Source organism: Gallinula chloropus, assembly GCF_964237585.1.
Source record: "Gallinula chloropus genome assembly, chromosome: 1".
Taxonomy (NCBI): Eukaryota; Metazoa; Chordata; class Aves; order Gruiformes; family Rallidae; genus Gallinula; species Gallinula chloropus.
Window position 1 is genome coordinate 63,149,212 of NC_140085.1, and position 144,179 is coordinate 63,293,390.

General features: G+C 40.7%; 1 protein-coding gene across 6 annotated transcripts; it reads left to right on the plus strand.

Moving 5' to 3' along the window:
• Positions 1 to 3,049: 3,049 nt before the first annotated feature.
• Positions 3,050 to 107,543, plus strand: KCNC2 (potassium voltage-gated channel subfamily C member 2; the record flags this gene model as incomplete). 6 transcript variants are annotated; one of them, XM_084267786.1, is made up of 5 exons in its annotated part: positions 3,050 to 3,682; positions 98,032 to 98,962; positions 99,289 to 99,420; positions 101,365 to 101,532; positions 105,426 to 105,562. In XM_084267786.1, 5 exons carry the CDS (start codon positions 3,050 to 3,052, stop codon positions 105,560 to 105,562), a joined length of 2,001 nt encoding a protein of 666 aa, XP_084123912.1. The 6 variants fall into 6 exon arrangements, with proteins under 6 accessions (XP_084123912.1, XP_084123914.1, XP_084123916.1 ...); XM_084267788.1 differs by lacking the exons at positions 99,289 to 99,420; positions 105,426 to 105,562 and adding an exon at positions 107,434 to 107,543; XM_084267790.1 differs by lacking the exons at positions 99,289 to 99,420; positions 105,426 to 105,562 and adding an exon at positions 106,279 to 106,340.
• Positions 107,544 to 144,179: the final 36,636 nt, after the last annotated feature.

Genomic DNA, 144,179 nt, shown 5'->3' on the forward strand with positions numbered 1-144,179 from the left:
CAGTTGTTTTTGGGGGGAGTGGGTTTTGGAAGGGAGTTCTGTTTGGTGGTGTCGACGGTGGCATTTCCATTTGGGTTTTTTCTTTGTTTGTGGTGGTTTTGGTTGCTTTTGTGAAGGGGTGTGCTTGACACTTAACTTGATCAGAGAGGTGGGACTTGAGCAGATAGGGACAACTCAGAGGGAAGTCCTGGCATTCAGTGATGATAGGGTTCCTCTAGTGTTTTGGCAGCTACTGCCACCCCATGGTTTTCCATAATGGATGAATGCTGCAGAGCTTTACTATGTTTCATGTCTCCAGAAACCTCTCACAGGATAGAGAGAAGACGACGAATGTTCAGTTTGTTCTTACTCCCTCCTTCTCGATGCCCCTTTCTCAGAAAAATCCCCTCCACAAGGAAAAGCAAGTATGGCATGGGCAGCGTTGCTTTGGTTTAGGATGGGTGAATCTTTTCCACCGGATTTGCAATTATGTAATTGAATATTAATTTTGGCTACCAGGAGTTTTCTCTGACTGATTATATCTGCTTTGGCAGGATGTATTTCACTGCTTCCCCCCCCCCCCCCTTTTATTTTCTTTCCATTTTAAAAAAAAGAACTTCAACATACATCTGGAGAGAGCTTTTGAAACTCATTTCTTAAAGTTGCTGCTGCCTTGGGAGTCTGTGTTTACATCATGGATGCCACATAGAGACAGATCTGGGTTAAAGCAATCTGGTCTAAGCACGGTGTCCTCTGAGTGTTGCTTCCAGCAGAGCCTTGCCCTCCCAACGCCAGCCAGTGCCCAGCCGAGATGTCTCTGACACGGAGGGGGCATGTTTCAGATGCCATTACTGCACTCATTACCATACTTCATGCCAGGGAATACCCTTGGTGTGAAGGAAGATTTTTCTCTTGAGGAAAGCAGCAGCTGGGACCACCTCTAATTTTGTGTATCTTCTCTCCAGGGCTGGGAGCTTCGGCCCCTTTGACTAACCCAGCTGAACTGAGGCATCAGTAAAATAAGCTGTAGAAAAATAACTCGGCAGGGTCAGAGGCAGAGGCTTTGGCACAGGCGTTGGGTTCCCTTAGATATTTTTGGGGTCTCTCAGCTTCCACACACCCCATCCCACCGCCCCCAACCTCCAACATACGAAGCGCACAGAGGATGAGGTGTACCCACTGCGCTGCATCTGGGGCTTTTTCTAGCTGATGTAAAAGTTGAATCCCTCCCTTCCTCCCTCCTTGAGCCCTCCCTCACCGACCCCGGAGGTCGGGGCTCCTCCAGCTGCTGGCCTGGGCCGGGGTGGGCTCCGGGGTCCCCCGGGAGCCGCAGCCGGGCAGCACCATGCGCGTCCCCTCCCCGCACGCCGCGGCTGCGTGACCCAGGTGCGGCAGGCACTGACCTGCCAGGTGAAGGACCCTCTCCTGGGGGGGGGGCTGAGCAGCTCCTCTCCGCAGTCACCTGTAGCTAGGCGCTGCTTTTCCCGCATTCCTTCTAAAAATAGCTATTCTCAGCCCCGCTCCCTTCCCGCGTGTTTTCCTTAAGCGAGCTAAATTTACACGCAGCGGGAGCGGAGGTGGCGGTGCCTTTTTCGGAGGGATGTGGTATTTGTTTTTGCTATCGCCTCCCTCCGACCCACAGGGCTGGGAGCGGGGGGCTGGAGGGGTACGGAGGGACGGCTCCCCCGCCCCGGGGAGGAGCTTCAGCCCCAAATGAGGTGCTTTTTTTTCACCTTCGCGTTCGGCTTCCCGAAGAGGCGCTGGGCTTACGGCAGCACCGGTCCCCGAGGTGCCTCGACCCGCCGCCCATGGCTCTGCTTTCCGCCGGCGATGCTCGCTCGCAGTCCCCATGTGGAAAGGCGGCGTCTCCCCTGTGAGATGCGGGGAGCGGGATCTCCGAGCGGGCGGCGGGAGCCGCTTTTACGCCTTTCGGAGTTGAGCTCGGAGGGAGGTAAAACAGCTACCTGAACGCGGAAAAAAAAAAATAATAATAAATCAACCCAGAAACCAACAAACAATCCCTCCCTCACCCTAAGAACCTCAGCCTAGCCCCAACAACAAGTAGTTCTCGCCTGGCAGAGGAGCACCGAGAGCGGCTGGGAATCGGCGTCCACCGCCACGCACAGCCGGAGCCCGCCTGAGAAGAGGAGCCACTTTCTCTCCTCTGGCAAAGGTAGCGGAGGGGCTGGCGGGGAGGAAGAGGGGGCTGGCGGGGAGGGAGCGTGGAGGAGCCCGCGGCAGCCCAGCGCTGGTTCCACGGGGCTCTTCCCCGAGATGCACGCTCGTCTTCATCATGTGTCTGAGAAAGTAGCGAGCCGAGCTCCGCACGGCCGGCTCTTCCCAGGGTGTGCCCGCTGCCTGAGCTGCTGGGGGGCTTGCTATTCCCTCCACTAAAGCAATATATGCCCCCCCCAAACCCCCGCCAAAATAGAGGCGAGGGGAGAGACGAACCTCTAATCCTTTTTTTCCCCCCTTCGTTAAGCTGTTAGGATAATAAAAGATAGATGCCCGTTTAATAATTAACCGCACACTTTCTATTCCATCAGCTCGGTTCACGCAGCCCCGCGAGGGAGAAGGGGGTGGGGACGGTGGCGGATCCGTACGCGGGAGAAGCAGCAGTGCCATTTCGGTAGCCTGCTTTCGGGATAAGCGGGGAGAGAGCCCGGAGCTTTGCCCGGGGCGGCGGGGGCAGGCGGCAGGTCTCTCCTCGGCTGGAGCGCGGCGGAGCTGCCCGGCGGTGGGTGGCGCGGGGCCGGGGGCTGGCGCCGGGGCGGGCCGGGAGGGCTCTCCGGGCGGAAAGATCGCGGCGGGAGGTCGTGGAGGGACGACGACGACGCGACGGAGGGGGCTGGGGCAGGTGGCGAAAAGCTCCCCCTCCCCCCCCCCCCCTTCTACCGGTGATGCTTGGTGGGCTTCTCCTCGATCTCCTCTTTCTGTTTGCGTTTAAGGTAGAAGCTCACCCCCCGCGGACCTGCCCGCCGCAGGCTGCCCCCCACCAGCCCAGCCACCGGCCACCCCCCTGCCCGCTGCCGCCTCCCGCGCCCTCCCCAGTCATGTCCGACCCGGAGCGATGGGGAAGCTCGAGGACAACGAGAGGGTGATCCTCAACGTGGGGGGCACGCGGCACGAGACCTACCGCAGCACCCTGAAGACCCTGCCGGGGACCCGCCTGGCCCTGCTCGCTTGCGAGTCCCAGAGCGAGTCCCCGGGCGGCGAGGAGCCGCCGCCGCCGCCCCCCAACCCGCCGCCGCCGGCGGGCGGCTGCCCGGAGCCCGGCAGTGGCTGCAGCCCCCGGGGCAGCGGCGGCGCCAGCGAGTTCTTCTTCGACCGGCACCCGGGGGTCTTCGCCTATGTGCTCAACTACTACCGCACCGGCAAGCTGCACTGCCCCGCCGACGTCTGCGGGCCGCTCTTCGAGGAGGAGCTGGCCTTCTGGGGCATCGACGAGACGGACGTGGAGCCCTGCTGCTGGATGACCTACCGCCAGCACCGCGACGCCGAGGAGGCCCTCGACATCTTCGAGGCGCCCGACCTGCTGACGGGCGAGCCGCCTCCCGACGGTGACGACGACGACTTGGCCGCCAAGAGGCTGGGCATCGAGGACGTGGGGGCGACCGCCGAGGGCAAGGGCGGGCGCTGGCGGCGGCTGCAGCCCCGCGTCTGGGCGCTCTTTGAGGACCCCTACTCCTCGCGGGCCGCCAGGGTAAGCGCCGCCGGCCGGCGCTCCCGCCCGGGTGGCTGGGGAGGCCGGGGGGCTGCCAGGGCTGCACGCGAGATGTTGCCCTGCGTGGGAGGCCGGAGCGCGGGGCGCGGAGGGGAAGCTCGCCCTGCTTGGGGTGGTGATGCTTTGGTGGGCTGCTGCATGGGGGTGAGTGATGTCGGTCCCCTGTGGGGTGGAGGCGCGTGTCCCCTCCGCGTCTGCAGGGAATGTCAGGCAGCGTGGGGTTCCCACTGTGCCGGTGTCCCCCACACCGGCGTGTACATGGGGTGGGAGCTGTGCCCCGAGGAGCCTGTAAACAGAATCACCCTGCCCCAGCCTGGGTGGGGGTGTAAAGGTGTGCTTGCTGGGGGGGGGTCTGTCTGTGTGTGTGCACAGGAACAGCCCCAAGGTGCTAACTCGTCCTTTCTGAGCACCTGCATGCATGGAGGTGCGTTTGGAGTAGGGGCAGCTGGCCCCACTGGGAGGCCATGTCTCTCCCTCAACTGTCAGAGGTCTCAGGTTTGGAGGTTTAGGGTGAAGTGGTGTCAGTGATGCAGGAGAACAACCTCAGCCCTTTCCCAGCTTCGCTCTGTCTGCTCTGGGAGGTGATCCGAGTTCAACAAAGTAAGTGTGACAGGGGGTCACCCTGGCTCTTCCTTCATTGATTTCTCAGGGTGACCCTTGCTGGTTCTGTGACTGAGGGTGTGGGGACAAGGCAGTAAATGATCCTACTAAGTATCCATTATTCAGGTAGGGATTTTTTGATTCTGATGCTGGCTACTTTCTACTTTGATGATTTGGATTTTAGTTCTGTCTTTTATTTGATGTTGTCAGTAGTGATGTGGGTTTGCTTTCTAACCTGGGGCATTGGAGCATACAAACGGTTGTAATTCCTTTGAGAGGAATATGCAGTGGTGCCTTAAATTTAACGAGAAAAGCCACCACCAGCAAATCCTCCCTGTGATACAAGAAAAAGAACTTGTAATTAGAAACATTTGGTTATAAAATGGTAGTAAGTGTTTTGCAGCATATTTACCAGGATTCCCACGGAGTACTCAGAGCTAAGCCTCATCCTACAGAAAGTATAGTTACGGTGGGTGTCATCATCTGATCAGTTCCACTGATTTCACTGGCAATCTCATAGATGTGGCCGTAAGCGCCTGGTTAAGTGACTTCCTGAGTTGTACCCCGTGGCCAGAGGCTGTTTCTGTGAAATTAACTCCCATGAGTTAATGAGGTAAGTTAAACAGAACGTGAAAGTTATTGCTGTCACTTGCTGAGTGCCAGCGTTACTTGTTTTTGAAGGGAACCCGCCAATAATTTTTCGCTTGGCAGCTCGGTTATCCAGCCGATTCCTGAAGTAAGTTGTTTTTTTTAATGAAGGATCAGTTCTGAAGCTAAAACTCCCAGAAGTGGCTGTCTTTACCCACCAATGACAGGCCTGCGTTGCTGGCACCTTAGCTGCCTGAATCTGAAGCAAAGCTTGGCCGTCAGTCACCTGGCCAAATGGTAGCGCGCGTGCGGCGCTCGCCCCGCAGATTGTCTTTTGCCTCCAGCTTCCTGGAAAGTTGCTGATGGTGTCAAATCCGTAGCTTTTATGGCAGGGAGTCTTCCCACTCAACTTTGCTGGAGGAATGAGGAGTACAAAGGAAGTGTTAAACGGAGGATACTGGGAGAAATAGGAAGGTAGGCGTGCCGGTTGCAGTTGTGCCCTGGAGTTGTAGCAGTCACTTGGGTTTTCTGGCCACTTCGGTCCACTGTTCGACAGAACCTGTAGGCACTTGCTTTCCAGCTTTTCCATCTCTGCCAGGCTGTCCTGAACTGTCAGTGGCTCAGGTAAAGATATTTCATGTTTGCAAAAGGAACGCTGTAATCAGCGCTGTGACACACAGTCGCGACACGGCAATGTTCATCTTAATCTTCAGCAAGTTACTTACCTTTTTTATAACTTAAAAAGTGGTTTTAAATATTGTAATCTGATTTCAACCACAGGCAGCCAGAGTAAGGCACTGTCAGAGCTGGAACCACAGCGTTCAAAGTCTGTGTTTTCGTTTTCTTCAGGGCTGCTTCTCTGTACTTTGATGTTCCAGGTAGGGAGGCAACTTTGAGAACTGCTGGCAAGTTTTAAATCATCAAGTGAATGTATATTTAAGGACTAGCACGCGCGTAGTAAGCGGTCTTGAACACAGCAATTTAAGGTGATGGTAACCTTAGTTTGGAACTGAGACGTTACTGTCAATTCAACGTTTTCCCACACCTGAAACAAAGTATTCTGGCAAATACACTTCTGTTTTGTGTCAGCTGAAATGATGACTAACTCTAAAAAAAAAAAAAACAAACCAAAAAACCCAACCAACTATCTGAGTGAAATCCTGGCCTTACTGAAATCAAGACAAAACTCTCTGAACATCAATCTTTGCCTCGTAGTGTTAGCAACTGACTCATACACCACTTAGATTATGGTGAGACTGCTTAGTGGTAAACTTTCTTAATAACTGTGGTAATTATTTTTTTTTTAGCATTACTGCCTGATTTAACTTCAGCAATATCTTTTTTGGGAAGTATGATGATGATAAAAATAGGGTATTTTCTATTAATGAAATAGTACTTAATATTTGTGATTTTCTTTATCCTAAGCTGTGATCTCTAAAAATAGAAATTTATAGAAATTCAAATATAAGTTGCCATGGTAACCTATTGGGGGATAGTGCACGCACAGGATTATTCTAGCAAGACCATCCAGTGATGTTACATAAATAGTGGAACTAGTTTGTTGACATGAAGGTTTACTTTACTTGAGATTCTAAATAAAAAAAAAAGCAGTCAGCTTTCAGTGTATGCAGTTTGATATTTGTTTAGAGACACCTGTCAAACATGTTTTTTGTAAATAGAAAATGTGTGTACATACAACTGCTTTGAAACCTGCAACACTTGTTCTTTGTTTCTCAAGTTCAGGAGTTAGTCTGAATGTTATTTCTGTTTTCGTTTTATCGTTTTGGATTTCATAGGCTGTGAAATTAAATTAAAGGAGGACAGCGGGAACTCCTTTCACTCCAGGCCTAATAGAGCAATCGTTCACAAACTGCTATTTGACAGAGTGCTGTTAGATAGGTATGGAAAGCTACTGGCACAAGGTCCTGTCGTAGGAGGAGAAGAAGTGGGCAACTAAACATTTCCACATGTTGGTTTTGGCATCTGTGGAGCAGACACCTGATTCTTATCTGAATCAAACGCATGTATTGTGAGTTTTGCTAGTTAATACCCGCTGGCAATTTCGGTATCCTTTGACAGCTCATAAGTGCAAAGTACTCATTATGCTTCAGTAAAGGGCAAAGATATGTCCAAACAGTTTGTAAGAAAGCACGGGAGGCATCGTCACCCGCCGAGTTTAAAAGAGTGCGGATGCCCGGCAGGACTGAGAATGTCAGCCCTAGTCTTGGATATCATATTTCAAATTAATTAAGCTTTTAAGGCCTTTTACTTTTTGAGTAATAGTTGAAACATGATGCTGTTTAAAGAAGTAATTAGTATTTGTCATCAATTTTTCCTAAGGATTATGGATTACTCACATACTTTGTGCAGGAACTCAAAAAATGGCCCTGGGATTCAGAGCGCTGTGTATCCTTCACTTCCTGAGAAGACTGTAAATCTGTTCATTGGTAAGGGGACAGCACCTGTGAAACAGAGTAGCTCAGCAGCACGGTGGCCAGCACGGTCTAGGGCAGTTGTGCAAACCCTGTAACACCCGTGCTGTTCTTGGCAGCTGAAGGGAGGTTACACAACCCCTGTGCCGTACAGTCTTCATCTATAGGAAAGATCATAACTACTTGGTTTACAAGGGGAAGAATAAAAACTAATTGGCAAGTATTCGTAAAGTTTCAGAGACTCCTTCCAGTGCCCCGTAGCCTCTACACCAGCTTTGAACATTCTGTGGGGCTGGTTGTAGGAAGAATTGGCTGAAATAAGTGAAGTGGGAGAGGGAGAAAATAGGATTTTATAGATCGCCTTGAAAGGCTAAAGCTTCAGAAATCATGTTGGAGATGGTTATTTTCAGTGATAACGTAGGTGTTTGTTTGGTGGCTTGCTGAAGTTTTCTCCAGGTACCTTGATACACATTGGGTACTATGGCGAATGGCTGGAGAGGGTTATGTCTTTAGGGCTTTGGCTGTTTGTGATGCAAGGTGGTTCTTGTTTTTGGTGGAAGGAATGCTGCTGGGGTGGGCTGAGAGACTGTGGATGGAGTGGTGAAGGTATGCTAATCTCAGAATAGATGTTTGTAGATAATAGCGAGTAGCAAGGTTTATTTGTTTTCTTTAACAAATACAAAGGCTCTTTAATTTGTACCTGGAAATATTTGCTCTTTTATTCAATGAGGTAAGCAAATATACTTTAGATTTTACCATTTGATAATTTTTTACTTATGTGGATGTCTATCTGAAAAGGACACAGAGAAAATGGTAGAGATTGATAAAGAAGCTGCAAATCAGCTATTCCTTTTGCCATGTTTGTAATCAAAGTGCTGAATTTAATCTTTAAGTGGGAAAAGAGTCCATTAGATTAAATTGGTAAAAACCAGTCATTCTGCTCAAAGCATTTAGCCTGTGGGAACTGTTGTTTCTAAAGAAACAGCAAGATTTTCTTCCTAATGACAAAAATCCTAATGCATCACTGTTGCTGATACTCATACAGTCTGAAGCTACATGTTTACGTGGGCTGGCTAAATTGCATTGTAAGTAATTTTTATTAATTTACTTCTGGCATGATGGCTTTTAAAAGTCTTAATTGGAAGTTGTAGCCTAGTATGATGAGTTCCATGTAAAATATCTTGATCTACCTTAAATGTAGATGGTCTGTGATGGCACTGACATGCCAGTGAGGTAAAATCAGCAAGATTTCTGCCTCCCGAACTTCTGCCTTTTCCTCTACAGCTGTTCTGCCTGATGCTGCTAGTGTTTCCATGGAAACAAGCCAGCTCTTGGCTTCCTCTTCCCATTGAAAACAGCCTTCTCGCTGTCACTTATTCATCTGGGAAAAGCATTTTGTCATGGTTCTGACATAAATCCCACAGAGATGATCTGTCCCATCGTTTCAGAAATAGACGCTGTTACGTATGTGCACATGCATGCAGCCAGATTCGCCTTCCAGTGACTCTAAAATAATTCTGTTAATGGGCTGAGGCTGAATTTCCTCTGGTGTAACTGGAAGTGGAAATTAGCTTGAGATTCACAGCCCAAGATAATACCAACAGTGGGAGAGGTATTTTTGGTTGAGAAATCTGGCAGCTCACGTTCCCTGCCTTCACGCAGTTAATATGCGATGTGCTATCTGTCACGTTTGTTTACAGCGGTAAAATTCTTCAGTGGGTTACTTTGGGGTTGGATGAGAACTTCCAACTGATGAAGATGGTGGTGGGAGGAATAGCTCGCAACTTCTGGTGAATATTGGATAGGCTTCAATGGTACCATCAGATGAGGTATCATTTCATTATGCTGTTGTCACAGGATGCAGTCGGGAGATGAGAGAAGTGATGCAAGAAAACAGGTATCTTCGAGGTCCCTATATTCTTAAAGTGTCTGGTACTTAGTCCAAAGCAAATGTATCAATCAGTACCCAGTAAAGAAGGCAGTATTTTTGCTTGTTTGGGTGAACTTGTGCTGAGCCATAGTCACAGAAGTTCAGAACTCAGACTAATCCCAAATCCTTAATTAGTTTCCTTCCCTTCACTGTAGGAACTTCAAGATATTTTAAGGGAAGTTTGTGTAAAACTTGCTTGTCCTTTTCGCTCTTGGTGATAGTTGGTAGCAAGTCACTGTTCTCTGCCTATGAAGTTACCTTTCAACTGGGGTGGAAGGCTCAGAGAAGAGGAAAGGCATCCCTATATAAATTTTTAATATTTTAATAATCTCTTAGGAAGTACTGTCCAGTATTAAGATGGAAGAGGCAAGTTCTTCTCATTATCAAGTGCTGTTTCTGTGCTGTTTGTTTCTCCAGAGACTCCTGCAGCTCATCCTGCACTGCAGATTCTTGGGTCGTCTTGAGGATACGCAGTTTCCTTCAGCTGCAGCTGAAAAGAAATGGTTTATGTTCCCCATGTTTAATGCCCGATGGGGATAGTGTGTCCCCTTTTAATTCTCTTTACTAAACTCTTCTTTAGACCTCACTTCTGGCAGTGCAATTTACATAAGCTTATTGATTCAGTGTTGGAACTTGTGGGGATTTCTGCAGTGACTTTTCAAAAAGTTTCTTTTAGTGTGAGCAAAGAAGTTGGGCAAATAAAGTACAGATGGGATAATGCTTGGAATACCAAGGTATTGGCTGTCATCCTGCTTAGTATATTACTACAGTGATACGGCTCCTTGACACACACATACTCTTTCACAAGCACATGCCCTTTCCAGTCTGAATTAGTAATTGCATAGGAATAAAAATTTATTTTTAAAACAATGCTAAGCAAGGCTATTAAAGAATTTTGTGTGGAGGGCAAATAAAGGGCCTACATCCACTCTTAACTTCCGTGTGCAGTCATTTCCAAAGAGACTTTCTTCTGGTACAAGGGCTGAAATGGGAGGATATTTCACACATCAGAAATTATTTCAAGTGCTGAACACGATAGATAAATGTGGAAATGTGTGTGGCCTCACTAATGTAAGCCTTAGCAATATTTATCAACATAAGAGGGATAGAAGTTGTAGGGATGACCTGGTACGCTTTCTTCCCTATCCTGACACACACTTGCATATGCTGGTAGAACTAAGTGGTAATTTTTTCAGAGGGAGCTGTAGAAATAGTTGTGGAGAACGAACATGAAATCACACATAAATTTTTTTTTTAGTTCTACAAATGTGTTTAATTAACATCTTTGTTGGTACTTTATGATGACTAAAGCACTTTTGAAGGAAAAACTCCACTTCCATCTGTTAATCAGTAGCGTTAAAAATAGAATAACATCTAATCACATGAAATACAATTTCTTGTGATTTGCTTTACAAAATTTTTGACTGAAGTGGTGACTTGAAACTTAAAAACCTATTTTTCCAATTATGTATTGTAACCATGTGTTGTTTTTTCTCCCTTGCCTTTAAGTTGAAAATTCTGAGATGTTGCTGTGGTTTTGGTCCTTTTAGCAGTAGGTTAATTATTATGGTAGTGTAATAATTCCGTCCTTTCTTATTACAGACAGCCTTGTGTACTTTCTTAGTGTTTCTAGGTGAACCTTAGATATCGTGGCTTTGATATGTGAAATGGAGTAAACGAAGATGTCTTTTACCCCTGTGCTGAATAATGTGGTTAAGTTCATTAATATGCATTAAATATACCACACAATATCATCTAGTCCTATTTCTGAAATAAGTAGAGCTTAAGTGTTTACATTTTTCCCTAGTGTATAGCACTCAAGCTTATGGGTTCTGTTTTTTTTTACTGTGCTTGGTCTTTGAAACAAAGGGGAAGCACCCCTGGTTGAAGTCTGTGCATTTGGTTTTGATAATTTGTTGAGTACTGGAGGTGTAGCAGTAATCTTTTTAACTGTTTAATTAAAGGAGAAATAGTTCTCCTTTAGGAATGACTTGCACCACACAAATGCTTGCTTTGATAAAAGGACAAGGTTACTCCAAACCTCAGTACTAGGGGTGTGATAGTACGTGGGATTTTAGAGCAACAGAAATAACCTGCTGAAGCTCAGTTAATGGCTGAGAACATTATTTTTCGGTGAATTGCACTGGAGAAGATGGAGTTTAGTAGAGTGAAAAAGAGGGCTGCACACAGTGCTGTGAAATGTGGCGTCCACGTTGTTGCAATAATCAGGAGCACAGGCTGAGTTCCTGATGGATTTGCAAGGGGACGGTGTTGGCACCTACTGTGGTGCTGAGTGAGAGTGCCTAACAATCCCCAGGGGCATCCCGCTGGCGGGTGCTCTTAGGCAGAGGGAAGAATAATCTCTTCCAGTCATATATCTGTTGGCCTACTTAATTTCTCAGATCATAAACGTTCACAAAATATATTAAGCTTTTAATTTGCTGCCTGCTATAAGATTGAGGGTAGTCAAGTATGCAGTATTTTCTATAAAGCCTGTGCAATAACAGAATTTTAAATTATCTTTTAATATAGTGATAAAAATTATTACAGGACAATGTAAGGGATGTTTTTAAAGTATACAAATGTGTGGATATAAACTTCCTTTAGTTCTCAGACAATACCAAAAGAGATGTCCTCATTAGTTTTTTTTCTTTTACATAGGTATTAAAAAATTCTCTGTACTTTTCAAGCAAGCTGTCTACTCTATGTTCTTCATTGACACTTGGTTACCCTTTACCCATATGAATGGCAATTATTTTCACTAATTGGTTTCAGGAGTATTTTAATTTTCACAAGATAATGATTGTTAGGACCTGCAAAAATGTAACTTAGATCTTTTTTTGTATCATTCCAAGTGTCACGCTGTTTGCTTTACCTACAGGAATTTTGCAATATTCTAAGTTTAATCCAGATAAGATTTGGAGAAGATTTGTCTTCCTGGTTTCTGATCACATTTGGGAATTGAGTTTTCTTGCCTTTTCAGTTCTACCTTCAGTTTTCCACGTGAATTTGTGAGCACATCTGGATTTCATCTTGAACATTATTTCATTAGTCTGGGAAATTATTTTAACATATTCTAAAAAAAACCCAAACCAAACACCTCAGAGGGAAGTTTTGGCTCTGCAGCTTCCTGAGGAGGGGAAGTGGAGAGGGAGGTGCTGAGCTCTTGTCCCTGGCATCCAGTGACAGGACACATGGGAATGGTTCAAAGCTGCCTCAGGGAATGTTCAGACTGGACATGAGGAAGCATTTCTGTACAGAGAGGGTGGTCAAACGCTGGGACAGCTTGCTGGAGAGGTGGTCGATGCCCCAAGCCAGTCAGTGTTTGAGGCATTTGGACAGTATCCTTAATAACACACTTTAACATTTGCTCAGCCCTGAGGCTGTCAGGTAGTTGGATTAGGTGATCATTGTAGGTCCCTTCCAACTTAACTATTCTATTTTAAATAAATACATCTGGTCTTCCAACCTTTTCTCTTATGATGGAAAATTAAGTCTTTTTACTTCATAATTATGTTTCCTATTTTCATGGTTTAAAAAAGTAAGTGTATACCATAAATGGAGTATAATAAACTATACCAACAGCTTGTTTGGTGGGTTTTTTTGGTAGCAATCAAGCGAGGTATGATTTTTGGTACTGGTATTGAATATCACCTTTGCTGTGACACTATATGTTTATTACCATATGTTCTATCTGGTAATACTTTCTGTTAAACAAACTGATTTAGGCATCTTCATCCTCTGACCAGTAAACTTGATAACTGCCTGCCTTTGAGGCTATTTGAATATATTTTCAACTTCAAGGACTGAGACTTTTGACAGCAGGACAGAGTTCTTTTCCTGCTTGCCTAGGTGATACCTGGGCAGCTTGGAGAAAGAAACAGTCGCGTTTGTCTCCAAAGCAGACATGGGAAGCTGATGTTGCAGGGATCCGTGAATGGTCAAGGAAACCGGTTTGATACATTGCAGCTACACCGTCTCCTTGGTTAGTCATCGTGTGTTTTGAGTTGGTGCCTAGGTAGCTGAACAATTGAGCTGGGGTATTAGAAAGAAGGAAAATATTTGATAAAAGGGGAAAATTCTCATGCAAAATGAGCTGTTATGGATTGAAGCAAAGAAAGCATTTTTGTTATTGGCTTTATCACAGTATCGCCAGCCAAACCTTAAAACTGGCAAAGGCATTTTGTGTTGCATGTGTGGGTTTTCTGAGTGATGTTTGCTGCTTTAAGGATGGAAGACGTTGGTTTCATTTAAACTGCAGGTTTATCGACTTACACTTGTTGCAGTTGCCACTTCCTTAATCTTAAAGTTGAGGAGGGAGCTTTGATGTTTTTTAAAAATGACTGCCCTAAAGACTATAGGTTTATTGCACTTTGGAAACACCTGCAGTAGGTACGGTCTTCCACCTCAATCCAGGAGCTATGACAGCTCCAAGTGTCTCCCAAAACTATCTCTGGAGGCTCTCAGCATTGGTTCTTAGTTACCTGTGTCCTTGTATTTATGTGTGTCCTCACTCTTCAGCCCCGCTGCATTGCATTCAGGATCTTGCATTGTCACTGTGTCAGTGACTGGCTATTCTAATACTTCTGAATCAATGCCCTTTCCAATGCTTTTGTAATAAAATTAATCATTCTGCTGTGGTTTGAACTGAAATGATATCTATGGATACCCCTCTCCTGTTAATTCTGCCTGTAGTAGCTGTGTTAGCTTTGCTTTGAAAGTGTGATGGCATGCATCACTTACTGAAATGAAAACCCAGCAAAAGTGAAATGACTTTGTATTCTCAACAATTTAAAGACATTTAAATTTGGTATTTGGTAGCTGAAATGTACCCATTAGTCTCTAGAGAAGTGCAGATGTAGCTCACATTGGGTTTGTATTTCATTAGAGCAACCTACCTTGCGCTTAAATCCTGACAGATTCATGAGATGAAGGCAATCCTCTTTGATACTTGAACAAAAGCAGGCATTATTTCAATAGCTAACTTTCTAAAATAGCTTAAAAAATTATGACACTCCTGGCTTGTACTGCTACTGTTTGTGTACTCCTTGCAAATATAGATCAGGAGGTGTGTATTAGAAACTGTGATGAACAGACTTTGCAAATCTTATCTTGTTTGTTTGCTACTAGTGCAATTTTAAAATAACAAGGTAATTGTTACAGTTTCCTAATTATACTGCAAATAAAATGCTGCCTCCAGGAACCCAAGCCTTGTCTCTGGGTGGGAAAGTCTTGGTAGTAGTGGAGGCTAAAGGAAAATGCACGACCTAATTTTTTTGTTGCAGTTCTACTGTGCAGACAAGTAGAGTGTGACAACTGTGCCTGCTGCAGAAACAGGGGTGAAATGCGAGTCTGAGACATTTGTGCCTTCAAACTTCAGGTGGAGTTTTCATCCAAATATATGAACACAAGTATTTTTGGGTGTATGTATGCATTCGCACACACATACACATGCATACATTCCTAAACAAAAGCATATATCCATGTTCCTAGCATGTATTTATGATAGTCAAGAAGATTTTATGTTTTCCCATTTGTCCTTGAAGATTTTAACAAAGAAGTTTGCATCCCAAGTCTCATGACTTTAGTTTGTGAGAGCTGTTGCTGTTACTCGTTTATTTCTGTTCCCATCATAAGTTTAAGTAGAGTCTTGTGGACTCTCTCAATTTCTTGCCTTGTTAACCTATGGTAGGTCTATCTTCGTGAATATATATGTATTGCCACATTGGCTTGCAGTATTTTGTTAATCATGTTTGATGAGAGAAGTAGTGTTTCATTCTTCATAAATTTTATCACACTGAGGATTGCAAAAACCTGAAGCAGTTACGTAACTATTGAAATCTTGCTTCCTGTGGATGTATTGTCTTCTGGTTGACTCTCAGGGTCAGTTAAACATTTCTCTGCACTTAGTATATTCTAAAGACTCCTGGGAGTGCAGGTTTGTTGCTGAACTCACTTTACAGCGGTTTCTTACTGAAGGTTTGGGATCTCTCAGTGTAAATGGGTCCCTTGTTTTCACCATCCTGCAGAGATGTAATTTGTTTTCGAAATCTGTAGCCTTTGGTCTAACTTTGTTATAAATAGACAGCTGGTTCAGAGCTCTTAGGGAAATGACTGGGAAGTCTTTTCTTTAAAAAAAAACCCCAACCTCCCCCCCAAAAAAAAAACCAAAACAAAACAACCCAAACCAACATCCCTGCCCTAGCTAAAAAGGTACAGTTCCTTTTCACTTGGAAGTCCTGACAACTTGGGGTATCCTTTCTCAGGAATGCACTTGTGTTTACACTTGTTTGATTGATTGATGTAAGGAACCCCACACACACTTGAGACCTTTGTCTTTTGTACAACAAATACAAAATCGAGATGAAAATTGTTTTGTGGTGTTTTTTACTACATTGACATTTAAAAATATACTTAATTATTCCAAAGCAAACCCATATTTTTATCGTGTCTAATTTATGGAAAGCACCTGTAAAATGTAAACATGGAGACTAGTCTTTCTACGACTGTATTTCAAACATCCTAATGCAAGTAATTATGTCCCTCTTATATGTATATTTTAATACAAGCAATTATATTGCTTTTTTAGAGTTACACAGAATGGCTCAAAACCCTATAGAAACCTCAAGTTCTGGTAAATTATCCAGATTTGTCCTAGAACCCTATTAATTTTTATATTGTAAAGATCTATGCATTCTTTATATTATTTTCTAAGACATTTTAAGAATATCATGTCTCCCAGAGATGCAGCTTTTCCCTTCTTCAGCTGTTGGTGAGGGATATATTAATGCAATCAGATTTAGCAGTGATTTTCATCAGGTCATGTTGATAACACACCCCATGATTTTTCATCTTTGAAGTGTTGCAATCTGTTGGGGTTGGGTTTTTTTTTTTTTTCTTTTTTCTAATTTATATCTTTTCATTTAGTGGTTGTTGGGTTTGTTTTTTTTTTTTAGAAGGAAGGGAGGATCAGTGTAAGTCAAGTTCATACATCTCTGCTTCTTGTGAGGAATATTGAATATAGAGGTGCACAAACCCACAAAACCAACATTTAAGCAGAAGATGCAAAAAGTCATAGTACAGTGTAAGCTGTGAATGGTGTAGGGATTAACTCATTTGGTCAGGCTAGGAGGGGGACGTGGAGAGTGATGAGGGCTCAGTGACTAAAGAGCTAGTAGGGAATTCTGGACATCTGGGCTTATCTCTTCTCTAGGCTGTTACATTTGTGGTTCACCCTGTCTGCAAACTGGGAAGGTGCAAGTGTTCTCTTATGTTAGAAAAGAAAAAATAATAATATAAAGAAAAAGAAAAGATGCAGTGCTCAAATAATGTGGTAAAAAAACCTGGATAGCTGTATTATAGTTGGTGACTGTCAAATACACTGCAAAGGAGACCTTATTTTTTAGTACTTTTTAAAGGAGGTTATGTATTGTTTCCTTGTTTCTGTGCTTAAAGATATAAGCATACATAATTATGGCCCTTTAAAAAAATATTTATTTTCAATTTTTTTGTTTGTTCATTTGGTTTTCATTCAGTGAGTCTGTGGTGAAAGTAAAATGGGACTCCAGTTTACTTAAGCCATAACAGTCATTTGGATATATGCAGTAATGAGTATGACAGGAAATCCTCATAATATATTGATAATTTTGTTTGCAGAGCAGGGTTGGAAGAGTATCCAGAGAAGGAGGCATGTATCCCACACCTGAACTGGAAAAAAAGCTTTGAGTTCAGTAAGAAAAAAAGATCCGTGTTGTGAACTGGCTGAGGAAAGGTCTATGTGGGAGAAGACTCTTCAGTCACATTAGTAAAAATTGCTTTGTAGGATGTGCATACAAGGAGATTAAATTAAGATGGGGTTTGGCACTTTGGTAGGGTTTCTCAAAGTTACTCCTGCAAAACTTACTGTTAGCTTTTCTGAAATAAAATATGTCCAGAATTTAATAAACCTGAAACAATGTGATTCTCCATATTTCTCACAGATTGCTGAATGTTTGCAAAGACATTTGGCGTTTGGCCTGTGCTGTTAAATTCTGGCACAACAGAGTACAGAGTCTTAAAATGAGAAATATTGGTCAATCTTTACAATTGGCTCTGCTACCAATCCGATCTGCAGTACATTAGAAAGATTGCTAAATATTTTCTGTGATCTCACGTTGACTCTTGCTTGTGTTCTGTAGCAGCTTCTGAAACGTAGGCTGATGGGGAGCCGTAGTCACCAACTAGGGGGGGAATGGTTGAGCTTGCACGCTGAACACCGAGGGGATACGTTTAATCAGACTTGGAGAAAAAAATAAGGGCAGGGTCCCAAAGGTATGCCTAGTGTGAGCACTGGTTATGGTAGCATGTAATTTTGTATTTCAGGAGCATTTGCATTGATTAGTGAAAGCTAGTTGCTATTTTTTGCTTCTTTTTAATATGTAAATGAGTTGTGCTCAACTCTATAGGCGATTGGTATTGGCTGAGCACACAGCGGTGGTGTCACCGAGTTGCTGCATGTTTCAGTAAGATGTTTTTCTGAAGGAACAGGTAACACCTGCTCCTTATGAAATAGCAAACATCTTTGTCTCCTGCTTCTCATGTACAAGGATTCTAGCTGTGATTTCGCCCTGTAGAGATAAGTGAATTCTTCCTGCACAGGTGAATGCATTTTCACAACTGAGATGTTTTTTAACAGTTTATTGTGAAACAGAACCCAAGCATTTCGCAGACCCTTGATCAGAAACATGAATTGTTCTGTAAAGTGGAAGCCACGGAGACCAAGACTATTGCCATCAAAACCATTGAGGTATTTTGAAGATCTGCCTTTCCAGATGCCAGGGATTACCTATCATGTTAGGTTTTAGGTGGGGTTTTTTTCCTTCCCTCCCTCAACACCCTAGTTCAGCATTACTTTGCTTTTACATATCCGGGAAGCTATACAGAATTATTTCAGGAAATTCATTAATAGTTTAATGGTCTAACTGCTGTGTTTCTGTGCTGGAAAAAACCAACCATCTAGCTGTGCCTGGCCAAGATCTGAGGACGTGCTTGAAGCACATGATGATGTTGGCTGAATTAATTCCAAAAGACGGTATTTGACAAGTGTTAAGTCTGCTGTGATCATGGACAGGCAAGCCATTTCTTTATTCATTTAATTGCTTTGGAACAAGATGCAGGATAAACAAATGAGCTCACTTTCTTTTCTTACCTGAAATGGACATTGCCTATAGCCTTAACAGGAGAAAGCTGCCTTTTTCGGGGATTTCTTCTGCTGCTTTTGAGATCTCAATATATTCTCCTCTGGTGTGTTGTTAGTAGCTGTATAAGGCAGGGCTGGATTTCAACATGATTCCTTACACAGAGTTATGTCTGATCTGGAAATAATATAAAATATTTTATTTAGAACTTGAATGCACGTTCCCAAACAGTAAATCAACACAACAGTATTTATCAAAAGAAAACTTATGGAATTAGAGCTTTGTAAGTCTGTAGCGTATGCTTTGTGTTCTGCACGTGCACCATGCTGATGTTGTGCATGATTCTGAATTTGGCAAAGCTGGTTCTGAACCAGGAGTGTAGGACAGATCATGTTTCATGTTAAACATGTAACTTAAAAAAACCCAAAGCTTTTCATCACAGGAGTTTAGCATGAAAAAATAGTTCCATGTATTCCTAGTGGCAATTGCAAAATGTTGGCACGGGTGACTAGTCTGGCCCTGAAAAAGCTGTGAGCTGGTAGCTGTGATAACAAGCTGCGGTGCTTTTCAAGCTGAATTTGGCACTAGATGTTAAGAAGGCCCTCCTTCACTGCTGTGGTATTTATTAGAGTGAAAACCCTAATATCTTAAAATATTTCCAAGTCTTACCAAGCTAAATACTTGCCTTGTAAAGACTGGAGTTCATAGAACTGTTTTGAATCAAGGGTATTTGTATTTAAGAGAAGGACACTGCTTCCCCCATTGGTGTGGTGTTCTCTGAATCAGGAAAGGATTTCCTAGACGATGCAGGGGATCCTGCACACACCAAACATTGTCAAATTGATAGGCTAAGTGTGCTAGAGGATTTGAGTGGTCCTATAAATAGGAATCCAATCTGAAAAAAAACACATTAAGACCTTGAGGAGAGAGGATCTTAAAGAAGAAATCTAATCAGGAGATGCTAAAGAAAAATGATACATTGGAAATGGCAATTAAAGCAAAAGAAATGCCAGAGGGAGAAAAGAAAAGGCCTGTTGGGGAGGGGCTTTTTGGTTGGAGATCACAAAGTAAGGCTCAAGAAATCAGGGACTGGTATTGTCCTGAAATGTATGTTGTGCTGGTTGTAGTTGCTTCTTGATTTAATTTATTCTGCTGCTTAGGGAAGAAAAACCCCCCACACTTTAACAGTTTTGTAGGGTGAAAATATTTGCATATCAAGTCCATAGAAATTTTTCATCTGATTAAAGTAGTGGAAGGGGGAAGGGAAAGGAGAAGGACAGGGAGAGGCCTCAGTGCCCACTCGGTACAGAGCTACACAGTCTTCTTAGGCATTATGCACTTGGTTCTTTAATTTGGAAAAGCAATATATAAAATCTTTCAGTTTGCCATAGATCTCCCTGAAGCTGTATCTGAATGGCAACATTTCAGGATACCTCTGTAAACCTCAGAGCCAGTAGCTTGCAATCTTGACCCTGTGCTTGTGCATAACATCTCTGCCAAAAGCAGTGCTTCTTCTGCAGCATACATAGCTTTTTGGACAGGAGATTTTGAAGTTAGGTGCCTGGAAATATGAGACATATATGGCATTGTGGTGTAACTATTAGACAAAACACTTTAAGTATGTACAGGTATTATGGATATTATCATACAGTGATTTTCAAATGTATTGAACGCTGGGTTTTGGGGTCTTTTTTCCATTCATAGGAAAGTAGAAAATAGGTCATGTTAAAGCAAAGAGGCTACTAAGATTAAATGTTTAATATTTGAAATTTAGGAATCCCACAAATAGTGTAGAAATGTTTTCCTTTATGTCTAGTTTTTTATAAAACAGTCTTTCATAAAATTATCCAAAGGGAGGCTGTATTGTACATTCTGAATCGACATACTCCAATCAAGGCTTTTTTTCCATCCCAAAACCTTTGTTAGGGCTGTTGCTGGAAGATCACTGGTAATGTGACAGTAAGAAAGTATCCCAGTATGCTTTAAGGAACCTCAAATGCCACGTGATTCTTCTACTTTTTTAAACAGTGAGAACATTGTAAAATTATTGGAGTCGAAGAAAAGTAGGTGAGCTGTGGGGCATTCTTCTGCAAAAGTTACATTTACGTGATATTAGCTGGTAGTGGTTTCTGTTCTTTTGGGAGAAAACCACAGAATTTAATGTGAAGAATGGCTAACGTCTTGCTCTGCAGAGAAAAAATGAAGGCAACTAGAAATGATGGGGCAGAACTTCTTTTAAAAGGTGATGTCCACTTCCCAGTGCAGAGATTTCTCCCTCCTTTAATAAAGGAAAATATGAGTGAACTAGAAGCTTAATAAACATCTTTCCTGAGTTCTTATTCTTTCTTTGATCTTACCTCATGCTTTTCTTTGTCAAAAAGGTAAAGTCTAGAAGAAATTGCTCAATGAGCCCCTCTTTTTAAAAAAATAAAAATCTGTAGAATGTAAAGAACAGATTTTCTCTCAGCCATTGTCTAGGACACAGGAATGCAATGACTTCTGGAGAGTGCTAAGCTTGAGCTACCTCCTAGTTTTTGGTGTCTTAAAAGCTAACCAAAGCTTTGTGGTTGATTCCTTTTTATTAGAATTTTTTTTTCAGTAAATTTATATTATGGCAGTAAAGTGGTTTTGTGGTGTATGGGGATTATGATTTACAATGTATTTTTGTGCTCACACCAATGAAGAATAGGTAGTTTGCTTCATCATTCGCTTAATGCACCTCTCCGTTGTTCTGATACTGGTTAAAGAAGTCATGTTTGCAAGTATTCTAGAACTGGAAATCATTTGCTTGGCTGCAGGAGTCTTATATTATTTTCAAGGGGAGTATCAGTTAAATGTTTCTGCTCTGGATTAATACCATTAAAAAAGTGGAATCATTGTCCTTGATTCTGTCTTTGGTTTTCTGTCTTTAAAGACAGCAGTGTTAATGTTATTAGCTACTGTTAGTTTGATAAGAAGAATAAGAGACAAAAATGAGCAGAAAAAAGAAGTGACTCAAAATAACACAAAATGTTATGTTGCTTGACCTGAAGGATATGTTTTTATTACTGTGTTTAGCACACTTAGTATGTATTTGTGCAGTCAAGACAAAGATGCAGAAAAGGAGAGGAAGAAGAGTAAATTTGAAAATGAAGCTTGGAGATTTGTGGTACCCTCTTTCCTGAATTATGAATGATGGAAATTAAAGTGTCAGACAGAATTGATAAGCTACTTTGTCTGTCTTCATAATCAGACTGGTTTATGAAAATTTGAATTATTTTGGAACAAACAGGAAGAAATGGAACAGCCAAATATATGAAAATTGTTATGTGTGAATTACGATATCATGACACCTTTCAGAGGTTCACTTTGGAATACCTTATTGATTACTGTGTAGAAAGGAGAACTTGGCCTATATATGCACAGTCAGACAGTTCTAAGTCTGTAATACATTTATTTTTTTCTTATTTTTTTTATTCAAGTATGAAACTCATCAGCAGCATCCTTAATTCATAAATTTGTTACTTTTTGGAACAGACTAATTTTCTTTTGGCTATTTCTTATTTTCACTTTTTCATTTTCATTTGGGTTTTTATCTTTATTTCTTTCCCTGTTTTTTTTTGTTCTTTTTTTTTTTTTTCCAAATTTAAGCAACACACTGCTCCTCTGTGGAAAGATTCATCAGCAAAGCTCCATTCCATAAGTGTGGGTCTTTACATATGGGTTCATCTCATGAGTTTAGATACTTAGATATCTGATCCTGCAACACAGAATACATGGGCAGAGTTTGTACCCCTCCCCCTTTTAGTGGTTAAGGTTAAAAAAAAGAATTCTCTACAGACTCATCACTCAGCACTGTTAAGTATAATGAACAATATTCTTCTCTTTTTGTACATGATTAGATTTACAAACTTAAAACCACAGGGACAGCTGCCTCTACTTTTTTTTTTTAATCCTATCTGTAGATCCATTATTTCTCTATTACAGAATCTTCTACACAGTTTCTGCTTGGAAAGTTCTCAAATGTTGTGGTATATAATTTTCCAGCTAGGTGGCCAGGAGGTGCACCTAATATTAGGAATCTAATTTTCCCATCTTCTTGAAAGTTACAGGCATAGATGATTAAAATAGTTCAGAGGATGCATATGTTTGGACAGAGTAAATCCCCTTTGGAGTATTTTAAATATAATTCTGCTATATGGGTGACTGAAACAGACATTTGTGCTATTTCATTGTGATGCATTTGTTGTCACCTAAGCTGTTCTGCTGACAAATAAGCAATGTGAAAAGTGGAAAAAAAAAAGCAGAACGTATTTGTGGTCTAAATACAGAATTGGCATGGATTTAACTAAATTGTTTGCTAAAGCTAATTTACCTAAATCAGTGTAGCAAGCTTGTATGACCGTGGTTCAATCGGGTTAAGAGTGCCCAGTACTCACATAGCTTAGTTTGGCTTCCAAGCCAATTTTCCCACACTTAACAGAATGCACCAGAGGCTAGCTCTGATGTAAATAAGTCAATCTGCAAACCAGTTTAGCTAAATTGGTACAATGTCTGTGTAATTTCTGTATAGGCCACTTGTGGCATTAAGGTGTTCAGACTCTCATGAGATAGTCTAGGAAACCACTGTTGTATGCCTAGAGCTATCAGTTTTGCTCCTGAGTGCTTGATATGTCTAAAGTATGATTGCTTTTGGCATGCAGTGCTTCTCTTGGAATTAAAACACTTGAGTGAAATCAGATTGAACCGAGACTCACCAACTCCAATATGGGATTCTTCTCCTCCTCTTTGCCTTGGTCTCTTTCAGCTGTAAATTCCATATAAGCACAGGCTGTTGTTGCCATATGTACATGTGCTATTTGACCTGCACGTGTTTTGGATTGCATGGCGGGAGCCCTGGTATCGATTAGGGGCTTCCCTAGTTGTTACTGCAGTAGAATTAGTAATGAGTTCCCAGTGAAATTCGCTGTCAAGTTTGTGACCTCATCAAAGTCAAGCACGGTTTTAGGGAGCTTGAATGTTTGTGTGGTTTTGGGGTGGGGTTTTTGTTTGTTTGTTTTTAAGGAAGTCGGTAAACATCATCTTAATTCCATTCTAGTGTGTCTTATTAATATTAATGGCGAGGAACTGTGACAGCTACTAGCATATCTTATTGCAGTTTATAACATCACGTAACCACCAAGTGATTTTGGGTTTTTTTCCTCATTTTTCATACTTTACATTTGTGCTAAATTCCCTTCTCGTTTGCTATGCCCCTAAAACGCACCACAGAGCTATTGCCTGCCCTTGGGACGTGCTGTGGCTGCATGAACCCTTCTGAGGCACACCTCGAAGGCTGCTCCTTCAGCACCAGCAATTTCTGTTCCTGCAGCACACCGCAGTCGCTGCCCTTCCCATATGGGGAGCAGAAGCTGGGACGGTGGCGCCACACGAAAGGCTTGACGTGAGGCTGGGATGTGTTTAATCAGCAGAGAAATTCTCATAGCAAACAGTGTTTTTGCAGTGGGTGGCGTGCAGAAGGATCAAAGGGTGAAGCCTGTTTGTCTGCTGCCATGTAAGGTGGCGGGGACGGTGCTGGAAGCGCTGTCACGGACAGCTGCCTTGAAGGGACCTGTGGAGGCCCATGCAGGTGCAGCCTTGTTTTTATCTTTCATGCCTTTTTTTCTTTTTGGTGGGTAGAGACACAAGAGCATCAGCAACCTCAGAAGCTGTTTTTCTACATGAAACAATAGATGGCAATTGCAATCAGAACAGAGGCCAGACCGTTTTCATTTTGAAAGGTATGTAAATAGTCCCTGTGCAAAGGCAAAGGAAAGCAGGGGCGCAGCAGGAGGCCTCAGACTAGGCTGCAGTAGGCACGCACCTGCTCACTGGTGCTGAAGTGATGTTCAAGTGGAAAGCACTGCGTCCCTGTGCAGCATCACGGTAGCTCTATTCAGTTCCTTTTTACATTATATTCCATAACTAAATTCTAGTTTTGCTGTTTTAATTTTTGATAGGAGAAGAAGCTATTGGGACTGTGTTTTGCCTGTTGTAGTCGTCTCATATATTTCCTTTCTGCTTCTGTACACTCCTGTTCATTTAGAGGAAATGAATGCAGCCCTCTGTGTTGGGTGGGGTAGGAGGTTATACAACCACAACTTTTATATAATGTATTCAGTCTGTATCCTCCTGGGAAGCAGAAACCCCACACCTTCTCATGATCTTTTTGTCATTGTAGATTGGAGTCTCCTTCTCTGGAGATATTCAAGACCCATCTGGAAACCTCCCTGAGCAACCTGTCCTAAGGAACCTGCTCTGGCAGGGGGGGTTGGACTTGATCTCTGGAGGTCCCTTCCAACCCCTACAATTCTGTGAATTTGTGAATAATAGACCCATGCTTTTTTGTATGGGAAATACTTTATACAGGATATATAATCCTTAAATATAGAAATTACAGTAAAAGCTATTATTGAAATTGTACAGTTAGCACCCTGAAATAGGGAATTCAATATTTAGCAGTAACATCATCCTTACATGTACATTTAAGCTGAAAAATTGTAGTGCTGGGGGATATTGTTTACCAAGTCAGTGAGGACTGTTGCTGCCTACACAGTTTGTTCACCAAACTGCATTGTATGATATAGACATGTTGGTAGGTAGCTATTAGTTTGTCATGTCCTTATATTTCCTTGAAAGCTCTGTAATGAATTCAGTATTTATGGATCAGGCAGACTGGTGTAATCAAAAGCAAGGATCCTAGTGTGGACTGTGATTTGCTTTCATTCAGGACTGCTGTGTTTTCTTTTGTGCTAGAAGGGTTTCCCGTTCTTTGGATTATATCTATTCAACCTCTGTGGGAAATGAAAATATTCTTGCAACTTTGAAAGTTATAGAGAAGGATGTTATTTATTGTAGGGTAACTTCTCAAAGAAATGGATTCATAGATTAAATGAAGGATAGCATGGTAACACTGTGAAGACCACTTCAGCTTCTTTATTGCATACTAAGCTGCCTGCTCAACACCGTTGTGGATGCCACTGTGATTTGTATCCATCCAAGCTGACTTGTTCGGGATGGCTAATGTATGCACTGGTCTGAACAGATAGTTTACTGTAAGGTAGTGTTCAGCAGTGGCTAAGAGGCTGGAGAACAAATACAGACTTTCTGTCAAAGCCTAAGAACAGCTGTCCTGAAAGACAGCTGCCCATTGCTATTTTGTTTTTGCAAAAGCTGGAAGCCAACTCTGTCTGCTCAACTGTGGCTAAATGGCTTCACCTATTTCAGAGAAAACTGTCTTGTAGTACACTAGGAAGAGATTGATTGTTTGACTAAATGTCATTATGGCATTTCCAAATATGAAAAAATCCCAACTCTTGCTTTAAATTTCAAAGCAATAGGTCTTGCCAGTGGGTGGTCACGCAATGTGTGGCTGCTCATTATCACTTCAATGTACTGCATTTCATACCTGCATTATGGTTTCCAACAAATGAGAAAGGTTGTGAGAACCAGAAGTTTTACCAATTCACTGGCTGGTGGATACTTATGTTGTGTGTTACTTCATACCAATGGATTTCTTTTAATTAAGTTAATTCATAAATATAGCAGGATTTATTACATTTTCACATCTTTGTAACTAATGTATGGTCTGACTTAGCAGAGAAATTACAATTTGATGATTTTGGCCTCCGAGGACATACAAACTTCCATGGTTTGGATACTGAAGAACTTCGTTTTGGTTCTGGATCCAAAATGATGTTTGGTTTAGTCTGGAACCAGGCAAACTAAACAATTATGTGAAGAGGTATGGACTTTCTCATTTACCTAAGTGGATGCTGAAGCTAGGTTCTAACCAAATTAGTTGCAACCCGTTAATTAACACATTTTAAAAAAAAATCTGTTTTTTATGTAATACTGAAAAAAAAAAGAAAAAAATGAAGTACATTAACTTGAAAAGATCGTAGCTTAAGGACTAAGACTAAAAGTAAATACTCAGATAGAATATCATAGTGTTTTTATTAATTGGAATTGTGAAATTCTACCATTATAAAGACAATACTTGAGAGCTTATATGACTTTTGTGGTTTGTAAGGTTTTGTCATTTTTCTGTAAAACATGGTCTTATTCTTAGGCACAAATGCAGTATGTTCACCTGCAGGTGAACAGCTGTATAAATATTTCCGAATGATTCCCTTTCAACAATCCCCAATACAACACAGAAAAAAATGGAAAATGAAAAATATCTATTCATATTAGCCTGGGACCTTGTCCTGCTTTATCTGAGATAATTTTTATTCTGGTAGCTGGTGCCGTGCTGTCTTTTGGATTTAGTATGAAAATAATGTTGATAACCGACGGATTTGGTTGTTGCTGAGTTTGGGGAAAGACAGTAAACTGTAGACTAATGGAGACAGTCTGGATTACTGAAGTAGTCAGAAATTTAGTAATGATGGCCTATGGGAAAGAATAAAGGACATAGTAGGATTAGTTTGGAGTTGGAAAGGTTTAGTATTGGTTTAGTTTAGGTTCAGTTCAGTGTTCTAGTTTGGCCAGAAGAGGTTCTGCAATGAGACTGAACTGAAGCCACAAGCATGAATGAAGCCTAACTTTGCTCCCGTCTCCTTGCAGCTTTTGGAATTCTTTGGAGTTGCAAACAGCCTTCAGGTTTTAAACTTCAAATTGTACTTCTGTAGCTGGAGAGTTATAGATTAACAAGCAATTGCCTTAGATAAGTTCTTCTGTCCAGTCTGTTCAGATCCCTCTGAAGAGCCTCCCTACCCTCAGGCACATGAACACTTCCTCCTATCTTAGTGTTGTCTGCAAACTTAACTGAGGGAACACTCAATCCCTTCATCCAGAACATTGATAAAGACATTGAACAGAACTGCACCCAGGACTGAGCCCTGGGTAACACCAGACTCCAGCTGGAGTTAGCTGTATTTACCACAACTCTTTGGGCCTGACCATCCAGCCAGTTTTTTACCCAGCAGAGGCTGTGCCTGTCCAGGCTGCTGGTAGCTCTTGCCCCTAAATCCAGTTTCATCATTTGTGATTTCTGTTGCACAAACTATAATTTACAAGCCTCTTCTACACAAGAGAAGATGCCAGTCAATTTGTGCCTCTCTATCTAAGGTCCATGTGAAAGACTTATATTCATTTATAAATAACCCACTAAGGTATCTAAATAAGCATAGGGAAATCAGAAACATTTATAGAATGTGCTTGTGCCAGCAACACTTAATCTTTATTGAGACACCTGTCTTTTTCTCATGGAAATTGGTAGCAAGATTTTTACCTGAAACAAGACCTGAAAATAGGTTTTGAAACGCTTGAAAATAAAAAAACCTTCTGGAATACCCTCCAAAACCTTGAACTCAGCCAGACTTTATCTTCCATATATTTTATGTTATATTATATTCAACTGTTTCACCTTCTGAATTTATCATGCTTTCTGATGTTGTGCCTTTTCATGTTTGTGCTTCTGCAGGTAGGCGCCTGTTTAATGCGCTGACCTGCTTTTCGGAGTCAGGGTTGTAGTATTTTACTGTAGTGTGCTTCATATATAGAATTCCATTCAAATGCATGAAAAGCAAATGAAATATTGAGAAGTATTTATTACTTGACCAGTAATAAATTTGTCCAAACTGCAGCTTAGAGGAGTGTGGTGGTTCAGCCCAGGCAGCGGCTGAGCACCACGTGCCAGTTCCTCACTCCTTGAGGAGAAACAAAGTCTCCCTGGGTTGGGATAAGGACAGGTTACTGAGGAAATCACTGTGAAAGGGGAGCAGTAACAGCCTGTGGCAAATTTCAATTACACCCAGTGATAACACAGAGTACCTTACCCAACACAGAGTAATGCAGGTGAGGACCAACCCAATGTCCCAGATGCAGTCAGACTGCCCTGGAAGCACCCAGGATCACCCCACTCCAACCAGCCTGGGCTGGCTGCCTGGGGAGCTTCTGGCCTGGCCAGAACCAGGACAAGGAGACACAAACTACTCAACATCAGCAACAAAATTTATGAATAATTTAGATATGAGAAGGAAAAACAATGGAAAGGTGCAATATTTTTAAGGTGCTGTATTTTTTTTTTAATAATTCTTAATTCTGAAACATCATTTTTATTAGAAAACTCATTAGCAATTAGAAACAAGAATAATATAGGTTTAAGTATTTTGATGTTGAGGAAAAAAAAAATCCCCTGGAAAAAACCCCACCTCCCAAAACCCCACAGAAAAATGTCCATTATGGATTGATCTATATTAAAATCTAGTGTTTCATTGTGTTTCTGAAACCGAGAAGTCCATTATTTTTATCACTCAAAAGTGACTATCCCTGGTTAGGCATTTCAGGCTGTCTAGGGAAGCAAGGAGAAAACAAGCAGAAGTCAGAGCTCTCTGGAGGGGTCTTACAATAGCATCATTAAAGGGCGAAACACCCTGGATGTCAAACACCCAAAGCAAAACTGACAGACTGCTCAGGTCGGAGAAGGTGGTGTCGTGTCCTGAGGCTGCCTGAAACATGTACGGGTCCGTCCGAGCCCTGGGGGCTCTGGCAATGGCTGTCTGGAGAAGGTTCAGCTCTTTCAGAATGACAGTTGTCCTGTGAGAGGGAATACAGCGGTCAGAGCTCTGCATTTCAGCAGAATTCAGAGACGTGAAAGGAGTTTAAAAACAAAGGAAACCAAAATCTGGTATGTTTGTTGTCTTGATGAGTTCATTAAGCCTCAGGCTGAAGTAGAGGCAAATGTTAGAAAAATGTAGTGAATGAGATTTCTTGTATAAACATGAGTATCTTCTATCTGCACATGCTTTTAATAGAAGTAGTGAGTCTTTATGAACATCTGTTGGCTTTTTAACAGAGTTCATTATGCAGAAATATGTCTCCGCTCATTTTAAAGTTTGGACATTAAACTTAATTGATTCACAAGCAGGTGACATGGGTAATAGGCTGTTATTAATGTGCATAACTTACTAAGGTGTGCTTTGTTCTGCTGAATTAGTAAGTGAATTGTAACAGAAATGGCACAATTACTAGTAGAAATGGAAGAGAATTTCTTTGTAAACAAAGTATAAATAAATACTATCAATTTAGATTTCTATTAAATTTTATTGAAACAAAAAAGCAAGTGGAGAGGCATGATGGAAGTTTCAACATTAGAAATCACAACATTAATTTCTACAGAACAGCAATTGTTGGGAATCAAGGGAGTGTGACTACCCACAGGCAAGGGAAAGACTTCTTTTAAAGAAAGAAACAAGTATCATCCTTAGATGCACGACTGCAAACAAACCAAAAAACACTTTAAGAGTCATCTCTGCAAGGGAAGTAAGTTGCTTTTGCTCTGCTATTTGGAATGCCTGCTCAAAATTTCTCATATGCTCCTCTGATTTGTGCCATGATGCATCTTTACGCTGTGAGTAACGTGTGTGTGTAAATATTGTGACTGAGCTGTTGAAGAAGTGCATGGGCTTGTACCTGGCCCTGTGAATGTCTGCGGTCCTGCCAGGGCCACCTTGTCTACTGCCAGTGGTGTGAGACTGCACTGTCTGGTCCCATCTGGCTGGTGTGATGTCTGCTTGCAGACCTGTATGAGTATTTCTCCTCTTCTAGAGAACATTGTACACTTGTGTGCAGAGAGGGACTTTCCAACTGGCATCTAACTATGTCCCACGTGCTCTCTCTCGGCGTGGAACATAAAAGTCTTTTGCACAGCACTCAGTTTTGACTTGACTCCATTGACGAAGCTAATCAGTCCCAGTCCTGTTTCCAAGGTTTAAATGACAGTTTCACTTTGAAAACTCAAAGCAGGGGACATGCTATTTTAATTAAATGGTAATTGCTCACCGAGATGAAAACATTATAAGCTAGTCAGAAATTTAGACCAGAACAGCTCTTTGCAAGAGTAGTTACTCTTTGCAGGAAAGAGCTTTCTGAGGAGAAAAAAATTGTACAACTTGCTGGCAGCATTATACTAGAAGAGTGTACTGCTCGTGATGTATGAGGAGTCCTTTTGCATAATTAAGATGCAAAGGGTGTGTTGTGTGATGGAAGAGCCACCAAAAAAATCCTTGATTACATAAAATTTTTTTTCTAGCATTAACAGACATTTCTTATGTGCACTATGCTCAGTGCTGTTTCCCAGTCCCTGTAGTTTGAGTTGAAAGATGAGTTAACTCAGTTCAGCAATCTTTTTGACATGGTAATGAAGCTGGATGGGGTCTGAGGTGAAGGCCTTTTGTACAGGAACGTCAGCAGACAAATATGCCCACAGCGCAGGCTGGTTTTATTATTAATATTTTTGCTCACAGGACTGTCAAGGTTAACTGTCTCCAGCAGATGTTTTACCAGGAGTGCCGAGTTCCTGATGCTGCTGGAAGGTTTTCATCTGAGAGGTGCAGAAGTGTGTTTCTCTGGCACTTGTGATGTTACAGAACAGATCCCTTTCAGAGCAATGCTGCTAAAGGGAGAAAGAAATGCTAAAATAAGGAAATCCTATACCTTGAATATTTGAGCTTAAAAAGTTCCTTGGATTATCAAAGCAGCAAATAATTAACCCTGGAAATACCAAACCGCCCTGGTAGCTATCTGGCTGGATATGCTGATTTCTCAAATCAGCCCAGAGTTTGAGTTTATGGATTATTTTGGCAGCTATGCAGAAATGGGCACCTTGGTTTCACTGTGATCATTCAGCTTGTGGTCTTCTGTCTGTAGCTTTGAAATGTGGTCTTTATGTCCTCTTTTCTTCACTGATTCCTCTGCCTTAGAAATTAAGAATTGGCCAGGTGAATCTAGATGCTGAATCCATTTGAATGTACAGTAGTGATGGAGGTGAGGGGTGATCCACACAAGAACCTTGTCAACTGGCTCTCAAGAATATGCATCATGAAGGGGTTTTAGGGCAAAATGAATTTCATGTTTGTATTCTATGTTAAGGAGATTTATCCTTCATGGAAGGAAAGGCTACAGTACCTGTGGTGAGGAAAGAAACATTTGTTAGGCAGGATAGGCTGAATCTGCTTCACAGCATTTCTACTGCAATGATGAACTAGCTCTCTTTTTGGAAAAATCTGATTTTTGCTTCAGTGACTAACTGCTGGGGTACAACCAATAGCTTTTAGACAATAATTCGGGGTTTGAGTTTTTTTTTTTGTTTTAGAAGAGAAGGTTTTATGTGTTTTAGCATGTATCAAATGTAACCATTCTTTTGATTGTGACCCACTGGCATTACAACTATTTAAATACCAAGCCATCTAATGGGCAAGTGGGTGAAGTGCTAGAGGGGTCCTCCAATCCCAGGGAAGCCAAGATGGTTATTTGAAGAAGTCTGCCTAGTTAAAGACCCTTCTAGCCTAATTCTAATAATTTCTGTTGGAAAACAGAACTTGAAACGTTTTAATGTCCATCTCTATTACATAGAAACTCTACTGTCATAAACAAATAGAAACTAGAATAAGCTTTTAATTTTTCTTAATGGCTGTTATATTTGGAAGAATAAGGTGAAGAAAAAGAAGAGATGCAAAAATCTTTTTTTTTAAATTCACTTCATGTTTAGATCTGTTTGGCTTTCTATCAATAAAATGTTTGTATGAATAACAGTTTTCTTACCCAAATTTTCAGTGACTTCAAAACAAATTGGCTACTAATAATGGGAACAGAATTTGGCAAATGCCTACCCCAACTCAGCAATAACATTTGTTAAATCTGTCTTCTTTTTCTTTTTGCTATAATATAATAGAGCTAGTAATCTGAATATATTTCCTCTTCAATGGAGAGTGATAACTACTATAATTATTAATGCAATGCCAGTCACTTAAACATGTGGTATTCAGTATGAATAATAGTCTTTCTTTTAAAACAATTTTCACTCCTACGGTAATAATTTCATTACTTACTTCGTGTCATGTTATTATTAAATGGAGTACACCTAAATGCTCCTTTGAAAAGATATTGCTGACACTTTCAAATTAGTTTTAGGTCTAATTAAACTTCCACCATAACAGATCAGGCATTTGGGGGTTTCCAAATTTTTATTTTTATTTTTTTAAAAACAGCAGATGAAATACCACTGGAACAGAGATAGAAATGCAAGTTGCTGTGACATGATATATTTGATCAATCACATGGATCCCTTTTCCTTATGGAAATGTTAAATGCAGAATGCCAAGTGTCTCGGGACACAACTGAAAATTAAAAGAACTGCGACATGTGAATGTGTCACTGGTCAGTAGGGTTGCCACAGAGGTTGATGAAGCAAAGTAAGAACATCACAGAATCACTAGGTTGGAAAAGACCTTTAAGATCATTGAGTCCAACTGTTCTTGTCCTATGCTAAACCATATCTCTAAGTACCTCATCTACCTGTCTTTTAAACACATTCAGGGAAGGTGACTCAACCCCCTCCCTGGGCAGCCTGTTCCAGGCCCTGACAACTGTTTCAGTGATTTTTTTTTCCTAACATCTAATCTGACCCTGCCCTGGCACAGCTTTGTGCCATTTCCCCTTGTCCTATCTCCTGCCACCTGGCTGAAGAGACCATCGCCCACCTCCCTACAACCTCCCTTCAGGTTAATTGTAGGTGGTGATAAGGTCTCCCCTCAGCCTCTTCTTCTCCAGGCTAAACATTCCCAGCTCCCTCAGCCGCTCCTCATATGATTTGCCCTCCAGCCCCTTCACCAGCCTGGTTTCCTTCTCTGAACATGCTTTAGGACCTCAATGTCCTTCTTGTAGTGAGGAGCCCAGAACTGGATACAGTGCTTGAGATGCAGTCTCACCAGTACCGAGTACAGTGTCACAATCACCTCCCTAGACCTACTGGCCACACTATCTCTGATACAAGCCAGGATGGCAATGGTTTTCTTGGCATCTGACATGCTGAAGCTGATGGGACTATTGAAATGGGCAAAGGAGTAGGAGAAATGCTGTTTGTAAATACGTGATATTAATCATTGTCTTCAGGCCCAGAGCCTGTTAAGTTTCCCTTAGCAGGCAAGTAGTGCGATTAGGTCCAAACGCAGGAGTACTGAAAGCCTCCTGTTAATACAGAGGTGAATGATCTGGTCCTTTGGATAGGCATTTTAAAATCAGTCTTAAGCCTGTGAAACATGCCAAAAAAACACCACCCCCAGTGATGCTGCAGGAGAAGTCACATTATGATTCCTGTGTTTTATTTGCTTGTGTTCTGAACGCTGCATGACTGCCTGATTTGTGGTAGTCTTTTTTAGCTTTGGATCAGGTGTACATACTGGGAACAAATTCAGGTTTTTTTCAACTCTGTGATGTTTGAGAAGGGACATGTGAGGAATGAAATTGTACATCTAGCTGCATTCACAGCTCTGGAGTTAAGGGAAGTATCAACTGATTGTGTTTATCCTAGATGCAACGAATAAAACTGCTGTCATGTGAGACTGCCTTTATTCCAAAAGAAGAATAAATGGTACTCTGGCTTCTGGTTGCTGAAGTTCTCCATGGTTCAGAGCTGTAGTTTTCAAAGGAGAAAAAACTATGCACCAAATTGTATTGCATGCCAATAATGTTTCCACTCATTAAACTGCTTTGTGATTCCTGGTTGACAGGTGTCAATAGTCATATGTATATCTATCTATATATACACATATCTCACCGACCTTGTGAATTGCTTTAGATTGGGATTAATGAATACTGGTGTAGTTCAGCGGAGCAAGTCTCATTTAAACCACAGTAGAAGCTCCCTTGTTTCCTTTACTGCATGCATCTTGATTTTGTTCAAGTAACCTATTTCTCAGTATTGCTATCCTTTACTAACAAGGAAAAAAGCCTCAATTTTGTGTGTGAGAATCTCATGACTTTGCTTTTAATAAATATTCATATCCTTAGCTTTGTGCTTGCAGATCAGACATTGAGTAGTATTTGCTTCTTTTGACTATTCAGTGAAAAATTGATTTTGGAGAATGTTTTAATTTTGTGAGGGAAAAAGATTTTCTTTTTTTTTCTTAATATCACACCAAAATAAAGTGCATAAGATGGTGTTGCTTAAGAGTTTGACATGAGGTTCTGCTGGTTGTATCTGTAAAGATTTAGAAATTAATTAATGTGGGATGGAAGCCAAAATGTAGTCCTCCTTATGAGACTATGAACAATTTTAGGTTTATTATCAACTTCCTGTTAAATGTCACTGTTACAATTGATGGCAGTATTTCCTACACCTTAATAGGATTTTGATTTTATATTCTTATCTTGATAATTCGTTGTATAATTTCATGATACGGTAAGTCTTTTGCCATACTATATTTTTTCCTAGGTTATAGTTAGAAGTCTAAGCCACATTTCTTTTTATTTCCTTCACATAACACAGCCCTATTTACAGTTCTGACCCAGTCAAGAGCATTGAAGGTGCTTCCTGGTCAGAGTCAAACCAAAAGGCTTGTTTATTGGCTTCACTATTTAGACGAAAAGAAGAGTTGAGGTGATGACACATATGCAAAAGATAATAAATACTAGGTAATCAGTGATGCCAAGAAATTTCAGTAGTTTAATAGAATGATGAAGGAGGAAGGGGTTTCTGGAGATGATCTAGTCCAATGCCCAGCTCAACCTAGAGCTCGTTAGCACTGCATCAGGTTGGAATGGAGACTCCCTAATCTTTCTGGGCAGTCTGTGATGGTACTTGACCATCCTTGCAATAAAATACAGTTTTCTTGCATTTAAATAGAATTTCTTGGTTCTGATTTGTGACAGTTTCTCTGGTCCTGACTCTGGGCACATCTGAGAAGAGTCTGGTTTCTATTTTATTTTCATTGGTGCAAATCTGAGCTGGGTCATCCCTAAACTTGAATCATCATGAAGTACCTGAAGCAGTTTGTATAGAGAGGCATAAAGCATTGAGATACATATCTAGATTTTTTGAGACCACATAGGAAAACAGCGTTCTTAGTATTCCATTTGATGTGGTGTATTAGTGTTATATTTTGATGTATTTAAAATAAATTATGGCTCAATTGCTTTTAAAAAGAAACAAATATTGACTGTAATGGAAGAAAGGTAAATCTTCATTTCAGAGGAAACAGCACTTGGTTATTGCACACATTCACTTCTGCTGTCTGTTAGAAGGCTTTACCTTGGTGAATAAAATTTGTATGCATTTATAAAACAATGCCCTTCTATAGTGGCACTTCTGTTGGCAGAAAAAAATAGGGCCCTTAATAGTGAGGGTCTAAATCATTTAGATTTAGAGGCTTTCTCATTTATGGGCGAATTTACTGAGTCCTTCTCTTTTAAAGGTAAATCTACTGTTAAAAGTGTGCAAGACAAGCAGCTGGTTTTAGTTTTCACCCTGTGGAAGGGTGAGGTATTTTACTTTTCCACAAGGAAGAAATCCAGCACAGAAAAGGAAAGTTCCAGATGTATATTTGGCAACATGGGGAAGAATCTTCCCAGCCTCCCCTGCCATGCCAAGGAGTGAGTCCATTTCTCTCTGTTAAAACTCCTGTAGGCTGCATGGGTTCATAATTACTTACTCTGAGCAGTGCATGTGAAATGTCCTGTTTTGCAGTGAAAAACATTTCAATAAATCTCCATGAACTACGAGCACAGCACACTAGCAATAGAAATCCAGCTTGGATCAGTAAGGAGTGCTTGTTTATGGTTTCTTTCCTACAGAGATGTTTCCCTGTTATATAGAAAATGTTAACGATTTGAAACACTCCGGAATTGGATACAGCAAGTGGCTGTTTCCAAAGCTCCTATCTCTTGATGTTTTGTGTTTAGTGTCCTGTATGATCTTCAGAAAATCATACTTAAATATCTAAGAGGTGTTGAGAGGATGGAGCCAGACTCTTCAGTGGTGCCCAGTGACAGGACAGGGGGCGACAGGCACAAACTGAAACATGGGAAGTTCCACCTGAGCATGAGGAAAAAAAACTTCAGTGTGAAGGTGACAGAGCACTGGGACAGGTTGCTCAGAGAGGTTGTGGAGTCTCCTTCTCTGGAGATATTCAAGAGTTGCCTGGATGCGATACTGTGCAGCCTGCTCCAGGTGACCCTGCTTTAGCAGAAGTGTTGGACTAGAAGATCTCCAGAGATCCCTTCCAACCGCTGCCGTCCTGTGATTCTCTGATATTGTCTGGACAGCTTTTTTTGTATGGCATTATTAACTCTACCACTACTCTCCACCATTGTTCCTGAACTAGTAAGCCAGTGCTTGAAAGCTCCTTCAGCTATCACAGTGCTGCTTGCAGCCACAAACGATTCGGCATCTGTCAGTGCTTCTATTCCAAGTCATGGTTTTCAGAATGTAACTACACTAAATACATTCTTTCTGCTCTGAAATATGATCCACAAGGTATGTTAGAAACAAGATTTGATTTTAATTAATTTGTTTTAATGGAAAGCTCCAGAGAGCAAGAGGGAATGATTTTGGCTTGGCTTCAAAGCCTGTGCAATTCCCACTGACTGATATGTTGCTTCACCCCAGTCTTCCCAGCATTGTCTCTCCTCTGGAAGGCTTTGGGCTACAGTGAGAGGATAAAAGGCTGCTACGAGGGCTTTTCTCCTCAGACTGCTTAGGCTAAGAGCAGCAGCCTTGGATTCGTCTGTACTGAATGTCAAATTTCAATCCAGTTTTGTGAAAAATAAACAGCTCTGTCATTAAGACATTTAAACACAAGGTTTGCCAATTTGGCCAGTTCATCTTCTCTGCTAAAAGAAAAATATTTATTCATTAAATGGCTCTTCTATAGCTCCAACAGCACTGTGAATAAAATTAATGTACTACTTTTTCAGATAAGTGGAAATCATGGCTTGATTATTACCTAAAGAGGAAAAATGAGAATTAGGTAGGAGATTAGTTTCCATTATCATGGGTTTTCGTTTTAAGCCTGCAGATTTGCATAGGGGCATGAGTCTCTGTAAAAATCATGGTTTTGCTCCCCTAATGGGGCATAGATGCCTCAAAGTGATTACTCCTTGAGAAGAACATGTACACTCAGACTATCCAAGAGTTAAGGCAACAGGACATTAGTTTCTGCAGTTGTCCTGCAAGAGATATACAGACTTTGCCTGTGGAGGATAATTACAGTTCTTTTGTGAAGTAAAAATCCTCTCTCTTCAGCAGCTGCAGAATTTATGATTAGGTATCATGGAGCATTGCCTTGGATTATAACCAGTCTGACTGCTGAGCCTGAAAATCTGCTCCTTTAAACTGCCTGCTGTTTGATTATACCTCTCTGTCAGGACTCGGGATTGCAGCAAATGTCTTTTAAGGGCAGAGGTACCAGAAGCAGGTTGAAAGCTCGCCTAACTCTACAAGGTACACACCCTTGGGGCTAGACAGGACTGTATGAACTGAGGGGAGAATGAAAATTTTCTATTTACAATGAAATGGAAGAGAAGTAAGCATTTCTTCACTATCCGCTCACCTGGGAGGAGTTGAGGATCTTTCACGAAGAGGACAGCCACGGGTGGGAGTATTTAAGGGAGCAGTGCTCAGGAAGCGTGGGTGCAAGGAAAAACTGTATATCCTTGTCTCCCTCTGTTTAACTGCTGGTTTTATGCATTTCAGCTTTTTCATGGGCTCTAATGGTAAAATTGATGTTGCTGTAGGTCAGCTAAGGCTTTCCTGGAACTAGAAGTACTCATACTCGCCAACAACAAAGAAGACAAAATGATTTATGGCACAACTTGGTAAATTTATGGATGGAATTGGGTGACAAGGTTGCTAGAAATTGAACCAGGTAGCATGAGTCCAAAGGAGTTGTGATCAGTATTGACAGTGTTCATTTCTACCCTCCATGTATGAATCACAACCCAGAGCTTACTGGGATTGTCTCCTGATTTTCCATTGTATATCCTGTCCTCTCAGGGTTGGTTTGCTTTTTGGGTTGGTTTTATTTGGTTTGGGGTTTTTTTTATTATTTTAAATTTCTTTTTATTTGTTTTTTTGTTTGGTTGTTTTTTTCTTTGCTGAAGCATATAAGAATGTCTGCAAGTAGGTAGATAGGAGAAACTGGTGGGATCTGTTGATGCTATGAGAAGTATTGGTGTGTCATTGATCCCTGGATGGTTTATCATGTTCATGTGCTTGGACCTGTCATTAGTTTTACAGTTAGGATAGTATTCTCACCCAGGCTTGGAAGTCAGGAGTGGGTTGGTTGTTTGGTTTCTTATCATATTAATTCTGTTGCAGGAGAGGGTTTGAACCACTTCCTTGGACCTTTAGCTCTCCTCTGTGACAGAAATGTAAGGCTTTGTTTGGCTTGGGAAGGGGCTTGTTTTAAATAGTGTTGCAAAATACTTGTTAGCAGCAGCATAGGGTCATTTCTTTAAAATATACAAGAAAAATCTATTGTCTACTTGCCTGCAATAGTAAATAGTAATACTTGCCTATTTGTCCTGTGAGGGATTAGGCTTGATGACAGTGGTCAAATGTTTGTTCCTGTGTTCCAGTGAATGGGGGATGACTAAGTGAACATTTCCAGCTTCCAAGTGATTTATTTTTATAACCTAAATAACATTGTAATGTATTTCCTTGTGAGTGGAGCATGTAATACATAATATTCCTTTATGCAACTTGTTTTTTGAGGAATACTGAGTAGAAAAACATTTCCCATTTTTTAGAAAGCAGCTTTCACAAAGATATCTACAAAGATGATACAAAAGGTACTTTTTCCATCACTGTGCAATATTTGTATTTTTCCTTTCTGTACTTTTTTATATCAATGTATGTATCAGGCAGCAATAACTTTGATAGATGAAGCATTTACCTTGGATCTTACACTTGAAGAAAACAAAATATAAAAGCAACAGACATCTGCTTCAACAGTTGCTCCATTAGCTGCGTTCCAGTCACTCATGAAATGTATTCCTCAGAAAACATGGTTTTAGTCCTGAGATGTATCATCTCCTTCAAAAAAAGTAAAGGTCTATAAATTAAACTGATTTAATATTGAGCCCTTTTTAAACATTTACAAATTTACTTTGTGCTGAGGTAGTGCACAAATATTGCACCTTCTCACCAAATAGATCTTTTGTTCAAACGTATTAACAGATTTCTCTGTTTAATGAGAAATTTTGAACTTCTGTTGCCACTGTATAGGCTGCAGCTGTTACAAAGAGTTGACTAATGATTGCTCTTTCCTGTATATCAGCAAAGGAATTGTTTACCCAAATGGTATTTATCAATTGTCTGGGAGCTATGGGAGTGTTTATCATATAAACACATCTTCTCTTTTCAAAAGACATAAAAAACTGCTTCAGAATCTTCTGAATGGAGCACTGGTCCAGGCAGTGATTGGAAATAAAGCTGCTGCCTTCAGAAAGTTTGGAATATTACCTAACTACCTATGCTACTGTCTAACTTCTGACAATAAAACTTGTAAACCAACATCTTTCCTGCTGGCAGAGGTATAGGATGCAGGATCACAGTAGCTCTTGGACTGAAAAAGCAGTGTGATGTGACCTGACTTGCAGTAGCATGGGTTGCATGTGCAAAAGTCTTGGGAAGGGTCTCAAGGCTGCTCCTTCCATGGGGCACAGGTCAGTCTGGACAAGGACAGGATGAGTGGTTTACTGAAAGCACTTGTCATGGGCTTTTATGTATGGATAGGTACAGGCAGTAAAGTAGGAAATGCACTTTTCCTCTGTATTCCTTATATAATTGAAATTCTTATCAGAAGTAACATTGAAGATATTTAATTATTTAAGTTTTGCAAACTGAGGGGTTGCTAAACTTTTCTTCTGAGCTTAAATTTCTTCCCAGGCTTTTTATTTCTTACTTTCCAATATTTATTCTGTTTTAAAGAGATGCTTTCTTTAGTTGCACTTTGCTCTGCTGTCTGACACCAATTCTGCTTTTTTTTTTTATGTTTCTGCCTGAATTGGAAAAAAATGAGAAAATTCTCCAACCTTCTTAACTTGCTTTCCATGTGATACAATGCTTTTTGTGAGAGGCATGGAGAAGGAATTTGGGTGCATAAAACTGTGAAATACATGAAAATCCTAAAAGCATCATATAAAAAATTCAATGTCTAAATGTATAAAGCTCACACAGCATATCATCCTACTACATATTTAACAGTTTTTCCTGAGCAGTAGGCAGCTAGTGTTGGGAAGTTCATGAATATTTTATCCTGTGAGATGAAAAGTAACAATGTAGCAAACATACAAGACCTACATTTTTTATTTTGTTTATTCATTTTTTTTCTTCTTCTTTTTTTTTTTTTCTTTTGGCTTTTGGTTTCATATGGGTGAATCAGCCTTTCATCTCCCACAAACCTTCTAAAATTATTCCCATCAACTTAGTAGGACTCATTGCTGAGGGCAGACCTCATCAGCTGGAGGTTCCCTTAGAGAAGAGCTGAGCTAAACAGCAGATCATGACTGTGCCTTTAGTCTTCCAGCAATGTTTGAAGAAAGAAAAAACAAAAAGTAAAAAAAATAGCCAAACCAGTTCTGAAACTATAATGCTGGGTGTCAAAACTAAAATATGGTTTGAACCCTTTGTCTGCTGTCACGTTCTGTAACCTTCTAAATTGAGGACAGAAGCAGAAGCCTGAGATGTTGGAAAATGGCTTTGCCACAGAGCAACCAGCTGAAGAGAAATTGGCCATCATCTGTGAGGTGTTTGGCCTAGTTTTGGTACTCAGCTTGTTGTAGTTCTGCTAGACTTGAAGATAGAAGAGAAATATGATTTGTAGGTAAAAATAGCACCTTTTCGTAGATCAGAAGGCATGGATGGAAGAAATAGGCAAGGGTTTGGGTGTGTAAACCCTTGTTTATCTGAGAAACAAAAAAACCAGAGACAATACAGGTTGAAGACACACAGTTGCTGAATTTAATTATATAGATCATCTAGACAGCTCAGAGAAAAGGATTCTTCCTGCCTGTGGTGCAGAGACCACTGTTGTGATGGATCACATTGTTTGATCTGGAGAAGGCAAGCCTTAGGCTGGCAAAACTTGCTGACATACAGGTTTTTCCTTCAAATCTACAGGTACTTTAGAGGGAATGCATTTTTGTCTGGGAAATTATTTTGTCACCATGCTGGAATTACTTTTACTGCTTGTTGACAGGCATCTGTTCGAAGTATTAGACTCCAGTTTTTAAATAATCTTTTAAGGCACTTTTTTCCCTCCAGGGAGTCTTGTGAACTGCTGTTGTCCTCTGCCCTCATTTTTTCTTTTCTTTTTAAATTTTTTTCCCCCTTCCTTACGTCCTTCCTTCTGTCCTCAGCGTACATCTCACTCATTTTTCTACATTACTCAGAGTTATGCTTTCTGTGGCAATTTGTCAGGAAAGTTAGCTGAACATGCCAGCACAAGTTCCCCAGATGTCATATCACATGCATGGCATCTAGAACAGAAGTAGAGAAGTGATCTGTATGCGCTGTAGTTGGAGGCAGCGGAAGGGAAAGCCTTCAGCAGCTGCCAGCGTTTATTTAGTACAGATGCTGAAATCGGGCCGTCATTCTGCAGCTGTAGTTCTGAGGTGGCCAGGAGATGTTCTGTAAAGGGCCAGTAACCCAATAAATATTCTTTTAGTATAGGTTTTTTTGTTTGTTTGTTTTGTGTGGGGTTTTGTTGTTTGTTTTTAGTTTTTTTCCCCTAAATGGAAATGTTAATACTGGGTAGTCAAATCCCAAAATGGTCCCTTGAAGCACAGCACAGATGCAGTTGGATAGCCAAGAGCACCTGAACAATTCATGGCTGATGGGAGAAAGAAACGAAAGGAAAAGAGAGAGTTTACACCAGGTGAAGAGTTGATATAAGTCTGTGTTTTATTTCTGTGAATCCTAAACTGTGCAGTAGTATTCTAAGTGTGTTATCCCCATAAATCAGGAGCAAGGATAAGCCAAAACACAATATCCATAGCTCCTCATTTGAAACTGAGGATTCAAAACACTATTTATTATATACTTCAGAAAAAACCAGGATAATTTGTGATTTACGTGTAATAAGATGTATATGTTTATACATATCAGAGGAAGGAAGGAGAAGGTTTTGTCACAGCCTGTTGAAGAGAGAACATCTTGTTGAGTGACACTGGGAGCAGGAAATGCACTGAGCCTGCTGCCTGCCTTCTGATTCACATTGTCTAAAGAGAAGGCTGTATAAATAGGTCTGGGCTTGCCTTCCTCGAAGGGACTTTTGGTTCGCAGATGGATCAATGACAATGAATGTTGTAGTTAGGAAGATGCAAAGCTACCATGCATTCCCATTTGCACTCCTGCTTTTCAGCTTTTTGTGTGCCTACCTTTCCTGAAGGCAAGGATTAAATGCTATTGGATAGAATAGCAGTACTTGCTGGAGCTCCCTGAGTCCTCCTTCAGTTTTTCAAGTCCTGGTGGCTTTTCTTTTTGCATTTAAGCTTGAAACTTTTGCCAATCTTGGAAGCCTTTATGCTTTTCTCTCAGCATATGTTTATAACAGTAGAGTACCACTGAGTTTTCGCTATTTCATTACATTCATGCCCCCTAATCAACACTGACTCTGAAGGTAAAACAGATGGAATTTGTTTGCTTATGAATTATGCAAAATTACAGTTTATTAAGTTCCTGAATTTTAATGGGCAAATGAGCTAATGGCTATGTGGGTGGGCTGGGTACTACACAGTGTGTAGCTGTGTAGATGGACTACAATTGCTTCAATTCGCTAACTATGCTTTCAAGTACACCTGTTCTCCATTGTGGTTTTCAGCTGGAAAATCTGCCATCTGGAATCAGATCAGGTTTTGAACAACAACAAAAAAAGAATGGCTATAAATTTAGGTCAAAACACTTTTTTTTTTCAGCAAAATGCACTTTTTCATGGAACTTGATGAAAGAAACATCTATTTGTTGAGAAATATAAGGATAATTAGAAAGTAAAGAGTTTCATATTGCATGCTAATGGATGATGAAAGCTGAAAATGAGAGAAATGTGAAGTGTATTGGCACCACTTTTTTGTAGATTACATTTAATCAGAACCTGAGTTGGCTTGAAATGGCTGTTTGTTGAAATTCCATTTTTTATGTTCTGAGAGACAGAATATAAAGCTCCAATGACTCTTTTTTTCATTTAAAGGGAATGAACTGGAAAAGATAGGAAGCAGCAGATGACAGGTGTGTTATTTGGCCACTGTCTAACTTTATTTACATTATTTACAGACAGGAGATGGGCTTCTTGTCTTACTTTGTTTTATAGCTGGACAAAGTTTGAAGGCAGATTCTTTAGAAAATCAACTTCCATTTTGGTTTTGAAAGACACTGTGCCAACACAGTTTCATAGTGTTAGCCCAAAAGCACAATAAACTATATTGCAAAGTATCTGGTAGTGTATGAAAAAGGCAACAATTAAGGTGGGAAAATTAATCTTTTAAATGGCTTAAAGTTTTCTTGTAGGCCTGAAGAGTTTGCGGCCAGGAGATTTACTAAAAGCACCAATATTTAAAGAAAAATAGGAGTAGTACGCATTAGCAAATTGATGTTCAGTGGTTAATTAATTTTATAGCTCCTCTTTTTGATGTGGGAGAATCAGAAACATAAAAGATGAGTCAAAGTGTGCCTTTATATGCACTTGTGCCAGTGGATTGACCTCACTGTGATTGCAGAGCTGTAAAAAATGCTGAAGTGTGGCTCTTAAGAGGGATCTGGGATGACAGTTTCCTCCTCTGCTAAGGACAACAGCAGATCCCCTTTCCTGCAGACATCAAAGATGATGTTACAACTACCTGTGTGCTGTCACCAGGATGGAGGTTGTTATGACCAAAGGATACTTGTCTCAAGGAAGAATTTATTTATCCATTTGTTGTTCAGGTCTTTCAAAATGCTTTAGGAAGTTATTGAGGGCTAAGATGAAAAGCTTTGCTTTGACATGAAATATAAACATTTACACTTTTTTCTTTTTATTTTCTTCTTTTTTTCTATGGGACTGGTAAACTTTAGGAGAGGACACGTATCAAGCTTGGGAATGGTGATAACACTGGGTCACTTTGGTAGCTTCCAAAACAATCAGGGGTATCTCTTCCCTAACTCTTCAGTCACTATTTTGTGGTGATTACTGTTTCCTCTTACTATTTTTATGCCAGGTAGAGTGATTTTAGGTGCTGATTCTGGTGGTTCCAAAACTATGTATCTATCCTATCTATCTATTTATTTATTTTCCCCTTCACAAGGGGAGTGTTTGTCTGCCAATACTGCACGATGCTTAAATGATGAGCACTGGTGACAGCTGCTCACTCACATTTGTCATTATTATGTAAACTGCCGTCTGTCAGAAATGAAAAGCCGAAGAGCCCTACTGAACATCGACCGCTGGGCTGGGCTGAGCTATGTAAAGATTGTCTGGTTGAAGACTCAACTTCTTCCTTCTGTGTTTGTTGCAGCCTTTGGCTTTTGAGTGCAATTGGTCTGCAGAAAAGAACTAATTATGTGGATCTTATATTTTCTGTGAACAGCAGTGCTACATTTGGGATAAAAATTGGACTACCTGGTTATTAGGAAGGCCAACTGTATCCTGGAGTGCATCAAGCACAGCATTGCTGGCTGGTCCAGTGAGGGGATTGTTCTGCTCTACACTGAGCTGGTGTGACCTCACCTCAACTGCTGGGTGCAGTTTTGGGCGCCACAGTACAAGAGGGACATAAAATTATTGGAGAGTGTCCAGAGGAGGGCACTGAGGATGGTGAAGGGTCTGGAGGGGAAGGCTTACGAGGAGAGGCTGAAGTCCCTTGGTTTGTTCAGCCTGGAGAAAAGGAGGCTGAACAGAAACCTCATTGGGGTCCGTGGCTTCCTGACAAGGGGGAGCAAAGGGGCAGGCTCCTCTCCTCTCTTTGGTGACCAGTGACAGAACCCAAGGGAATGGCATGAAGCTGCAACAGGGAAGGTTTAGGTTGGACATTAGGAAGAGGTTCTTTCCTGAGAGCATGGTTGGGCACTGGAACAGGCTCCCCAGGGAAGTGGTCACAGCACTATTGGCTGAGTTCAAGAAGCGTCTGGATGATGCACTCAGTGCCGTGCTCTGACTCTTTTGGCCCTATGTGCAGCCAGGAGTTGGACTGGATGATCCTTATGGATCCCTTCCAACTCAGGAGATTCAATGATTCTGTGATTACTTTTTCAACAATATAGATCTAAAATTCTGCAGCTAACAGGCTTGGAAATTAGCAATGAAAGACTAGTGTCACCAGAGCTGAAGGAAAGAGTAATGACTAATCTGATACTGGATGATAGAATTTTTCTCTGAAGATACAGTATTTTTGTGCAGTTAGTAAGAGATTGTGTTTCAGAAAATTCAAGTTAAATAACCTAATAATAGTTACAAATTTCTATGCAACCTCTTCACTGTACAGGTGCTTTTTTTGCTGGTTTTTTCTCCTTAGTTTTATGTTACATCTAAGGTATCACTTGTCTAAACCCAGCAGGATAATATTCCACATTGGCCAGTATACACGGATGCTGTAATGATCTCCAGCTGAGCCAGCTCCCGCAGCAAAAGGGATTTGTTTTATTCAAAGGCTTTATGTTGCTGTAATGTTCAAAATTTTCAGTCAGAATTATTGATAGATTGTGAGTTTTCATTAAAAGAAACCAAACTTCAAGTTTCATGGGGTTTTTTCTTTTTTTAAAAGTTTCTCACGTCCTTTAAATCTCAGTTGTTGCAAAATGTTGGTGCTTCCCTCAATGGTGCTGCAGCACAACTGTAAATGAACAGGGTAGGTGACAAGTGAGGGTTAAATTTTCTGTATTCTTGAGGTTTACCTCTCCATGTTGATGGTGATGCAATATGATACATCCTGCTTTTGATCACAGGCCATTTAAAATGTGATTAGTGCATTTAGTTAAAAGTTAAATATAAATAGAAAATAACCATCCATATAAAAATATTTGTTGAATGGTTTTTTTTTTTCCCTGGAGTAATAAATTAGCCAGTAAGAGGTTTCATGCAGTTTTATGATGTTTATTAGCTACTTTGCCACACTGTAGGAAAAAGCTATTTTCAAATTTATAAATTTTATAAATCAGTAGAACAACATTTATTTGAGTAGTTTGTGGTCAAATGTCCCAGATGACTGGTGCAGGAAACCGTAATGTTAATTTTTAATATGTTTTTAGCCTTACTTCTTCATATACTCAAGATATCAGAATGAAAAATGGTTTTCATTGCAGTTTATGCTTGGTCTCAGTTACCTGAGACTGCAGCTTGTGTGCTAGGTTTGGAAGTATGAGGACAGCAGTGCAGGGTCTGTAGAGTTGGCTGCCTGGAGAAGAACTGAATGAATGTTTTGTTTTGGTGCACACAAACAGGTAATTCCCAATATCAACACACAGCACTCCCAGTGTGTATACTGTGGTCAGTTCTGTACCTCATACCAGCAAACAGCTACAGGTTTTTCCCTGGACTTCCCCTTCTTTCCATTTTTAACAGAGACGTGAAGTCCTCCCTGTGCAGTCCTGTATTATTTGGTTTTGCTGGAAAACCTTTATTCTACTCCTTAATCCACCTAGAAAAATCTACTTTTTTCATCTTTTGTCTTCACTCAGAGGCAGAAGGCTAGAAGTCAGCTGTGAGGTTTTTTTTGCTATACCTTCTGTGAACCTCTTTAATTCCTTTCCAAACTCAAGAAATCAGCTTCAGGCATAAAGGCCACCTGCATTTTTGTCTGTAGATGACTTGGTTGACACTAACTGACAGTATTGGGTGTGATACATTTTTAAGTTGTCTCTGGCTATTGTGTCTATACTGTAATGCCTCTGCTTTGCAGTCTCTTTAGTCATGCTACTCGGGGCCTAAGTTCATGTTCAACCTCAAATTCTGTATTGTCTTTGCTTATTTGTTTTGTTTCCAGGGATGTAGTCCTCCTACCCTGACTTCAGAAATGCGCCAGACTCCCAGTGTTTTTTCCTGTTTGGCACTGTGTTTGTCTGCTTCATAGAATCATAGAATTGTCTTGGTTGGCAGGGACCTTTCAGATCATCAAGTCCAACCATCAACCTAACCTACCAAAACCACCACTAAACCATGTCCCTAAGCACTGCATCTACCCATCTTTTTGTTGTGGTTTTGCGTAGCAAGGTTCTGTTGGAGGAGACAGGCTGCTTCTGCAAGAAGCAGCTAGAAGGTTCCCCTAGGCCTGAGAGAGTAAACACCAGCCAGGGTCAATGCAGAACCTTCCACCAAAACACAAGCACAATGATTCAGACCTTGTAACATCTTCATGAATTGTCCAGAGTATTTCTAACCTGTTCAAAGGCTTTTTCACTTGCTGTTCACAAGGGATTCAGGATCAAAACGTAGACGAAACAGCAGAAATAGATGTGTGAACCATTTGTCATCTGCTAATGTAGTTAGCTCTCCTTGTGTGCCAAATATGTAAGTACATTGACTCCAAGTGATTTTTGTCACGCTTATAGTTAGAAAGAAGAGGTAATTCCAGTACTTCTTCAGTATTTAAACTTAAACAACAGTGTTGATTCTGTTACAACACTTACAATGGAACAACATCTTCTTTTATGTTGATTTTACATGGTTTGTTCTTGCTCTTTTCCCTCTTAATTTTCACCTGTGAACTGATTCATAGGATTTGTTAAATCTTTCTGCTATGTGTCGCATTTGGTCTGATTCTAAGAATTTTTTAATCTTGCATTTGCTGCTGAGATAAAATAAGCAAGGGGAGAAATGGAAAACTGTACTGCGGAAATGAACGTTATTACAGCTTTGAGGAAATGACACCGTAATTAAAGCTGAGACAGACATTTTATTCAAATCCCTTCTCTTCAGCTGTGCATAGCATATTGAAAATAATGTTGTGATAATTTATCATATTTAAACCCTAATGGACAGTTTGTGGAGAGAATTTGTACTTAATTGAGGGAGAAAATAGAGTATTTCTGCATCGTGTATTCAGACTTCTGTGAACTTTTGCATAAAGTGACTTGAAAACTGGCTTTAAACCTCTATTTTGTGTTAAACTCCATCTATACTATTTCCATGGATGTTCGTGTGGTGGAGTTCTGTCTTTTCCTTTCAAGATCTAGAAAACTGAAGTTAGAATTTTGACATTAGTGCATATGATGTTCTGTAGTGAGTAAGGATTTCTTTTTCCAGTAGACGTGGAAAGGGAGTAAACAGAAAGAAAAAAAATATTGATACAATTTACTAGGTATCAAGTTCTTGCATTGCTCCTGTTACTCTACTATCCAGAGACCTTCCAGATTTAAGGAATTTGGAGGGGCGAAAAAAAAGAAAAAAGAAAAAAAAAGAAAATTTCCTCCCATTACTGCCATGATATATATTATTGAGCTGGAAAAAATGATGAAATTAGATATTTTTGATTAATTTAACAGCATGGGAATACTTGGAAAGAGGAGTTGTTGTCTTCTTTCCTTTGAAAGTCAGTTCCAATGAGTTGATTACATGACAGTTCTCATTTGCACAGCACCTACACCCCTCTCTTAGAAATAGCAGAATATATTTTTCAATTAGAAAACAGAAAGAGAGATTGCACACAAAAAATATAGAAGATGAAGATTCACTGAGATTTGTTCTGGTCAGCAATGACTCAATTTTAGTGTTTTCTCATTGCAACCTTTTGTAATGCCTTTTCATTTAGCAAAGATGATACTTTCAACACAAAGAATCAGTTCAGTTTGTCTTAACATGGTGGGAAAGAAAGAAACCCATAGCTGTAACCTGTAATTCTACCATTTGATATTTTTCATTATAAATCCCTTTACCCAGTTGCTTATATTTGTGCCAAAACCACTTCATATCAAGGTGTGCTGGTCTAATTTACAATGCACAGAAAGGGAAGTTTATCAAGTAGATCCCTTTTGCCAACAAAGTGGAAAAGTATTTTTGAACTATTTATGCTTAAAAGAGAATAAAGTTATATACATATAATTATATAAACACATTTCACTTATGTGCAGAAAAAATCCACAATATTTGCAAAGATACATATATAAATCTTACAAGAATCTAGTTTTTTTCATTTTTTTCTTTTTTTCTTTTTTTAAGAAGCATTAGTTTTGTGATGGTAAATAAGAGGTTATTTTTACACAGGAAAAGTAACAAGTAGTATTTTCAGTGTCCTTTGTTAGTGTAGGGTCAGGGTTCACAGCTATGGAAAGCATATAACTAGTGGTGTGAAACCCTCTTCAAAGTGGCTCACAAAAGCTGCCTGAGCAGATAAAGTGATGTCTCATATTAGGTTTGAAAACCTTTAATACAAGCCAGGTGTGCAGAACTAAAATACTTTTAGGTGAGGAGAAGGATGACTTTCTGCCCTGTCTTCAGAATCTATACAAACCATTTAATTATGAGCTTGAAAATTTGTGGTGTATTGTCAAGTAATATAGGTAAAATAATTTCTTCCTGTGGTAAACTTTTTAAAAAGAAATGGGTTTTTGTTAGCAGAAGGAAAAAAAGGCAAAAACAACTACTGGAAAATGCTGCACAGCTGAAGATGTCAACTATGAGGAACACTTTCCCAACAAATCTGCTGTCTGCTTCAGCTTTACACCCCTCTTGCAAGATATTTTCACAGATGCATTTCAAGGAGACTTTCCCTGGTGTGGGTGCTGAGCTGGAGAGGTAGGCTGACCACATACCTGACTCACAACTCTTAACAAGCTCAGACTGGTGAAAGGTTGAGATCCCGTCCTCATCTTGATCTGCATGATGAAATCTGTCGGAACTCAACAGGTTGTTTAAAACAGCCTGTGCATAGCAGCAGATAACTTACTGTCAGTTCTCGGTGTTGGAGATGCACTGAGACTTCCAAGATCATTCTGAGATAGCTATAAATAGCATCATGCACAAAGAAGTTCTGTAGTGCTTCAAAGGGATGCTCAGAGCCTAGGGGGATGCTCAGACTTACCGCTGTGTGTGATTGCAGGAGAAAGTCATGAGGCTCACACACTTCAAAAGTCAGGGCGTGCAAAAGTTCAAGCAGCCCACGCAAATTCACCTCACCTCCCCCCTTCTGCTTGTTCATTACAGTGCATATAATTGCGCAATCACTTTCATTTCTTCAGGACATTTCCTTTAGCAGTTAAGAGATCTGATGATGTAGGTATGAATGTTCTTAAGTATGTAGTTCTTAAGTAATGTTTATTGGTATTAAGCTTTTTAGCCAAATAGAAATGCAAGCAGGCTTTCTGTTTTATTACTGCTCTTTTGCCTTTACAATCCACGTTTTTCTTTTACCATAGCCTTGTCTGGTCAAGATCTCTTGTCTGTCACAGCAAGCCTCTGTTCTCAACTGCCTGTATGGTTTATAACTTACTGTTTTTTTGGTCTATGTGTAGCATTTTTTTGTGCTCCCATAGCAGAAATGAGAAATGACATATGAACAAGTATCCCATCCACCAATATTTAAATGTAATCTATTAAAAGGATTTTATTTCATAGTGTGAATAAAGATATTTCTTTTAAAGCATAGGGCTAGGGGATGGGAATGGAGTCTTAGTTCTGTGTCACAGTCCTCCAGTCCAACAAAATGACTCTGGTGCAGTAAAGACACATAGAGGTTTAAATCAAGCATGGTTTAGGCCCTGTTTGGGGTGTAGGAGGTGAGATGACAGTATAATAATCAGAACTATTACAGTCATGTAATAGTTCATGATTATCCCCTTTGTGTTCATGAGTATCCCCTTTATATTATGGAGGCTGAGGTACACATGTGAGGTACACATTTAGATCAGCTCTGTCCTGTAATGGCTGATGTAATTGGTCTAAATAAGGCTCTAGCAAAGCTGCAATTAAGCCTTTGTATTACCGCTATTTTTGTTATTATTAAATCATCACCATCATCATCACCATCACCTGGTTTCTGTGTTTTCAGTGAGAACACCCAGCCTCATGTAATAAATACATTGAGCAACCTTTGCCTTTGGTTTCAGTGCTGCCAGGCCACATGCAGAAGTGTTCAGGGTTTGGAGACTTAGGGCCACGAAGATGATTAAGGGCCTGGAACATCTCCCATATGAGGAAAGGCTGAGTAAGCTGGGTCTGTTCAGCCTGGAGAAAAGAAGGCTTAGGGGAGACCTAATTAGTGTTTATAAATATCTTAGACTTGGGACGCAGGGGGATTTGGCCAGCCCCTTTTCAGTGGTCTGTGGGGACAGGACTAGGGGCAATGGCTGTAAGCTGGAGCATAGGAAGTTCCGCACCAACATGCGGAAGAACTTTTTCACAGTGAGGGTGACGGAGCAGTGGAATAGGCTGCCCAGGGAGGTGGTTGAGTCTCCTTCTCTGGAGATATTCAAGTCTCGTCTGGATGCCTATCTGTGTAATATGAGATAGGGAGCCTGCTTTGGCAGGGGGGTTGGACCCGATGATCTCTTGAGGTCCCTTCCAACCCCTAAGATTCTGTGATTCTGTGATTCTGTGACTCTTCTCTAACAAAATAAAATGAATCCATTATTACATGTGACCTCTAAAAGAGGGAAGTTACACCACCATCTTTATCCATATAGAGTCAGGTAGTTTCTGTGTAATGGCTTCAAATAGGTGCTTTTGGTTGCTGGACATTTGCATTTCTTGCAGCATGCTTTATGTAAAGTGATAGGCAATAAATCAGTTAAAAATATCACTGTAAAGGATTTTTATGGAAAAGTGAAATAGTCTAAATAAATTTATAGTGACTGAATAGATTTGAGGCACAAGTGGTGTGTGAAATTTGATAGATTTGATATGTGCTAATTGCCTCCAGCACTAGCTATTGCTGACTAACCAATTGGTAGACATACAGTAATGTCAAATCTGTGAATACAAGCTATATTAAACTACTTGAATTTATGTTCATGAACTTTCCCTGTGCACACTCAGCCAATTTACTTCCAATACCTTTATCATTAAATTGTCAGGTTTTGATGAGGCTGAAGCACTTTGAAGCTCTTTTTTGGTTGTTTTTTTTTTTCATCAAGTAATTCACTGTTGTTTTTTCTTGTCTCCCAAAACAGAAATGCTAAAGCTAGTGGTGAACCACAATGTTAACAGTGAATGAGAAATAAGGCAGGATGTTTTGAAAATCCTGGAAATTGTATTGATGAAAAAAAGTATTTTAGAGGAAAAAAAGAAATGGCTCATAATTAAAGTGAAGAAATAAGGGTCAGGCATGATCTTTATTTCCAGATTTGGCAGAAGTTTTAGGAAATTGATTAACCTTTTTGCATGTCTCTGTTTCCACATCTGTGAAATGGCATGATAAAGGTGTACAGGAAAGCTAAGCTAATTCAAGGTTGTAAAGTGTTTAGAGCCTTGTGGATGTGTCGAGTGGAAACAACTGCTACTTATTTCAGTATTGAAGAGTACCTTATTTAAATGACTTGATTACCATGCTAACTAATTTTTTATCTAGAGCACAAGGCACACTATTGAATAGCCTATGTCTATCAGAATCATAATTTATTTTAAAAATGGTGGGAGAATGAGAAATGAATGTCATTTTCATGTTGTGCAAGGGAGACCAATTTGATAATCTCTGTTTAGTTTATTTTGATTCTGAAATAATTTTGAACTTCTAATGGGAATATGCAACAAAATTTCTCAGGCATTAGCTAAAGAACAGAAATGAGAATAGATTTTTCAAATAAAGCAAAATCTGAAAATCCTAATTACTTGAACTCAAAAAAAGTATTGGGAAACCCCTGACTTCAAGTAATTTGCATAGGTTTTTGATGGATAGTCTGTCTACCTATTTGATTTTGGAAATACTTTTAGAGTTCCCCAGAGCTAAGTTTTTCAGGGGAGTAGAAAACAAATTCCTTATGGGGACTTCAGTCAAAATGAAGTGCTTGGCTTTGAAATCTGAATCTGGTTTAATTTCATATTATAGAGTGAGGTGGAAAGTAAATATTCTTCAATAGAACTGTCCTCAAGTAAATAATTTTTTTATTAAAAAATAACTTTTTGTTTTGAAATAACCCATTGATATTGAACATGCTATTCTTTTTTTAATTTGCTCTTGATTAGAACATTTATTGTCCCATGGTGAAATATTTAAGAGCTAGTCTGTGCAAGGGAAACAAACAGCTAAAAATATGTGAATAATGAATTAATGAGATGCATGTTACTTGCTAAAGTGTCTCTAAGGGTTCACTGCCTTAGTGAAAAGAAAAGAAAATGAAATGCTCTGTGTATTTTCCTGGTGATGATGTGGAAGATCAGCCAGTAAGAAAATATGGTCTTTGCCATGAATAATCTCCCAGGGAACAAAGACAAAGGAGAAAAATCTGAAGTAAAATCAGTTATTTATCTAGGAAAAAATATTAAAAGTATCACAATTAACTTTCCTCTAATTAAATGATAAGCTTTTATTGAGTTAGGCAAATACTTTATATTTAAAAATTGTATCCCTAACATATGGTTTATTATAGTTACTAATTTGCTATGCTAAGAAATAAAGATACGTAAAGAAGGTGAAAGGAGGAAGTTATTTGAGTTCCAGAAGGAAACTCTTCTAACCTCTCTTTTCAAGAAAAGAACCCGAGGCACCTGATTGCAAGATAATATCTGAGAGAGGAATGAGCAGCCTTTCAGGGTACAGGCATTCTGAACACAAAATCAGGTGTAGATTTCAAAAAGAGGTAGTAACTGAATTGTTTACACCTTTTGGTAATCTGCCTTTATACAAAAGATGAAGCCTTCCACATCCCTGGCAGCAGTTTTGAACGGGGTTTAGGCTATATGATCCAAACCCCTCACAATATATAGGAGTGAATCAGTACAGTGAATTGGCCCAGCCTCATGGTAATAAGCAGGGTGAACTGTGCCAATATTTCTATTTTTATAAATGAAGAATGTGATTTTGAATGTCAGATCTAGGGTCTTGGGCCAGCAATCTCAGTCCTACAGCATTCCTACGTGTTTATAGTTTACCATCTTTCCACATTGTCAGGTCTTAAAAGGAAAAAAATACTGAGTGCATTTGAGGATTTTCTCTAGCCATTTATTTTATTAATGTCTTACAGGTTTTGCTTGTTGATTCCTACAGTTTTGCATTGCAACTTCAAAAGCCATTTCAATATACTGGCCAGGTAAAGAAATTGCTTAATAGATACAAAAAGCTGTCTTATCAGAACCGAGTTCCTCACTCCAACTAAGACATAATCAAATAATGATTCACAGTGTATGTTATAGGCAAAAGATGGGGGGTTATGTAGCTCTCTGGCTTAATAAATATGCAATGTGTCATTGCCTGTGTTTCTTCAGCTCTTAGAACTGTGGAAGTTCATTTCATTTATGTAAAAAGTAACTGATTTACTTTCATAAATGATTAAGTTATTTACTTTAACATCTTTAAAGCTAACAGTGCAAAAGAGTGGTAACATCTTAAAATTGGAAAAATTTTAATTCCTTAAACCCTAGCATTAAAAATGTTTATTTCTGTCCTGTTTAGGAGTGACTTGAAAACCATTAATATTTAATTTGGACTAGAATCAAAATGATCAACCTTCAAGTTGGCTTTTTAAAATGGGAATTTGAAAAGCTGTAGTTCCTACAAGAAAAACAAGTATTATTAGCACACAAAGTCCTTTGTCTGGACAGAACAGTTTCTATTAGGCAGTAATATATGGTTTCTTATACTGAATTTCTTTTGAAAACAATGACTTAAGGGGAAAATTGTGGAAGTTAAAACTATGTGGAGACTGTGTCCTCAAAAATGGTAGTTCTGAATTGTAGGTGAAACCACACATGATTTCATATTGTGCTGCATAAAACTGTAGAAGTTTATCCATTTAAAACACCATCCAGTGTGATTATGCACAGAAAGTTAGCTGAATGATAATATAAACTCATAGGCATTTGCCTATAGCCACATTTTTTGATGTGTCTCTAGGGAAATTCAGAAGAAATCCATCAGGGGAAGATTTTCAGCCTTCTCATAAAGTTTGTGTTCCCCCTCACCCTCTTTAAACACAAAAATTAAAAGAGGTAGATATCTGGGTGACAGCTGTTGGAAATAGGATGCAAGAATTTTTTATGAATGGGAGTGGTATTATTCATAGCAATTGATGTCAGGCTTGTAAAACATCTTTCACCTACTCATGTACAACTATTAATAGCAGATTCACACTGAGTTTGAAAGACAGGTGGACTTTCAGTTATATGTTTTCCTTTTTGTTCCTAATGGATTGAATGACACCATGACCCTAGCTCAATAAACAGGTTAATTTTTTTTTCACCAAAAGGGTTGTCAATCATTGGAACAGGTTGCCCAAGGTAGTGGTTGAGTGACCATCCCTGGAGGTACTTAAAAGACACATGGATGTGGTGCGTAGGGTCATGGTTTAGTAGTGGACATGGCAGTGCTAGGTTAACAGTTGGACTTGGTGACCTTAAACGATTCTATGATTCTATAATCAGGTAGATGAAAGTCTGAAGAACCTTAATTGTAATCATGCTTGCCAGAAAAAAATGTAAGCAATCTTTTGTCCTTAAGGCCTCCTGATAGTTCATATTTTACCCTCATCACAACTTCCTGGAACTGTCTCTGAATTTCTACACTTATTTGTCAGAGGCAGGTATGTTCATTGCAATACCATATGTGTAAACCTCTTGTAAATCTCTTCATGATAGTGGTAGTTTATTCTAATGATGGTGAGTCATACATGTAGGCTAGAAACATAATTAAGGAAATCTGAAATTTCTTTTGAGGATTTTTAGCTGCTTAATTTTCATTTTCCATCACTTGTGGCTGGGGACCGTGCAGAGTTATTGATTAGAGCAGTATAAATTGTCTAACATTCTACATGCAGGTCACTGGCGTACGTAACTGTTTGTACTTAGCTTGTTGAAATGCTGATCCTAGCCAGCAATATGTGCCTGACAAGGTAGTACAGATCTAGAATATCTGGTGGTGGAAATGGTCGATGAGTATGCCATTCTTGTTGCCTAGCTGTCATGATCCACAACCAGATAGACTAATTTGGCAGAGGTTAAATCCCCTTGTGTTCCAACTGACCTCAGATTGCTCTGGGTGGTTGGGGGTGGCTGGGTTTAACTTCTGAGTGATGTTCAATTAGGTGTTCTATTGTGACCAGGTTTTTGCAATTAACAGAATTAAGACTCAAAACAGACTCAAGCATCAAGTCATTTTATTTGGCCCACAACAAGCAGAGAGAGAGAGTGCAACAGCTACCGCCATGAATACGTGGTATTCCGTCAGTCCAATGTCTTCAGGTCTACTGGGGGAGTGTTCCTCCCTTTCTCTGTTGATCTTGCCTTTTTACAGTGTTATCTTATTGCATAGTCAGTAAGTCCTTGGCATAGCCCCACCTTCCACCTGATGGTGGGACGCATGCCCATTGCCATCTCCAGATGGTCCCCGAAAGTTTGAGAGAGTCTGAGCCCCCTCAAGCGGGTGCAGACCCCCTCATACTTTGTCCTTCACTTGACCCTGGTCCTGGGTGCATACACAGACTTGGGCTACATGCTTCGAGATAAGCCACTTTGAGATAAACAAGATATATATCCATTTCTGATGGGTGGGACTCACTTTGTTGCGTGGGTGTTGTGGGGATGAGGTTTTATGGTGATTGAGAGAGAGGAAAGAGGTGAGGAGGTGGGTATGGTTACAGTGGTTGAGAGAGAAGAAAGAGAGGGGGTATTGTTCTGTTGGCAATTGTTAAGGCATATCTCTAGTCCCTTACATGAACCTAAACCATCTAAACAGTGTTTGTCTACATTTAGCTAGTGATTGCACTTTCACTGTAACGAGTGAAAAGAGTTGCCATGGGATAAGACAGATCATTCTTCTGAGATACCCACCTCTCTCCATACACTATAGAAGAGAAATTCTACTCTTGGTTCCTCATCCAGCATATTGCTTTCCTGAAGGCATGCCTGGTTAAGAATGATGTTTGGTAAAAGTATTGGTGCTTGTGCCAACTTCTTGAATTTTTTCCTGCACTATGTGCAACCAGTTCTATATTTAAACAGCCAAGGGTCTACTTTAGTCCTACTAGGATTCATACTGTGAAAAAGATAAATCTAGTGTATCTGCTTTCCTACTTTTGGTCTGATTTGAGCTCGGTCACTGTGGTACTTCAGGCTCTCTGACCCAAATCCACCCCGTTTTCCAGCATACCTCTATCTGCAGGTTTATCCAGGCTAGAAGGTCAGTCACTCTGGTGTGTGCATGGCTCCTTAGCTAGAAGGGCTCAACACGTTCTCCACCTGAGGTGTGGACCCTGTTCTTTCAAAATGAAGCCTGTCTGCAGCAAGTTTTTTTTTTCCAGGTTCTTTTCAGCTGCCTGTTCTTCACACTAGTTATCTGCTAGATCATGACTTATCTGCTTGTTATTCAGGCCTCTGCTGACCTCCTCTTCAGGTGCTTCCCTTCGACTTTGTTTAGTACTAATTTGCTGTCCATTCTTCTCTTGTAATGGCATTGTTCACATAACATACAACATTACAAACATTTGACAGATTAATGCATAATCCTAAAGCGACCGAGTGTAGTGCTACTACTTCTGGGTACTGGAAAAAAAAAAAAAACCAAACCAAAAAATCCTTGATTTTCTTTTGTTTGTTTTTAGTGCCTTTTCTTGCAACAAGAATCTTTCAGCAGGTTTATGTTTTTTTTTTTTCCCCTGATGAGAACAAAAAACTCTTTTAAAATATACGGATATTAGGATTATGGAGAAGCCAAAATTACTACTGCAGAGGAAACAGTGGGGTTTGCATGCTGGGAGTATGATTATTACAGCTGTGGATAAGATTTAAATAATTTAAATAATTCTTCCTGGTGAGCTGGGTGGGTGTTTCAAGCTATCAAGGTTGAGGGATTCCTGCCTAGAAGAGATCCTGGATATGCCAGATCCTGAGGACTCACAGCTTTGCATACCTGGCTTTCCTTCTTGGGTAAACCTTCTGGAGCAGGGAAGAGAGTGAGCTGTTGAGTGTCTGGGTCTTGACCACAGCACACAGTTTCAGGACAAATCAAGAGAAATTCCTGGACTCAGGAGCTCAGAAAAACTCACAGCTCCAAGTTCAGACACAGTTTTAATACGCAGGAGCCTTTTAATCAGGTGGAGATTTCTTCTTTAATACACTATTAAGCCTATAAACCAAACTAGATTAATTTTTGTTCTGAAAAAAAGTTTTAATTAGGAATTACTTTTATGAAACTTTTCTGAGGGCTGATATTATGCTGAATGCAGTATACTTAGAAAGCAGACAACTGAGTGCTCTTTTGAAGTCCCTTAAGCAAATGTTAATTATCTACACTTGATAAGGACAATAAGTGCTGGAGGGATGATGATGCCTGTAACCCCTGTGGTAACAAACCTAAGATTGATTGGAACACAAGGAAGGTAACCCTTGGCTAAAGTTAGACTCAAAGTGAGATGTTGCCTGTGAAAATCTGACCTTAAAGCAAAAACATACGATGGCTGGGGATTTCTGCTAGCTAGAAAATCTTTCTAATAAGGAAACAAGGACTGGCAGGATAGTGCTGCTTTTAGCAGGAATTCTGCTCCAAGGCTTGGGCTTGGGCTATACGTGTAAGCTGTGACTTTCACTCCCTTTTGTAGGTTTTATTTTATTGAGCTGTAAGTCTTATGTGTGAATAACCATTCTAGCATTTCTGAGGCTGCCTGCCATGCTGCATATTTAGTTCACCCTCAGATAAGCCTATAGACTGTGTAAATTCCACAACACAGATTTATTGCATCTAAATATCTAAACATGGGTACTGAACTGAAGACACGTTAAAAATGCATGAATGCAGGCTTTATAACTTCCATTTCAGTTGCTTTTGTTCCTAAGAAAACGCTTTAAAAAAAACTTTCTATGAATTATTTCATCAGGGATTTATTAGCATCTGTGTCCTTCTCAGTGCAGGCTCATCCACTCTCAAGCCTTTTGAAAAACAATTGGTGTTTTGAAGTGGAGTACTAGTGAAAAACCAAGTACCAGTCAGACATCCTGAAGAACTGCAGAATCACAGAATCGTAGGGGTTGGAAGGGACCTACAGAGATCAAGTCCAACCCCTCTGCCAAAGCAGGTTCCCTACGACAGATGACAAAGGGAGGTGTCCAGACGGGTCTCGAATATCTCCAGAGATGGAGACTCCACACCCCCCCCCAGGCATCCTGTCCCAGGGCTCTGTCTCCCTCACTGTGAAAAAGTTCTTCCACATATTGGTGCAGAACTTCCTATGCTTCAACTTGAAACCATTGCCCCGTGTTCTGTCCCCAAAGACAATTGAAAAGAGCCTGGCTATTTCCCTGTGTCTTCCACACTTCAGATATTTGTAAACATTGATCAGATCCCCTCTCAGTCGTCTTTTCTCAAGGCTGAACAACCCCAGTCCATTCAGCCTTTCCTTGTAGGGGAGATGCTCCAGGCCCTTAATCATCTTTGTGGCCCTCCTTTGGACTCTCTCCAGGAGATCCTTGTGGTTTTTTGTACTGGTGAGCCCAGAACTGGATACAATACTCCAGGTGAGGCCTGAGCAGGGCAGATTAGAGGAGGAGGATCACCTCCTTCGACACTCTCCTCACCCCAAGATCCCATTGGCTCTCTTAGCCACTAGGGCACACTGCTGGCCTCATTGCCCAGGTCCTTCTCCGCAGAGCTCCTCTCCAACAGGTGATCCCCAAGCCTGTACTGATACATGCAGTTAATCCTTCCCAGGTGCAAGACTCTACACTTGCTTTTCTTAAGCCTCATTTGGTTTCTTACTGCCCAGCTCTCCAGCTTGTACAGGTCTCACTGAATGGCAGCACAGTGTAAAGAGATGTAGGAATTGATATAGCAGAAATATAAACAATCGGTTTGGGAAAATACTTCAATTATAGCTTTACTCATAGCCCATGCAAATGTCTGGCTTGGTTGTGTCAAGGTTCCTGGTAGGAAGCAGTAGCAACATGAGGTTTCTGGGGATCAGAGTACTCATCTGGGTACCTTGTGTGCTTTGGAGAAGTTCAGGATCAATACTGAAGTTTGTGGCATAGGTCCCAAGTGAGGATTTGCTGAAAATTCACAAAAAAGTGGAAGAAAAAAAGTTGCAACCTTAAGAGTAAAAGTTGCACACAGAATCTCTTAGCAACAAAGTCCATAAAAGTAAGAAAGCTAATGTTAATATCAGCACCCAAAGTGCCTATCACTCGGACATCACAGCTGTATAGAATAACCCCTAGGGCGAATTAAAAGGCAAAATAGGCCCTGTCTTTATTACTTTGTGGGAAGAGAGTTGTGGAATTATCTTCCTTGTGCTCATCTGGTCCTGTCTGGAATATGGGAAGCCTCAGAAGGTTCATCTACTTACTAGAAAATGAAAGGAAATGCTAACGTGTCTGATTTTTTACCATCCATATAATTTTCAGTTCCTTCTAGCAGATATGTTGTCTGATGGTTACTGGTATTTGTATTGCATTTTCCTATCAGGAGACAGAGAAAAACCTCTACAGCTGATGAAGCTAAAGCTCCCTGAACCTAGATCGTGCTTTGCCCTTTCCAGTGTATCTGTGGGTGTGTTTTTCTGTGTTTTTCCCCTGGAGCCACTTGAGTTTGTTCGTTTAAGTCTGCTTCTTTTTTACTTGTCTTTATGTACTTTTTGTGCACAGAAGAGGACATCTTCAGCAAAACAGCCCTCTTCTCATGGCTTTTCTCTGTAGAACTAAATATGTCAGTTCTTGTGTTCCAGGACTGGTACATCATGCATTGGCAATCTGAGCTGCAATGACAGAAGAAAATCTTTGGGCTGAGATGCTGTGCCTCTTAAGGATACGTATTTCTCTCCCCATCTATCGAGGCAACCTAAATTTAGATGTCTATGATACAGGCATCTACGTTAGATCACTAATGCCTGCATAATGCAGCGTGTGCTAGTTGTCTTCTCTCTGGATTCTGTATAAAATCACCCAGGGGAGATACGGAGAAACTGGGGACTCGGCCATAATAAAAAAGGAGAGGGTGATATTTCCTGATTTACTATGCTAGCATCACTTGTCTGGCGAGGTCTAAGGATGAAAGTGAAGCGACTGGTTAGCAGGACCTGTTGGTTAAATGCTTTATTAGAGCACTATGCAAAGTCTTAGTTTACCAGAGTGGAGAGAAAGCTGGCTTTTGTGTTGCTGGGAGGAAGGTGAGTGTCCATGGTGTCAGTGCTTGCTTACACAACTGCTAGGCATCTGCTTTCAGGATCAGCATGGAGAATCCAAATTCTCATTTTTGTGTGCGTTAGCTGTTTGAAACTGCTAGGAATGTTGTCCTCACCAGTAAGTGGATGGTTGTGTGTGTATGTATAAATAAATTCTACAGAATGCATATTTGGAATGCATAAATTGTACTGTACGTATACTTACATATGTAGTTTTAATGTATGCGTCCATTTAAGAGAGAAAGAATCAGCTACTGTGTAACTGTTTCATTTTCACATAACCCATCCAGTCCACTTCCATTCTGCATGAGTAATAAATAAATAAATACTCTGTACCTTTTAAGCATACGGCTATAGGGCTTAACAGATTAATTGCTCTAATGTGAAATGACTCCACTGTCCCTGAAGATCACGCTCTGTCAAAACTGCAACTAATTAAGGCTTGTTGGCTGTCCAAGTTATGCAAGTAGAAGGAACAATACACAAAGCTACATTCTTAAAATGGATTAATTAAATAGCAGTTTCACTAAACTTACTCAGAAATTTCTTCTGTGCTCTCATCAAATAGATAGTTACATTCTTCATCTAAACTTTTCAAGCAATTAAGCTGTTACTGATTTCATGGATTCAAATTATGTTAGAAACTCTCTGGAGCAGGAACCTGTCACTTCGGTGTTTGTGGAATTCTGCTGTCATTGCAATTGAAGGTTTTGGTACTACCAAATCGGGTTAATAGCAGGAGATAGGAATCTTTTAATTACATATATTTAGGATGTGCATTAAATAATTCATGGAGAGTTCTACTTTGTTTCTTCTGAATATGACAAATATTATCAGCACTTTCTTAAAAATTGGCCATTTCCTCTTTTTAAGTCCATGTGCCCTTCACTCAAATGACACGTTAGTTTGCATCTTCCTGAGTAGTAGAAGGGGTTTGAAACTGTAAGATTCTACACTTGCTTGTTTCTGAAGAAATATCACATACATGCTTATTTTATTTCCTTATGAGAAATATTTCATATTTATTTCTGAAATAAAAAGCCCTTTCAAATGTAAGGACAGTATACATTTAAAAAAATCCCCACCAAACCAAACCAAAACCCCAAACAAAATGAATCAAAGCCTATAAAACATTTAGATAATGGTCTAGGTTTACATGTCTTTGTGTTTGAATGAGTCCTGGTAGTTATGGATAGAAAGGATTTGATGTTTACTTAGCTGAATAATAGGTTCTGAAGTCTTCCACACTAAATAGCAATTCCTAACTGTATTTGGAGGAACTGATAACTGCACTATTTATGAGTATTTACAAGCCTTTATTGTCTGCTTAGCAGCAGTAAAATAACAAAATGAACAGATGTCTCTCCCAAGCTTCCTAAAAAGAGCTGAAGAAGAGGGGGAAACGACTTCCTAAGCATATCCAATGCTGCACAAGCTACCTCTCTGTTTAGCATGAACTCACTCTTGCATGGTGAGGTGATGTGGCTCTTGCTATGAAGAAAGCAAGCCTGCTCCTGATTGCATCCTGAGTGCGGTACATTTATAGCGCTAGCCCTCGGCAGAATCTCTGTGGTGTGTGTTTCGGAGAGCTGCATGCATCTGTTTTGTTTTCAGGCTTCCAGGTAACCTTTTCAGGTTATTTGGGGATATGGAGAGGGGAGGCAAAACTGGCTCCAGACTGATTGTTGTGGGGCTGCGGAGCGTCAGGAACATGTCAGAAATGAATTGCTGCTGGCCACAGGAGCTCACACATTTTTAAGGGACTAGGGCAAGTCTGGGTTTTTTTCTACGTTAATCAGCTCAGCCTCTGCAGTCCAGGAGGCAAGGTGACTTTTGGGGCCTGAGTCTCCTGACACATACCCCAGTCATCCTCTCCAGCTGGGTGACTTTTCCTGGTTGCTGATGCAGGCCTGTGATTAAAAGGCATTAGCTCAGAACGTATAGTTTGTTCTAGAGGTTTGTCTAATGCAATTTGTATAATGCATAATCATCCCTGTCTCATTTATCTAATATGGGTGGAAAATAACTCAGGTTATGAAATTTGCAAGAGGAGCTTGTGGCCGCAGCATTTTGAAAATAAAAATGCTTGATGACTGTTTATGCTTTTGTTCTCCTTTATGCAAATTGGCTGATGATAGATGAATGCAGTATTTTTTCTGTAGGCAAACTGAAAACATATAAGACATGAAATCCTCTACCCTGTGTAACTCTAGCTCATCAGTAAACCTGACAGAATGTTTATATCTTTGGTTTCTTTTCTGCAGTTTAGCATGGAGAATGGCAGTAATTGTTACTGCTGAAATAAATCTGTCACTACCTAATCATACTGTGTCAAATATACTGTTGAAGTGATGGTAGAAGTACTTTGGATGTGGGTGCTTATGTAGAAATTCCCACCTCTACCTTTCAGTACATTTCACATCCAAGTAGCTCTTTCTCTGTGCTGCCTCTCTGAATTATGCCAGGAGAGCATCTTCCTCTCTTCGCTGGGTTTCTTCCCACCTCCACCCTTGCCGAGCAAGACTTTAAATCCTGTGCTGGGAGTCGGGAAGCTCTTCAGCTCCCACATGCCTAAGCTACGCTCCGTGCTGTGGCATGTGCTTTGTGCACTGTGTGGCACTTGGACAGTGGCTTCTTGTGTGTCCACCTGTCATGCTTCATAGAACGGCAGCACTGTAGCTCCTTCCCTTTGCCTCGGACATATGCTTGGCACCTGCACCTTCTCTCACCGGATTTGCTGTTGCCTGTTGATCAAGGACTCCCTTGGTGACAACTTTTTGATGCTGTCAAGCAAACAATAGCAGTAGTTTGCTTGTATCTCTGGCACAGTGTAGGCAGATCATCAACAGGAATACCAAATGCATCCCGTTTAAAAATGCTGTGTTGTATCAAGTGTTGAACATTTCTATCCATCTAGATTAATGACTAGGTCAAAATGTGGTTAATCTTACATCATTTTATGAGTCTGTGTATGATTTCTCTTCTTGCTTCCCTTGACAGCAACAAGAAAATCAGTGAAAACAAAGCTGTTTAATGCATGTCATCTATGCCATTCAAAGCTACTGATTGATGTCTTTCATACTGAAGCACTTCAGTGGGCTGCACTGAGACTGAATTTCTTTCTCATAAACTGCTCCATTTCACCATAATGGTGTCCCGTCTCACAATTTTTATATGATAGGTAGTCTTATTTCATGGTGTTTTCATTAATTTTTCCAAAACCTTGCCAGGCCATAGTTGAAGCTCACTTATCTTCATGGAAATCTTTTAAGAATTTATACTTTTTCAAATTTTCAGTAAGTCTAGAAATAGCCTGAGAAACAAAGTGGTGTCATTACGGTCTTTGGTGGCAGGCAGAACACGGGAAGATGAAGGGGATGATGGACTAGCTGTTGAGATTCCACAGTTATGGGAAGAGTTAGGGTCCTTTTCAGGAGCACTGTCTTTGCCAAGATTCTGGTTTTTTTACATGTTAATACTACCAGAGATCTGAAAACACGGTGTCCATTCAGCTGTCAGGCCACTGGGTGAGGCAGCATTGTTTCATACTCAGCTTCTTCCTGTGCACTGGATAAAGCTCATACTGCAGATAGTGTGAAGTCTTTGGTGAAGTTCTGACTAACCATCTTCCTCCGGAAGCAGTTCTTACAGGGGAATGCCTATGAGACAACTAGTCATTTATGTTGTCTGTTTTTCGGGTTTTTATCCAGTATATACACTAATTCCTTTAAACTTTCTGGGGAAGCTGCAGGGGAGGATGTGGGAAGTGAAGAGGTAAAAGAAGATAGCAAGATGAGAATATTCTTGTGAGGAGAAGAAGATAGTAGCTTTGAGACTACTATCTATGGATACTTTATCTATACGTCTGACTAGTTTGAACAATAGAATGGAATACAGAAGCAAAGCAATCACATTGCAAAAGCTGGACAATATTGAGTCGGAAGGTTCTATGAGATAACATCTTCAGGAAGAGACAAGAAAACCTGTCAGTTTCTGAACTAGCAGTGTGATTTTCAGATCAAACACCGCTATTTTCAGTAGAGTCTAAACATTTTATCTGCTTGCATGTGAATGTAAGTTAGAAGCAAAGTAATTTTAAACTGTTGCCTCCAATTTTTTCAACTTCTGAGAAAGATCCTATATTCGTTTTAAAGGACTACTGAAGTTATTTTCATACTTTAAGAGATAAGGTAAGGGAGAGAAGCTGTAGCTATTTTTCCACCAAGGTCTTGGTAATTCCATTGAAGAAATCAGGCAGTGACACATGGAAAGGGAACCCTGTATACAAATAAATCATTCTTGACATATCCCTTGGGCAGTTGGCTTTCTTATGCTATGCAGTGCACTGGGACGTACTATTATTATTTCCCATGTGATTATATGTGTGCATATGCTGTCACTTTCCATTGCTGGAATAAGCTGTTTGAGCTGGATTGTTTCTGTGTTTAAATCTCCTCTCTTTATTCATCAATGAAAAGTTTTTTTTATGCAAATTAAGGCCTCACTGTATTTGATTAGCAAGTGAAAATATAGTCTTTCTTTCCCCTGTCCCATCTCCCATCGTACACCTAAGGGAAGTCAATATCCTCCAGGGTGATGCTGTAGAGGCTGGTAGTGGTGTGAAGTAAAGGGAAAAAGGCGCAGCTTTTGTTGTCCACTTCCAATTTGAAGGCCACCAGTTTGAATGTGTTGAGTGTGTTCAGCTAGCTCTGAAACCCAAGGGAACCGCGAGTTTTCATTTTCTCCCCACATCCAGGAAAGAAGCCTTGCTCAAACCAGTGGGAAAGGTAATTGCCTTTTTATACATTGCCGTGTGATGCCCTGTGCTATTTTCAGAGAGATTTTGTGTGTGGCTTTCTGTCCTTCCATCTCTTCTGCTTAGAGCCTGGCAGCATGATGGTGATGCTTTCGCTGTACTAAATCAGGAATAAGACCTTTGTGGCTCCCGATCACAGCCATATCTGGTTTGTCCCGGAGGGAAGAGTCTCATTACGTTTGTTTGTTCATGCACCCTCCTCCGTCATATCCCTTTTGACAATCATTATTTCTCCCTGGCTGTAGGTGCTTGTTGTAGGGGCAAACAGAGTGTTTAGCTTCCCTGTCAGAACAGGGAATGTAACGTGCTCAATATTTTGCACAGAGAGTACTGATCACGCTGTGGCAGATTGATTATTTTGGTAAACATTGCTGAAATACGACTGTTGAGGTTTTTGTTGTTCACTGGGTGTTTCAGGAGGTGCACTGCTGTGGAAAGCCATGGGAATTGTACAGGTTCAGGATCCTAATGCAGCAACTCCAGTTTTCCCTGAGGCCTGCTGTGGTATTTGCCATCCCAACTAATAAAATGTGGGCTGGGGGAAGAGAGGAGATTTCATTACCCAAATTCAGGCTTTTCATTAGCCCACCACAGCCAAGGCTTTGTCAGACAAAGCCATACATGTGATATTGGCCTGTGGTAGTCCTGCTTTATCACCAACCTGTCATTTCCCCATCCTGCATTGCTCCCTTTGCTGTTTTCCCACAAAGCCTTGTGCAGCTGTGCTGTGATTTGGACTTGGAAATGGATGACTTAAGAGGTGTGTGAGCAAGGAAAATGTAAGGTGGAATGACAGTGTTTCTTGTGGGACCACAGCCAAATTCAGAGGATGGTCTTCCGAGGAACCTTATGTAGTAATTTGAGGGAATGATTCCTTTGTAGTGCGCTTTTCAATACAGAGGGAACTGTCTCGAAGTTGACCAGTGTGAAAGTGCCTTATAGAATGACATTTTTGTGGGACCCTTAACCCTGATTTTCCCTTCTTTGTAGGCTTAAATATGGATTTTGTTTAACAAGCTTTCCTGTGATCACAGAATATGTAGGGTCATGTATCTTGCGCAGGCCAGGTTGTTATCAATGGCATGAGTGCAAACTGTGTTATTTCTCTTGTGGTTACCCATTTTGCATTCACCAATGCACTCTGTCTTTTTTATGAGAGGAAATACTGTGGCTTAAAGCTGTTTTGTGTTTTTCCTTTAGCAGCTCCCCATGCCTGAGACTTCAGAGTATTCCCTCTTCTCTTGGCACTTGCAATGGCTTTTTCTATCCGCAATTAACAGTCACTGCGCTTTGGCTGCAGCTGCTTCAGGGCCCCCTTGCTGACCTGATGCTTTGGGCAGAGGAAGAGTGAGAAGCCACAGCCTGAGGGCTGGCCTTCAAAACACACCTAGTGCTTGGCTGGGGTGCTTCTATCAAGTTTAGTTCAAAGAATCTCCGGCTGTTACTAGCTGCGCAGGCAGTGTCAGTTATCAGGCTGTCAGATGTGCATGCTGGATCCGACCCATTCCAACTTCAGAAGTTCATTTCAGCTTTCTATTATTAAAGTGTTTAAAAATAAACCGTGGCTTTGAGCTGCTGTCCAAGGTGAGGGGATGGTGAAGCACTGCAGAGAGCCCACGGATTCCCACATTGCCAGAAGGAGGTGAAGAAAACTGTGCAGTTTCCTGCCTCTTTTCTTCCCCATAATTAATTTTCAGAATTTTTGATATGTTATGATATCAGTTGCTAGGAAGGAAGACTACTTCTGACTGTATGTGTTGCAGAGGTTACATAGTATCTCCCTATAGTATGGGTCCATCCTTGACAATGTTTTTTGTAAATTCAAATCAACCAGCAGTATTTCTGCTTCTGTCTTTGCCTTCTCTTTTTTTAAACTGTAGGATCTGTAATAATACAGTAGAGGCAAAGAAATAAAATTATTCTGTGTTGAAAAGGAAACTGGTTTAGGATTACAAATGTTATTATAACAGAACATATATAACAAGTTTTCTTGGGAGTGTGAGATATGCATGTATACATGTCTATATACAGATGGTGATTTGAAATTATTTAGCATATACATATCATCACTTCAAGTGCATGTTATAGAATTTTCTGCCAAAAGGATATGGGGAAAGCATAGAGACATGTCAGTGCTCCTAAATGTCCACAGTGGTATGCTGCATTCCCTCTGTAGCCCCTGTGGGTTTGTGTGTATCAATGCTTTAGCAGTTTAGAGAAATTATTCAACTTTAAATGTATTCTGTCAAAGCCTTCTAAACAGAAACGTGATTCTTTGTCTAGCCTTAAGCATGTCTCTTAAGGTGCCATTGTAGAACAGTATGTTTTCTATAACTCATTATTTCATAGTTTTATTATTTCATAATGAGTATCATAGTGAGTCAACTGAAGTATGAAATTAAGAAAAGCCACCATTTCAATACCAAAAAGAAAATGCAAAACCAAAACAAGTATTTCAGCTTCTTTTATTCTTTGTGTATATGGCAAATGGAGCAATAGATAAGTGTTATATCCATAAAAGAGTCAAGAAGGATTCAAATTGTGTAAACACCATCTGGTGTCATTTGAAGCTCTTTCTGAATGGTATCTTGTGTGTAACCTTCCTAGTCAATGGCAGAAATCTTTCCCTGCCTCCTATTACATTTTTCATTCACTTATGTTGTCCATCTAACTTCTTCAGGCTCAGCCCCTTACTGAAGTGCATGTTCCCAGACCAGTGACCTCTGTACCTCTGTGCTCTTCCTGTGTAAGGGATTTGGGTTGGTGTCATGGTGTCATGCCCATGTCACATCTGTGCTGTGAAGCATCCACTGTGGAGTATAAACCTTAGTGATGAATTATCTTATTCAACTGTAGTATTGTACTGTGTGCTCTGAGGACCACATGGTAGCATGTCATGGGCATTCATGCAGGCATTTTAGGGGCTGAAGTGTGCCCCTTAACCTGTGCACTTGTTTCATGGGACATGCTTTTCACTCCCCATGCCTCCAAACCGTTCATTACTTGAACTTTCTAAATGGCAGTCACTCATGGACAGCTTGTACTATTAGTTAGACCCTGACACTCCCTGATAGTGCCCCTTTTGCTGCATATTTCTTTATTCCCGGCTTCCCTGACTTTCTTTCACTCTTTGCAGCTCTCTGTCCTACCAACCATCCCTTTTTCCTCAGGAAAACCTGCAAGAAGAACACAGTTCTGAAGAGGACTCTGTAAAAAACAGGAATTTGCTGAATGTCAGGGAAACAGTTACTCTCCCCCTGCCCTTCTTACTCACATATTTTAAGAAGGAGGTGCCTCAAGGTGAGGAGAAATAGCCTGTCTGACAACAAATAAAATTGCCCCTTTGGTCTGTAGAGTTGAAATGGATTGAGAAGGTTCAAAAAGAGTTTACTCTTGATCATCGTGCCAGCTTTGAACAGTGAAGCACAGAGACTCTTAGCCCTCTTATGGTGCTGGACAAAACAGGGGAAGGAGTGCTGGTTTAGCATCGCATGATGAGTAAAGTGGTGTAGTGAATTCCTTCCTTTCTATTGGCTCTCTGCTAGTTTCAGTGGCCAGTCAGAAATGCCAGCTTCAATCCCACAAACTCTCAGAAAAGTGAGAATGTGATAATAAAGGGTGTCTACAAATGCAGTAGCTTCTCAAGGGAAATTTTTGACCCGAACATATCTGATCTTCTGAGTTCATTTAGCATGCTCCAAAAGCCTTCTTGGTGTGTAGTGCCTCAAAGGGCAAGAACATGCTTCGCATAATTTCTGCTCTGCAGAAAGGAAGGCACCTAGACTCCTAATGTCTATTGATTACTGGTAGATATTTGTAAGCAGGTGGAGACAATCTATACGAGGGAGGCAAAGAAAAACCTCCCTAGAAAGAGAAAGAAATGTCATGGATTTGTGATAAACGTGTGGGAAAATTACCGCCCAGTTAAAATGAAAATTAATCCCCCTGAACTTAAGAACTTTTCAAGATCTAAAAGCAAATTTAAAAGTCAGATCAATGTTGCACTACTGCATTACAAAAATATGCCCCCAAAATGAAGACGCTTCTAGGTCTCTACAGCAAGCATTTTCATGTTGCAAAAGAAAAAACACTGAACAGAAGCATTCTTGCTGTTATCTTCTGTCGGATTTTTTAAGACATTATTTCTAAGCACATTTTAGCATCATAAAAGATATAGATAATTAATCTCCATTTGTCCTGTGAGAAGCCAGAAATAAGAGGCATAGCAGTTTACTTCACACATAAACCTGCCTGTCAAGACTCAGGCTGTTTTTTAACCTTATTACATGAAGATCAGGGATGAAGGGCAAAGAGACTAAAGCAACTAAATACTTTAAGAGTTCTGAGAACTCCCGAGGCATTCGTTCATAAGTCAGACATCCTTTCCCCTTGGGAGGCTTGCTGACTGAATTAAATGAGAAAACAGAGTCCTTTCTTCCATGGTGTACTCTTACTTTTGAATCAGTTGGGAAAGGAGTTCATCAGGTGCTGAATTTTGCCTTGATTTTCCTCTTTCAAGGCAAGCAGTATTTTTTATATATATTTTTGTTTTGCTCTTCTTTGTCTTGCATTTGTAACTCCATAGGAAGTTGCACTCTGCAGATTGAGGAGTAAAAATAAAAGGGAAAGTATCACAGATCCTTCTTAATCATATGAAAAACATATTTTAATATCAGAGAATGAAGTTTAAAAATGCCTTTAAAGGATGACCAAAATATATTAATTTTTCTTGAATTTTGTTATTTAAGCACTTCTAATTCCTAATTGCTAATAAATTCTTAGCTTTGAAGATTTAAAAAGGTATCTACAATTCACTGTTGGCTTCCTTTGAACTTTATTATTACATTATTTCATCTGTCCCAGAACAAAAAAAAAAAGAATGTATATCTAATGGTGCATGTTCTAGGCAACAAGTCGAAGTTCTCTTTCATACACTGTAAACCCAGAGGTATAAATAGATGCAGTTATCAGCAATTCTCAAGGTCAGCCGTTTGAAAAATTAATTTTTCACTCCATAGGGACAATATGTCATCTAATGCCTGCACCCAGTGGTTATAAATCCCTTCATGTTTGTTTACACTGGTCTGCTATGTCTTACACAGGAAGAATTCACCAAGCAACACAGTAATCATCCATCTGTTGTGGGTACATTAAAGAGGTGACACTTTCCTATTCATCTGTTTATTTGTGGCATTGTTAGAACCACGTAGAGACCTACTTAACTAAAACAAGAAATGGAAAAAGCATCACAGTAAAATATATCTAGCTTAGAAAAATGTAGCAATGGTAGCATGTCTAGGAAATAAGAGGTTGATGGTGAATATTACTAGTGATTGATTTATAAAATATTAAGAAGGGGAATATTAATGTGCCCCCTCAGCCTCTGCGCATCACAGTTACATGTGTGCATTTTGTGCAACCAGTTCATAAAAACATTAACAAGTGTGCGTTTTACAGGACCTCAGCTCTTTTCTGAACGAGTTTTTCTATAATAACCCGAATAGCAGGACTGTGTATTTCCAAAGCACTGCTATGCTGGAGAAAACATGAAGCTCTTTGAAAAAGAGAGTGGTTTTAGCTTTTTTGCCCACCTCATAAAAGTAATTGCGTAGTGTATAGTTCCTTACTTCTCTTTGAATTCACTGGCATTATACCTGGGGAACACAGGCAGGGAAATAAACTTTGTTAGTAGTTCAGTAGTCAAAGTGGGAAGTAACCAGATTAAACTGGGTTTGGGCAAACTAGAAAATATGACGGCAGCACTGTTAAGTTAGAGACATTCTTCTGGAAAGTGATGTAGTTGACTAGTGACAACACTTATCTATGGAGCCACAGTGTGGGGAGAGAAACTACTATACTCACCTCCTGTAAGCAAAGTAATTTGACTGCAGGAGGTGTCAACTTCTTAATTTTTAAAATGTACAAATATGAAGAGGCGTGCTGTGACGATTTGTTAATCTTTGTGCAAACAGCATTGTGGCCCAGGAAGAAAGTTTATAATGCTGCAGTCACCCGTGCTCTCAGAAGCATGTTGTCCCTCTGAAGATCCCATCCTCTGCCCTGAGGTCTTCTGAAAGCTTTCACATGCGAGCGTGTGCATTAAGACACCTTCTGAGTTTCCAACGAAGGGTTTGTTCCCTGAAAAGCAAGTCTTGTTGGTAAGTCTCTGGGGAGACTTTCAAAAGTTACCTTCTCCGATTCATGGTTCGTAGTTTGAACAGTGGTGAGGAACTCTGGGCTTGCCTCCATCAAATAAAATTGTACTAGTGTAACAGGAAATATCACTTGTCCCTGGGGTTATAAGCACGCTTTAAATCATATGATATAAAAAGGGTTTTTCACTTAGACTTTTATTTACACTGTGTCTATAGAGCAAAATATGTCTTAATTTTAAGATCAGAGATTTTGTTCATTACAATACAGTCACTACGATTCAGTTGTAGGTTTACTATTAACACATTGTTTTTCTACTCCACACTGTATGTCTGTGTTCGAAGTAGAAAGGAGTAAGCAACCATTCAACCAAATGCACAGGATCTGAAGGTCAAATTAAAATGGCACATTTGTTTTGTGACCTGATAAAATGGCAATGTTATTCTTTTGATAAAAATGTCTTCTGATCCGTCTTAAACAGAACATTGGGAAAATTATTTTTAAACCTGCCCTTATATTACAATTCTTTTTAATGCCTGACTTAGCAAAATTCTTTCTGTTGACATAATTTTACAGCTACAAATGGCCAGAGATGCAACAAGCAGAAACTGTTCTATCCTGCTTCGGGGTCTGAGACAAATATGGTGATTTGAAAGTTTATAAAATGAACATTCAAGGACATTTGAAGAATGTGATGCAGTCTAGTCATAATGGAGTATTTCAGTAAGGAAACAATCTCTTTTTTTAGTGCAATCTGAATATTCCACAAACATTAAAAAATCTGATTTTTTTCTCTCAGATGTGAAATCTCATATTCAACTTTGCAGACTTTCCTCATGTGGTATAAATTTTATATCTGTACCCTCATCCTCAGATTTATGGTAAATTAAGCCTAACAGATCTAACCAGAATTGCCATCACTATCAAATGTGCTGCCTTAAGAAATCTACTCTCTCTGTATGAAGAATCCTCAAGTTGTTTCAGTGGTGTTAGAATCCTGAGTGCTTTCAGTGGCATTAGTATCCTGAGCGCATTAGATATGAAGATGGGAGGCAACTGCTGGAATGTTGGTGTCCACACAGAAGGTCAGTCACACTGGTCTTTCATAATCAGCAGAGGCAAATGCCCACTTTCATGTCCTGTGGTTCAGTTCTAAAGGAGACATCTTTCTGGGTCAGACCAGTGGTACCTTAAAATTACTTGACTATAAAAAGAGGCTAGAGGGTAGAAATTCTGTGACATGCTAAAAATGTGAGAGGATGTCTATTCTCTGGAGCCCCAGTCAGCTTAAACTGAACAAAGCCCTTAAAATTCCCCAGACGGAGCTGTCCTGGGTAAGGAGGTTATGTACATTTCCTGATGCCCACAAAATTATGAAGACACACTAGAGAGGCAGAGATTATGAAGGCTAGGGAGTCAGCTGGTAGTTTTGGGCACCTCCAAACTCTGGTGACAAGCTCAAGGAGGCTTCTTTAGACTGTGGATTTGGGGACTTTAAGTCAGATGTGGTGCCCAAGATCTCTGAATCTGGCCTTATGAACACAGGAGAAGTGGAATTTATTAGCTAAGAAGAAAATGTGTAGATAACAATCCAGAAGAATGAGCAAATGCTAGATTTTTCACTGCAAGCTTATTTCCTACAAACTTTGATGAGATTTTTTAGTCTTACAATAACAAGATGTTCTCTTAATAAGACCTCTTTGAGATAACTTCCAGCTTGGTCAAGGATTTGGTAACACTTTCCATTCAGAGATGATGTGTGCATGACACTTACATTAAACAGCACATTTTCATAGTATTATATGTGGTTTCAACTGCCCTATCTCAGCACTTAAGAAATATACATCAAAGAGTTTTAAATCCTACCAATCCCACCAGCTCGGTTTTCCCCTTTCTATATAATTAAGTTAATCTTTCAAGGCAAGTTGACACATGTAGTCAATTGGTCACAGGGATTTTTAAGATCATACTTCATCTTCTTCTAACAGGCTAGTAACTAGGCTGAAATCTAACTTGGAAAATTTTCTACCTGCACCAAGAGTTTCTTATTAAATTCAAAGTGCATATATGCTGATTGATTTCTGATTAAATCCTTGTCTTCTGGAATGCTTCAGATAATTTATATAGACAGTTTCTTTTGCAGTCAAATATTAGGAGAGAATAATCCAGTGTGTTACATGCAATTATTTGCAATAATAGTGATTTAATCAGTCATATTTCCAGGATTACAGACTCTGGCAACATAAACTGCAATAAAAAGTTATTATAGTTCAGTTTGTTATAATTTTCCTCACATTTAGCTGCTTTCATGCATTATTAGTTGAGCTGTGAAATTTATAGGCAGCTTGAGGAACAAACAGCTACCTAGTATGGAGCGTGAAACCTGCTTTTAGTGACTGCTGGAGTCTTGACTGATATGCTATTATGCTAAAAAAGTGGTATATAAACAGTTTACTGATGAAGGAAGAATCTTTAATTGGGGCTTTGACCAAGACTAACTAGATATTAAAGAGAAGGTCATGTGCAGAAAATTGCTTCACTGACAAATGCCATGATCTTCTGCAGAAGGAAATCAGGGACTTTGCATGACTGATTGCCAGAAGGGGGAATGCAGTAGGGGCTAGAAGATAAAGCATTTAATGTGGGTGAGATACTGCTCCTGACAATCCACACTGGACTAACTTCTGAAATTGCTGAACCAGTTTGGATTTCTGTTCCCTCCGTTTTCTGCAGAGCTATCTCTGCTCAGCACTTTCTGGAGGGCACATAGCTATCTGTGTGTTTATCTCTACTTACTCCTGCATCCCTGTAGGAGAAGCATCCAAGGAAGATGAGCCAGGGAAGTGAGGGGGGCTGTAACTAGGACTGTTTGCTGACCCTTGGCTTGCAGAACCGCAACGAGCAAGCCTTCCAGCTGGCACCAGGGGAACAGCTATGATGAAAGACAGATGTAGGACTGTTATGTTCAGTGGAACTAGTCCAGGCTTGCAGTAACTCAAGTGGCCTGTTGTTGACAATGGCACGGCTGTTGTTGCTATGAGAAACCAACCATGTATTGGCAAGAGGGAAAGACTGCAGATTAAATATTTATGTCATGGGGGTTTTTTACCTTTTCATTAGGAAAGCAAACAAATTAATTGCATAGGGGGTGGTCAGGTTAAAGATAAGATGATGTATATTTTTATTGTTACTAGTGAAATTATGGTCTTTGTTTAGATATATTCTTAAAACATTTTAAATAGAGGAACTAGCATGCTTTGGAAGTTGCAGAGGAGTCAGTAGCAATGGCATATTTTCAGCTATGTATATTTCTCAGAAAGGGATCCCATCTTGTAAACAGCAAGTCTTTCTCTTTGTCCTTTACTGCTGAGTGTACAAGAACAATTCCCAAAGCTGTTGCACTGGCAGAAGGAAACACTTGTTTCATTTAATCTTTTCCAGCTATGGTAATTGTGATAAGCTCCTTTTTCACACATTTTCAGTGTTAACTCACCAACTGCAGATATGCTGGTGCAATGGGACAAGTCTCTTATCTGATGTATGTATGGTTAGTGGTCTGAGTCTGAACTCCACACTCCATCTTAGTCTTTCAGTGGGAAGTGGTAGATGTTTGTGGAAAACTTGGTTTTGACTGTGGGATGAGTGACTGCCAAAATATGTGTGAATGGCAATTATGTTTAATTGGTACTGATGATCAGGGCAGATGTTCTGTCCAGGCCCCATTTTTGCCCAACCAGGATGTCTACTTGAGGAATCAAGATGCTTCTCTCTGGGGAAACATCATAAATATCCATCTGACTGAAGGTCAGCTCTAGGAAGATGCATTACAGCTATTTGTGGTGGATTCCTACCTGGAAGTGCTAGGAACAGCTTGATTTGATTTGAGGGCCAGAGCTCATGGTGATCCCTTGGCTAGCCCATTTAAAGGTGTTCCATGTTTAGACATGTTCCCTCAGGTAGACTGAATCCTATTTTTCTGTCTCTTCCAATATCTAGTGTGGCTTTGGAAGGTTCTGATGGGTTCTGTCTTCTTCTTCATTCTCAGTCTACAAAGGTGAGAAAATCAATAAGCCTTGGAAGCCTGGGATTCAGTTTGTCTTTCAGTGACTGTGGGTACATCTCTGTTACAGCAGTCAAAATCATTTGGGTTATTATATTTTCTCTGAGTTTTCTCCTTATTAACAATGTGGGCTGAAAATGTAAAAAAATGTCAGAACTGCACAAATGTACAAGCGCACACACACACACACAAGAACACTTACACACCCAGGACTTGAGGAAGTTTAGAAAATTTAAACTTCTGCCTCACAGTGTTTTTATCCATGACTTAGAGCAACTGTCCAAATGACATGTATTGAAGAATGACTAAATACTGAAGAAGTACTCCTTCCGTGTGACAGCAACCTTCTGAACTAAATTAAACTGCCCTTATCTGCAGGTAGCTTATTTTAAAAAAGAAATTAATAGGACACTGAAAAAAAAAAAAAAAAGCTTTCTTTTTCTGTATCAAGTATATGAGCTTTCCTTTCCCTCCCTTCTAACCAGGGAATTCCTCCTGTCTCCTCTGTAAGCTAGTTAGCACACATATGATAAGCAGCTTTCAAATCTAGCCTGAGGTTTAGAGGAAATTCATGCTGAAGATCAAAATAAAGCTTCTAATCAGATGAATGCCATTAATTCAAAGCGCTTCTACTGGCATTTCGTTGACTTGTGTTGAATCTAAGATAAGAATATTACCAGAGGTTGAATAAGGCTGTGTTTACTTTTATAGTCAGCTACATAATTTGGTGTGATTTTAGTGCTGTTCTCAGAAATCAGGGGTCCCTTTATAAAACTAAAGTTTGAAAATAGCAACAACTGTTTTCAGTCTCCTAGAAGTCATTCCAGATGGTAATCTTAAAACTGGCAGTGTCATAGCCTTAGGAGTGCCCCGGGCAGAGCTGGGTAAGTTTTATTTTGCAGACCTTCCCCGTTACACCAACGTGTCTACACATGCCTGGTTTAAGGTGGGAACTGAGTACTTTCAATGTGGGTGGTTTGGTATATGAAGAGTTCCCAATGACTGCATATGTACCACCCAGATGTAGTTTAATAAACACTTTTGTCATGGCAATAGCTTTGTGGAGAGATATAGCAGTGACATGGGAGAAATGGAGTTATCTTATGCTGTCACCATTTTGAATGCATTTTCTAGCATGCAAGAGAGCTTTAATTAACGATTCCAGACCAGCATCTGCTGCATGTCTGCATATCTTAGAAGCCTGGACTGAAAATATTTGTTGGGAACTTTTAAATTATGTGAGCCTTTCCAGATTTGCTTTGAATAAAAGAAAGATCTTAAGGTCCCTGTCACAAACTGATACTTGGATCACGTAACAGTGGATTTCAGACACAGTTTTATTGCTTCTCTATACATTTACTATACCTAGTAGCTGTGGAACAACGCAGCAGCAGTCTGTGCTCGTTGAGTGAGCTTACACACCACTCAGGGGACACAGAGTCAGCATCACATTACCAAAATCGATGTGTTTATTCCTGGGTCAGTGAGATTCTTAAGCACATGCCCCATTGACACCTCTGTGTCGTCACATTGACTTCAGAAGAATTGCACCGAGACGGTTTTAGATGATCTGACATTGCCAGGCCAGGTTACTTTTTCTGGCTTGCTCTCCCATTTCCCCAGTTCTGTGACATTGGGCTGGTTGCTTGTCTCATTTCTAAAAGCACGAACCTCCACGGAGTCGTACTGAGTCATTCTGTTGTTATACCAGTGCAGCTGCATTCATAATCAGCTCTCGTATAGCGATGATCAGCCACTGAAGGAGTACAAGCCTGAATCAGCTTATATTTTTGGAAGAGTGTCACCGACACAAGCTAGCAGCCTAAATCTGAGTGAGATGAGGGAAAGAGGTCTTTGCCTGTGCAGGCTGCTGCTGCTCCATCACACAGATAGTGTACCACACTAAGTTTTTTTCTGATGGCCCGCCGCCTCCCTAGTGTGCCTTGTAAATGCACATTTAACTGATAAATGTTCTTCTTTTGTTCTTGCCTCTTGCTTTATTCTATTATATTTGATGGACTGAAATTTTCAGATGGGCTGCTTCTGATCTCCATGTGCATCCGTTGATATGTGTAAATCTTACATGGCCATACCTCATGTAAGCCAATTTTGTGCATTTTCACTTCCACAGACAAAAATATTTTAATATCTTGCTGTATTTACACAGAATTTTGTCTCATTTTGGATTCATAAGGGAAGCTTTCCACCTACCCTATATTCTTTCACTAGAAAGTGTGAGAACCTCATGTGCCAAACCAGTTATGACAATATCATATTGTGGCATTTCTAGCCTCTTGCAAGATACGCGTATTTAACACAGAACTGCAGAAAACTAATGTACACATATTATTCTTATTAGTTAAGTGAAATAAAGTAAGAAAAATACTTTAGTTGAACCAGTACAGGTAGTGACTTTGTATTTTCCTGTTCTGGTTATCCGTCGTGGCCATGGATTTATGACAATGAGTAAGGTCATAATATACCAGCAATCTGTCCTTCCAGGATCAGCACAGGTCTATCTAAAAATGCACAAAAAATTTTAGCATCTGAATATTTGGATCACTAGCTGGTAGATGGTAGATGAAAAGGGATTTAATAATAGACATTTGAATACTTTTTCCAATCCTATCTGGCCTAATTTTTCATACATTTGAAAGAAACTGTTGATGAATATGGAGCTGTGAAACTTAAATTTTCACACTGTTACTCCACTTCATATCTGAAGCATTATGTCACTTGGTAGCCTACTCGTGGTCATAATGTTTGATGAAATCCCTACAAGTGACACGGGGAAGAAAACTTCCTTTATCTTTTAAACATAGGCCCCACCCAGTGAGCAAAACTGCATCTTACCTGATCTGACACATACTTGAGTTGGAGACAGAAGTGTCCATAACCCTGTTACTTACAAAAGTACCCTCAAAACTTGTTCAATATTGGTAATGCTACAAGAGAAACAATGTTTCTTTCTCCCCAGCTTCTTGCTATCCATGATTTCAGAACCTAGCTTTTAAAATATGTTCCCAGACTAAAATGCGTATTGGTAGCTTAAGATGCCTATTGAGAATCAACTGAAATTGTACAGCTGAAATCCCCCCAAAAGTAAATAATATACAAATAACTATTTTTTTTTCTTATTTTAGAGCACATCCCATCCTGATACTGCAGTTGTGTGTACCTGAAGGGTTATCTGTTGTTTCCTTCTCATCTACCTTAGGAGTAACCTGCAATGAACTTATGTATAAGAAAGGTTCTGGGATAAGGAGAACTTGCATAGTGGCAGCTGTCCAGTGACCAGTCTTAATCCTGGTAGTGATTTAACCCCATGTAACAATTTTTTTATGATTGGGCCAAAAAAGAAAGCTGTAACTGCCAGCGTGGGTAATTATAAGAAGAATTGCACTAAGATATTATATAGTCAAAGAATCAGTAGATGAAACTTTAATCATGTAAAAAAAAATAAAATCCAGAAAGATACGACAGGAAGGCTTGAGCTCTGGAAGCACTAACATAAAATTTTCTATAAATGCCATACAGAAATGGAGATAAAAGCCCAAGAATGTCAGATGAAACAGTGTGTACAAACTGAGATTTCTACTGCTTTTACTTTCCATAAAGCTAAAGAGCATTCTCAGATTCCCACATTTATATGTTTCCAACAGTGAGCCCGGGCAAAGAGCCCTCACTGGACTAGCCCTATGTTCTGCTTACCTCTCCCTCTATCACATAGCCTTGGTTCCTACTGCAGAAGAGGCTTGGTATTTCACAGGATTCAGCCTGAAAGGCTCCATATATTTAGCTTTCGTTGAACTCCAGCCACTCTTTTTATGACCTTTTTTCTTTTTTTTTTTGATAGAAATAGTATTAGTGCCAGCTGTGCAGAATGGAAAAAAAAACCCACCCTTGCTTTGCCTCATTCTGTGTCCGATTTCTTCTGGAGAGAAGCTGGTGCACTCAGCGTTGGGCCAGGCCATTTGTCTGAAGGGTTTTTTTTGTTCTGGGTTGGCAGTGTAGTATTTTTGTGAGCTTCCCCCCACCCCCCTCCCGCTATCGCTGCAGCTGCACCTGGCAAGAGGAAGCAACCCACAATCTACAAAGCTCATCAGAACAATAATGTCTACTTCTCTCTTGACAGGTTAATTAATTGCATGCCATTATATTTTGTGTGTGGTTTTGGATGGTTTTGATACGTTTCTTTCAAGTGCGTTTCCCAGTAGGGTTTGAAAAGGCTGGTGCATTGTCTGCCTGTCTGTCGCTTCAGATGGTGCTTGATGCAGAAAGGAGAGATGGAGAGGAAAAGAAAGAGAGAGAATGCTGGTGTGTTACAGTTACAAAATCCTACCCACTGGGAACTGGGATAAAATCCTAGTTATGGCTGACTGGAAAAGAAAAAAATTGAGGGATTGAAGTCGGTTGCATTGCCCTTTGGAAGGCAAGGAAGAATGTCATCAGTCCATGACTGTGCTGTAGTGTGGGTTGTACATTGACTCCTTAGAGACTTTAACATGGTCTTTCACCTCCAGTGTGAGAATCTTAACCCCCAGCTACTGTCTGTTGTGATGGGAAACCTCTTTTGTGGGGGGGAAAGATCACAAATGGGATTCTTTCCTGGAGAAACTGGAATTTCTAATTAAAATTTCAGGATCAGTTTTGTCTGTGAATAACTGCAGCTTTTCACCTCTTGGATTGCATTATTTTAGAAATTGAAGTAACATCATGCAAATAATGTGCTAGAACTAAGGGAGTTGACCAGACATTATGATTTTTCAAACTGGAACATTTCCAGAGGTTGTATAACACCTCCTTATGTCCTCCCACCCAGAAATATATTGAGATTTATGGGATGAAGAAGTTTGACAGTTTTCAGTATTCTTGGAAAATTCACTGCCAGAGAAAGTTTTTAAAAGACTTAAGTGCCATATTCATGTGTTAAGACTATCTTGGATAAACAGGTAATGTATCAATGTCCACAATCAGCATAAAGAAAGGTATTATTAGAAATATGTTATTCACATGCAAGTATGTAGGCTTGGAGGGCATCTGATGTATGGCCTGAGACAGGAGCATTGTTCTCCACACCAGAATTTGCCACTAAAAGTGCCAGCACTATGCCATCCTTCCTGACGCTCTCAGTAAAGTGCAAATGTTCTGGAGCTGCTGGTGGCTGTTACTGGTCACCGCGTTTGTGTCCCACTCTATGTGGTACCAATGCAGAAAGTGTGCTCTAGCATCCAGGGTTCAGTTTCACATGAATGAAGTAGATGCAAGAGGACATATTTGGACCAAGAAAGAAAAATTCCAAACCCAACCAAAACCAAACCCAAAGCACAACAGACTTACACAAATACCCTGACTTATACCTGGTCTATCATTCACTGAATAGGAATTTTTCATTTCACCTAGAAATGACATTGAAATGAGAGGTCTGAAGGTCTGGGAAGCAACCAGATATGTTTTATATGAGGAAGTTAGGTATAGTCCTTTCTTGCACTGGGACATCTGGAGTAGTGGCCTGGGAGCTGCCTCCCTTGCTGTGGTCAGATGGAATTGAGTTTGAAATTAGGAAGCAATAGTGTAACCTGGGACCCAAAATCACAGACCGCACATTGTATCTTCATTGTTTTCCTCTAGAGGAGAACTCGGTTGGTAGATAGTAGTCACTACTGCTGTTGTGAGATAAGGTGATGAGTTTCTTGCATTACTAAAATTCCTCTTCGTAGCAACATTCTTCCACTTGTTGAGTGGACATGGTGGTCCCAACTTTTGTACATGGCCTGGGTCCTGCAGCATATTCATCTGATAGTCCCTATCTCCCTAGGGACCAAATTCAGAATTGCACTGTGAGATGTGCACCAAAACTGCAGGTCAAACACAATGAAGTATAAGCAATCTGTATTTGAAGTGGAACTAGCATATGTATAAACATAGCAGGCATGGTAAACATAGCATAGCTGGCAAATCCAACTCATGAATAGTACTTTTTTGAGGTGCTCATGTGTTGAGGGCAGGAGAAATACCTGACTGTCTGAGGTAACGTTTACATTATAACATATCCTTTACTAAAGGAAGAAGCAGACTTTTTATTCCTAAGACAGAGCAGAAAGAAGACCCCTGTTTGTCATGTGCTGCAAACCAGAACGAACTCTCTGGTGCATTTAGGTTTGCTTTGGTTTCCCCCACTCTTCCAGTTCTGTCTCATGCCATCTCTTACTGTGTCTCTGCTCTTGCTTGACAAAATAATCCTGCACACTGCAAGTGATAACTATGTTAGACTATTTTAGTGAGCATCAGATCTCCTAGAAGCTTCAGTCCAACAACCTCCCCCTCAAAAAAACCCAAACCACAAGCCTGTATTTAAATACAAGTTGATGTTTTAAAGCAGTCATTACAATACTGAACATCTTAAGGGGCAGGGTCTTAAAGGCTGAGAGACATTTATGAGTAAGAGTGGTTTTGTTAGGAATTAGGAGGCTATAAAGAACACAGTCACCATTAGCATCCTGCTAATGTTTTTGTTTTGTTTTCAGTTTCCCCAAGAGTTACCAGGGCAAATTTCATTAGACACCAGGGAAATGGTCTCTCTTTCAAATCCTGAAGAAGCAAACCATCTGGAAAATTAGCGATGGAAATGGCTTATCTTCATATTCTACATCTTGAGCTACAGAAGAGTGAGTAGGTGAACTGATGAAAAAGAGCTGAAGAAACAAGGTGAAAATGAAGACTGAGCCTGCCACTAGATTTCTCTGCTTGTATGCTGTTAAATAAAGTTGTTTTTCTTGGCATGCGTCGTTTTGTCAAGATGTTGTATGACTGTCAGTGATCTGTACACAAAGAGAATTTATTACCCTTCGAATCAGGACTGCAAAGCCCTAAATAAAAACCAGAGAGTTCCCCAAAGCCCAGTTTGCTACTTTATAAACACCACCAGTGACCGACCTCCGCTGCTGTGTCACATGCATATTTCAGCAGCGACAACACTTGTAAATCTGTGTATGAGCAACCTGCTCCTTATTTAAGAGAAGTCTGCAGACAGAAATAACCAGTCCTGAAAGGAATGTGCCAGCAGTAAATATCCCATGTAGGCCTTAAACTGGAAACAGGAACTGTGTGATGTGCCTCAGTGCAGCGTTGTGTGCTGCTCCTTTTGCAGATGCGTTCACAGTCTCTAATGAGCATAGTCTGCTGGTGTTGGCAGCGGTGGCAATTTGTTCCACCCAGAGTTCCTACTCTCTGCATAATCAAGAGCAAGATGTCAGAGATGTCAAAGAATCCCTTTATTGCGTGATTCTGGTCTTCACCACAGAAACTCTCTCTAGACAACTGCGTTCCCATGAGGCAAAGTTTCCAAGGCATGCTGCAAACCCTACCTTTCACTGCTGTGAGGATCACTGTAAAGATACCAGCCCAAAAGATAATCAGTGCTATTATTTTCCTTCAGGTAGCTCAAAATCCTAGTGGCATGGAGCAAGAACTGCCCCAACCAACTCAATAGCATGTAGACTGTGACACATAAATGATAATTAAGGCATTGATATTGCTGGCTGCTTTACTGCAGATGAATTTTAGCCATCCAAGACATCCAAATATTTATACTAACTTTATATTTCTTCCCATGCCCCTTTGTGTGGAGAATTTAATAAAAAAGATCCTGGAACAGGCCCACAGTGTATATTCTACTATTGATTTTTCATAAATAAGCTGTTAATGTAATTTTTAAAAATAAATAAATGGGATTTAGAATCACAAGGCAAAGAATAATGGTATTTATTTTCTGAATGAATGTTACACCTCTGAAAGCAACTTAATTGTTGTACAAAGGAAAAGTGCAGCAGGCAGACAGGGGCTTTCCTCAGCAGTTTGGGAAGGCTGCTTCTGAAGCCTGCCAGATTGGGGTGATGTCTGGCTCAGCACCTGGTTCTGACAGGTTTGACACAGGAATTCTTTCCTTGGTTCTCCCAAGGTAACAAGGCAAGTCCCGTATGGTTCCCCTCTGCTACTCACAAGTTCTCTCTCATCTGTCACAAGCTTTTGGTTAAAAAAAAATCTTCTGATGGTCTGTGCAAAACATCGCTCGTGTTTGTCATTGTGCTAATTAGTCCAACCCTGAGTATAAGGATTAGTGTCAGTCCCTAGGGCAAACTGGTGGTAAAGCTCTAAGAGAATGTTTAAGCTAAATAATGTTGGCAATGCAGATGCTTTTAAATAATAGGAATATATTTGAAATGGTGCTGTACGCGGCTTCAATGCTAATGCTTGCAATGGCGATAGCTTAGAACATAATCTATGTATTAAATAAATGTGTAAATTGGATTTGGAAATATTCATGGGGACAGAGGGCTAGAGAAGCCCCTTGGGTCTTTCAGTCCAATTCTCTGTTATCACAGACCCAATGTCATATAATCCCTCTCATAAACTTGTGTAATCTTTTTCATATGCTTAAACATGCTTCTCTCAGGATCTAGACGAGGGACTTGAACTATCTTTCATCTCAGTTCAAGTGTCTGCTTTGAACAGGGCAGGAATGAAATCTGAACGTCACAGTTGTCTGAGTATCCTAATAACTGTTGTGCTGGTGACTTTGCTCTTTCTTCAGTTCCTTTTCTCTATTCAATTGAACTGTCACTTCTGCATCCCTGGAGACAGGGACAAGTGGAATTTTAATGTATTAAAACCTACAAGTGTGCTATATATATATATTTTTTTTTACCTGTCTTCAGAAAAACTTTCAACAAGATTCTGGGCAACTGATTGACCAATGCAAATTTTTTGCGCCATGGAGTCAGAAGATGCATCTGAAAAAACAATGTGTATGTATGAACTAGTGTTGTCTGGGGTGATGTGCTCAGTTCCTGAGAGTCCGGATAAGCCTAGCTGACTACTGTTGCAATGAATAATTCACTGTCTCTAAATTTAGCTTTGATCTATGTGATTGTGTTGTGAGCTTGAAACATACTCACATAGATCATGCACAGAAGCATTAATGGCCTTACCCGTCCCCCTCTCATAAAAATGCCCTTCTGACCTCAAACTGTTCTCTAAGTGCATCACTCTTTCAGCTGTACCAGTGTTAGGGTACACAGTTCATCACTTTAGGTGTCTCAAAGATTTTTTGTAAAACCTTGAAAGACTTTTCACAGGCTACTGTGAGATCATGAAGGAATTCCAAGGACACTGTCTTGTCTGACCTAGGGAAAGGTTAAAATGGAGATATTGTTTTTATTTTATATACTATCCAGGGATTTGACTATATAAAGGCATAAATCTTCCTCTAAAGAGGAACTGTTTTAATTTTATTAGACAGTGGATTTGTTTAATTAAGGTCAGCATTTATCCTATGCTCCCTTCTGTTTTCCTGGCATCTAGCTGATGTGGGGGAGGAAGCCTTCAGCCTCAGAATGAGGCTGGGTTTGAAGGAGACATAATATCTTTCATTAGACCAGTAATTTGGTGGAAAAAGCAGATGACTTTGTAAGCATGTGTGCCCTTCAGGTTCAAATATATAAGTCATAGAAACCACAAGTACACTGGCATGAAAGTCCTGATGAGTTTGTGAAGGGAAGCAAAAAAGATACCCCAGAGCGTCTGGGTCAGTGGACCATGGAGTGGTATCATCATGTCAGAGAAGAAGGGCTTGAAGATCCTCTAGAAATATGGAGGGAGGTAGAAACATACAGACTGAGATCAAGAGGAAAACAGGGTTGACTGAGAAAACAGCCTGGGACAAAGAGCTAGGGGCAGCCTGTGAAGAGAGGGCTGAGGCTGGAGGAGGACCCTGGAAACATGGGAGGTGCATCAGGCCTGGAGGTAGAGTTGTACATGAAAATAAGGAGTGACTGGAGATGCAGGACATGGGTTTAAAAATTAGGTAAGAACAGCTCAGAAGAAGAGAGGAGGAAAGTCTGGGATCCATCTGTAAACCTGAGGAGCAGAGCTGGGGTTGAGAAAAGGAGTGAAGGACAAGGAAGAGACAGTACCAGGGGAGGGGGACACGGGAGTCTGAAATGCAGAAAGGAGCAAGCTATGGACACATGGGGGGAAAAAAACCCTGGCTTTTCATATCATAACCAAGAAGTGTGAGACTTCCAAGTCTCAGCACTGCATGCTCTAGCACAAGTCAGTGAAACTACTCCTGTTCTTGGCTCCCCTGCCAGTGCGAATGACAGAGGGGTTTTGTCTACTGGATTGCGACTGTGATAGCTCATGTAGGCAGCCATAGGAGGAAGTTTCTGGGCTCATCATTTGCTTTTATGAAATCTAGATTATTCCAGAGCTACATTGGAAGCTCATCATTAAACCACTACACCAATCAACCAAGATTTAGGCAGTGCTGTAGTCTAGATAGCCTATTCATTATGTTTATGCTTTCCCATTACTAATGCGCAATCGTGACACAAGGGTACAAATCAATCAAACTGTATTGTATTGCTGTGGAGTAGGTATGAAACATTTAAACCATGGTGCTTAGTTACTATAAGGAAGAAGCATCTTCCAGTCGAGACAGACCTGCTAATCAGCTGCTTGAAAGCTCTGCGTACGGTTTTGAATAACACGGAGATGGGTCCGTCCCTCAATTTTAAGAAATAGCTTGGTAATTTATGTTCCAGCACTTGCAGTAGGAGTCTTATTATGTTGTACAGAAAAAACACAGGCCTGGAAAAGTTGTAAATAATTCCAGTATGTTTCTATTAGTTTTGGGATGTCAAAAAAAAAGTTTTGTGGTTTGGTTGGAAGGTTTCTCTGGTGAAAGCTAAGATGGGCTCTATTACAAATCTTAATGGATTTCAAGCCTCAAAATCTTAAAGTTTTCTAAATATGCTCAAGTAATTTTAAATTAGACCATCAGACTTGTTTTGAGCGAGAAAAAGAGTAGGCATAAATGAGCCTGAGTACTTAAGTGAGACAGAGATGATAGGGCTGAAAATGTTTCTGTAATTTTAATGGACACGAGATTTATGTACTAGGCAAACTACAGTATAATAGAATTTTCATGAATTTGTCTTCTTAAGAATTTCTCTCTTTTCTCCATTTGTCTGCATGAGTGTGAAAGTCTATTAATAATAAATAGTATTATCCTGAAGACTTTTTTTTTTTCCCCAGTTTTGACCCATTGAGCGAAACGAAACCTTTTCCTGATAAATCAAGGGCGGGAAGCAAGCTACTGCCTGTGTAGTATTTCAAGTTGCCAGGTCCCAGAGTCTGCTCTCTGCTGTAATGGTGTGAACAGCGGGTAGTCTAGAGAAGGGAAACAAAGCATACAGAGAGGCTAATTTGACTCAGCATGTAAATTTGGAATTGCCTGAAATGGGTCCTTCAAAATCTTCCTTCTTCAGCCCTCCAGAGAATTTTAGCTTTTTTTCAGAGGATACTCTCTTAGTAGAGAGGCTCACTTGGCCTCTAAATATCTGATACCAGACCCAGAATATGGACTGAGAAATCCTTTTCTTTCTCATCTCTGCTGTGACTCCAGGAAGAACATCCTTTGCATTTTTGCAGCCAGTAGAAGTATTTGCCTATTTCAGTGCATAGATTTATAGCAATGTTTAATGAATGAGTGGCAGTGGTTTGCTTATCAGGCCGTGTAACCACACAGACTTACTCAATAAAGCAAGGTCAAAGTAAGCCTTGCTGATGCTTTTTTGAAAAAATAAATAAAATTGCTGGAATATAAATGCCAGATCTAGTTAAAAAAATCATCACATCTGGCTGTAAAACCTAAAACATTGCTGGGACAGTCAGAGCTCAGAAAGACCACAAGTAAAACAAGCTTGATAAATTCAAGTGGATGGGAAAAGGAAGCTTCTGGAGGCAGCATAATTGCTTTTCCAGCACTTCTGCTGAGTATTCAGGAGTGAAAAATAGGCAGTGGGATGTATGTTTTGTGTCGATCTGACATGTTTGACTTAGCCACTCAATGGAACAACAAAAGCAGATGATTTTGATTTCTCTAGTGGGAAACCATGTTGGTCATTTAGGAAATAGTCATTTTCTTGGATGGAGTAGAAGGGAATGTTCCGTGCAGCAGATCAGTTCTGTCCCAGAGACACCCACTGCCTGTAGTTTTGGGCCCCTCAGTACAAGAAAGACACTGAGATGCTGGAGCGTGTCCAAAGAAGGGCAGCGAAGCTGGTGAAGGGTAAAAAGCACAAGTCCTATGAGGAACGGCTGAAGGAACTGGGGTTGTTTAGCCTGGAGGAAAGGAGGCTGAGGGGAGACTTTATCGCTCTCTACAACTACCAGAAAGGAGGTTGTAGCCAGGTGGATATTGGTCTCCTCTCCCAAGTAACAAGCCATAGGACAAGAGGAAATGGCCTTAAATTGTGCCAGGGGACACTGAGGTTGGATGTCAGGAAAGCTTTTTTCACCAGAAGGGTTGTCAAGCACTGGAACAGGCTTCCCAGGGAAGAGGTTGAGTGACCATCCCTGGCGGTAGTTCAAGAAATGTAGATGTGGTGCATAGAGACATGGTTTAGTGGTGGGCTTGGCAATGCCAGGTTAATGGTTGGACTTGATGATCTTTAAGGTCTTTTCCAACCCAATTCTATGATTCTTTGATTCTGTGATCTTCCCAGTGGCTCAGCAGAGGCAAGACTTTCCATCCTGAGCAGCAGAACATATGTCTATAATCAGTTTTGAATCCTTTGGGAAGATATATGTCACTTAAACGCAATTAAAATGCAGTATAATTTGTAACTCTGGTTTCTTTGTGATCTGCTTTAAAATGTAAATGTGCCTAAGATTTGTTGAGTCAGATATGTATCTGGGTTACACTGGTGTCACGCTGCTGATTTGCCTGACAACTGAGCTAGAGCGACTTAATTGTGGACCTGGATTTCTGAATATGAAAAGTGGCATTTATCACCTTTTTATTTGTGCTCCTGCTTGTAATGAAAGACAACTGCTTTGTAAAACTATGACAAATGGGAAAAGAATGAGCAAGCAAGAGAACAGTTGTGTTCCCACTACTACATACAGATGGTAGCCACTCTGAGCTGTAAATACTCCCGCACTATAAGTCTACGCATAGCGTGTTACTTGTAGGCTGCTCTTAAACCGTATATCAATAACAGTATATTGATATATAGATTTTTTTCATTCAAATACGACTGTCCACAGAATTGTAGCAGCAGAATGTTAATCATTAAACTGAATGTGAAATAATGCTAGCAGGTGAGAGTACAAATGGAGAGGAACTGTACTGGGGATTTGAAAACAGGAGACTTATTTTCCACAGGATGAAAACTAAAATATTGACAAGAACAGTGCTAACTGGGGCTTGATGTTTAAGAAAACATAATGCTATGAGTCTCTCAACTAGGATGCTAAGGTTGGGTTGTTAAATCTTCATGTAGACGTTTAGAAGAGCATTTAAAGCTCATGTTCCACCTTACGTCCCCAAAGGAGGATGAGTTACAGATTTTTAGAGATATTATATACATCTTTTTTTGGTGCCTGATGCTTCATGCATCATGTTTTTGTTTTTCCCTTGGAGACATATTTAAAATGCTGAGTCTGTATCCATTCCTTAATCTTTGGAGAGTGATAATGTGAGAGATTATGATTTATGAGTGTTGAAGCAAACTGATAGTATATTTGCCTTGAGTTTACATTTCAAATGCCAATAGTTTGGTTAGTAGCTACTGATGGTATTTGGTTTCTTACTCTGTACACCCAGATGCAATGCACTGAAAATGCATCACACCATAAAAACATATGTGATTTTTCCTTTCCCTTTTTTTTTTTTTTGTTTTGTTATCTTGTGAAATGAAAATTTTCCAGGGGGACCTTATAGCTAAGGAAGGATACCAATAAGGAACAGAATCATGAAGACACTGATGATATGTTTGGTGAGATATTTGGGTTTGTGTAAAATGAACATCAATATTTAAGTTTTACCCCACAGAACATTAAACCATATATAGAAGTAAGAAGTAAGGTCGACACAAAGGCTCATTCTGCAATCACATTGAGAGTTTAGCAGTCTCCTGATAGCCAGATGAAATTAAACAGAAGAAAATAGTCCATTGTGTTAAAACCAGAAATGAGGACAATATGTCAAATCTAAATCCAGAGACAACTCTTTTTAAAGCTGGAAATGATATCTAATTCTGTGATTTCATTCCAATGATAGTTGCTACTCGTTAGTGAAGCAAGCTATGTAATCTACAAATAAAGTTTCTTTTTCTGCTTATGCAACATCCATAGCCCAGTCATAGTCTCACTGAACACCCAAATCCCTCAAATTTACTGGAACTTTTATGGGATTTTTTTTTAAAGACACTGTGTTGATATGACTAAGCAGCTATAAAACTAGATTAAGAAAACATCATCGCTACTTAGTTGTCACTGACTGAAAATAGTATGTGATTGGCTTTGTTCCCTGTTTGACCGAGTCTCAAATCTATAGAACAAAAGGTATTAAACAAAGTAATTGGGGGTTTGAATTCCTGGAAGAATAAAAAAGGCTTTTGCAGAATACTATGGGACAAATATATGGAATATTTAAAGGAACAAAGACTTTTCTTTCCCAAACCACGTGAGGAAAAAAAAATCAATAGTAGATTAGAATGTTTATAATGGGAATATTTAAGTTCATATAACCACTTATGACCATCTTACTCTAAGAAAAGTGTTGATTAATGAGTCTTAGAGTACATAGGAATAAAAACTGTCAAGGCCAGTTTTGTAATGAATATATGACACTCAATTTTTGCAATCAATGAGATTGGATGCATTTAATGCATAGTTTGGCTTTCTTACATTGTCAGGGGTAGGTAGGACGAAGAAACAGAATCAGTTATTTTTTCAAATAATTTAAATTGTAATCTGAACTATGAAAAGATAGAGCTTAAACTAACAGATGTGAAATCACAAGAAGTAAGTCTGAAAACTCCAAAGTATGAAAATTTATTTTTCTTGTTTCAAAATGGGTATGATATTAAGAAAATGAATATTGTTTCTCTTTTAAGTACCCAACAGAAAAATTACTCTCTTTTGAGGCTTCTTTTTAGCACAAATGCTTTGGTGGGAAAACAATGAACTCATGTCTCTGGAAATTCCCCCACTCTTGTGTTGGTCAGAAAAAGTTTAAAGTCAATCAGTAAACTCTTACCTTTTGTAATGAAAGCAGGATTTTGGTTTCAATAGCAAACAAGCTGTCAAAGCTGATACAAGGAATAAAACTCAATCTCTTTTTTATGCCCATCTCCCTGTAGATTTATTTTTAGTCTAACTGTGATGGGGAGGATTATTGGTGGGTTTTTTTTAATTGTTTAAAATTCCAGCAACATGTATGCATCATGTTTCATAATGTGCCTGTGAAGATATTTATTTAAAGCAACATTATCATCATTTTTCTTTAAAGGCAATTCTGTACCTGCATTAGATAATATTAAACATTGTATTTCCAAGGGCTTATTAAATATTCAGTAGTTTTCTTTTTCTGTATTCAAGTGTGTCAAGGGCAAGCCTTCTAAGTCCTGTAATGAAACTCAAATGAATTAGCTGAACCTTAAAAGCTGCTATTGAATACTCACGTCAGAAACTATACATTACATGGTGAGGGAAGTTGAAAGAGGAAGTCTTGAGTTCCAACCCAAGTACAAGTTGTATCCAGACAGGATACAGACTTTCTGGGAAAATACTGAAAAGTACTTTAAGATTTCTATTCAAAATGTAACTATGAAACAAGAAGGGTGACTGTGACTACCAACAATTAACCTCTTCACTGACTATGACCATTTTATCTTTATGGTGGTTTGACCCTGGCTGGAGGCCAAAGCCACTCTATCCCTCCCCTTTTCAGTTGGACAGGGGAGAAAATATATAATGAGAGGCTTAGGTGTCGAGATAAGGACAGGAAGAGACCATTCCACAATTAGTGTCATGGGCAAAACAGACTCAACACAGAATAAAGGAAAGAAAACTCTCTAATTGCTGCCCTGCACAACCAGTGACACCAGAGTTGGGTAATGAGAAGCGCTGCCAGATCTTAAAGCCCCTTCCCCCCATCCCTCCCTTCTTAGCAGACTTCATGCTAGTCATAATTTCGCTCCCTTCTTCCCCCACTGTGGGTGGGCATTCCTCACACCCTTCCCCTACTGCAGCGTGGGGTCCCACCCACAGGAGACAGTCCTCCATGAATTTCTCCAACATGAGTTCTTTCCCACAGGGCTTCAGCTCTTCACCAGCTGCCCCAGCGTGGGTCACTGCTATGGTGGACAGTCATAGAATCATAGAATGTCTCAGTCTCTCAGGCCCAGACTGCTCCAGCCTGGTTTTTCTCGGGGTCACAAGCCTTCCACCTCAACAAACTTAATCCGATGTGCGTCTCTCTCTCTTGTCTCTGTGTCTCTCTCTTAATGGGCTGCAAGCGCTGGCAGAGGCTTGCTGCAATGTGGGTGACAGCATCTTCTGTATGTCTCCACCTGCTCCAGTGTGGGGCCTCTCCACAGGCTGCAGGTGGGGTCTCAGCCTTTTTCATGGGCTGAGAGGACTCACCCACCCCCCCATGGGTTTCTACACAGGCTGCAGGGGCATCTTTCTCTCCGGCACCTGTGGTGCCTCCTCCCACTCCCCCCTTCATTGGCCTTAGTGCCTACACAGTTTCTTGCATCTTCTCACTCCCTTCTCTGGTGGCAAAAAGTGGCTGCTTGCATTTTTTGCAGAGAGCTTCTGGCTGATTCTTGCAGAAGCCACCCCTGCAGCCCCCCCTTCTCCACCAGAATCCAGCCTCGCAAAACTACAATCTTGGAAAACTAAATAATAAGTAGAAATGGCCTGTTTTAAACATGTGGGATGTACAGACAAAGCACATCTTGAATATAGAGTAGCATGAGTCTGGTTGTATGAATATGAATAACACACCTGAGTGCGAGGATCAGTTTTTATGTCTGTTGCTGGTTTATTTGGAGTGTCTGTAAGCTGATAAAACTTCTAAGTTAATAAACCTTCTAAGCTGATAAACCTTAGAATGAGTTAAGTCAGGTCCTGTCTACATCACAGGACGACATCAGATTGTGCAACCAGTCCTGAGTCTGGGTTTGCATTGGAGAGGAAACCTGGGCAGGCAGGCTGGGTGTGAGCCACAGCATCCTCTGATCAGGTGCCTTTTCCTACTGTGAAATCCAGACATGGCCTACAAGACTGTTTTCAGGTTATTTGCAGCCACAAATTTTAAAGTGACCTTAATTTCTTCAAGGCGTGTTAGGAGCTACGTTCAATGTAAAACATGTCATTGGACGTACAGAGGTTCTGATAATCCACAGACTGCTCAATTTGCAGTCCTAGAATCAGTTGCCATTTTGGAAATGTCTTTAAATTCAGAGCAACTCAGTTCCTCATGGGACACTGGATTCAAAATAGGAATTATAAAGTTTTCTGCTTCCAAGTTATCTGCAGGCATCTGTCACGCTTTAGATTTATATGCTTCATTAAAAATCACGTTGTAGATGATTAATCCACTTATGTGAACATCAGTAGAACTCGGCAACAGAGCTTGGCTGGTGATCCTGTCAACTAGAGAAGCTGGGAGCTGAAATGTGTACCACCGTTTTCTGAAATGTGATGCTGACACACATGAACAAAATTGGGTGCACGCTGCCTTCAAAATGTGAGCAGAGGGAATCAGCAGCCTACTGAGAGCTTTAACTACTTAATGAGGAACATTTGGATGCTGTGTGTTACATACCGAACATTTTAGTAACTTTTAACTGCTCTCTTCTGGCAAAAACGGACTGAACTGTTTATTAATTCCATTTGTATTAATTTCAATTTTGAAAAAAGCTGTTTTGGTGGCCCTGGAGTGACTTGAGTGTCTGTACAACCATTCTCTTTCTTAGAAAGGCATTGTCCATTGGGGAAAAAAAAGAAATCCAAAATGAAGAAAGGTAATTTAATGCATTGAAATAAATGAGAAGCAACTACTTTTTTTTTTTTTTTTTTTTTTTTTTTTACTTTTAAGAAATGAGAAAAGGATTGTGATTATTTGGATCTTATTTAAAAATTTTTCTTAAACTTTTCTTTCCAGTTTCAAGCCATGTTCTTGGGGCACAATGGTTTGCTTAAAAAAGGGAGTTGATGAAGAATTTTTGCTGTATACCAAGGGTGAATTTGCCTTGTTAAGTAGCCAAAACAAGTTGTTAGAACTTCTCAGAGTGAATTGTTGTTAATGATTTGAACAAGAAATTTTGTCTTCCTGTGACCTTTCTGAAATTAAGATCAGGATAGCTCCTTTTAGATTTATGTTTCATAAAAAAAAAAACCCAAAAAAAAAACCAACCCAGAAGCTGTGAGTGTACCCCAGTTATTGTGGACACTGGCAGGATTGAGGAAGATAATTTGGTTGGCCCCATCCACCAGAGAATCTGGGAGTTTGGATCTGTACTGACTTTGTACGCAATGTGGTCCTTGACCCAATAAACAAAAATGGATGTGTTTTTAGAGGCTCATTACCTTCAAAAGGAGAGAAGATGGAATTAGGAGGAAGCACAAGGATAGCATAAAGTGAGGATAGCACATGACAATTTAATTTCTATCATTACAACTGTTTATGAAACATGGCAGAGTCTTTTCAATACATTGCTTGTTATGTAACACAGCACCCCTACTAGGTGCTGTGCTCTGTTCAGAATGTCCTGATCCAAGGAGTTTGCAGTTTAGAACAAAAAGCAACAAGAGATAAAAGGAATGAGGGTCTTTGCTAATTTTACATTGCTATGAATGGAAATTGCAGGATTGACAAGAAATCAGTCACCAGATTAATATTTTTTCCTTGCCTTTGTTTGTTCCACACTCTGAAAGATGATTGTCTTTAGGATAAAAGAGCAGGATACTCAGCAGGTTTTGAAAATAATGTCTTTTTCCTTTAGGGATAATAAAGTGCCATGGAATGTAGGTGCACAGTTAAAAATTTCGAGCTGCTTTGCCAAGTGCAAAGTGCACCGAGGCTTTTCACAGTGCCAATGCTGAGCAAAACAGTAATAAATAGCTTGTCAGGCAGTTCTATCCGCAGTTCATCTCTTGGTATTTGGCATCTTTTTAGAGGGACCTGAACTAGAATGGAGTCCCTTTCTGAAACACAGCCCAGAAACAGGTGCCAAGTAGTTACATACTGTTAGATTCAAGGCACAGCTGAATGCATTTTTAATCCTTATTATACCTGAGTTAATAGTAAATTTAAGTTTGGCTAAGTTGAATGTAATTTTCTGTTCTTTTCAGACAAAAAAAATGCTCACAGTTGCCTGAAATCATCAAACCGTTGCCGTTAGAGGTTGCCCAATATTTTATCTATTAAAAGTTCTCACCCAGACTCCAAACTACAGTGCTGAATTAGCTTCAGTGATCCTCCACTCCACAAATTTGTTTGCTTTTTACCTCCTTCACCATGCAGAAAGATTCTGGAGGATGGTCTAGAGCATCCCAAGGGATATTCTTAGCCCACAGGTAGCTTAGAGTCTGATAAATTCAGTGTCTGTGCTAGAGAGATTTCATGAAAGCTCTCCTGAGATTAATTCGCTCAGGTAATATAAATCTGGTTGTATTTGCTGACTCGAGTTGTTTCACACAAGCTTGAAGCATTTTGGTGTATGTTGGTGTCAGGTGCCAGGAAGAAATGAGCTATGAACACGCAGCAGTTCTGTAGTTAAGACAAAGCCAGAAAAGCCTGCTCAGTAAAAATCAGCCAGACAGTGTAAGATTGTTTGCTTAGCTTGTGATTCGAAGTTTGGACTGGATGAAAAGTGTTCAGTTCAGTCACTGAGTCAGTCCTTTCTGAAAGATAACAGATTTAGACCGTTTGTAATTGAGGGGCTTGGTGTAATAACTTTGTTTCATTGATTGAGGAAAGAAAGCCATAAACAAGGTGCAAATCTCTGATATAGGTAGATATATGAGAGGTTTTGATAGATCGATATATCTTATGAGTCTGAGTATAATAAATTTGCCAGGCCTGCATTATAAATCTAAACTCCTTTCTTGGAATAAAAGCAATTCTCTCTTTTGTTGTAGAGGCAACATTTGGTTGTCTAACTAATGTTCTGTGTTAGAAAAATGCAACCATTCAGTATTGTACCAGTCCAAATGAACTCCTGTGGTACACAATACTAAATCTGTGTGCTAATATTAAATTTGGTGATTGATACCCAAGCACACAAAATCAGTTCTGCTGCAGTGTTGCAGCCTGGTTAAAGTGACAGAACAGAGTCATTTTTGCTTATGGCTTCTGTTCTGTCTCCTTTGTAACTAGATTTTTTTCCAATGACATTCAAGATTTTGGTGTGATAACATGCCAGCATCTTGCTGCTGTTTTTTCTCTTGACTGAACCACTGGGACCTGGACTCTTCAGCTGCCTTTTCCAGCAGTCTGGTTGTAGAGGATATAATCTTTGATTTCTCCTTGCTGGGCTTCTTTAAGGTACTCAGTTTCAGATTGGGGATTAACAGTAAAATTCTCTGAGAAATTTGTAAGTAATATAAAGGGAAACATAAAGTACATTATTCTTATTTACTAAAATAAATAATATGAAATGGATGAAGAGTCTGCCTCCAGATCCCTATCATATTTTTGTATTACTAGCAAGTGACAGTTTAAATTTATAAAAATCCAAAGCCAATATGGTTAGTCATTTGCTGCCATTTTGAAAGAAATACTTCTTTCTTGCTACCATGCCGTGGTACAATTTCAAGCTGTGAGATATGTAAGGAAGCACATCGGCACTAGATATTTCTGAAAACTTCTTTAGGCATCTTTTTATCTCTTTGGGCCCCTAACACCTTCAGAAGTCTTAAAGTCTTGGAAAAATTTTCTCCAGGATAATACTGGCTGTAAAATGTCTGTTAAGCTGAAAATTTAGAATAACAAAAGCCTTGATAAAATGTTAGAAATTTTAGAAATTCCACCAGTCATTTCCTGGCTCAGGGAGGCATTTAAACACATTGTCTATTCATGCACCATGTTATTGCTGTTGGAGTGCTAACACAGTGGTGATGTACTCCTGCTTATAATAATTTAACAATTGTAGCAAACGAACAGTTGCATTCAAAACACCTTCTAATTTGGTGTGTTTTACTGGGTGTAAGAAAGTGTATCCCTCCTTCTAGCTGTCTGGCTCAGTGGTAATTTTTGTAAGATCCTGTCCTGGATATTTTCTTTTCTTCAATGCTTCACTGTGACGGCTGAGTTGAAGATGAGGCAGTAAATGTTTTTTAAGTCCTTAACAACCACTTCTGTGGTTGGTGTGTATGGGTTTGTAAGGTACCTTGACAACTGAATGGTATTCAGATGATTTAGCACAGATTGAGGAATCAGTTGCCACTTTCTGAATGAGTTGCAGCTTGTCATGGTGTCAAAGTCAAGGCTTTTCCTGCTCCAGGATTCCTGGCCTACGCATGAGAGTTGTCTCCCCTGGCCTAGATGCAAAGCTTTATGCATATGAATTTGTAAAACATTTGTGGTTGAATCCATAAAAGATTTAGAATGAACACTGACACTGTGAGTAATAATGTGAAGAGCTGTTTGGTTCTGATGTCTCTTTTTCCCTCTTTTTGTTTCAGTTCATCGCCTTTGCATCTTTATTCTTCATCCTAGTTTCAATCACAACCTTTTGCCTGGAGACACACGAGGCTTTCAATACTATTATAAACAAAACCGAGCCAGTCATCAACGGGACAGAAACTGTGCTACAGTATGAAATTGAGACAGATCCTGCCCTGACGTATGTGGAAGGAGTCTGTGTGGTGTGGTTTACATTTGAATTTTTAGTACGCGTTATTTTTTCCCCCAACAAACTTGAATTCGTCAAAAACCTCTTGAATATCATTGACTTTGTGGCCATCCTACCCTTTTACCTAGAAGTGGGCCTGAGTGGGCTGTCCTCCAAAGCTGCTAAGGACGTGCTTGGTTTCCTCAGGGTGGTAAGGTTTGTGAGGATCCTGCGAATCTTCAAGCTCACCCGGCACTTTGTGGGACTCAGGGTGCTGGGGCACACTCTGCGAGCCAGCACCAACGAATTTTTGCTGCTGATAATATTCCTGGCACTCGGTGTTTTGATATTTGCCACCATGATCTACTACGCAGAGCGGGTGGGAGCCCAGCCTAATGACCCATCAGCGAGTGAGCACACACAGTTCAAAAATATCCCTATCGGCTTCTGGTGGGCTGTAGTCACCATGACCACCCTGGGGTACGGGGATATGTATCCGCGGACTTGGTCAGGCATGCTGGTGGGAGCCCTGTGTGCGCTGGCGGGGGTGCTCACCATAGCCATGCCCGTGCCTGTGATCGTTAACAATTTTGGGATGTACTACTCCTTGGCCATGGCAAAGCAGAAATTGCCGAGGAAGCGGAAGAAGCACATCCCTCCTGCTCCTCAAGCCAGCTCACCCACCTTTTGCAAGACAGACTTGAACATGGCCTGCAATAGCACACAGGGGGACATCTGTCTGGGAAAGGACAACCAGCTGATGGAGCACAACAGATCATCAGGTAGGACCCCACTAGAAATGCATGTCCTATGAAAACACTTTATAGACCAGTATGCTTGGTAGGGGTCAGAAAGCAGCCAGTCTTTCTGCCAGGAGAAGACATAGCTCCTACCCTTCTCCCCTCCAGTGTTTGCGTGTGTCAGTCTCATAGAGGAAAAAATAGGTATAGTGATGTTCCCAAACCTCTATGTAGCTGGTCTATACAGTTTTGCTTGCTCTGTTGAGAATGCTTTCCTGCTGATGATATCAACCTTTTCTTTTGCCTGTTGTTTGTTGCGTCGTATGGATGTTTCTTGTTTTTCTGCATGACTGTGACTATTTGAGCAGCCACCGTGTCCCACCCTGTTGGACTCCATGGTGTTTTGCCTCAGTGTCTGTCTCTTGTGTCAGCTTTGCCTGTGCCACATCGTGGCCTGTTAAGCAAGATCCTACAAAGGAGCAGTCATTTAAAAGGAGCAGGTGCTTTACATCAAAAGCCCAGCACTCAAAGGAAATAAGAAGAAATTCTCTTTCTAGCTTTCTTTCCATTTGGCATTCTGCTTCCCTGGCTAGAAAAGCTTCCTTCGTCTGTGTTAGATGAGACATTGCATGATATTTACTATTAATTGAATGATAATAGCATAGCTGATGTAAAGTTTGTCAAGAAAAATGGAAATGACAGCCCCTAGCAACATCATCATTATTAGTGTTGATTTTTATGATTTATATTACCTTATTTGTTAGAGTTCCAAATGATGGATAAAGACTATTTTGTGTTAATTGCTGTGAAAATGCATATCAAGTGATAGGCTCTGCCCCTCCAAGCCACTGCCCTATATTCCATATCTCTTCAAATTAAAGAGTAAATTTTATCTCTCCATATAATTAAAACAATTTTTTAGCAGCAAGGATTTTTTTTGTTTGTTTCTCAAATATATTTATTCTTAAACCAAGAATGATCTGATTACAAAGCTCGCACACCAGTCAGTAGACTCCTGTTGGAAAGCTGCTAAAGAATAATAATGGCAAAACCACCCATGACTGGTGTCATTCAGTAATTGAAATTTATTTTTTAAAAAGAAGAGTCTGGAAGATCTGTCTCTGAACAATACCCGTCTTTGGTCTGTTGCTCTGTTACTGAATAGCATTAATGTTCAAAGAAGCTCGATTTCAGTCTCTGAGTGAACATTCACAAAGTTAACACAGCTTTTTGAACATCCTAAATATATTTAAGAGGATGGAAGCCCTGAAAGGACTCCCACTGTGGGTGGAATATAGTTAGTTTTACAGTGCTTTGACTGATACCTGCTTTCAGGCAGCATCTTTAAACTGTTAATGCTAACAGCTTCTTCATGCCATCAGATCCTACTGAAGGTATCCCAGAATGGAGGTGGCTCGGTGTGATCAGAGCAAAGAGACACTTTTCTGTGTCTGGAACTTTATTTACAAGGTGTTATAATCCTTGAAGTTAGAGAGAAAGCAGATATGCAGGAAGGACCCATTTAAAAGCGTTAACTTCCTCTTCAGTACTGCCACCACTCACGTCGTGCACTGTAAGCTTCATTTCTGGTGGAGGATGCTAGTGGAACCCCTAGGAATTCTGTGCAAAACTTCAAGAATGAAAATAGCCCTTTGCACTACCAGTTCTGAGAAACACATGCTCAGGTTTAGATGCAAAGGTAAAGCTGAAGTCGACAACGTGCCCATTACCTGTTATGTGCTGTACTGAGCAGAGATTTTCTTTCCTGAAGTGTGGCCTGAATCTGAAATAGTAGATAATTTTCAAAGAGAGTCCTTTGGGAGTGCCAAATCAGGAGAGGTAAGAGTTCCGCTGTTTGACAAAATAAGCTACACAGACCAAAGACAGCATCTAATGTTGGGCACTTATGATAATCTAGCAGTGCAAGTATAGAAATGAAAGCTATTTGGAGTATAGAAAGCTAATTGTTTTTAGTGCCAAATGTTGAAAATTTAACCCTCCTGGGGAGGGGTTGTCTTTAAAAAATGCTAAACGATATGTGCTAAGAAAAAGTTATTAATGTTGCTATCCTCTTGTTTAGTCAAAAGGATACCAAAAATAGTAAATACTTGTTTGAAATATCCAAGGCTGACTGTATTCCGAAAAGTTACAGTCCATAACAGGCAACTGACTGAGCCTTGATTTATTATTTTTCATTTTATGTTCACTTAGTAGAACTTCAAAAAAGAAAAAGTCAAAAGATCATTTGCTCTTGAATAAAACAAATATACTTTTTTTTGCCATTTTGTGCTGATTAATGGTGAATTGCAATCTTGTTTTCTTCTAATGATTTACCTTATAACTATTTTGAGTGATGGGAATATCCGGCATTCAGCATAAGCTCTGTGTGATGTCTCATTTCCTCATTCATTATTGTCTGTAAATGGGCATGGTGCTTTAACCAGTGTTATCAGGTGAAGACAGTGCAGGAAGTGAGCAGCCACTCTCACCTGGTGAAAGGCTCCCTCCCATCAGACGCTCTAGTACCAGAGACAAAAACAGAAGAGGGGGAACATGTTTCCTACTGACAACAGGTGATTACACGTGTGCTACTGATGGAGGGATCAGGAAAGGTATGGATTTCTTTCATTAGATTGTAAAAGGTTACTCAGCAATGTGCTTGTGAAAAGCAAGCTTAGAGTAAAATGTTGTGCACAATGCTCTTAGAGGAAAGACTGTACTCACAATGTATCTTTTTTCTTCATTCCTGGTCATTTTTTTCCTGTTTTCCTTTTAGAAACACTCACCTCCTTTAGTCTTCACAAAATGTGCTTGATGTCGGACCCTCATTTCACTTGTGTCTCATTTGTCTGTTACCTTTAATGGAAAAGCCTGCAATTCAGACCTTGCTCATCCAACCACTCATCACTCAATACCACCATTTGTCACTCTAAAAGACAAATTAATTATTTGATAACTTTGGTCCGCACTTAATAACTTAGCAAGAATCACAGCTGAATAAATTACACTTTAAAAGTTGAAATGTCAGAAGCAAGCAGCGTTTTTGTTCTGAACACAACAAAGCATATTGTAGGAGATGCTATTCACAGTTCTTTCAACTAGAAGTTTGAGTTTATAATGCCACAAAATGCTTCCTCTTTGTAGTGCACCACTAATACTAAAAGGTGATTGTCAATCCCAACCGGAATTCAACAACAATAAACAACACTTGATCTTACAAGGTGCTAAAAATACCTTTCTGATTATTCAGCCTCTTCAAATCTGATTACTCACTGTTCAGGAGGACTGAGTTCCCCAGGCAGAGTTTGCAAAACCTGCTGCTGTCATACGTATCACCCAAGCGACTGACTGCTGGTGGGATTATCCCTTAGCCATAGCTGGCTGCTCCCAGAAACCTAACCTCAAGGCTTAGACCCAAAATCATCAATACCAGTGGTAGTCCTGCTGTTTCCTTAGAAAGGAATTGCTCTGATTCCTTCATATATTGTACCATTCCAGGAGGTTTCACATTCCTGAGTGCTGATGTGCAGTTCTTCACCTCAGAGGTCATTTGCAGTAGCCATGTGGCACTGGACAAACATTTTTGGCTGAGATTTTTCTGCCCCCCACCTCCCCCCCCCCCAATTTTATCTTTTTTTTGAAACCTGCTGTGTGTACAGCAAACATGGCTGTCGCTACAGAACTTCCCTTGTGCTGTTCTGCAAATGCTCTTTTTACATTTCAAAAGCATGTCCTCAATGGATTGAACCTGTGAAGGCAGGTATGCAACCAGAATCCAGTGTACATGGTATTTGTGAAGAATATGAGTGTCTCTATGCTCCTGTGTTTTACATATTCCTATATATAATGTTTAGATTAAATGGGACTTCATAGCAAAGATGGTTTTGCACAGATTTGGGACCTTTTCCACTGAGTGTGTATCTCCCAATTTCTTCTTAACAACTGGGATGATCGACAGTATATCTACTGGTAAGGGTCCAGTCTGCTGAGGAGCTCAGGAACACTTGAGTAAGGCAGATTGCCATGGCATCTTGCAAGATAAGGTTCTTGACTTCTTTTAAAAGTGTTAGGATAAACATTTGGGTGCTGTTCACTTGGCAGTAGCCATAATTAGAACGGATCAGAAATAAAAAAAGAAGTTCCCCGTTAGCTACTAGAGACATATTTTATACTGAGACCACATGAGCATTTTCATTTAAAAATCCAGATTCAAGAGAAAAGTGTTTCATAGCTTTTACTAGAAAAAAGGGACTTGGCTCAGAACTGACAGTTTCTCAGTGAGAAATCTGCTCTTTGACTGGGTCTGATGACAACCTTAGTCTAGGCTGAAATATTTCGGACACTGGCTTTGATGTTGATTTTATACATAGTAGGGAAGTTAGCTCATAAACAGAAAACATCTTCAACTAGCATCCAAGGGGTTTTGAATACTTGAATTTAATTCACATATCAAGTCTGTTACTTTTTTTTTTCTTTTCCCTCTTCTTTCTTAGTACATCCTTCTTGTTTGGTTCATTCTCTGATTGTTTCTTGGTTATGTTTGATGATCATTTATTCTGAGCTTTTTTACATTAGCACATTATTTCCATGATATGATGCTGATTTAGAGCTGATCCAAAACCCACTGAAATAACTTGGAAAGCGCCAATTTTGAATCATGCCTCTATCTCTATTCATCTTGTGTATCTGGTTTTCATTTTTTAGGAGTTCCTGTTTTCTTTATCATCTTTACCATCTTCCTGTATCAGTTCTTTGCTTTTATCATCAGAAAAGTAGCAGGGAAAATATTTTTTTTAATAGTTTCCTAGTTTCTGTGTAAAAAAATAAAAGCTACATGATTCTTTTGATTATTTTTTTGTAAACTTTATGTTTACTGGGGAGGTTAAATATATACACTGGCATTGTGCTTCCCTTCTATTCCTCTTTCAAACGTGCTTCTTTCTGATCTGTGTAAATACTGATAGAAACTCAGAAACTGGAGGCTGTTTTTGAAATGTATCAGAAGTCTGTGAAGCATCACAGTCTAGCCTGCCCTTGCAATCTGGAGGTAACATTGTACAAAGTTGTAGCAGACATAAGCTTATACATTAGCTTTAAGTATAGTTTTACAGTATGTAATTCTCAGTAGGTAAGAAATATGTTAATTGTCATTAAGGGAGGACCTAAGATACCTTTTTTCCTGAAGATGCTAATAACCATCTGCTATCTGTCTGTTATCTGGAGATCTGGAATTGGAGCCACTAAGTGTTTCAGTGAGAAAAAAAGAAGCCTGGTGACATCCTGTGTAACGTTTAGCTGTACTGTCATTGACATTTTATAGTTTCTGTGGGAAAAGTCTCAGTAGTTCACTGTAAGCAATTTATACCTGAATGTCTTCACCTGACAAGCGCTTAGACGCATACTTGTCTTCAAGGAAGTGAGTAGTGCCACTGAAATCAATGGAAGTTCTCATGCTTGCAGTGAAGCATCTCTCTCTGTACTGGAGGAGCAAAGTCCCATTCGGCTTCATCTTCACTGTATTTCCTTTCTGATATGTCCCTCTGGCTTGATGGGCTGATCCTTCCCTTCGTAAGCAGGATTGCTCAGTTGTCACTGAAAATGCTCGAGCACAAAGACAGTGAGCAACGCTTTGCCAATGATTTACAGAATCGCCTCTACATGGTGAAAGCAATCTGTATGTAGTGAAAAGTAGGTAGCTAGAGCTCACAGAAAGGTCTGCAAGTGCAATGTTCCCCCCAAATTGTGAAGCACTATGTGGTTGCCTCGTTTAGTGATTAATTATTTACTATTTGCTTATGTGGATGAATAGCGTTTACCTCATTTGAGTCAGCTGGAGGATGAGCACAAATACGGCATTTTAAATTTGCCAATCAGGAGGCATTTGCAAATATGTCAACCTCTGCTATCTTACTATACTTTTATATTAGACTCAAAGTCTAAGAGTGAATATTTCTGAAGATGGAGCATCTTTCCCATAGCAGGATTCAATGCTCTTCAGAAGTGATTTACAGATACTGTGTGCACTTTTATCTGTTTTTTGTTTCATTTCTTTTTAAAGAAAAATCTTCCCTTATTAGGAATTGGGTTTAGTAGCAAAGATTATATACTTCTAACAGGTTTTATAGTCTGCCTTAATGGGTTTTTGATTATGCTTAGCCAGACAGCTCACTCAGTAACCCTGTTGGGACCCTTTGTCTTACACTCTGTGCAACCCTGCTGAAGCCAACAGAGTGGCACCGAGTGCAAGAGGAGAGGTGGAAGAGCAGGTCAGACCCCTTGCGTGTCGGTCTGTTTAATTTTCTGGGAAAGAATAGCTGCATTCATTTGTAAATAATTTTATTTATCAATATATGTTGGCAGTAATGTTTCTCAGCACTGAGTTCTTTTGCAGGCAGATTCCCCCTGAGTCCCAGATAGTTCCTTGGGTTACATTACATTGTATTGTTTGTCTTTGTCTATTTTTTTGGCTGAATTCAACTGATGTCTGTGCATTTTCTCATACAAGGCTATGAAAAATCTCGAAGCTTAAACAACATAGCTGGCTTGACAGGCAATGCTCTGCGACTGTCTCCAGTAACATCACCCTACAGCTCACCTTGTCCTCTAAGACGCTCTCGGTCTCCCATCCCTTCCATCTTGTAAACCAGATGGCATCAATCGGCTACATAGTATTAACTCAAAAACTGTTTACCACATATGGGAAATAAATGTAGCATTAACCATAGGCTCCACAGTATATGGTATAACTCCTGCATGATATAACTGTCAGTAGTATGAAATGCTACTTGGGTAGCTGGAGATTTTTATCTTGGCTTCTAAAGATTACCTAAGGTAGCGCTTCTCCTTTTATCTACTCTATTGTCCTACTTTCCTGTGGCAATAAAAGGGCAGGTAGTGGATGCTGTTGGCCAGTATACTCAATAAATAAGCATATTTTCAGGGAGATTTACTTAAAATAATGTGCTTCCAACTAATTATCAGTCACTCCATCGAACCTCCATTTCTTGTGACTCTGATCCATTCTGAAGATGTCTGGAATCGTGTTGTGGTTGCGCACAATGTGACTTGGGTCTGCCCATTTGCATGGACCATCCTGTCTCCATCACCTGACAAGCAGTGTTGCCAATTGTGGAGACCACAGAGGGCTCTGGATGTCTGTTTTTGCATTGTACCATCCCGCTGAAATGAAAGCACTGATAAACTGGTCTGCATGTGGGATTGTTTCTCTTTGTTTAACCTTTTTCCTTATTTTTTTTAGCAATCTACTTGTTTATAAATGGCTTTATTTTGTGATTAACTTACTTTGGTACTGGATTGCTGTATCAGAGTTCTGAATGTCTCCGGTTGTTTGCACACAGATAACTGCAAAGAGGTTGTCATTACTGGTTACACGCAAGCAGAAGCCAGATCTCTTTCTTAATGGCTTGGGGAAGGCACAAAACATGCAAGAAAGGTAAACGCCATCCAGACTTGCAATTTTAAGCTAGCAAGTGCTGCTTGGTACTGTAGTTATTTCTCTACTCCAGGGTTCTTCAACATTTTCAGAGGCTGAGTACCAAGTAAAATCGAGAAGATTATTGGGGGCTTTTTTTGTACCATCGTAAGAGGGTAGTAGTTCTCAAGTCAGGTTTTTGACCAGCCTTATACCTCTGGCTCATGAGCTTCAAAAATTTCTCCAGTCAGTGTTTTTTGAGGTGCTTTGTCCTATATGTTGTTTGTCTGTCTGTTTTGCAACCTGTCTACTGTATTCTCCATCTGTCTCCATAAAGCACAGAGATACTGTAAAAATGCCCCCTTCTTTTAAGGTTAACTAAGGACATTTTTCTCCTTTTCTCTTATTTTTTTTCATATGGACTATACTTATGTGTATAGATACAAATATATATTTTTTCAAGTGCAAGCTAGTATCATCTAGACTTACTCATGTGAGCACTCTGAAGATTTTTCAAGTGGGATTTAGTAGCGGCTTTACAGTACTGACCGGTTGCCGATTGCATCAATCTTCCTCCTAGCAACCAGAATTCATTACAGTTTTTAAACTGTATCTCCTCTAGTGGCTTTTTCATTCAATATTGACCTCTGTTTATGACACAGGAAAAATGCAATGGCAGATTTTACATTCTGGGCTGGTGAGGAAAAATTACCCTAGAGTTTTATAACTACATGGGGAAGACCATAATAACCCAAATCTTAAGAGATCCTTGAGATTGTTGAATAATCCCTGATTGTCATGTTTTTTGTTTGGGTTTTTTTTTTTTTTTGGTAGGAAAAGAAATATAACTTATTCTTGACCATGTAACATGTTCTTCTGTATATATAGCCTAACCCAATAGCATGACCTGCATGTCAGAATTCTTGTACAATAATGTATTTATCAAAGTATACATTTCTGATATTTAGAGATGTACATTGATTTAGTTTTGGTAAAATATTGTCAATAGAGAGATAATTGCAAACAGCTTTTAGCAAAGGAATTAATATAATATCTGGTGCTGCTGTTATATTAACTACAGTGTTGTACAGAATTTATCATGGATTTTTGACTGCTGAAAAAGGGACAATGGAATTTAGCCATACCAAGGACTGTACTGGAAAGAGACTGCTGCTGCTGAATGGGCCCTGATAAACAACTCGCGCCTTGAGGAGGTCGCTGAGACTTCACAAGGGAAGTAGAGCTTGTTAAAGAAGATTAAAGACTGTTCGTAATTACTGCTGCCAGAGGAAGGGGTGACTAGTCACTGTTGATGAATCAGCTGTAAATAAAACTTGTGTGCATGGAATATCAGTTTTTATCTATATCAAGGAAAGCTGAATTCAAGTCATCGTTGCTAAGGCTCCATGCAATGACCCACACCCCTGTGTGTATTCTTCCTGGTTCCTGCAGTAACTTGTGCTGTGGATCATGCAAAGACACACACTTAATAATGATAGTGATGTAAACTACATCTGTCTTGACTTCTGTCATAATAATGGTATATTTTGCAAAGGTCACAACTATGAACAGAGTAGGATTGCATAAGACCTTGCTTTCTCAGTTTGCCATGACCTATATTTGTATGAATTCTAGTGTACATGCCAAGTCTTAAGTTTACTTTTCACTTTGATAACAGAAATGTGACTACAGACAAACATCACTGACTTTGTCCACAGCACACAGTCTTCTTTCATTGTTACCTCAATCTATAAGTATTATGGGAAATAAAATTCTGGCAGCAAGACTATTTTGGGGTTTCTTTTGGGGTTTTTTTGGGGTTTTTTTTTTTAAAATTCAATGTTGCAGACCCAACATCAATAAGTATAAAAGCTGTATTAAAATTATATCCTACAAATGTATATTTTACATAAAAGAGATATTCTTCGATCAGTTACTTTCTGTGATTTTTGTGGTAAATGAATCTAGTCTACTCTATGTTTATAAGGCATTGTAGTGCTACGATGTGGTAATTATGTTCTCTCCATCCTATTCAGTGGGAAATTCTCCAGAAACTGTTTTGTCACCCTGCTGTCCTGATTGTAGGGACCTGTCCCAGTTGTGAAACTCTGTATTGTGGAACTTCTGTGAACATGTCAAGGTGCATGCACAATCCTGGTAGAAACCAGTGCAAATGTAATACCTGAATTGGAGAATAAAAGGCAAAAGACCTGGGGAGGAACTTGGAACATATCTTCTGAAGTGGCTCATGCTCTTTCTTTAGCTGTATCGGTCCCTTGCCTGCCACTGCCCATCCTAGTTCTCAAACCGGTTTCCAGGAGTACATGAAGAGCTAATTCAAAAACTAGCATGAGCTGGCTTCTAAAGCAATTTAAAGACTTCCTTCTTGTTAATGACTCCATGCTTGGTGTGGAAGTTGTAATTGGGCTTGAAGTTATGAAAGTCAAGGCGGTTTTATTGCATCTGGGTGTGAAGTCAACGTAAAAGGAAGCTGATAAAAGGTTGATTAAAAGTCCTAATCCAATGCAGTATTTGGGGCAACCAGTGAAATCCCCGAACGCATGAACAGAGTGTCTGAGAGGGGTGAGGGAGCTAGGACAACTGTACACGTGATCTGACAGGCTGGTAATGAAGTATTTTGGAAAAGGTGCTGGAATGTAAGAAAAATTCCAGAAAACAGGATCAAGAGATGTTCAAGTTTTGGAAAATGTGTTATAGTGACATACCACAAAAGTTCTATGTGCCAAGTTTGGCCAAAGGTTTAAAGTTGACTGGACTGTGAGCTGTGAGCCGTACCCACATGAGGAAGAGGTGTAGTGGTCAGCCAGGACAAGGACCACAGCCAGCTCCAGTCACACAGGTCTGATGTCTACTCCCAAGCACCTCAAGAGAGGTGTTTGGCTTTCATCAGTGCTACATGGGGGTGGTGAAGAGCCCTGTATGGGATACAGACAAGGTGATGCTTTGTAGTGGGCAAGACTATAGAAAATACTGATGGCCAGATAGTTTCTGACATCTTCTGCTGTCTCTGTATGGTAAAGAACATAAGCCTGGATTGACCTCCAGCGACACAGGACCTTGATTCCAGAATATCCTGATTGCAGCTACTTATTTTGCCCCTAGAGAACCAAACCCATGTTTAAATGCTCTTCTTTTAAAACACACCTGGAAGACAAGCTGGTGGTGAATGGTGAGTTTGTTAACTCTTCATGTGTCTTGGGACTACAATCCAATTACAGCTGTTCTAAGAGGAAGGATTGGCTTAAACCATTCCTGCAGGAAGGAGTTTTGAGTCAAGCAGGAAGAATGCTGTCTGAGTGTGGGTATCCTATGGATCAAATACTTACCCAGGGGCAGTTGTGGGAATTTCTGGACTTGCTTTAAATGTCAAAAAACCTAACTTAATCCTTGTATAAGAGTTGAGGGTTAGAAGTAAAACATAGCTAAAAAAAGCAATGACCTTAGAAGCGATGCATCCACTGAGTCAACTTACCAAAGCTTGCTCACCTTGTAAAGCTCTAAAGTCAAAATGTCAAAAATTAGTATCTCTTTTAAAGATGAACTACTGCAAGAACAGAGTTGGTGCAGAGAGCAAAAGATATGACATATTGTAGAGATGAGCTGATGGATTGAAGAGATGAGCAGGTTATGGGACCTTCACACTTTGAACAGTTACTGATCTTACAGAGCCTCATTCAGCACTGATAAAACACTGATGTTCCAGTGAATGCGGAGACACTGTATTACCAGTGTTGTAGAGGTGTACCGTAAACTGGTGCCAGAATTCCTAAGAAGCATGCAGCTAATGGTAATTAATATCATGCTGTGTGTCAGGGGGCTTTTTCATATGTGAAGTAATTATTGTTCCTAAAAGTTCTTTTGCAAAAGGTCTGGATGAAATTGAAAATTAGAAGGAAATTTAAGGAAGCCTCTGTTCACATGGGTTACTGAAAACTAGAGGGGGAAGGGACCAATCTAACATGAGCAAACTTGCCAGCATATTTAATGTGAAGATATGAATTTTAAAAGTCATGAATGAATTAAACTATATGAAAGAGGAGGGCATTTTATCACCACAATAAATCATGCACAAGTCAGATAAAGGAAATTGGAATGGAAAGCTGCTACTAGAAAGAGAAAATGAATATATTAATGTGCTGTATTACAAGCAGTGGCTTGAACGATTCCATAATAGAGCCTTTGAATACCAACCGAGTGAGAAGAAATTGCCAAAAAAACCCCAAAGGTTTCTATCAGGTTAAAATTATCAGAAATATTAATATTTTTATAATACATTATTTTCCCCTTGGAAATACTTATTATTTATTTAATTTCTAGAGAGACAGGTTATTTAAAAAACAGTGGGTTTTAAAAACAAGAACTGGCTCATAAGCAAATACTGAGATCTTAGTGTCGGGTGTTGGGTAACTGGTGTGCCACCACCAGATTTTCACTTTGAAATCACAGAATCACAGAATCATAGGGGTTGGAAGGGACTTCCAGAGATCATTGGGTCCAACCACTCTGCCAAAGAAGGTTCCCTAGGACAGGTCGCACAGGGAGGCGTCCAGATCACTCTTGAATATCTCCAGAGAAGGAGACTCCACAAAACCCTTGGGCAGCCTGTCCCAGGGCTCTGTCACCCTCACTGTGAAAATGTTCTTCCACAGAGATGTGTTTGATACCTGGCCCCAGAGACGCAGACCTGTCACACACCAGCTCTGTGGGGATGCCGGAGTTCAGTCCATCTGGGCAGGAATGATGCAGAACCGCTGGCTCTGCGGCACAGCCATGGAAGCACCCTGAGCCGTGGTCTGCATGCAGTTCCTCATTGCCTCCTGGCAAAATATGGTGTGCTTGCCCCACCTGCAACCTCCTCCCCAAAACCCCAGCCTTCTGTCACTTGTGTTTTTTTCTCATGGGCATGTTGATGAAGGGCTGACAGATTTCAGATTCATACTTTCACAGCTTCACATTCACAGATGGCAATATCCTAGCATACTTTAAAAAAAAAAGAAAATAAATTGGAGGTGGACATTTTTTGAAAATTTGCCACCAAAATGCTATGCATTTCATGTAACATCTCTTGTATTATGTGCTGGTTGAAAACTGTAGATCAGTTTAAAACCAGGGCCACAGCTAGGCTATACTGAAACCTTCAGGATGCATTCATTTTATATCCTGCATCTGGTTAGAGCATTGCTGCATTTTGCTACCACACAAAGCTCCCAGTTTCTTCCCCAAATGAGATTTGGAGGTAAGATGCTGGGGTAAGTGAGAGAGTGCTATTTTCAGCTAAATGTTTTCTCTGTAGAGCGTCTGTGACTCCTTTAGGACTGGAAACGTGAGCTACAACGTGAAGAAAAAGGTATTGCTTGGGAAATACTGAGGCTGTAATAGATGGCTGCAATCCATCTTTGTCTGGCAGAGTGGTACAGGCACCCTCTCTTCAAAACACGGAGAACAGGTGATTTTGTGTCAGCCTCCTCAGTGCACCGTTAGACTTGTGTAAGATAATGAACTACCAGAAGCAAGTGGAAGATTTTCCCTTGACCTTAAGACAGCTTATTTGCAAAAGCAGCAAGATCAGACATCTTTAAGAAGCTTGGCCTTTGCAGTGAAACAATGCAAAACTCCATCAACTCGGAGAATAGTAAACCATAGCCATGTTATCCCGTTAGGCTGATGCTAAATATAGAATGGATTTTCAGTTTCTTACGGGGATTTCCTTGCTTTTTGACTAAATGCAGTGCCAGGCTTTTATGAAAATCTTATTTCCTTCATGCCTGTGAGTGTTGCTGATACAATGCAGTGTTTGGCCCTCTGATGCCATTGTTTAGTAGTGCTTTTTTCATATTGCCAGCATGAAAAATCAGGTTTCTTCTGAACTGGACATTGGAAAGGGGGTAGAGGGAGCAGTGAAGGACATGGTTGTCATGGATGAGTCTGCTGGAGGTGACTGTGACCACACAGAAACAACAATTTCAGCTTTCTCTGCATCGGTATCTTGACATTTTAACTTTTCCAGTTCCAAAACTTCTCCTCATAGTTTCGGTTGGAAATCACAACAACAAAATCCATTTAATTACTGCTGTTCATAACCTCTAAATCTGTGAACACAGACCTTAACAGGACTGTGAATGACCTCAGAGAAGAACTTATGTACAAACTTAATATGTCCATCTCTAAATACTGAAGAGATTTCTCAGTACAAGGTGTTGTCTGAACAAGTTCCCAGTCTGAAATAGCCTTGCTGAAATGAATGGCAAGACTGTCCTTGGCTTACTAAAGTGAGACTAGGTCTTGGGAAGCAACTGGTTTATGTCATGGACATTTCCAGTATGTTTATCAACAACATCTTAGTATTCAAACATATTTCAGCTGAAATAATAATCATAATCAATCATAATCAGTGATTTACTGTGGTGGTCACTAATTCTGGTTTGGGTACAAGTAGCCATAAAGACACACAGCCACGGGTTATATCCCTGCACTGTTTCCCTTTGCTCCATCCTCCACCAGCTGCGGCAGCTGCAGCAGAACAGCCCATGCAAGTCCCCAGGGCTTCGCACTGCAGCTGGAAAGTCCAACCTGCCCCCCATCCAGTGCAGAGGTGAGGACAAGAAGGGAATTGTCACCTCTGCACCCAAATCACCTGCAGAGCATGCACCACACCTCTGTCCCATGCATGCCTGATGCCTGCTCCAAGCATGACGCTTGGGTTTCTCAGATAGATCAAGCACATCCAGAAAGTGATTTTACCCATAACTTAGATACCTCTTTCACTACAGGTCAAACTGATCTTTGTGAGTGCATGTTGAAAAAGTAGCTGGATGTCTTGTCACTCTGGCATGGGGGTTAGAAGCTCAGTGCAGAGGCAACATTCTCCCTCTCCAGTGCCTGCCCCTTACAGCGCTTTCCCTGCTCTTGCAGATGTGTGGTGCCAAGGCTGCTCCATGAACGTTTCCCCTCCAGGCACCAGAAATAGTTTCTTTTTCAGTACTTGTTGCTGTTCTCCGAAGAGGAGGGGAGTGTGCAGTCAGAGCCCGGGAGGTGGCTCATGCTCAGAAGCACGTGGGACTGACATGTCTTCACGCTGACTCTCAAGCTTTCTTCACCTTTTTTTTTTGTTGCAAGGAATACATCTCTGACTGAAACCATCCTATCATGGGAGCTCCAAGCTTACTTCAAAACCAAATCTTGGAAGATCATCTGGCTATCAGAGAAACTCTGAACAGAGTTCGTGTTACTTCTTTGTTGTTGTTTTCTCCCTTTTGCAGTCTGCTTGAACCCACTCTGTAGATTGCTCCCTTTTTTCTTCACATGTACCTTCATGCCCTCTGCCTTCTTCAGCTTTCCTAATTTCAGCTCTGCCCATGCAGGGCTTATCCGTGCGCCTCCTTTGCCTCTCTCCTCAGTACAGCACAGCTCTAGCCTGCATGATTGCTTCTGGGATAGAAAAAGGTAGAGGCGTACAGGACCAAGTCTTCTTGTGAAGCTGACTAAAACTTGTTGGAGATGTCGCCTTGTGCCCAGCTTGGAATGAATTTGCAATTCTCTGCAGCTCCTTTTGTGTGGCCACCACAGTTGGGCACATTAAATTTTGGAACCACGAAGTCCTGTCTAAAACCAGCACAGCTGTCAGTGAAGAGCAGTTTGCAACTGGAATATGGCCAGTGCCAGGGACGCTGCAGAGGGACGTGCCAAAAAACAGATAGAGATGAATGGTTAGAAACCAAATTCAGGAATTAGATTTTCTAACCACATATTCACTGAACTATTGATTTACCAATCAATATAATAGTACTGAGCAGAATGATTTGAGTGCTGAATATATCCTAATTTATCAAAAATAATGTCAAATACTGACATGATTCTTTCTGCCCTTTTTTAAGGCTTACTGTAATACCAAATTTCTTTCAGACCTGAAGATAAATTCAATGTAAATAGGTGCATTAGAAAATTAATGCCAGGGAATAAACATCCCTCAAAGGTAACTATAAGAATTTACTTTAAGAAAGGATTTTAGATTCTAGTCCTAGGCAAAAACTGTTCATTAAGTTTTATTCATAGTCCTCAGTACCCTTCAAATAGGACATAATTTTGAGATTTCTACTGTCCTTATGGCCAGGAAGCCTGTTTCGCTCATCAGATTTTGAATGTTTAGGCAGTAGCTGGTAAGTTTTTGATTCAGACATTCCTGATTGCCTGTGTCCATGTAAGAACACCAGACAAACTGTGTTATATGCTTCTCCAGGTGTTCAGGTGAGGTGCTTTGTAATGACTGGCAGGGGAGGCAGACGTGCTCAGCAAAGGAGATGCTCCCAGTTGATGGTCTGTGAGTCACAGAAGGTACTTGTGGGCCTGGCTTTGCCTGAGTGGGACTGTCACTACTGCATCTAAACTGAAGGAAAGGACTGGGACTAGGACCGCTTGACTCCCCATAAAGGTTTCAGTGCGCAGAGCTGAGAGATGCCAACACCTGTCTATGGCTGGCACTGGTGTTTAATTCCCTGCCTCCCTAAAAAGCCCACCCCAGCCCACCAAGCAGCGCGGACATCCTCTGCAGGGCACAGATCTGATGTCACCCCTGCACTGCCAACAGCACTGCCAACAGCTCTTCAGGCAACCTGGAGCTGAAACAACACTCAGAACTTACCCCTAAACTGTGTAATGCCTGACAGGGCATTGGGTGGAACGTGCCGTCTGCCTAAGCAGCAGTGTTCCATGACACCCGCAAAGCCGATGCAGCACGTCTGTGTCCTCTTACCCCAAAGATCTAATGAGGGTGTTTTTTCCCACTTGGTGGGCTTCACTCACAGAGCTGACGGCAGGGAAGCAGGGTTGTGTTGCAGCCCTCTCCCCCTTGCCCTTTGCCTTCACAGCTTCACTGAGCAATCGCATCATCACGAAGGTGTTTGCATAATTGGCACCTCTTGGTGTTTTACAGTATCATGTGCTGAGTATCAACCGTAAGTTGTACCACATGGCACGAGGCAGTGGGAGGCAGGGGATGTTCTCCAAATCTCCCTGCAGGTGTATGCCTTTGGGAGATCAGCAGAAAGGGATTTACTTTTGTTCCTTTTTTTTTTCCAGAGATAGAAAAAGAGCTTGAGGTTTTGCCCATTGGAGAGGTGGGTGGGTTTGGAAAGTCATGCAGGTCCAGGTGGGCCTGAGAGGGGGACAGATGTGCACTGGACGTTCTCTGTGTGCACATGCTAGCCTGTCAGCATCAAGGTCTAGGGGTGTGTTAGGTGTGGATCACACTGAGAGGGCTAGAGGCACTATATACCAAATCAGTCTCAGCAGCCAAACCCTGCTGGTTCTCACTGTCTGGGGCTCTGGGTGTGGGCAGGAGGTGTGAACTGTGCTGCACAAGGAGGTAGGCAGGTGCAGAAGCTGCAGGTCAGTGGGGAGAGCTGCAGTGCCTGGCTGCAGGTGTGGGGCAGTCCAGGGGGTGCAGCATGGCTGGCACCGTGTGTCCCCTCCTCCTCCCAGACAGAGTCATTGGGTCCTTTGCTACAAAGCTGTACCTCACTTCTCCTCAGTACCTGCATTTTCTCTTTTAGGGCTTGATTGGGCTCCTACAGACCAGGGGAGAGCATGGAGCATACTGCAGGATGCAGATACAGAGAAATGTTTGCTCCTTGGGTTCCCTGGGTATGGGGAGATCCTTCTCTTCCAGTCATTGAGGCCACCAGTTCCTCTCCTTCCTGCCCCATCTTGCCCCACACGCATCCCCAGCAGCTTGAAAATGAGAAACAACTGTGCATTTCTGGTCTCAATGTGATTCTTCCTTCCCTAATGCTCTGTGTAACTTGTCATCGTGAAGGTGACACCATGTAGTTTTGTCACCACAACCAGCCCAAAACAAAGCGTTGAAGCTTAAGGCAAGATATGTTAAATGGCTCTGTGTACTGGGTATGGACTCCAGATCCCTAGAGACGCAGTTGTTATTACGTATTTTGCATAAGGGATTGTACAGGTTTGGGCTGGGAGAGAGCTAATTTTCTTCATAGCAGCTTGTATGGGATATTTTTTGGATTTGTGAAAAAAACCACTGTTGATAATACACACATATTTTACCTGTTGCTGAACAGTGCTTACACAGTATCCTGGTTTTGACTGAGGTAGCGTTCATTTTATTTCTAGTAGCCACTTCTAGAGTGCTGTATTTTGAATTTAGTATGAGAATAATGTTGAGAACACATTGATGGTTTTGTTGTTGCTAGGTAGTTGAGTGTCTTGTTTTGGGTTGCTTTCAAGGTTTTTTATAGTGGGAGGCTGCAGGGGTGGGTGGCTTCTGCAAGAAGCTGCTAGAAGCTTCACCCATGTCTGACAGAGCCAACACCAGCTGGCTCCAAAATGGACCTGCCTCCAGCTGAGGCCAAGTCAATCAGTGATGGTGTTAGTGCCTCTGTGATAACATATTTAAGAAGGGGAAAAAAACCTGTAAGCACCAGCTTTTTGCTGCCAGAGAAAGGTGTGAAAAGATATGAGAAACATTGCAGACACTGAGGTCAGTGGAGAAGGAAGGGGAGGAGGTACTTTAAGCACTGAAGTAGATTCCCCTGTAGCCTGTGGGGAAGACCATGGTGAAGCAGGCTGCCTCCTTGAACCTCATGGAAGGTGATGGGGTCCATCTGCAGCCTGTGGAGGACCCTGCAGCAGAGCAGGTGGAAACACCTGAAGGAGGTTGTGACCTGGTGGGGAGTCCATGCTGGAGCAAGCTCCTGGCAGGACCTTCAGCCCATGGAGAGAGGAGATGATATTGAAGCAGGTTTGCTGGTGGGACTTGTGAGGCTGTTGGGGGCCATGCTGGAACAGTTTGTTCCTGAAGGTCTGCACCCTGTGGAAGGAAACCACATTGGAGCAACTTGTGAAGAACTGCAGCCTATGGGATGGACTCTCATTGGAGAAGTTAGTGGATGACCCTCTCCTACTAGAGGGACTTCACACTGGAGAAGGGAAGAGTGTGAGGAGTCCTCCCCCTGAGGAGGGAGTGGCAGAGACATTGTATGATGAACTGACCACAACCCCCATTCCCTGTCTCCCTGTGCTTCCTGTGGGGGGAGGAGGTAGATAAGTTGGTAGTGAAGTTAAGCCTAGGAAGAAGGGTGGGGTAGGGGAGGTGTTTTAAGGTGTTTTATTTCTCATTCCTCTGTTTTGCTTGGTAACAAATTAGATTATGTTTTTCTAAGTTGAATCTGTTTTGCCTGTGATAGTAATTGGTGAGGGAACTCTCCCTGTCCTTATCTCCAACCAGGAGCCTTTTGTTATGTTTTCTCTCCCCTGTCCTGTTGAGGAGGGGAGTGATAAAGTGGCTTCAGTGGGTGCCTGGCCTCCTACCAGGGTCAACCCACCACATGTGTACACCAAGTCAAGGACTTTCCAGCTCCCCAGGCCCCGCCAGGTGCACAAGAATCTGGGTGAGCACAGCCAGGACAGCTGACCGAGACCGGCCAAAGGGATATTCCAGACCACCATATGACATCATACTCAGCAGGAAAAGCTTGTGTGGTGAGGTAAGCATGCCAGAGCTGCTGTTGCCTGCGGACTGGCTGGGCATTGGTCAGCTCCTGGCGAGCAATTTTGGGGGGGTTTTGCACCACTTCTAGAATCATATAGTGCTAGAATTGGTTAGGTTGGGAATGAGTTTTAAGATCATCAAGCTCAAGCGTTAACCTGGCACAGCTGAATCTACCAGTAAACCACATTCCTATATGCCACATCTACAGGTCTTTTAAATGCTTTCAGGGATGGAAACCACTTCTTTTACTTGGTTTTGGTGTTCTTTTTTGTGGGTTTTTATTTTACTTGTTAAACTCTCTATCTCAAACCATGAGTTTTTCCACTTTTACATATTCTCCAAGATCCTGATTTTGGTTGCATTTAAGGTGATGACAGGGCTTGTTTCTTTGCTTGGATGTTTTTGACTCCAATTAGTCAGGCTTAAACATCCAATTTAGCTTCTACAAAGGAATTTTTTTTTTTATTTGCAACACTATTTTCTCTTTCAAGATCAACTTGAGCAATTTCAAGGAGACATCAAAAGCACGGCAGCTGACACTGAAATACAAGTGCCAGCTCACAGTTTCACAGCTGTGTGTAGTCTTTAGCCTCATCAGGATTACAAGGCCACCAGTGTCTCTGAATTGATTTACATAACTTCAAATGGGTTTCTGTTAAAAAGCACACTAAAGTAACAAAAGTGACCATCTCACCCCCCTCAAAGGAGTCAAACAAAAAAACGAACAAGGGAGAAATTCTGTCCTTTCATTGGCACTGTGGATCTCTGGTAATGAGTTTTATGGACAACAGACTTGTCAAATGTATAAGGAAGGGTAACAGGAGTTCTCCCTTCTACCAGTGTTTGACTTCATGTTTCTTCTGTGTCAGAATTCCCAGCTCGCCTGGAAAAGGTTGCTGCTGGTTACAGTGGGGGTTTTGAACATAGGTGCTCTGGTCCTGCTGCTGGCCCACAGAGGCTCACTTGGGTGAAAATACCAGGTTATTCTGTTCTTCAGCCAGGGAAAATGAAGCAGCAATGACCAATGGGTAAAAGCCAAGAGGCTAGCTTTTAAGACCATGGGATTCACTGAAATCAATGGGCTGTAAACTCCTGGTTGCTTCAGGATCTGGCAGATTGAATGGTTCTCCTCCAGCCATGGGATCCAGAGCTCTGTTAGTCCCACTTCGATCATTACATTACTGCATTGCCTTAGCTTAAATGGTGAGTGATTTGGCCTCTATTTACTTGTTTAAAAACCAACAAATGCACAGGGGATAATATTACTCATCCACTTCTGAAATGTTCTTTGTGTGTAAGATGCTCTGCAGTGGGGAGCTGGGACTCAGGTAGATGGTACTCTCAGCTTTGTGCTGACCCTGGGGGTAAAAGAAGTTAAGATGTAGTTGGAGAAAGCACTTGCTTGTATGCACCTCAATCACAACTGCTGTGAAGAAGCTGATAGTCACAGGTCACTCCGATAATGTGGCTGATAATGTCCTTGACGTTTCCACACAGTGAGCTGCAGATGAGAGGGCTGCAGTGGGGTTTGGAGCGCTGAGGTACTGCCAGGTCTCTGGAGCTCCAGGAACCACTAATTCCTCTGTCGTTTCACTAGCATGTTATCAAATAAAACTCTGTCCCCTGCAGAAAGGGAAATTTACCCTTCTCCTCAGACAATGCAGCAAGTAGCGTGTGAGTGCAGGGAGCAATACATATGCAAACAGACTGTGTGTTTCAGAGCTTAGTGCTGAATTTGTAGAGCTGTCTGAGTTAATGTGTTGTGCCAGGGGTTTCCATTGCTTTGCACGCAGCTGCCCAGAAAATGCAGGGAAGCCACAACCTTGCCTGGCAGCTGGCACCATTGACTTAGGCTGGTTGGTGCCCCAAGCCAGCAAAACCATGGATGGAGAGATACCTTCCCTCTGGGGAAAAGCGTCTGCAGTTTAGGACATGTCCTCTCAACACTTTGGCTCTTGGGCAGCATCCTCACAGACTCCATTCCCCTGGTGTAAGGGCACTTCACACCCTGCCACCAACTTTATTTCAGATTAATTCAATCTGCTGTTGGAAGACCTCCCTTGTGAACATGGATTACAAATGAATTTACCAGCACATTTTTATTTTTTTTTCTGGAGGAAAAGGAGGAAAGATGAAGAAAAGGTATGCTTGCAAAGCAGTATTAATTTTGGAGCACTGTTTAATATAATGGTTGTCCAAAAACTATGTTGATAAGGAGATACCAGAAAAAATAACTCAAGGAAGCAAAATTCCTGTAATCTAATAGATACCTATTAGTGTACATCCCTAGTTTTGGTCTCCTGAGTCTTTCATCAGAATGATTCTTATTTACAGTTTGTAAACAATCAAACTACAATAACAAAAATACCCCTTTTCAAGAATCACCCTAAATGACTGATTTTTTGTCATCTTGATCACATTGAGTTTTGGTTTTTTCCCATCTAAATAAAAACTGGAAAAAGAATTCTGTTTTACATTCTTTTCATATTTGACACTACCAAAATACAGGTCTTTCTCTTGTGGAGTGTAGAGACTGCTATACACTGGAGAGAGACTGATCTCCCCAGCACTAATTTTTAACTGCTAGCATGTAAAGAAGTAATAACATAATGTATCAATGGAAGTGGCTATGACAGCATCTGTGCTCTGTGTGTGTGGTGGTCAGAGTTAAGGGTTCTTAACCTTTTTGATTTTGTTTGTTGGGCATCAAACACAAAGTGAAAGCCATTTTAAGGTGTTATTAACATGAACTATTTCTAACAAGCCACGGTGGCAAGCTGAAAGCAGTACGTTGCCTAAATGTCTTCGACAAATTTGCACCTCAACTAAGTTATTTTCAGATGCCTCATGTATCAGCCCTTTCCATCGAGACTGCGTTCAGCTGTCATGAATGTCACTAAACATCTGATGCATCTGCTTTAGCTTCTGGGTAAGCTGTTTCCGACGTGGTATCCTTGACTCGCCACCGGTCAGGACGCATGCCCCGTTCTGAAAAGGAACAGCAGATCGGTCCTGTTTGAGCTGCGGCGAGGTTAACGCGCTCCGGCTTGTCACGCTGACTCAGTGCACAGGCTGAGCTGAGCAGACAATGAGCGCTGCAGAGGGATGGGCTCTTCTGCAGCAAGCGTGTGACACACACAAATGTTTTCACACATACAAAAACCCAAACCCAGTAGTCACTGAAACATATCAACAACCCTAACTGGTATGTGCATTGTTCAAACACTCCTAATTGACAGGAATACTGAAGGTCTCATATGTACCTCTATTCACATCTGATCTTTTTTTTCAGGGAAGACATTTCTTCCTGCCATGTAGGATTAGGAGCACAGTTTCTACCTAAGGAATTGGCATTTGCTGATGAAAGCAGCGCAGGTGCTGCAGGCACACATGGTTGCCTACTGCACACTAACAGGAAGGATGAAAGACGAGGGGGCTGGTTGGCAAATACCCCAAATCAGCAGTATGTAGGGCTGCTCTACAGTCAGGACATTATGGAGCAATGTCAACAAGGCTGCCTGTGTACTCTGGGTTGGGGGTGGGAAAGAAAAGGAAACCCCTCAGCCCTCCACCTACGAAAAAGATGAGAAAGATTTGCTTTTCTGTCGACCTTTCCCAAACCTCAGTGCAGTTCGTTCTCAGAAATTCATAAGCAATATCTCATGCAAAAATAGGCTACATCAAGAGTTCATTTGCAGTTTGACAAAAAGAAAACCTGGTGGCTCATGGCTAGTGTGGAAACCTGAAACTGCAAAATTTGGAGACCAGCATAACATACATTAGATCAAGGTCTACCCAGACAGCATCCCTGCCTTTGACAAAGTATTCCCGTGGTTGATTTCCCCCTTTGGCCTCTAACAGCAGGTGTGAGAATATCCAGATTGTTGCCATCAAACTTATGGTCAGGGCAAAGTTGAATTGCAGGAGGAACAAGTAACCAATAAAGAGGAGTAGTGCAAAGACAATAACCCTTCAGTTTATATGCTTTTATGTCTCTGCCTCTCAGCATGTAAACCTTAAACAAATGTATCACTCTTGGCCACCAAAAAGAAGGGTGTAAATGACTTTGATAGAATCAGTCAGACTGAGAGGCCACAAATACTGCATATTGCTTTAACCTCAGCCTTGGAGCTCCTGCCCACGTTTCATGCACTCCTCAGCAGCAGCAAGGTAAGTGTAGGAACGTGATGAGAAAACTCATGTGGAAGTGCACACCAGCTTACAGGTTGACCTCAGGGACGTTTTTGCTCTTTACCTCAAAACAACATCAAAACAGCATCTTCTGTCACATTTTTCAAACCAGAGTGGCCCAGTGAAATTTTCTTTTGAAACTGCAAATATAAGAAGAAAGCCAATGAAAGATGAAGTAAGTATCTGTTACTTACAATAGAAGATGGGAGCTGAAAACTAAGAAAAATAGAATTGCAGGAGAAAGCATTAGTGAATGCTGTCATGGGCAGGCACTGGAAGCCCCCAGTTAATATACAGAGTGCCAAGCGCAGGAAGGTTGATTTGAAGTATGGATGTATCTTTGCATAGAGCAGGGAAAAACCAGCAAAGCTGCAAGAGAAAAATAACATGCTGAATCTTCAAGTTTTGCTGTAACCCACTCATCCAAAGTCTGCCTCCGAGAAGATTAATGTCCTAGAAATGTAACTATGAAGGGAAATCTAGATTATCTGTCCAGGTCTGAAAGTGAAAAGCAGTAAAGGAGTAAATGAAAAGCTAATAATTCAGGACTAAAAATTCAGCTTGAAAGTTGTAGCCTTACTGCTTTTGAGGATTTAAGCAGATACAGAAAATTATTTCCTGGAATGGATCTGGGGGGAAAAATGATAGATATATATTTTTGTAATGTGCATAAAGACTATGGATAAAATCTTAGGCATGCATTCTGGACCAAATTCTTATTCTCCACTTAGAGGAGAAACCTCTAAGGTTGCTTCTGCTCCAAAAATGTTCACACTGATAGCATTTGGGAATACTATTTAAAGTAATAAAACATCTGAACGTGGCTTATTGTGAGTGTGGAGTCCACAGGGTCTGGGAGTGATCCATGTTTTACCTGCCTGTGCTAGGCTGTGATTGATTACAACAATCACATCCCTCAGTGGACTAGCATTTCTGGAATAAACCTTAACATGTGAATTAAAAGTTTGTTTTTCTACAGCCATGTGCATGCACAACTTTGCATTTTGCTTCGAAGAACAGTACGGTACATGTTCACTGTCCCAAAAATTACTTGTTCTTGTTCTGGTGATTGAAATAGTGCACTGAATTCATAACAAAGCCTGCACAAAGATGGGTTTCACTCAAATTAGACTGAGGTGCCAGTAAGTTTTAATGAGAAGTGTTTGTTTAAAGCTAATAGAAAATCTTGTAGGCATGGCTGTAATAAATGCATTAACAAATAAGTCATGACTCACGTAAAATATTTGACAGCATAGATCCAGGTCTAGAAAGGAGATTTTGCTCTTTGTTAAATTACTTCTAAACAGAAAGGGTTGGGTTTTTTTTTGCACCAGGTTAAACAAACTGATGCTTACTTTTCTCCAGGCAGCAAGTTGTTCCCTTTTCTGTACCACCAACATGGGCTATTTACCATGACTTGACTTGTATTTTGGCACATGTGACAAACCTTTAGATTTTCCATAATGCCACAGTTCATCTGAGGTCTCTGGTGCCCCTCTGAAATTTTTCAATCCCTGAATGAACCTCACGGAGCTTTTTGAATGCATTTTTCTGTAAGCATTTATGAATGATGCATCATTCTGTTTCTAGGAAAAAAAAAATAGAATGAATTCCACTACTGAGAGCTCTGCCTCTCGCTGACGCAAGGGGCTGAGAACAGCTACCTGAGGTAGCATTTAATGGGGGTGCTAATTTCTTTTATTTCCTTTTGCCAGACCTCATCCTTAGTTGCACTTACCTCTGGAACACTTTTCACAGGACACTACAGACCGAGCCAAAACCTCTTTGTTTGCTGCACTTGAAGTTTGGGTGTCTGTAAGCACCGAGCCCCTCTAAGGGTCCCCACTCACAGCCATCTGGAGGTGCTGAAGTTGGTCCTGCTCTTTGAAAGTGGTAATGCTTTGGTCATTTCCTGCTAATACTGGTCATTTCTCCTAGAAAGAGCCTCAGCATTTTCAATACGGTCAGCAAAGGCCTTTGTTATCTGTATGTTTAAGTACCTGGGATGATGTTGATCTTAAGTTTTACTCACAGTGTTGTGCAAATTGCCCAGTTCTCCATGGAGACCTTCAAGTATACCTACAAGGTAAATGTTAGTGCTAAGGGGTCTATCTGGTACGCACAAGATCTAATAAAATCAGTCATGGCTCAATTCATCTATGCAGAGGACTGGCATAATGCAGTTATATTTCCTCCAACACCTGATATAATTTTTTCAGCCCCTTACTATCGCTTTTTGTGTGATAATTATTGCCTTCTGCTGTCATAAAAATTCCAGACTCCTTCAGCTTCTTGAGCTCTTGTTTGGATTTTCATCCCAAGTCCATCAAAAACCTCATCCTGGCAATTGCTCTTACGCTAGCGATCTGGGTAAGAAGGTCGACCCCAAAGGACTCAGTTCTCTATTTAGAGTCTTTGGCATCCTTCCTCACCTGGACAAGACCCAGTCTAGTGAAGGCACCAAAACTTTCAGAGTGATTTTATCCTCTACATTTTTCCACTAAGGATTCTGTCATTGTCCACACCACGTTGTCCCTATGTTGTTCATCTGTTACAACTAAGGCATCTAGAAGTTGTCTGCTTCATCCTTTATCTTAAAATTCTGGCATAGCCATCATTTAACTAGCTCTGACTTGAGTCAAACTGTGAGTGTCTAAGTCCTTTATATGGTGCATGTTTCTGCCAGAAATGCTTGGTCATGATTGCAGACCCCCCAGATGAATGCCAGGGCTAATATCTAAAACCTTCACTCTGAGAAATGATCCCTTTTGAGCAGAGTAGTTAGGTACAGTTGAGTGCAGGCACTTATGCAAGACCCATTGACTTCAGACGCATTTAAAACACGTTTTTAAGTGTCTTAGTGAATCACTATTATGATCAAAATCTAGACTGCAAAATAATGCCCTTTGAGCAGATAAAGATCTTGTGAGGTATTTCTGTGAGTGATCACTTAAAGGTTCCTTCCTCTTCTAATTCTTCAATAAGGTGACTCAGCGCCTTCTGATCATTCGCAAAAATCTGCTTGAAATGTTTAATCAGCTCAGGAAAATTCTGGCTGCTTCAAACTGAATCCCTCTTCCAAGGGCGACTGTCTCTTCTGCTTACTAATAATCAGACAGCAGGGAAAAAACCCAACAAAAGACAACAACCAAGCATAAATTAACCTGGAAACAGGAGCATTAAGTGTTTAATGGCTCTGGAGACTTGCGCATCTTTGGGCTATTCATAAACAGAATTATATGGACTGTTGTGTCCAAAAAGATTTTTACTTGGGAAATCTCATACTGGGGTGGTGTTTAACCCTTTCTTGTCTCACCTTTGGCTTACTGTGTGTGAAAGAACTTGGGTACTCACCTGACTCGCACGCTCCATGTGTTAGTGCTTACAACCAACACCCAGAACTTCACAGACACCGCAGAGTGGTTCATAACCCCGAGGAGGTCTCATTTCCAGCACCACCAGTAACCCTTCCCAGCAGCCTGCAAGGCTGCATTGGGCATGCCAGCTGCTTTCCCTCAAGCAAGTGTGGAGAAGGGCAACCAGGCTGGTGAAGGGGCTGGAGGGCAAATCCTATGAGGAACGGCTGAGGGAGCTGGGGCTGTTTAGCTTGGAGAAGAGGAGGCTGAGGGGAGACCTTATCACCACCTACAACTACCTGAAGGGAGGTTGTAGAGAGGTGGGCGATGGTCTCTTCAGCCAGGTGACAGGAGATAGGGACAAGGGGAAATGGCATGAAGCTGTGCCAGGGCAGGTTCAGATTGGATAGAAATTGGAAAAAATTTTTTTACTGAAAGAGTTGTCAGGGCCTGGAACAGGCTGCCCAGGGAGGGGATTGAGTCACCTTCCCTGGATGTGTTTAAAGAAAGGGTAGATGAGGTACTTAGCAATATGGTTTAGCAAAGGATGGGAATGGTTGGACTTGATGATCTTCAAAGGTCTCTTCCAACCTTGTGATTCTGTGATCAGCAGCCAGGACGTTGCAGCCCTTCCTGAATTTTGCAATGACGGTTTCATGCACACTCCGGTTTTGGGATGGAGGTACAGTTGTCAAATCTTGAGTACAGCAAGGTGTCTCTGTGCATGTGGAAGTGGGTTGCCCGTGTTCTTGAGCTCTCATCCCCTCAGTCTTCCTTGGCCACAGACTGTGCTCACTAAAGCAGGTCCTTGCAAGCTCCAGATACTTTGATCTTAGACCCTTGATATGGGCACAGCATAGAGAAAAGCTGATAAGGTAATATTTTAGCAACCATATTAATCAAATATTTATAAACTACAATATAATTCCTTAGAATATCATAGAGCTCTTTCACACAAATGGAGCATTGGTAAATTTTTAAAACACTCAGACCACTCTGAACTACAAATTTAATAGAACACCTAAGTGACAGCTGGCTTTCATGTACAGAAATACATCTTGGAGAAAAGAAGTGATCAGCAGGCTGGCCTATTTTGGGGAATGGCTGTCTGTCTGGCACAGGGGATTCACAGGCATGGAAAGCATGTAACTCGCAGACAGGCATAAGGAAAACTCATAAGGTCTCAGACTTGCTGCTGTGATTACTGATCCAACTCTTTTCTTACAAACTTCATTCTTACAGAAGCTAAGAACTGCTGCTGTGCTTTCTCCACCTTGTATAGAGTGCCCTACTGAATTAAACCCTGCTCGTGGAATACAGCCTCTGGAAGTTAACCCTTTTTCCACTCTTTATCAAGTATCTGTGGACTAAGACTTGCTTTCTGCTAGACTCCTTCTCAATCCACTGCAGCAAATATATTATCTTCACAGTGATAGCATTTTTTCCTTTCCTCCCTTCTCAGTTTGACTTCCTATTTATTTGTGATGCCTTGCCTCAGGTGAGGTTTTGGCTCAGGTTACACAGATGAAGACTTGGTCCCCAGAGGCAAATACAACCTGTCTTTCTCTTACCCACACAGAAAGCAATACATGTTTTGGTTGCAGAGTAAAGCTCTTGGGGTGCAAACTGCTGTTCTCCACTCTCTTTGGTTCCTGGGGCTTGCAGCACTCTTTGCAACACCCGGGGATATACTGTGGAGGTGGATATATTAGAAGGGGTGATGTGACCTGGTGCACAGGCTGCCTGCAAGTCAGAGTACTTGGATTGTCTTCCCAGGTTTGCTTCTGACTTGCTGGGAGATGTTGGGCTCAGCCTGTTCCCCAGTTCTCAGAGCTGCATTAATATTGTAATACACGCTGAGGTCTTTATTAAAGTGAGTTTTATGAATGTCAGAAAGATGATTATTTGGCTCAGCCTCATTCTTCTGAAATGCTTACTCACATGAAAGATATTTTTTTTTCTCTTCTTTTCAGAGGTTTGAAAGATAATTTGGCTAGATTGTTCCTTTCAAGTAAAGCAATCTCACATTTGCCATGGTTGGATGAGAAGTTGTTCAGCAGTATCATTGCATTACTAGCTTGCCATTCATGTTCTCAAAGAACTTCAAAAGGGATGCTTTGATGTACTTATGGACTCCTTCCAGCTGGTGTATAGCACAGCGCTTCTGTGTGTTTGTAGCGAATCGTAACTTGACTTGTGGGATTTTCAGTATTTTACTGACTGCCTGAGGAAGTATACTGAGGGGTGCCTTTTGAACAGCATGCAGGAGCTGGATAACAAGATGACAGTCATAAATGGAGAATGTACATCGACAGCAAAATACCCCGTGCTCCTGGAAAGAGGTAACCATTTCTAAAATCTACACTTCCCAGTAGCTCCTCTTTAGATTTCTGCAAAGGGAAGTGGCAGTGTGTGGCATCTGAGTTGCTTCTGGCTTCATTTCTCCTTGTTTCTCAGCTTTTCAAAGAAGCTTGTTGAAATCCCAGTGATCAGCATGTGTATATGAGCTTAATGGTCCCACCAGGCTCTGCATTCCCAGTGGCACAGTCATCTTCCTCAACGGGTGGTACCAGGGTTATTAAAACTCCTCTCCATGAGAGCAAATGGGTAGTGTTACGAAGGGACCCAAGGAGCTAAATAAACCATTTTGCACGGTGAGAAAGGTTAACTTCCTAGCCAAAACTGTCTGATGTTGGGTCATCACATGAAAGACACTCGAGGACTGTTACTAGCCTGCTGCAGTATGGAAATTGGTGTGTCTCCATGAGATAGTGTTTTGTTGTCTGAAAGAGGGATGCAGGCAAGGTGCAAATGACATGCTGCATCTGTCCTGGGGGTGTATATAGGGTTATCAGATTTAAGACACTGAGACACTGTGTCATCACTGCAGGACCCCTCACCTGTCCTGAATGATGCCCTAGTATCTCATGGCCATTGGGTAATCTAAGGTCAAATGCTAATGTGTGAGCAGTACACAGTTGACTCACTGCTCATTCAGTCCTGCACTGCAGCCAGGCACAGGGTACCATTGCTGCAGCACAGCATGCAGATGAGATTAGGTCATAGGACTTGTGGCTAATTGCTAGACTTTAATCTTCATTTTGAACCTGGGCCCAGAATGTCTACAGAACATCCTGACATGCTGGGATCTAGACTGAAGCTGATAGATGCCAAGTGATGACTGGTGCTTTCTCTGTCATAGAGGTGAGGCTCATTTGTCATGAGCATGGATTTGTTTGATGGCTGAGCCGAGGCAGTGAAATTAATTGCACACAAACTGAGGACTGTCACTAACCTGGCCATCTGATGGTAAGGTGGTACCATTCTGATGGTAAGAGCCACTGTTTTGACTGGCCTAAATGCAAATATGTTAAAAGAAAACCTGCATCAGACCAAACTAAAAACCTTATCAAAGCTGTCTGTTCCACACAGTCCAGCCTTCTACCTCTGGGGCAAAGCTGAGAAGCTAAACAGCGTGTGACTGATTTTTAAGCCCATCACTTTGCACACAGTGGGTCTGTTGCTCAGATGCTGTGGTGATGAACGTGTTATAAGAGCTGACACAGAATGGAATGAGCATGAAAAAAATTAGACATCATGTTGAATTTGCGATTCAGATTGAAGGGCATTAATAATAAATTGAATGCATGTATTATATATGGAGGTTCCTATTGAAACATTTCTTGAGGGCATCTGAATTTTAGTGCCACAGCAGAATGATAATAGTTTTAGAGGAAATGTAGATTACTGTCATTTCTCTTGTAAATTGTGTTGAGCAATAGTTATGAAAAATGACAGGGCTCACACAGGATATATCACAGGAAACTTACTGTTAAACTCTGCAATCCCACCTCTGGCCACAGAGTCTGAATTTACCAATCTTTGGTGAGGGAAGAATAAAAATATTCTGCAGGTTACAGGTCCAAAAAAATCACAAAGAGTATGCCCAATGATTTTAAAGGAAAATCTGTTGATGCTAGAATTAAAGACTTCTTAACCGAAGTCACATTGTTCACAGAAACTCAACCCACTCATCTTATAAAAAATACATGAAGTAGTGGAAGCTTTCTGAATTCTCATTTATGAGCTTAAGGATGATGGGTTGCAATTCATATCCAGAGGGATTTCTCAAAATCCCTCCCACCTCCATGAGAAGACAGGGAGAGGCAGACCAGAGGCAAGGTTATAACAGCATGGATCCCCTCTGACCCTTCATGTCTCCCTCTGTCCAAACCCCTCCATACAATCCATTTCCTGCAACAGAGGTGGTTTTAATGTGCTTTGTCTGTTCCCTGGAAATACTAGAATTGGTAGTAGGGGATATCTGGTACTTAAGAGGGAAAGGGGAGATTTGCTTATGCTGGAGGGCAAGTGCTGCTAGCTTCTCAGCTAACGTAAAAATCTCCTGAGGACAAAATCTCTTTGCTCCTCCCCAGACCTTGTAATTCAACTCAGGATCAAGTCAATTGGCCCTAGGGGCTCTGGGTAGCTGAGTTGCCTCTTCCAGAGTTAAAGTGCCTGTTTCCCCCATTAAAGGTATAATAGAGGTCCTCTCTCCATGCAGAGAGAATAGAGGAGCTTTTCAGCACCTTTTAGTACTGAACCCAAACTCTGGTCCTTTTCTTTGCACAAACAGACTTTTATGCTGAGAGAGTGCTTGGGGACCCCTGAGGATTGTGTTTGGCTATAACCGTTCCTTCCAATGTGAAAATAGTTCATATTGGCAGGACATCCCTTTTGTGCTTCCTGCCTTGGCCATGTTGATGGATTTGGGTGCTGAGAAATAACTGGGATACCTGACCAGAGTTCAATGCCTTTCTACTTCCCTAAACTTAGGGCAGCAAGGAGCAAAAGTCAAGGGGAGGGCAGCTGTGCAACACTCAGAGAATCCCTTGATGTACCAAGCATGGAGCATCACCAGCCTCAAACAAGACATCCTCATTCAACTATGGGTTTCCCTCCCTCAGCAGCTGCTGTTGCTACAGTAAGAATTTTGCCCTCTCTTTCATGGACACTTTAGCCCTGTCTTAGTGTTGTTGGCTATCTCCATTCTGAGGCTTTCACTTTGGAGATGACAAGGTTGAGCAGGGAGTATGCTTTCCTAATTCTAAGGGTCAAGTTTTGTTTTCACAAATGCTATCCATGTGCAGGTGGAGATGCAGGATAATGCCTTCTCCTTTCCTTTTGGTGCTCTCCCTAGATGGAGATTTGATCTGCCTTTGCCCACACTTGGGTTCCTACATTGATTACATGGGGATTAGGAGGCCAGAGTCTTTCCCTTGAGCCCACAATGACTAAACCCCTTGTGGGGGTGTTTTTTTTGTTGTGTGTTTTTTGTTGTTTTGTTGGGGTTTTTTAAATGGAAGATGTGATCCTGATGTGATCTCAGGATTTGAATTAGAGATCAAGGTCTGAGCCTGAGTCCCAAATGCACATATGTGATTAGGTGCATAAATTCTTAGGGAGCCTGGAATTTAGCACCCATGCTAATAACATGCCCTATTTTCATGGTCATCTATTTCCTGGTCTTCTACTGCTAACAGACAGTAAGAACAGTCAGTGAAGGGAACATTAATTTCAAGTTAAAGGAAGTAAATGACTTAGCTGAAAACCAAACCAAAAAGCTTGCTGAACCTTTGCAGAGGTTGTCAGAGTAAACCACTCAACCAAGAAGTTGGAAAAACCATCAACATTAACACCTCTTGCTTCTGTCTCAGCCCTGGTTGTCCCAATTGCAGTGAAACAGTCCCAGCTCATGTTCAATAGTCTGGCATGGAGCTAAGCATTAATGTCAGGATGGGCAAAAATGATGATATGGCTCTCACGCTGCAATTCTTTCAGTGTTTCAAAGACTAGGCACTGCTGTAGGCATCAGCATCCTGACCCAGGAACAGGGGATGTAAAGGAGCTGAATGTGAAACAGAAAAAACCCAACCTCCTACAGACACTATGAAGATTTGTGTCTTTTCATTTGAAAAAGAAATGGTGGGAGTTAAAAGTGTTAGGCTAGGAAAGCAGACTTTTATAGCTCAGCAGAAGATATAGACCTCTTGAACCAAGAGACCAGGAGAGAGAGCCTTTATCTGAGAAGAAAATGTTGAGACTCTGTAAGTGAAGTTCTAGCAAGCAATTGGCACAGCTTCTAATATCTTCTAACAGGTCCTGTTAACCTTTGGAAGAAATATTTGCAAGGAGCTTGAAATTTCTTTCAAAATAAAGCAGCCATATTTGACTGCTAACTAGCAGAGGAGGAGAATAAATTAAACAAAGTCCAAATACATGGCTCAGTAAAGATAACAGAGCACTGAGAGTTAGACAAGGCAGAAGAAAGCTGGGTTTGCGAGGCATTTGCATATGAGTGGGGTGCCTGCACTTCCCACACTAGCTGGTTCAGAGCTAGTCAGCAGTTAGCAGATCCTAGAGAATGATTCAGTTCTCTCCAAAGGAAACCGAGGGCATGATTCAGATGTCACTTGCAATGCCTTTGAGGAACCTAGACATCTCCATGGGGCTGTCAGATATGTCATAGGATCTACAGGGGATCTGAGGTTTCCTGTAATGGCTGCTGGAGGAAAGGCAGATAAGCAAGGGCATCTGAGATGGCACCAGAAGTCTAAGTTGAAGTGGCCTGTAGCCTAGATTACATTGTCTTTTCTTCACCATCTATATTGGGAGCTAAGGCACCCAACTTACAAAAAAACCCTAGATAGGAAAAGGAGAGGATTTATCGTTAGCCAAGAAGCTGCCTACAACCTAAAATATGCACCAGAATTTACAGTGTTCATAGAAAAAATAAATGCCAAGGAGCTGGAGGTGCATGGTGCTACCCATGTTAGGGCAGAGTGTGGGGAACAGGTGGTGCTCTGGGTGCATGTCAAGACGATGGGGTATCTGGGGCACAGGAGGACCAAGAAGCCCCAAGTCATGGCTATACTGCTTTTACTCAAGCTTTTGCCTCCTCAGCTGGAAGTTATGACTTTTGCAGCTCCAGCCATCCTCAGTGCCAGATAGGTAAGCTGTTTTATCAGGCATGGGAAAGGACTGTGGGCAGAGTATGGACAGATAAGGTGCCTCAGGTGAGTATGTGGATTTCCAGCCAAGGGGTGGTAAAATTCAGTGGGGGAGGAAGCACAAACTTACCAAAAATCCTGCAAAAAATTCGTGAGCACTTGTGAGAGTAAAACCAGGAGTCCTCAGCTTCACTATTTTCCAGATGCCAGCATAAGGACATCTTAGATAACACCATAACTTCTGTAGCCATTTGATTTAGGAAATCATAAATTAATGTTGTTTGAATTTTCATACAAGCGGAAGAAGTTGGACTTCAAATTGAGCTTCTTACTAGATCCAGAGTTTCTGATTTCATAGCAAGACTTGTAGGACCACTTAAAGAAGCAAAGTCACAGAAAACTGTAATTTTTTTCTTGTCTAGATGGGGAACCCTCATTCATCTGGATGCCATTAGGCAGAAGACAGACTGTAATGATAAACAGTCCATGTTAAAATTTTACATTATGTAGAAGGAGTATCACACATTATTTCATTGTCAAGTCCCAACAAGCCAGCGGGTTTCAAAAAATGATATCTCATTGTAAAAAAGTTCCCTGAACGTTTAGAAACTTATATCCTTCAGGATGGAATCATATTGATAAAACAAAAAAATGCAAAACTAGTCTTAGTAAAATGAATGACTTCTAACTTCTGAAAAACTTAACAAGTTTTATTTTGCAGCTAACAGCAACTCTTTGTTTCCAAGCACACATCATAGAGAGTGCTGATGGAGAGGTAACAAACCATGAGAGTCGTAGCTGATTTCTATATATTTTGGTTATGTTATTTAGGAAACAAGGAGATGTAATGTAATGTTAGTATTTCAGGAAATTATTTTCCCATCAAGCTTATCTGTCCAGTTAAAATCCAATAGAGGTAATTGTTTTCTTGCATCAAACTCCAACTGTGTGCCCAGTTTTCAACTGTCTGGGCTAAGGTTTGTGGGATGGAGCATGCTTGAAATGGTGTCAAGCAGAGCCATAGTCACTGTGATGGTGACTGTGTTGGCCAACTATGATGGCCAGAGGGCTGTTCTTCTTTAAGGGTCTGCAAGTCTCCCTTGTCACAGTCTCCTTCTTATTGCAGACAGCACAGATAAAGATCTTCACCTGTGCTTCCATACTTACACTCTCCTTTGCATAGCCCCTTTTCCATATCATACATCAATGCCAGGTTGTTATCCAGCTGCTGACCTTTCTGCAACCCGTGCTAAACACATACACACATAAGCTGTAGCAAGTGTGGTGGTTTGATCCTGGCTGGAGGCCAGACACCCACCAAAGCTGCCCTATCACTGCCCTTTTCAGCTGAAAAAGGGAGAAAATATGTTTTGAGAGGTACAGGAGTCGAGATAAGGACAGGGAGAGATCATTCCACAGTCAGTGTCACGAGCAAAACAGACTCAACAGAGTAAAGGAAAGAAAACTCTCTAATTTATGACACTGCCCTGCACACCCAGTGACACCAGAGTCGGGTGATGAGAAGTGTGACCAGATCTTAAAGCACCTCTCCCCACCCCTCCCTTCTTAGCAGACTTCACTTTAGTCATGATTTCGCTCCCTTCTTCCCCCCCATTGTGGCATGCAGGGAACAGGGAATGGGGGTTTTGATCAGTTCCTCCCGAGTTGTTGTCCTTCGTAGCCAGAGGGGGAGGGGGTGGGGACATTTCTCACACCCTTCCCCTGCTTCAGTGTGGGGTCTCACCCATGGGAGACAATCCTTCATGAATTTCTCCAGTTTGAGTCCTTTCCCACCAGGCTTCAGCTTCTCACCAGCTGCCCCAGCATGTGTCACTTCTATGGGGTGCAGTCACAAATCATAGAATGTCTTTCAGTCTCTCAGGTCCAGACTGCTCCAGCCTGGTCCTCCATGCAGTCACAAGCCTCCCACCCCAGCAAACTTGCTCTGGGATGGGTATCTCTCCCTTGCATATATATGTCTGTGTCTCACTCTCTCTCCACGGGCTGCAAGTGCTGGCAGGGGCTTGCTCCAGTGTGGGTCACAGTGTCTTCTGTATGTCTCCACCTGCTTCAGTGTGGGGTCTCTCCACAGTCTGCAGGTGGGGTCTTGACCTTTTCCATGCGCTGCGGGGGGACACCCACTCCCCCATGGGTTTCTCCACGGGCTGCAGAGGCATCTTTCTCTCTGGTGCCTGGGGCGCCTCCTCCCCCCCACCTCTTCACTGGCCTTGGTGCCTGCAAAGTTTCTTACATATTCTCACTCCCTTTTCTGGTGGCAAAAAGCGGCTGCTTGCATTTTTTTTTTCTCCTAAATATGATTTCCAGAAGCACCCCCTTCTCCACCAGAGCCCAGCTGTGCAAAATTGCAACAGCAAGTTATCTGGGAGACAAATTCCCGAATCTTCTAGGCTGAAGAGAAGGTGAAGAGGGAGTTTGGGGTGTTTCTTGTATAGCTTATAGTGAAAATGCACTGGTTTTGAGAATGTATTAAATCAAGTCTAAATTGGAGTGTCTACAAAGTAAATCTTCCCCTTCATTACTCTTCAAGCATTCATCATGCTTATGAAGTCCCAGCAAAAATGTCTGTGACAAGAAGGAATATGACAGATAGCTTCTGCAGTTTACCAAATCTCAAGTCGTGCTGTGAAATGATGCCTCCGCATTTTAAACCTATGTCAGACTTGGATGGGTTTCTCGTGGCTGAGTTATAGTGCTTGAAACACGGTTCTATATGACAGAATATGAGAGCATTTGCTATTTGTATTCTGAACTTTCTGACCCTAAATTTTGTCTTACTTTTCATTTCAGTGTTAAGCCGATTGTTAGAGTCAATCATTCCTTTCGCCTGTTTCCTCGTTCCCGTGCTAAGTTTTATTTAGCTTTGATCTAAAATCAAAATAATAATACTAGTACATAAATAATATGCCCTGTGTTCACACAGCAATGAAGTTCAACTAATTATAGCCATTTTTCAGTCCCTGTATTTTCAACAGCCTCTTAAGTTTTGTTTTATTGCTGTTTATTAAAGCATCTCCCATTACTGAAGGACGATTATATGCAATTTCAGCAAAATTTAATTGTGAATTTCCAAGTGTAAAGGCCACCATAAATATGTTCCTTAAAACCCCCTCAAATCAAGTCACCAAGCTTGGGCATTAAAAAAAAAAGAAAAAGCAAAACAACAAGAAAGTAAACCAATCCATAGTCACAGAATCACAGAATCACAGAATTGTAGGGGTTGGAAGGAACCTTGAGAGATAATGCTAGAAGAGTGAGAAAGGAAGTGTAATGTCTAGCCCACATATTAAGACTTTCCTTAAAGGCAATGGAGAGAGATACTCATATCCTGTGGGCAATTCATGCCAACCCTAAGACAAGAGGCTAAGCTAAATGGGGTGACCTGTTTTCAGATGTCATTTTCTTGAATTTAGAGAGCAGAGATGCCTAACTTAGCCCAGATGCCTGACTTTTAGATGGTGAAAGTTTATTACTTTCATGAGAAACGCTTGAAAACAGTCAGCCACTGATTGCTTATGGCAGTGGTGCTGGAGACATGCAGATACTGGCAAAGAGTTTCTCATGCCCACTATATAAAACTGTTTGATCCTATCATAGAATCTATCTCTATTGAGCTCTTCGCACCTTTCAGTGTCTTTTTTTTTTTCAGCTCCTAAGAGCTTATTGAAGCATAATGCTCCAGTTTTGCCAAGCTGACTGAAAATGACAACATAAGGTGTAAAATAATTTCTGATAAACTTGTTTGAATCACCCAATCAATGATTTTTTGGAATAAAAAGAGAAAGATACCATATTGGTAACAGAAGTGGTATCTCGTTAGCTGGAGGCACATATATAACCACATTACCCTCAGAAATGAGCCTCCCTCTCAATATTGTTTTCTATACCCTTAAGCAAGCTGATGATGCGGGTCAGCACCAGGATAAGGAAACCTCATGCAAATTCTGTTACCCTGCTTTTAGTTCTGTGCATGCTTTCATGCTTCTCTTTGGGCTTATGACCACATTGACCCAGCAAAAGGGAGAGGTGCTTTCTGACACTTGCACCCTGCAGCTGCTTGTTCCTGTCCCTCTGATGATGCTCACTGTGCCTGCAGCACAGTCTGTGGCCATGTGAACACGTCAATCATTTCTGTGCAAAGTGTGGTGGCCTGAGCTGTCCTCTGAGGTGTTTGACTTTGCTAAAAGAGTGATCATATATCAGCCTACTGTCCTGCTGGAATAAAACGTTTGGCAGAGAGGAGCAATAACATCTTAAATCATCATTGTCTACTGCTAGTGAAGGTATGTCTAAGCCTTAATATCAGCCAGCTATTAAGGATTCATTGATCAGAATCCCAAGCATTTTAAGGATGTCTTAAATATAATAAATTCAATAATTTCTAATTGTTCCCTAGCTATTTAAGCACTCGTGGATTTTCCAGGGTTTTTTTGCAACTAGGAAAGCTAGAAGATAAAATGGAGATTGTTGTTATTCGCCTGATGTCAGAAGCAGGATCTACCAGAAAACACCCAAAATATTTAGACTTAATATTATGCTTCAACAAAGAGAGAAAGCCTGCTTGTTTGCCTATAAATTTAGGTTAATAAATGGTAATTGATGATGTCAGAGTTTTGATATGGTGCACTGAAGTGTGTTTGCTTACAGGACATTTTTTAAGCCTGGATTCCCGAAATATAGCATTTTCTCAGATGCGATGTATGTGTTTTCTCTGAAGTTCATTGAAGTTTCAGGGTGGTCTGCAACCATTTAACTGATGGTTGTCTGGTCTTTTATTGAAGATGCTTCTGAAAGGCTTTGGTGAAATTTCTCTTTTCTTCAAGGGGATCTAAAACTTTGAGGTTGTGGAAGAATGTTTCTAGGTAAGTCCTTCTTTCTCTATGTGTTATGAGCAGTTTAACTCACGTTGTATATTTGTTGAAAGTACAATAGTGTCATTGCCATAAAATTTAGCTTTCACCTCCTTTCTTCTGGAACCAAAACTTCCAACTAGAGTGCCCTCCACCAAGTTAACTTTCTTCACTGCTGTCATCAAAATGATTTGTAACAACACAAGGCGTTTCTGGTATGTCTCATCTGTCAGAAACACGATGAGTGTCAACCACGGCAGTAGTGTCTAGAGAACAGCTGCAAAAGCCATCAATGAATCTGTGTTTACTTCTAGCGTAAATATTCATTGTGTTGATCCATGGTATGTAAGTTACTCTTTCTCCTATGTTCATAATCAAAGTCTCTTTCTTATAAATACAAATTCCTTTCTTGCTTCTTTAACTCAAAGCACTTCTGTACTGGCAGTGCTACCATGAGAGAAGATCGTCATCAGGCTGTCCAAGGGCATCCTGTTAGGGTGGATCTTTGGAGTGGTGTAACAAAACAGACTTTAGACACACAGTTTTTAAATGCAGGGCTAACCCAAATAATTTAAATAAGGTGACTATTTTTTTCTGAGTAGCATATAGACTGGTGAAACTGAGAACAAATGAGGGTTTTTTTCCCTCATTCTGAAGCACCTTGAATTTATATAGTGCTCCAGGTTTATCTGTCTTCAAGCAAAGGCATAGATGGCATATAATAGGCTGATGCAGATGTTATTTTAATACTAATATTAATATAAAATTAACTGTAAAGGGTTAACCTGCATCGTTCATCCATCTGAAGAAAATAACAAGCTGAAATGATCTTCCTGATGGTGACTGAAAGTCAGTATTATTAACACACGGCTGATGTCTGGTGTTCACATGCAGCAATTAAGTTCAGTTAATTGCAACTACTTTGAAAGGATTTAATCAATTTTAGTCTATACTTTTTGATCTCTTCAGGTCATGCATCATAATTTTCTGTTATGGCGCTACATTTTTCCCACTGTTTTCTTTTCACCCTTGGCTCGTTTATATGACAGGCTGGAAATGTGCATTCCCCGCTGAGTGACACAACTTGTGTTAACCAACGAATGGAAATTGACTGCAGGCTGCCCTTTCAGAATGGCGAGGATTAATACTCCTGCATTTTTTAAGGAGTAAACCACTTTCTAGTGTTGAAACAAATGGCAGAAGCAGCCCTTATTAGATTAAAGTCACAGGCTGTAGGGCTTCTAAATGCAGATGCTTATTTGGGAGCCTAGGAAATGAGTCTGAGTAAGGAGCAACTTAATCAGATCACTCACTTTTTTTCCTCTTGATCAAACTATATCTTCTGCTTTCTTTCTGAATAGCAAATGCCAGGCTCTACAAGAGTGTCATAGTCCTCATTTCTGGGATTTCTCCTCGTGGGTTCACAATTATCCACAACTGCAGCGGGGAAACAAAACCCTGGGAATCAGTAATGTTGAAAATAAAGTGCACCAATATAGCATTTGTAAAGAATGACAAGCTGTTGGGCAGACAGAGTAAACAAGCCATGGCAGGAGAGAAGGAAATAATGTAAGACAAAAAAGGGGGAAGAAAACAAAATGAAAAGCTCAAAATAATATGGAAGTATGGTAAAGTTCCTGTGGATTTTGATGAGAGGGTTTTCCCAGAGACACATGTAGAAGATAGCAGTCTTGAAGATGAAAGGACAATTGCTTCAAAATAAATAAAATCAAAAAGACCACGATAATTAGAAGAAAAAAGAGTCGATACAAGGCAAAAAAGCAAGACAGTGTCAGGAAAAATTTGACTTTCTATTGAAATCATGTATTCATATGTAAGAGCCTGGGTTCTCAAAACCAAAAAGAAACTTTTTTTCTGAATTCTGTCAAACAAGTGGCATCCTTATGCCTGATGGCTCAAATTCTAACTTTTATTTTTACAGCAAATTTGAAGGGAATACACAGAGAAAATGCCCTTTTATTTTATTGCTTTTGTCAGTTGTCAGCTCCTATGAGAACTCTGTTCCTCTGTAATAGGAAATCGAAATTATCTGAAAAGTGGGTAAGATTCTTTCTTTATCTATCAGTAATAATAACCAAAACACTTCTTTATAATACTGATGTAAGAGTGATTTGTTCTGCACTCTCTGTAGGATATAGTTTGTAGACACTGAATAATGATAAAGATGACCTGTAGCAGATGTAACATTTCTCTCATTAATTAAAAAATCACTTGCTGGAGTGCAGTGTAAGGACCACATTGCTATATGCATGATGACATGTGTCAGACCTTTGATATTTCGTCATTGTGCCCTGTTTCTATACAGAATTGATTCTTCTGTAGAATTTAATGTTGCATGTCAGCTAATAAAACATGATTATATGGTTTCCTCTATGGGTATCAAATACGTTGCTGTAATTAAAATGCGACCTCTGTGGAAGAGTTTATGTGGAGAGGATTTTAATGTCAGGTAGAACAGCAATGCCCAAGTCAGAAAGGATTTTGAATAAAATATAAAAATATATTTTATTTATTCTGCAAGTCTTCTCTGCACCAGAATCTGTGGAGTTTTATAATCTACAGTGATCTTTCTTCATTCACTTAATTAACTGAATAGTTAGAATCGGTTGTTATCAAACCTTCACATCAATTCCCAGGGCCAGCTGGCTTCCTTCCAGGAGGCTACTGATTTCTGCTACCTGCAAATATGGTTAGACTTGCCAGAAAAAAATGTCCCATTAGCAGGGAATTGACTGATTATTCAGTACAGCTGATGTGGTAGTAGAAGGCAGTAAGCAGGCTTGAAATGTCATCCTACTGCTTGTGTACTTGTTCAAGAGATTTTAAGTCTTTTGTGACCTTTGAGGTCACAAAACCTTTGCACTGGACCATGTTGACAAATGTCTGCCCCTGATTTGAGTTTTGAAGTTGGCTACAGAAATTAATGGAATTTCCCAAACCATACACAGAACAGGAAAAGAGACCCTCAAGGTGCATGGTCAAACAGTGAAACTGAATGGGTAATTTCTACATATGGGTTTTTTCTGGTTTGTGGGGGGGTTTGCCTCATTCAAAGCAAGAATACTCTGCCCAGTGTAATGGGGGAGCCCACAATGCACGTGTGGTCTGATGCTGGGAGAGAGGCCATGATGTTGGCTGAAGAATCTCCAAAATGGTCTACATCACTCTTTGGACCAGAAGGTTTTAACTGAAGAAAAACCTCCTGAATTCCATGCTGTTCTTGCAGACACAGTAGCTGCTTTAGTCAGTGGAAGCTTATACTTAATGCAACCACCAGTGTTGTCAGACTGGTGATAAATGCTACAAAAAAACATTTCTCATGGCAAAATAAGGCAATTCAACCAGAACATTGACAAGGTTTGCATTGCTCTTCAACAGACTGACCAGTGGCAATATAGAATCATATCATTAAATTAGATTGGGCATGTACCTTTTGATATTTTGCAACATTGCTGGAAAAAGCTTTCCTTTCCAAAAAGAGAACCATGCACAAAATTACATGGCCTCTTTACAGGCAGACCATATCAAGCATTACATTGCTTCAGGTAGTAACAGCAGATATGAACTCACTTTGTTTCTTTAACTGTACCAGATGAAAGCACCCTAGAGTAAACGGGGAAATTCTTTCCTTTTGACAGAGAATGGAATGTAATTATTTTGATTTAATGAAGAAATGTCATTTAATTGCTGTATCTGGGCTTTTCCCCTCTGTAACGATAGATATGTTGTCTTGAATGTAATTAATTCTAACTGAAATAAAGTGCTTTGATTTGAAATGTTGTTAAATGAACTTGCCACCTAACCAAGCTTTTAAAATCAAATAAAATAACCCATAAGTTTAATAATACTTGACATGGAAACAGTTGGTATCGCTCATTAAAATTCTACTGCCAAAAGTCTTCGGTTGGTTAATTTTAAATGGTTTTAAGTAGATAAAATGTGATGGGGGAAAAAAAAGTGATGTCTAGATGAAGCTAATATTATTGAAAACTTTAGGTTTAGTACTTTTACCGAAAGGAAGGAGGCAATCAAGTACTGCTGAAGTGTTTGAAGCAGGTTGTTGTTGCCAGTTTACGAACCCAAGCTGGAGCAACAAGGCAGAGGTAGTTAAATTTGTGTCTGTGATTTGTGTACATTTCTAAATGCTCATGGATCTATTTGAATTGCAATTTTCTTACTAAGATCCAATACAAAAAATCCCTCAGCTGATGCAGGCTGCATTTATTTGCAGTGCTAGAATAGAGTTAAAACTGTAGGCAGAAGCCTGTTATGAAGGATTTATGACTCTTTCTCTCTTCACTGAGTGAATTAAATTCAGCCTATAGTGTCAGTTTTCCTTAAAGATGGACAGGACTGTAATGGAGTAGTAATGAGTGAAGGCACCAGCAGACATAAGTGATGTAAATGAAGTAATAAGAAGGAAAATTCAAATTTGCAAGGCAGATCAATACAGCACTGTGTGAATCTTCTACACTATTGTTCCTTCTCCTAGAAATTAAGGTCACCATGTAACAAGCTGCAATAGTAATTGTTCTGGAGAACTGCAGAGTGAAGCTGCTTGGTTCCAGCCATATTTTCTAACTCTGAATGAAGTGCTTTCTTCTCCCAAGAGTAGCAAACATCAGAACAGATTAAAAGTTCCTTTTGATGTGTCTGCTTCTACAAGCAACCTGGAAAATTGTGTAGGGTTTTTTTTTTTTTTTTTTTTTTTTATTTGAGACCTTGAGCTGAGGTAGCAGCACAAGGGAGCCCAGTGTACTAGGTTAAAACTGCTGCTTTAATGCAACCTGGGGCCCCACTTCTCCTTTGTATTTCAAACCTGATCCATAATATTGCTATCCCTGCCAAAATGATTGATACCTTCAGATAATCATGCGTGTCTCCCCTAGCTCCCTGTGTCATTCTATGGAAATTTGGAGGCTTTTCAGTCAGAAAATTCTTTCTTTATTTCTTTCTTTATTTCATTAAATGCTAAGCAAAAAGGTATTTTTAATTCTCCTCAGAATTCCAGTGCTGTCGTTATAAAGTAGATGGGATTTGGGTGAAGCTATTTAATTGTCAGTTGTTTGCAATTCCAGGGTGGTTCAGGTGTTATGCCTCTGAGACAGAAGGTGTTATGTGCAGGTGGAGATAGGGGGCAGATATGTTGTGCTGAAGTCCTGTGGAGACAGCATGCAGAAGGTAAAAGATGTAATTATCAACGCTGGATGGAAAACAACTTTCCTCTTTTATAAAATAAAGTAACCTGTGCTTTGAATTCTTTTTAACTCACAGTTTTATAGAACTGCAGAATGGTTGAAGTTGGAATGGACCTCTGGAGGTCATCTTGTCCAACTTCCTGCTCAGGTAGGGCCATGCAAAGACAGTTATCCAGGAACATCTTCACGGTTTTTTAATATCTCCAAGGATTAAAGACTCCACAATCTCTGGGCAACCTGTACCAGTGCTCTATGTCCCTCACAGTAAAACAATGTTTCCTGAAGTTCAGAGAGAATCTCCTGTGTTTCTGCTTGTGTCTATGGCCTCTTGTCCTGTTATTGGGCACCGCTGACAAGAGCCTGACTCTGTCTTCTTTACAGTCTCTCTTCAGATATTTATATATGTCATTAAGATCCCCCTGAGTATTCTCTTCCTCAGGCTGAACAGTCCCAGGTCTCTCAGCACTTCCTCATAGGAGACATGCTTCAGTCCCTTATTTTTGTGGCCCCTTGTTGAACTCTCTGCAGTCTTGTGTACTGAGGAGCCCAGAACTCCAGGTTTGGTCTCACCAGTGCTGGATGTGAGAACAAAAAAAGAAAAAGGGAACCTGAATCAGTTAAGAAAGAACACAGTAACAACGTGCAAGTCCAAAGGAAAAGTACTGGATCCTATGCCTCACCTGCTGAGAACTATATAGTTTTTACCAACTTATTTTAATTGGGTTTTTTTTTAAGAACCCTTTGATAAATAGCTTTTAGCTGCTTGGGTAAGTTATTCAAGCATGCAGATAATTTGTAAGTCCTTTTGTTCAAGCATCAGGCTCATGTGCAAAATGCTCCCCCCAAACACATCTCTGTTGGAGGAAAAATTCACGTGTGTCTTGCCTCGCCCCCAAACAAATGCTTTTGCATGAGTCATAGGCTATGGAACTATTAACCCTAATTGAAATGCACATCTAAACTGACACTTAACCCTGATTTTTTTAAGCAGCACATGAGGCTGTGGGCGATTCTGTCTTATTTGGATAGCACCTTGCAGCCTGGAGGCTTTAGAAGTGTTTTATTTACATAATGTCTCATTTATTTTGTAAGAATTACACTCTCCCCATCACTGCTATGATCTTCTTTGGCATAGAAAATATCCAGCAGCTGTTTATCAGCCTACAGAAATGCTGTGTGTGTAATAAAAAATAAAAAGAGATTGTGCATCTCACTGAAACCATGGAGTGAATCGAGAAGGAATGGCATCCTTCTTGCAGTCACTAGGCTTCCACCCTTCATTTGTACCATCCTGCAGGTCATCGGTCAAAATAGAATCTGACAGGAAAAAAAGCAGCCACTGAGCTTCCACCCATGGTTTGTACAGTCTTGCTGGTCACCAGCAGGCAGAGTCCTCCACTAAGGCACAGGAACCACCCTGGGCAATCGCTGTGGGGAACAGCATTTTACATAACCTGAAAAAAAAAACCCAAACCAAATGCATAAGCCAAGATTTTGAGAAGTGACACATCCTTTGGCTGCTGAATTGAAGGTATTTTTAAAAGGGGAAGGGCTTGTGGTTTGGGGTTTGTTTCTTTTTCAAAAGCAGATACCTAGGAGGGAATGCTATTTTCAAAACTTGGGGCAGCCAGTGACAGGGGAGAGGGCAGAGAA